The 144,179-nt window shown below is 37.4% G+C and overlaps 1 protein-coding gene across 1 annotated transcript; it reads right to left on the bottom strand.

The window, feature by feature from the left end:
- Window positions 1–78,271: 78,271 nt before the first annotated feature.
- Window positions 78,272–78,563, bottom strand: LOC125104502 (pancreatic progenitor cell differentiation and proliferation factor-like). The gene is given in 2 exon segments (XM_047737085.1): window positions 78,272–78,331; window positions 78,333–78,563. Coding segments are annotated over 2 exon segments (291 nt in total).
- Window positions 78,564–144,179: the final 65,616 nt, after the last annotated feature.

Genomic DNA, 144,179 nt, shown 5'->3' with positions numbered 1-144,179 from the left:
TGTGTGGGGCTTCATGTATCAGGCTCCATGCCCCTCATGAGGCTCCGTGCTCAGCTCAGAGTCTGCTTGTCCCTCTCCCTTCCCAGCTTGTGTGCTCTCTCTCTCAAATATAAATAAATAAATAAAATCTTTAAAAAAAAGGGTAGAGTGGCATTTGTGGTTGGTGCTCTTCATGGCCAGCAAAATAGATACTGTGGGGTGGTCTTGGGATATATTTTTGCAGCAACTGCTTTTTAAGAAATACACACCACCCCCTAATTCACCACCACTAAATATAAGCTCTGGTTTGGGCCAAGAATCCAAGGACTGAATAAAAGTTACAGAATAAGGAATATAGTCAATGGTGTTATAATAGTGTTGTATGGTGACAGATGATAGCTACACTGTGGTGAGCCCAGAATGACATATAAATTACTATTTTGTACACCTGAAACTAATGTAACTTTGTGTGTCAAATGAACTCCAATCAAAAAAAAAAAAAAAAAAAAAGAAAGAAAGAAAAGAAAAGAATCCAGGGCACCTGGTTGGCTCAGTTAAGCGGTCTATCTTTGGGTCAGATCATGATCCCAGGGATCCTGGGATTGAGCCCTAACTGGGCTCCATGCTCAGGGGGTATCTGCTTCTCCCTCTCCCTCTGCCACTCCCCTTGCTCATGAACTCTCTCTCTCATGCATGCATGTTTTCTCTTTCAAATTAAAAAAAAAAAAAAAGAATCCAATGACACTAAGAAAGAAAGTGGTGCCTTTTGTAGGAGGTGTGCAGATTAGAAATAGAAGTAGTCTGGGACTTGCTTGAGCCCACTTTGGATCTTTGCTTTTCCTTTTGCATCATCCCTTGCTCTTGGGCTTTTTCTGTTACATTGCTGGCATCTTTATTAGCTGCTTCTCCTCTCTACTGGTGCTCCCTTTTCCTCTCTAGCAGGATGCAGAGCAGGGCATGGCATGGGGCCAACTGCCTAAGGCTTCAGGTCCCAGTCCTTCAGGGGGCGAAGAATAGTGACTAAAGACACTGTGTGCAGATTGCCTGTTTTTTTAACTTCTAGAGCCTTGATTCCTTTCTCTTTAAAACAAGAATTAAAACTAGCAACTTCTGCATTGGGTCATAAGTAAATTATTGTGCCTAGAGCAATCAGAAGAGCGTCTAGGCAGAGTGAGCACTGTGTGTTTGCTGTTGCTCTGGAGCTGGTACGGAGCCATGCAGGTCCTGCGCTGTGGAGCCCAGTTGCCTGCACAGGGCATGCCGCGGGCGTTGAGACAACACAAGTTAGAAGACAGATGTCTTCTTTTGCGTGGAATCATTGGGGTCTCTAACAGGGATGGTACAGCTGATGGTATGCAGGAGTGATTCTTGCGTTAGCATTTTGTCAGCACCTTTGGATTAAAAACACAAATGAGGAACAAGTAGGAAACCCTTCTGTTCTTCCTTTAGTAGCACCATGCTCTAATACGGAATAAATCAGACAACAGTTTTCAGACCGTATAAATCAAAGTAAAATTTTCAGTTCTCCAAATCGGAATTTTAGCATTGAAACCCCAATATCCCAAAGACTTACTTATCTGTAGGTACAAAAGAAATTCACATTATAGAATGTATAAGTATATAAATCACAATAAAATTAATAACATATTTTCATATAACAAAATAATACAATAAAATAAAAATGATCTAATAATAAAAATTCACATCGATAACTTATGCACCGCTGGTGGTCTAGGCCCCTTTTGGCACAGGCTGTCGAGCTCCATGCAAAGTGTCTTTTCTTAAGTATTTTGCAGATTGTGCCCACAGAGCACCTCTCATGGATTTATGAACAAGTTTCCTCATGTTTTTCAACTCATTAATATTGGCTCTTCTGAAGGCATTTGAAGCAATATTTGATCCTTTTCCTTGCCCCACTGTCTTTCCTAAGAAAAATAACATCCATGCCAGGAGTGTAGATTTTTTTTGGCATTCTCCAACACTCAGTTCGCACTGTTGGAGAACAGCAGTAACGTCCCTTCTGTTGTCCCTGGGTGGAAGCCGTGAAGGGGTCACAGCAGAATAGGCGAGAAACATACCCACGCACAGGGGAAAGGTTGCTGTATGGGGCAGGAAGAAGTGAGACCATACACTGGAGGCTCACCTAAGTGCCTCTGGCTTTCGAATTGCATGCTGTCTTCTGCTGGCTCTATTCTTCTTTCCCCTTTTACATCTATACAACATGAATATTTAGCGTACTCAAACCAGGGGTAAAGAAAAAACTCTAAATTGACTCAAGAATGGTCACCTAGGCTGTTCCCGTCCTTCTGTCTAATTTAAAACTGTTACATATCTCTCCTGCTGGAGTCATTACTAGTTCTTGAGTAAGTCCATTTAATGTCCTAATTAGTCCCAGGGGGGAGATGTTCGCAATATGGAGACAGTTTTTCCTTTTCCTGATAACCAATTTGTGCTTAATTCTTCTTAATTTCTTCTCATTCTTTCTATTTAAAATCTTTTGTGGTGTTTACAGTTCACAGAAAGAGTACTTGTAAACTGTTCTTTCCTGAGGCAAGCCAAATGTGTTAAATGATGTTATTTTTCACACAAACATCAATTCTCTTTTCCAAATTACTTTTGATGTTCTCAGTGGAGCTTTAGGCAATGTGTATATTGAGGTATACCTCAATTTTACAAAGTAGATGTATTACTGAAGATTGTGTTCAAAATTTTCAAATTGAATCCTACTGTTTCATTGACTGAGTTGTAAAATTGGAATTGTGCTTCCCTGGGGGTGGAGGGAAATCCCATAATGGTCTTAATTAAAACTTTTGTTAGAGAAAAGGTGAACATCAAGGTTAGCTTCATGTTATTGTACTGCAATGTTTCCTGGGAGTATTAGTCTCAGTGGTGGTTTATTTTGAGGTTTCACAATAAAACTGGGGTATCTCTAAGCATTCCCCATGGCCCTTTGACATAACAGAAAGACTCTGGCTGCCTTGCTAAGCTCTTCTTAGTACAGGCGCTGAGCGAGGGGCTAGTTGCCGGAAACCTTTGGCCTCTGGCCCAGGGGAGATGATACCAAGGACTGTGGCCTTCTTTACTAATGCTAATCAGGGATGGTTACTACATTTTAGATTTTTGAGAACAACTGAATCTTTCTTTTTCTCTAAGATTTTATTTATTTATTTGAGAGAGAAAGTGCATATGCACGTGTGAGAGCATAAGGTTGCGGGCGGGGGCGGGGGCGGCTAGGGGGCAGGCAAAGGGAGAAGCATACTCCCAGCTGAGTAGGGAGCCTGACCTGGGGCTTGATCCCAGGATCCTGAGATCCTGACTGGAGCTGAAGGCAGATGCTTAACGGACGGAACCTCCCAGGCACCCCTGAGGACAGTTGAATCTTAAATATCCTGTTTCATTGCCTCCATGGGATTATTCAGGCTTTCTACTATTCTTCTACTACAGGGTTCTGAGAAGTGTAACAATGTAAGTGGAAGAAAATGACATCACTGAGAAGTGAAAATATTTATCGATCAGTCTAGAGAATATAGATATGATTTTTCTCTAATTTTATTAATGTAGTTTTAGTAAATTTTGTATCTAGCAGATTGATTTTTGTTACCAAGAGACTGTTTCTCTTGTGCATATATGAAAAGAGAGGAAGTAACTATATACTCAGGCACAGAGGAGAGGCAGACAGGAGCTAAACATAACAACAACTGATAGGAGTGAGAGGAAAAACTGAATTTAGGGAACATTCTTGCTGGAAGTGCTAGATGGAAATAAGAAAAAAAAGTGGCTGTTACTTCTTTATAAATAACTTTCTAGTCACATTTCTCCTCATCTAATTTTATTGTCTCATATACATATTATTTTCTTGTTATTCATCTTTTTTTCCCCCAGTTTTTCTGTTCTCTGCCACATATCTAACTTCCTCAACTAATAGCCTTGCTGAGGGGTTGTTTGGGTTAAGTTGGGGATATTGTGCCATTATGCAATTTATGTTTTAAATTTATGAGGGGTCTTAAGTACATATTCCTGAATATGGTTAGTGAAATTTCTTAGACCCCTGTTCTAGGGATTAAATAGTGATCACTGAAGGAAAATGAAAAAGAGGAGGTAAGAAGGTGAAGGAGGATTTGGTCTGGAAAGCAGAAGTCTGATGATAAATGAAAGGGAAATAAATAAGAAACTCTAGTATTTTGAGTTAGTCATTATGCCAGTGAGTCTGACACTGACTGGACATTGAGAAGGCTCAGAATAATTTCCCCCACTCAACTGCCATGGGACTTGACATTCCACCAAGACAGACTGGTCCTGTGGGTCCACTCCATGGGCAGGGTAATTTAAAAGGCAGAGTTCTTATATGGCTGGCCCTAACCAAGAAGACAGGCATCATAAAACACAATTTAGCATGAAGTAATATGCTAGGGTTTTTCCTCTTAGGTAAATAGTTAGCATCTGGGCACTGAAGGAAATGAAAGTTTGAATAAAGCAATGTCATCTAGCCCCATTGCTTTAAACACCGTGTGTGTGCTGATGGCTGCCATCTCATATCTCTACTCCCAGCTCTGGGCTCTAGACAGACTATAGGACATCTTCATTTGGGAGTTTGTTTGTTAGTATCTCAAACTCGGATGCCAAGATGGGATTAGAGGTGCGATCCCATTTCCTGGGGAAAATGCCTGTGAGAAAAAATGGGGAGGGAGCTGGAGAAGAGTGGGGGACCTGGAGGAGGCTGGAGATCTGTGAGACTGTGTTGCAGGGCTGCCCCCTGTGAGGACAGAGGGAAGGAAAGCAAGAGTGGTTGGGAAGTTGTAGACCTTGGTGCATCTAAGAAACTTTCTGCAAGATTGATGTGGAGTTCTTGAGCCAAAGTCAGCATCAGAGGAGTCCTGTATCTTTCATGAATGGGCATGACTTCGTATCCCTCGTAGTCATCAACTGGGAATAGTCCAGAAGACTTGGTGTGAACTTGCTCCAGCAGCTGGGCTATTGGTCAAAACGCCCTGCACTGGAGATCTGAGGGACATGTTTTAATGGCTGCCACATGTTCCTAGACAAACTTTTGATTCTTTCTCATATCTGGTACTCTAAAAGTTATCTAGTTTCCTCATTTTGGTCAGCCATTGTTGGCTCAGCTGTAGATCTACTCATCAACACCACCACCACCTACTCTATCATCTTGCTTTTTGCCACCCCAACAACTGTTCTTCACAAAAAAGCTACTGTCCCTTTAAGAATATAAATCAGCTCATGCCACCTATCCTTTCAAATGCTGCCATGGCTTCCTATCTCATTGAAAATTTAGTCTGAATTTTCTAGCATGACCTTCAAACCTCTACATGATCTAATTCTCTTGCTAGCTCTCTCATAGAATCCCTTACCATTCTTTTTCCTTCACTCTGCTCTTCTAAAAATATAAGCCCAATCTTGCCTCAGGGCCTTTGCACTCCCCCCCTCCCCACCTTGGAATGCTCTTATCAGAGATATTCCTGGGGTTTACTTCTTTAGGATCTCTGCTCAAATGTTACTAGATCAGAGCTTCCTTCTTTGGCTAACTTATATTCCTCTGTTTTCTCCAATACCGTGTGATATGTATTTATCATTTTTGATTATTGTGTATTTCTGGTAATTACAATGTAAGCCCTATGAGGGCAAAGACTTTATCTATTTTGTTTATAGCTGTTTCCTTAGGGTCTGTCATGTAAGAGGTTTTCAATAAATATATATTGAGGGGCGTCTGGGTGGCTCAGTGGGTTAAAGCCTCTGCCTTCGGCTCGGGTCATGATCCCCGGGTCCTAGGATGGAGCCCCGCATCAGGCTCTCTGCTCAGTGGGGAGCCTGCTTTCTCCTCTATCTCTGCCTGCCTCTCTGCCTACTTGTAATCTCTGTCTGTCAAATAAATAAATGAAATCTTAGAAAAATATATATATTGAGTGAATGAATAAATGCAGTTTTAAAATCTGCAAAATTTGGACCCTACTGAACATGTATTCTGTTTCATATTTTGTAATCTACTTTTGCATAACATCATGAACATTTTTGAATACCTTAAGCATTCTTCTAAGCATCATATTTTATTTTAAGGCTTCAATTTATTGCATTTTATGGATGTGCCATAGTTTATTTGACTCCTATTATTTCCAATTTTTTGGCTATTATGTGAGTAATATTATAATGAGCATCATTACCCTTAAACTGAATGGAGACATTGACCAAGTATATTTTGCTTACCACAGATGCCTGGCAAATACTTGTTAACTGAGTGAATGTATAAACAAATAGCAAATATTTGACTCATATTTATTATTTCCTAAAGTAAAAACTTAGAAATTGAATTGTTAGTTTTATATATTCATTTTGTCAAACCAATTAATATTGTAAAATTGTCCTCTCAAAAGGGGTCACTTTGTGTTTCTACTGGCAGATACGAGGGTCTACTACTTCGTCAAAAAATACTCAACAAGTAAAACTTCCCAATTTGACTGATAACAAATATATCATTTTTATTTTATTTTATTTTTTGGATTTTATTTATTTATTTATTTGTCAGAGAGAGAGAGAGAGGGAGCATGAGCACAAGCAGGGGAAGTGGCAGACAGAGGGAGAGGGAGAAGCAGATTCTCTGCTGAATAGGGAGCCCTATTAGGGCTTGCTCCCTGACAGAGCCACTCAGGTGTCTCCAAATATCTCATTTTAATTTATATTATTCCATACCAGAGAAGTTACATTTTTATCATGGATTTATTGGCCATTTGCACTGCTTTTTAAATGAATCTACTGTTCTTGTCCCTTGATGTTTCAGACATGGTAAAAGGTATAGTTATGAGGTGTTGATGAGCTGTTTTGTTTTTAGAAGTGACTTAGCCTCTCTGAACTTCTGTTTCCTAACTGTAATGTGGGAAGAGTGATGGTGCCTGCCTTCTTGGGGCTCCCCTATGCAAATTGGCAAGGAATCTGGGCTGGAGTCAACCTCATGTATATGGTACTCTCCTTATCTTTTGTATGGTCCTGGAGAGTTGAATTGTAAAGGAAAAAAAAAATTTCCTGGAGTTGTGGTAAGGAGTCAATGAGAAAAGTCATATAAAATGCATAGCAAGTGCCTGGTACAGAGTAAGGGCTAATAAATGAGAGCATCTCCTGCTGTTCTGGGCGAGGTAACCATATTTCATGTAGCTTTGGAATCTTGGAGCCTAACAGAGTGCCTGGGATACTAGTAAATATTAGTAGTGCCTTTGCTGCTCAATCAGTGTTATAAGATGAAAGATTGTATAAACCTTGGGTGACAATGGGACCCTTGTCTTAGCTAACGTTTCTGTCTCTGATTCAGCTCCCTGTTTATCTGGCCTTAGAGAACCTGCCTCAATCTTCAAGGCTTCTTGTTTTCCTACCAACCTTGACCTTGGGTCTGCCAGGTTATGGTGTAATAGATTCATACTGCCAAGCAGAGTTTCAGACCTGAGTTTTCCTAGAGAGTTATGAGCTGTTTCTGCCAATGAGCTGTCTAAATGGAGAGTCAATAGAGATGTCGTTTCATCTATTTTTTCTGTCTCAAAGGTATTTCATTACACATGGTTTCTCTAAAAATATCTTTACTATATTTTATTTAATCACTTGGGGGAACACCCAAGAGAAAACAATTGTATTTATCCATAAATAACCAGGAGAGGGGCTTCTTTAGAAGTAAAGTGCTCTAGGGGGGCTGATAACTGATGGCATTTTCTTTGCCTCTCCAGATATCCTTTAGAGAGATGCCCTAGAGAGATAATATGATAAAGTATGAATAAGATGGAAAAAAAAAAAAAAACCTTAAAGACCCCAAATGTACTTTGAAAAATAAGTCAGAGGGAGGACCTAAATTCATGAAATCGAATGTTCCATTAAAATATTTTCCTCTCCCTATTGCCATTACCCATTTAATTTCACCATGGGCTGGTCTTTTGGGGTTTCTTGAGGTCTCAGTTTAATTTGAGACTCTGCTCTGGAACCAACTAGCAAAAAAGAAAGCTCAGTACAATGAATGCTCTGACTGAACTAATTATATTTATTGAGGCTGTGTTGAAATGATGGTCAAGCTTCCTTTTGGGAAATACTTACTTGATGGGAGAGTTAACATTTATAGTTGACATTCCTGAATTAACATAACTATGGCTGAAATCATTTTTCTTTTTTATCATTCTTTGCCATGCCTTACTTAATCACTAAATGCTGTCTGCTCTGAGCAACCTTGATAGATGAGGGAACACGCTAGTAAATAACAGATATATTTGTAGTGCTTGCCAAATAAAAAAGAAATGCATCTTTGCCGTTGCAATGTAACTGGAACAGATGTGTGAATATTTTAAAACATGGTTGATGTTGTAAATTAAGATTTTGGTCATTAGAATAAATTAAAATTTTTCTACTTAATCATTTTATGATGTGGCAGAAAACAGTGTTGCTCACATGGTGACCCTCTTGACAAGTCACCAACCATCTGGAGAAAAAAAAAACAAACACCCCTCTCCAATTAATTATTCAGATGCTTTAAAAAATATGGAATATAGAAATATTTTGTCTTCATGAAGAATAATAAATAAATTCAGTAATCAAGTGATATTTACTCTAACATAGAAAATGTAAACTTATTGTACAATAGTACAGACAATAATAGCACAAAAATGAACCCAAGTTCTTTGTTTTATTAATTAGCTGATTTAAATGTAACATGCCTGGTTTCGAGAAAGTTTTAAGAGTATAAAATGGTACATTTAAACACCAAGATCAGATAGCTTTTTAAAAGTGAAGAAATAGGGATAAAAGGGGAAAGAGAATGTTTGGATGTAACATGAAACTCCTGGTAAGAGGCGCACATTAAAAACATGCCATGCAGGTTTTGGCCGGGGGTGGGTTGCAAATTGAGCACTAACTTCTCTAGTAGCCAAGCTGGAGGAAACATGATTCACAGGATTCACAGTGTTTACAGGATGAAAATTGAGTCCTGCATCTGGCTTGCTGCTCAGCGGGGAGTCTGCTTCTCCCTCGGCCCCTCACTGGTGCTCTCTCTCTCTCTCTCTCTCTCTCACTCTGTCTCTATTTCTCAATTAAATAAATAGATAAATAACAAATACAGAGAGTCATTTCATAGCACACTTTCTTGTTATCCCTGGTGTAGGCCAAAGGCATCATGCTCATGCATGGTTACCAGATAGCAATGTACGATGTGGTGAGAATGTAGCAGTGGAGCCCAGGGTCCTGAGGCCACCAGAGGCTGGGCTGTGTGTGTGGGGAAGAGATTCGGTTCTGCTCATGAGGTGGGATCTTGCAGTGCTTCCTAAAAGACACACTTAAAATGAGCTCTGAAAGCAGAGTAGGAGCACCCCATGGAGACAGCCTGGTATGCTATTTTGTAACACATCTACATGAAAAAAATATTCCTTTTGCTTCTGTTTTCTTTTATTATTTTAGGTAAATATTCCTTTCAAAATATTTATTCTTCTCTTTTTGAAATAAAAAAATACACAGCTGTCTAAAACACCTAAAAAGCTAGAAATATAAAGCAGAAAATAGAAATTACCCAGGAATAGAAATGGCTAGTATATTCATATATTTTCTTCCAGGTTTTTGTATGTTATGTATGTACATATGTGACTTTCAAAATTGAGATCATACTGTATGGATAATTTTGCATCCATTTAAACATAACATTGTATCTTTTCCCAAATAATTAACATTTTTGGGAAACTTTAAATAGCTGTGTCTTATATACATCTCAGTTCACTGTAATCATTTATGTAATCAATTATGTTTTTTCCTAATTGGAAGTGTGTGTTTCAGTTAACATTCTAATACATAATTGTTTGGAAAACTTCTGATGATTTACCTATAAGTTTTTCTAGATATGTAATTATTGAGTTAAAGAATATAAATATCTTCTAATCATTTGGTAACCAACTGAAGTTAAATTGAAGTGTTTCTACTTTAGTTAACATAAAACTTTGTGCTTACATATATATATGTATTGATTTATTTATATTTGTATATTTAGGAGTTTATTTTATTCTTTTTTTATTACATTCAGTTAGCCAACATATGGTACATCATTAGTTTTTGATGTAGTGTTCAATGATTCATTAGTAATCAAATGTATTTTTTAGTAAAGACAGATTTTTTTTTTTTTACAGAATAGAAAGCCTACACAGTATCCCCGTTGTCCATGGGGAATATGTTCCAAGACCTTCAGTAGATGCCTGAGATAATGGATAGTACCAAACCCTATAATATACTGTTTTTTCCTTATCCAGGCATAACTATGGTGGAATTTAATTTGTAAATTAGACAGTAATATATTAACAATAATAACTAATAATAAAATAGAACAATTTTTTAGAACAATTTTAACCATATACTAAAATAGAAGTTATGGTCTCCCTCTCTCAAAATTTTGTACTGTATTCACCCTTATTTTTGTGATGATGTAGGATAATCAAATGCTTACATGATGATATGAAGTGGGGTACATGCTGTAGGCAGTGTGACATAGGGTGAATGTACTCAAGATATATCAGAAGGAGGATCATGGGCATCAGGACAGTGGTTAACAGCAAGTAACCAGAAATGTGGAAAGCAACACAGCAGATAAGGGGAGGGACTGTACACAGAACAGATGATTTGCCCCAAATTATGCAGTGTGTTTATGTATTTTGCCTGGATTGAGTCATGCTTTGTTTTTCTCCTTCATTGTGCATGTGTAGACACTCCAATGTCATTTAAAAATTGCTTTCTTTTTGCATGAAAATCATCAGGTGGCTTGGTGATTTGTTCTGGTGACTTATTATTATTATTATCTTGTCTTCTAAATGGCAAAGCTATAGATGAATTATAAAGTCCGCCTTGGGGGAATGGAATTGCATAACAGAGATATGAATTTATCTGCATGATACATTTTCAAGGTGATCTAATGACAAAAGGACACCAATCTCTTCCAAAATTGTCCTGAGAGGATGCTAGCACATTTCAGGCACACTCATGGAGTGGCAATGATGCTGGAAGCTACACTTGGCAAGTCCAGGTGGTGATAATCTGTATAAAGAGTGATGGTGAAATAAGGCAGTTGAATGGTTCAGCTAAATACACATTTTCATTTCAAACATGGCATGATCACAGCAAATGCAACTGCACTAATGTGTCTTATAGAATTCCACAAATTTTATTTCAGTTTACACATGAAAGCACACCTTGAAGGAAACATTTTGGTCCTTGGACATAATCAAAACTTATGAACTAGCAATGCCCTAAAGTCTGCCTATAATGCTTTCCTTGGTTCTCCACAGGAGGTCCTCCTCCTAGTTCTCCAGGACCTGAATATGCTATACCCAATTCTGCTCAAGAGTCAAGAGAAGTAAATAGTACAGTTTACTTCTGTGCTGTTGATCATGAAAGGCTTTGAAAGTGGGAATATTAAGTGCTTTTTGGGGAAAGCAGGGCTGTGGATGAGGACTCAGATCTTATATGTAAAAATGTGAATCAGAAGAGTTTTGATCCATCAGAAATTTATCACCTTGAAATAAAAATGTTGCCATCCACAGAATTTGGAGTATAATCACTTTCAATTTGAGAAGTACAGTTTTTCTTTTAGTCTTCTGTGGAAATTTATTACAGTCAGACAAGGGGGAGTGGCTAATATCTGTGCAAATGTAATTGTAGCAATACATTTTCAGTAGTTTATTAACACTTACTAAGACTATCAGCCTATGAGGAAATAAAAACCCATCTGGAATATGTCTTTGATCATGTATAAATGATATTAAAATACAATATATTTCCAAATGCAAACTTATTGGACAGCTTCCCAAAGGGAATTCACAGCCCAGTGATTTCAGTGCGTGAACTCATTAGAGCATGGCTCATTACCTATTGCGCAGTGGAAAAGCCAGCTACAAACATCCTTGTCCTGCCTGAGTCCATTACGAGCAGAGTTTTGGTCTGAATTGTTTTTGCAGCAAAGGTTGTTAGTGAACATGGTGATCCCAACTCAATGAACTGCTAGTCTGTTCCTGTCATTTTATGAGCTGTGCATTAGAATTATGGGAAGCCCACCTGTTCATGCTCCAGGTCTGCTTGGCAATTAATGCCAATGCATGTGAATTGATGTTTTACTTAGTTCTTGAGAAGTATGATTTGTCCTCTCTCAGTGAGCTCCACTTTCTCCAGTAAAGCCTGGGATTTCATATCTAGGCAAATCCACACATGTATTTTAATTTTCTTTGGGATGTACATTGATCCTTTCTTGTGGGAGTCAAGCCACTGTTTTATTTGCAAGAAGAAGATTTTGTTTGAAAAAACAAATCCTCTGTTTTGAGGAGGCATACACAAAATCTTGTTTTTAAATAATTTAGAATCTTTTAATGCCATTTCCTACTTTTTGCTTTGGTGCATTCTTATGATTTTGCATTTACTGCTATTGTCAAAAGCCATAACAAATTAATATAAATTTAATAAATATATAATTTATATATTAATTAATTAAATATCTAAAATTAATATTAAATATTTATTTAATTATTTAATTATTCAATTATCATATAAATAATATAAAATTATTTAATATTAAATATTAATATCAATAGTAAATGATTAAATATTTATTTAAATAAATAAATATTTTAAAAATATAAATTTTCTAATTTTTCTAATTTCTAATGTAAAATTTCTAATTTCTAATTTATGTATAATATATTCAGAGTTTGCTGGGCATTGGGAAGCAGATTGTTTCATTTAGAGAGCTGGTGATTTAGTTAACGGGGGTAGAAAAGAATAACATATGTATATCCACAGTACTAACTAGAAACTCATCTATAATCAAATACGGCATTATGTATACACTTTAAATATTGCAAGAGTTTAGGCATTGTTAGTGGGTGGAGCAGAATGGAAAGAACACAGTGTGTGGGGTGAAGAGACCTGTTGATCAGATTGGGACAAGAAGTGGCAGGGGTACATATTGGGTGGGAAATACATTAGAGCTGGTAAGGCCTTCAGTGCCATGCCAGGGTCAAAGAGTTTGGTTTTGATTTGAAATAGCAGGAATATATTATAGTTTCTGAATTAGAGAGATGATTATTGTGGTTTTAGAAAGATTTATATGCCAGTGTTGCATAGACATAATTTATAGAGGGAAAATATAAATGCAGAGTGAAATTTAAAAAATCATTTTTCATCTATCTAATGGTCTTTCTAAGGTGTCCTAATTTGCCATGTGGTTTACTGTAGAATCAATTTTATTTAGGGTAGAGATGTTAATTAAACTTGGATGTTTCAGAGTCTGATGACTGGACTGACTGCTTCAATTATTGCTTGTGATTGTCTATAATCATTGCCAAAGTTGATTTAATAATAATCTACAGTTACCAGCTTCACATCATATTTATGATTTTATCATAATTATTATTTATTATATATTATAATAAATATTATATATTTATATTATATATTATTATATATAATATTATAATAAATATTATATATTTATTATTTTAAAGATGGCGTACACTTGCTTTATGAGTGAATTTCGAGAAATTTCTGGAATCCTTAAGAAACTGTGTAAGTCAGAATAGGCTAAGTTTGCTGAAATAACAACTGCCAAATCTCAGTATGGCTCAACACCATAAAAGTGTATTTCTGGTAAATGTTTGCTTATGCTAAATGTCTCTTGTGAGTCATTGCAGTAAATGCAGTCACTTGGAGCCCTTATCTCAATATGTTCTCCCATACTTGCCAAGGCAGGAAAAAAAAGGAAATTGGCTAATTATGTACTGTTTCTTAAGGCTAGAGGGACACATGTAATTTTGAGTCACATTTTGTTGGCCAAAGTAAATGACCTGGCTATGCCTAACTTCAGAGTAGTCGGTGAGTGCTCTGCTGTCATATGCTCAAAATAGGGGAAAACAGGGTGTGTGTGAACATCTCTAATGACTACCACAGGGATATAGCTCCTTTTCAAAGCACCCGTGAGCATAGGTCTAGAAAGAATAATATCTTTCAAATGAAATTATCCTACTGAGAATTATTTCATCCACTGCTTAGGTCTATAGGCTCATAGGCCCAGAGCAAATTAGAATTTTAATATAAATGGACAAGGTGACCCACAACATGACTGGAATATGATTCCCTATTATGAATTGGTAAGTGTGAGGAGAGACTGTGAAACCTTGTTATGTAAGTTCAGTAGTAGAGTCATACTTGTGTTCTGTACATTTTTAATGTGAATGGTGAAACAATTTATAATATATAAATAATCAAATATTTATAATATAAATACATGCATTTATGACTATATACATAGACTCCTATGTTACTTAGCTAATAGCTGCAGGATGAGTGATCAATGTTGGTGGCTCATGGTGACTATGGATTTATATATAGTTAGCATATACCCTGGATGACCTCTGAGAGCACAGCATGTGGATTTTTATAAAGTTTTAAGTGAGGGGGGTGCCTGGGTGGCTCAGTTGGTTAAGCGTCTTCAGCTTGGATCATGATTCCAGGGTCCTAGGATCAAGCCCCACGTTAGCAGCAAGAAGCCAGCTTCTCCCTCTCCTCCCTGCTCTTGTTCTTTTTTTTTTTTTTTTAAGATTTTATTTATTTGTCAGAGAGAGCGAGGGAGAGAGAGCGAGCACAGGCAGACAGAATGGCAGGCAGAGGCAGAGGGAGAAGCAGGTTCCCTGATGAGCAAGGAGCCCGATGCGGGACTCGATCCCAGGACGCTGGGATCATGACCTGAGCCGAAGGCAGCTGCTTAACCAACTGAGCCACCCAGGCGTCCCTCTTGTTCTCTGTCACTATCTCTGTTCCTCTGTCTCTCAAATAAATAAATAAAATATTTTTAAAAAGGTAAAGTTTTAAGTTAGAATACAAACTACATTTAAATTTATGTGCAACATACGATTTACCACTTATATAACATTTAAATTTATCCGCTGTATCTTGAAATTTCAAAATTCCATGAGTATAAAGTAAATCAGAATTTTATTTGAAGAAATAAAAAAGAATTTTATTTGATGAAATTAGTGTGGTCCATAAGGGCTGGCTCAGAAAACAATCCCAGTGGTAGACTATCGGCTCTACATAGTCAGCCACATCCCTCCCTGGTAATATCAGTCCTTAGATCTCCAACCAGTGTTGTGTGCTTCAGCTCTCTGTGTCCTTAGGAGTAGCTCCTTCCCCAGAAGCTCCTTGAAACCTTCTGGGAATACATGTAGTGCATGAGATCGAGCTTCTTCTAATGGGTATGAAGAAGTACAAACTTGAGATTTTAGCAATTGTTTGCATATGCCATGATATGATAAAACATGACTTATTTATTTGATATGTTTGGATAGCCTTAAGATGTATACTATACATTTTATACATTTATACTTACATTTTAGATTTTGGGAGTTGAGGTTAAAGTTGCTAAGAACTATTGCTGGGACTGGAAGGGATAGCCCTTTAAAATGGTGTATAGAAGTAGCAGTTGTGCTATTATTGTTCTAATGTCACAACATTGATATTAATAATACTGATCTCAGTGTGAGTCATTTATTTTTTAACAATAATTATGCAGGTGATGTTTATAATAGTTATGAGTTAATAGATGGCAATTGCATTGTCTATTGTATAATAATTATAAATATTAAAAGATAATTTTATGTCAAGTTTCAGAAGGAAACAAGCAAAAAATTGTGAGGTAATAGTTACTAGGGATATAAAATAAAGGGTATTTGAATGGGGTAATAGATCTGATTTCAGCTTCCCTATTTAACCTGACTAAAAATGATTTTTAGATACTGAGTAATCAGTGGGAATGAAAATATCCTAAAGCTCTTAAAAGTTGCAAAACAATAATGGCACCAGAAAGGTGTTATGTTATTGCTAACATCAGTCTAGTATTGAGCTGATGAACTCAGATGTCAGACATTGAAGTATGCCTCTGTTACCTAGACTTTTTAGATTCTTCATAAAGGACACAGGAAAATGTATTTTTCAGAATTGTTTAACCAACTTAAAGTCAGGTGCATTCTGTATACATTTACAATAACTATTAGGAATAACCACAAAATAATATATATTTCTGTATGTGTATGTGTTCATAAAGATGAAATGTTTTCAATTTATGTTAAGACCAAAATTGGTTTTCTCTTTGAGATTTTATATTGCAAAATATATCAGTTTGTTTTGTTATCTTTCAGGTAGCCTCACAGTATGTTTTTTTTTGTTGTTGTTGTTTTGTTTTTAACCACCCCAACCCCCCTTTCTTCTCTAGGTTACCATCAGGGGAACTCATCTCAAGGGGTCTCCTATTAGTGATTTCAGCTCTTGCCCTCCACTTATATCCCTTTCCAGATTTCTTTCATCCTCTTATGTTACAGGTTCTTCTGGTAAGTTGCTTTATTATCATTCTCTCTCTAGTCACTGATGTTACTTAGAAGAAGGCAATTCAGTGTGTGTCCATGAGGGAGTGGGTGGGGCACAGAAGACTACGCATGTCTTGGTGCTCGAAATAGGATGCAGTACTATCCCCTGTCATATAAATGGGATAGGTACATACAAAAATGGGATAGGTAAGGAAGAGAGGTGTTAAAGTACTAGATTAGACCCAAGACAAATTATTCATGTGAAACCCTATGTTGATAACCCAACATGTTTTGCTCAGGTCTTCCAGAAAAGGAAGGCCTAGGGCCACTGGTCAGCACTTGCCTATTCAACATGAGTTACCTGAACTGGCTCCAAAACTTTCCTTTGCTCTATATAAAGAAAGTCCCCCTGCTTTAACCAGTCAGCACATACCAAATATAACTGCTCACTTTGGTCTATAAAAACCTCTCACCCTGTACAGCTCTGAAGTGCTCCTTTCTATCTGCTAGATTGGATGCTGCCTGATTCATGAATTGTTGACTAAAAGCCTATAAAACCAGTAAATTGTGGAAAAACTTTCTTTTAATGGAAGCAAGGCCCTGGAAGTGCTGTAGATTGAGTGGGGGCAACTAAGTATATGGAACTGAAATCAGGAAGGTACAGAATGAGGGTAGACTAGGTCACAACTCTTCTATGTATATTGCCAGTTAAGGATATCTTACTCTTACTCTATCACATGTATTCAGGCTGAGTCTACTTGCATTCAAGCAAATATTGAGGCACTTATGTAGGTAATTTAAACCAAAAACAACCAAATTCTCCCCGTAGACATGAATTTTCTAGATAGTACAGGCAAACATGTATTTGAGGTAATGAATTATGCAGAAAATCTCTTCAATTCATCATTATATTTTTTTCCTTGAGCTTTTCACAAATACAACTTGTTAGTGAAATATAAAGGAATAGAAATGTGTCTCAGAGATTTAGATTTCTTTTAGATTTATGGCTTGTTATTTGAGTTCCTACCCGATTTCCTCTGAGATATCGTGGTTTTGTACATTCTCAGCATACATTGTCATTTGTTTGTTTTCTTTGGCATGGTGTCCGATATTTGTTGTACACTTTGGGAAACCGCCTTCATACTTAAGAAGATCACTGGTCAATCTCAAAAGAGATAGTATTTTTAATCTTTGACATTTTTTTGTCTAAACTTTAAGCTTTTTCTTTTACAGTGCTATCTCCTAGTGATTGAGATACAATGCTAGAAAGGCCTAGACTAGTCTCCATTAGCTATGGAAAGTAAGAGAAAGGATATTATGGCTAATATAAAGGAACCATGCCTCACTGAATCTGCATTTTGTGCATTGTGTTATTAACTATTTGGAGGTATATAATGTTCCTGATAATAAAATAAAGTCACATTATGGAAACTCAGAAGAACTTGGGAAGTTGCCACATTTCTTAATTCCTCCCTTTGACTTTGTAACTCCTCCTCTACCACGTGGAGAACATTGGATTTATTCTTCTTAAGCCAAGCTTTACCTTTGCCTTGAATTCATTGATTGTTTAGTATATTTGTAGTTTGGGAAGGGGGAGACGAGAGCTAACATTTTGATTTTTCATGGTTTTTCTTGGTGATTGGATCTGGATATGCAAAGAGAAGGCAGATTTCTCTGTTTGTTTACCCTCCCAGCTCCAAATAAGCTGTACACATTCAACACATTGAATGAAAAGCCAGGGAGTACTTCCCTGTAAGCTGCAGGCTCCTCTGGGAGAACATTGAGATTTAAGCCAGTAAAGATCAAATGAATCCCACTGAAGACTTTTAAAAAAGGAACTCAAGCAAGAGGTCTGGTGAACTCAGCACACTACTTTTTAATTTTTTTTTAAACTAACAGTTGTTTATTACGTGCTTTGTTAAAAATTCAGATGTCTCCCGATACTTCGTTCCACTTTTTCTGCTTCCCACTTGCTATGACAAATAAGCTGGGGAAGGAGGGCATGAGGGCAAGACCTCATCAGAAGTATTTACTCAGAAGTGAGTAGAGATAATATCACTGCAAATAACACCAGGTCCTCTGGAAGAAGTCAAGGTCACAGACAAGGACATGATTTAAATCGGAAGGGCAGAGTTAACACAAAGTAAAGTTTAGGCTGGGCCCCATCCACGGTCCCGATTTCCTATGGTTCCTGTAGATTAATAGCTCTTAAAAGGTCCTCCTTGATCTGGCTTGCTATATCTTCATCTTTTTTTTCTCTCTGGTTCCTAATTTCAACTCTCCCGCAAGCCAGTGAATTTTCTTCAATTTCCTCAGAGAGGCTTGCTCTCTCACTGCTAAGCCTTCATTCACATGTTCTGTCTGGCTAACTGCTCTAGTGCAGGGAAGAAGCACTTTGTTTACAGAGAGTCAAATGCCAAGGAGAAATGTGGAAGAGGCTTTAGCACCCAATTAAACTTTTCTAGTTGATCTCATTAGGAACACTTAAAGGACATAGCGAAAGAGAGAACATAAAGGAACAATGGGTAACTTCCTGCAGTGTTGTTAAATAGGAGTAAATGCTTATGATTTTTCCTACTCTTAATTGACCACATAGTCAGTCTGCATATAAGATTCCTGACAGAAATATTAACCTTGAATTCCCTACTACTTGGTGCTTTCTGAGAGCTCACTTAGAGGAATAATGTTCATGGTGGGACAGCAATCTATTTATTTTTCTAGATAAATACTACCCCTGGACCAAGTCATATTATCAGAAAGCAGTAAATGGTTTTAAGTGAGTTATACTTTGATGTCCTGCTCTTTATGTACTACGTGAAATTTTACCCTTTATGAAGCACTTGTATGTAAGTGGCCGTATTTATGAAGGAGATTTTGTTAAATATGACCCACACTTGATGACTCAGCAATTTCACTCTTAGATGAAAGTCCTGTAGATTTTCAACAGGAGATGTGAACACAATATTCATAGCACCACTCTTCACAATAGCAAAAACTACAAAATAAACACTCACCAATGAGAAAATAAATGAACAAATTGTGTTATAGTCCCCCACAATGGAGGCTATAAAAATAAATGGATTACAGCAATATACAATAATATAAATGGATTTTTTTTTTTGGTTTGCTTTAGAATTTTTAAAGACTTAATTTTTTAGAGCAGTTTGATCTACAACAGAATTGAGAGGAAGGTACTGAGCTTTCTCATATGCCCTCATACCTCCATAGCTTACCTCATTAGAGCTTCATTCACCAGAACGGTGCATTTGTTACCAAGGATGAACCTACATGACACATTATGATCACCCAAAAGTCCATAGTTTACCTTAGGGTTCACTTGAGGTTGTATACATATATTGGGTTTGGATAAATGTATAATGACATATCTATCATTACACTATCATATACAGTATTTTCATTGCCCTAAAAATTCTCTATGCTCTGCCTATTCATCCAGCCCCTCCACAGCTCCTGGTAAGCACTGATCTTAGTGATATATGTCTCTTTGTAGTTTTGCCTTAATATGGATGAATCTTAGGAACATAATATTAATTGAGAAAATAAGTCCTAAAAATTATATACAAAATGATATTCATTTAAATAAGGTTGGAAACAAAATAAGAAAAAAATAGAATTTTAGGACTACATATAAATAATTGTAATATCCTATATAAAAAGGAACCTAGGGAGTGAGGAATATGTGATTCAGGATGATTGTTACTTTTGGTGGGAATCTAGCGATTGGGCTATGTTGGGACCATAGAATTGGTGTGGGTTAATGTCAAGGTCCTAGCTTTGCTTGTGGGTGGTAGATTCATAGATACTTATTACATTATTAAAACTAATCATAGATACTTATTACATTATTAAGACTATTAAAACTAGAAGTGGGGAGAAAAGAACAGCCTCCAGCATAATTTACAGAATCTTCTTAATGAGGATCTCTGGGAAGATTTTTTTCCCCAGATTGTGAAATCTAAGTTTCTCCTAAAAAAGTTGCTGTTTTTAAAATCATAATTTTCTAACTGATTGCATTCTTTTCTTTGCTTTGGCTCCTAGAAAGTTCAGAGTTAAATCTACAGGATGTCTTTAGAAATTGTACAGGAACTTATGGTATACATTTTGGTATCTAACTTGAATCCTGGTTTAATCTTATTATTCTACCCAGTTTCTCTTAGTTTCGATTTTTTAAATTTAAAAATGCCATTTTTTGCTGTTTTTATATGAGCTGCCATAAATTAGGCAGAGGCTATAAATAAATGGAAGCAGATTTGCCCTGTTATTTTGGACAGTATCTAGCATCTCTTGCTTGAGAAGGAGGATGATACCTGGCAATGAGTTGGTACATCGTTACAAAGTATTGGTGTTTATTGTGTGTTATACTTTGTAGGAAAGGAATGGGCATATTTGTTAGGACCGGTCTGGGGAAAATCTATTTAAATATACATTCTATAATAATTTTGAGTAGTTCTCTGGAATATCTATCATTCTATGAAAGTCATCTCTTGGTTGTACCTATTTATATAGGTTTTAAGTTAAGTGGAGTAAATTAACTCTAACCTCAGAAAATGGTGTGAGATATTCAGGACTTGAGGATTGGAATTGTCTCTTTCCAGGGCAAGCATATGGTCATGGACAAAGCCAAGATCTAAGTTATGGAAATACTGTTCCCTTGAGTCTGGATTGCTAGTTCATTGAGAATAGACTTGATTATGTTTAAGAGAACATTTTCTACATTAAGGTCACAATCTCATCAGAAAACTGTGTTGTCCAGCGTTGCTATGTTTTCATGGTCCACCCCCCCCCCCCCCCCAAAATGTATTTAACTGTTTGGACTCAGAGCCATGTCGTACAAAATTAAGAAAACTAACACCTTCCATTATACTATATTTTTAAAAAAACTGCTTTGGATCAAAGATGCTAATAAGCAATATCGTATTCATATTCTTTGAGAAATTTATAAGTTTGGAAAAAAATATTTGTAAAAATTTGCTAATGATTAGTTACAGTCTGCCCCCTGAATGTGGCATCTCCAAAATCATTAGCAAATAAAATTTCTCTTTGATATATCCTTATAACCTTATTTTCATTTGGAATAAAAGAATTTAGGTATTTCTTGAGTTTCTCATTGTTTGGCATATAAACAACATTAGGTGGAACCGTAGTTCTCAAAACAAGTAGAAACCCAATTTTCTTTTAAATAAATCAGAGTTGCAGGAGATAATTTCCTCTAAGGTGTTTATATTAAGGAAAAATTAAAAGCTTATATGTCCATTTCTTCTTCATTAGCATTATATATCAGAAATTTAGTGCAGAAAGAAGAAAGCATTTGTCTAGATTCTAACATGTAAATTCCTGGCATTTCAAGACACAGTTGATAAAGATTTGTTGAGAACGTGTTGCTAATTAGACTAAAATCTACAAGTAGTATCATTTAAAGTATATTTAGTTTTGCTTCTTCACACTGACATAAATGGCACCACACTTAAACTGTTCTAGGTGAACATGCATTTTATTTTATTTTTAAATTTTATTTTTTTTGAAGTATTCTAAAACACTTTTTGTATGTGAAGCAGTATGGCAGGTGTAGTAAAGAATACAAAGATAAGGGGCACCTGGGTGGCTCAGTGGATTAAAGCCTCTGCCTTCAGCTCAGGTCGTGATCCTGGGGTCCTCGGGTCAAGCCCCACATTGGGCTCTCTGCTCAGCAGGGAGCCTACTTCCCCCTCTCTATCTGCCTGTCTCTCTACCTACTTGTGATCTCTGTCTGTCAAATAAATAAATAAATAAATAAATAAATAAATAAATAAATAAAATCTTAAAAAAAAATACAAAGATGAGTAAATATGATTCCTGTTCTTGAAGAGAGTACAATTTGGTAATAGGGATGAGACAAACATACATGAGTATATTGTAAGGATGCAGTGGCATAAGAGAAGAACAAGTAGAAGGGCTCATCTCAGTCTTGCTAATCATGAAGGCCTTTCCAGATAAGGTGAGCTTATATCCTGGTTTGCCTGAGATAGTCCTAGTTTCGGTTTATTGTCCTTGGATAACTATGTGTAAGACACTCCTCCATTCTCAAAGGCATTTCAGTTTGGAAGAAAAATCATATGGTTATTCTACTTATGTATAAAGCTGAGTTTAAGACTTACTTTGAAGATTAGATAGGATTTCAACAAGTGGAACTCCATACTATTGAGGAATTGATCAATTCATATCTGGAGATGTGTAGACATCAGGGAAAAATGGTAAAGAAAATTTTGCTTGGGCCGAGTGTTAAAGATGATTAGGTATGCATTTGTGGGTAATGGGAAGGAGACAACATCAGGAAAACATCAGGGATAGGAAATGCATGTCATAGCTGGAGAAGTATTAGTAATGGGTATTAATGGGTCATTAGTGGGAAATGTGCCTGAGGAAGTGGTCAGAGGCCAGGCCTTGAAGGGTTTGCATACATGCACTGGAACTAGGACTTCATCTTGGAAGCAATGAGGGTAGTGGTATTGGGGTGCCATCAAAAAACTTTAGTCCAGAGAGCATCATACTGAAGTTTGTATCTGAAAATGTGATGAAGGCATGGAAGAGAGCTTGGAAGGGTATGAGCTTGGAGACATTAAGGCCAATTAAAAGACCATCACAGTAGTCACAATAAGAAAAAATTAAGGTCTGAACCAAGATAATGACAACAGAAATAAAGCCATACATCAAAGGATAATACGGAAAATGTTTTTTCCAAACAAATTTCTCTTAGCTCTTGACCTGCATATAATTCTGCTTTTAATACTGATTAGATTCAAACTTCAAAACTTCAAGAATTGTATAAATTTAGTTTGATTTCATGAATTTAGAAAAATAAAATTTTCTATGTATTGACCAGAATGGCTTTCATCTTCCCATGTCAATGTCTTCAAGGAAATTTATCATTCAATGTCTTGTTCTTTATTACCAGCAAGAGGAAACAGAATAAAGTATGTTTCCAAATGAGTCCCTTAGTTAACAGACATCTGTCTATCTATACATGGAAAGTGAAGTGTGGTGTTTAGAATTGTGATATTATCAGAATAATTCAGAATGAAATGCATTTAGATATTTTGGATGAAAACAGGAGTTCTGGGTCTAAAGTGGCTGGATAGTAGCAACAGTTCTCTGGTTTATTTTGTATACAGCCACAGCCTTACAGTACAGCCTAATAAAATGGACCTTTAAATGAAACAGGCTTTGATGGGAAATGCCTTGGAATCTTGTCTATTTCTTCTGCCTCCACCTGATAAATAGCTCCAGATAGTGCACAGGTAGAAGAAGAGTAAGACTATGTTTCCTTAACTACTCAGAAGTCATAAAAGTTTTGATATGTTCCTTAGGCTGATCCTAAAGGTGTAATCCCTTCGAGCCCTGGATGACTCATAAAAGTTTACTATAACCTTGGATTTGTACTCTCTTGATCTGCGTTTAACCAAATGGCTTGATTGCTTTTCAAATTGCCTTTTCATACCTAGAGTACAACTAAGCAGCCATTTTGCTCTTTGTGGGATCTCAAAGAAATAGGCTCTATTGATATATGCAACACATGAACTGTGGAATCAAAGCAATTACTGAATAGTTGAAGATGATAAACACTCATTAAAATATGCAGATCTTGGAAGAAAGGGAAACCCTTTCCTGCTTCATTAGTTAACTAAATGATTCTTGTTAATCTTTCATTTTTCTTGGTGTACATAGACACAACCAAAGTGCTCACTCAGTCAGTGGTTTACCTTGGTCTTGTTTGCTGATCTCATTCATTGCTTTCTGACCATCTTTACTTCCTCATGGGACATAGGTTGTTGTAAGCCTAAGATGCTATGATTTTCCCACCAAGGTTTATTGAATTCTTCTTAACCTAAGCCTCACTTTAATCTTATTCAACTATCCCAGGGACCAACCTAATAATTCATGCAGTCACCTCATTTAAGCAATAAATAAATTTAATTGAAAAAAAATTCTCACTTATAGGGAATAAAAAGCACAGAAAGTATAATAATTTATACTCTTTACTGAGTATGTATTATGCACAGGGATTTTTACATGAGTTATCCAAAGTAATCTTTACAGAAAGATAGGTACCACTATCACCATTTTATGGTGAGAGAGCAGAGGCTCTCACAACAGTGACTAAACTGATGACCTAATTTGTTTTGATACCCTGCACGCCCAAACACTAGGCTATACCCCAAGTGGGCTTTTGAATCTATGAGAGGTGATGAAACTGGTTAAAAATGTGGCTTGTGGAGTTCATCTTATATAATCATTTCCTTGAGAGGCTTCTGTTCTGTTACTATTCACTTGTTCTGATGTGTCCTCGAAAAAGACATAATAAACCTTCAGTTCTACAGTGGCAAGTATGGAAGGGTTGTCATTCTGACCCTCTCATATACCACACATAGATTTTATTTGGTTTTGTGGGATGACACTTGAAGAGTTTTTCTGGCAGGTTGGCTTTGCAAAAGAACGCTGACTTTTGCTATTTCAAAGGATGGAAATAAATAGAAATAACCTCCAGTTTCTCCAACCATTTTTTTCTCTCTTCATAAAACAGGGTTTCTTAAGTGTTAGGTTCTTACTTAAGTCTGATATCTCACACCAAAAATTGCCCTGTCAGTAACCAACATGCTATGGTCATCTTTGAGACCATTAAAAAAAAATCAAAGCCAGTCAGAAGCCCACTATATAATAACTTCTTTCCTCTCTTGTGTCTTAGAGTAGATTAATTATCAATTCAGCACTGAAAAAGATATCAGAAACTTGCCTTAATAAATATTCTGGCCCTATTTACTTGACAGTAGACACATGAGCATTTTGGAAAAGGCTTAACTGATGCACAGGACCATGAAATATTAATTTTTAAATGGGAGGGTTAGCACCGATTCTGAAAAACATGACCAGAATCTTGGCTTTAAAAAATATTGATTTTGGTCAAATTGAAGAGAGTTGATTAGACCATGACTAGTTGTCAGTCTCATAAATCAGGTTTGCAATAACCCTTATTTTTTAACACTTGCTGAGTGGATTAACATTACAGAAGAGGAAAAAAAAACTGGGGTGTAAATAACACAGTGGAGTTTGAAGGTGTTTGTTTTGGTACATACAAATATGTGGACTTAATATTTATTTCTTTTTCCTGAGCCTACAGATACTTCCCATATCCATTTCCAATATGAGTTATTTTGGCCTGGGTGTCTGCTCTACAAAATGATGTCAGTCAAATTAGCTCATTCTTGCTTGTAGTCTCACCAGACAGAGCAGCTTTTGACTTTTTACAGTTTTGAAAGTTAAATATAGTTTTCATATCCCACAGCAAAACCTACTCATTTTTTAGCATGATCCTATGGGACAATTTTTATATAATTGAAATATTTTAGATTTGGAAGTCTTTGTAACTTATATAAACTTATTACCTGTGTAAATTAGAAGTCTTTATAACTTGTGTAAGAATAAGGGGGCAAAGAGCTGAAGACATCTGAAGGTGGTCATGGAAAGGGAAGAGATCAGAATTAGCATTATTGAAGAGGAGACTGTTGTTATCATGGCCAGGAGCACAGGCTGACCTATGGAGAGCCAAAAGAGTCACTTACAGTACCATGCCATCTTGGTGATCACAGCTTTGTGGTAAAGCCTGAAATCAGGCAAGGTGATGCCCCCAGTTCTATTTTCCTTTTTCAACACTTCCTTAGCAATTCGGAGTCTCTTTTGGTTCCATACAAATTTTAGGATTGTTTGCTCCAGCTCTTTGAAAAATGCTGGTGGAATTTTGATCAGGATGGCGTTGAAAGTATAGATTGCTCTAGGCAGTAGAGACGTTTTAACAATGTTTATTCTTCCGATCCATGAGCATGAAATGCTCTTCCATCTTTTTGTGTCTTCTTCAATTTCTTTCATGAGTGTTCTGTAGTTCCTCGAGTACAGATCCTTTACCTCTTTGGTTAGGTTTATTACCAGGTATCTTATGGTTCTTGGTGCTATAGTAAATGGAATTGATTCTCTAATTTCTCTTTTTTATATTTTCATTGTGGGTGTATAAGAAAGCAACTGATTTCTGTGCATTGATTTCATATCCTGCCACATTACTGAATTGCTGTATGAGTTCTAGCATTTTGGGGGTGGAGTCTTTTGGGTTTTCCATAGAAAGTATCATGTCATCTGTGAAGAGAGAGAATTTGACTTCTTCATTGCCAATTTGAATACCTTTTATTTCTCTTTGTTATCTGATTGCTGTTGCTAGGACTTCTAATACTATGTTGAACAAGAGAGGTGAGAGTGGGCATCCTTGTCATGTTCCTGATCTCAAAGGGAAAGCTGTCGGGAGGACACATACTGCATGGAGCACTGGGTGTGGTACATAAACAATGAATTCTGGAACACTGAAAAGAAATTAAAAAAATAAATAAAAATTAAAAAAAAATAACAGTCTCTATTCTGTATTTTTTTTAAGATTTTTAAATTTATTTGACAGACAGTGATCACAAGTAGGCAGAGACACAGGCAGAAATAGAGGGGGAAGCAGGCTCCCTGCTGAGTGGGGAGTCCGATGCAGGGATTGATCTCAGGACCCTGGGATCATGACCTGAGCGGAAGGCAGAGGATTTAACCCACTGAGCCACCCAGGCACCCTCTATCCTGTATGTTTTATGTTGAAATGCTCCTTAGTTTAAGAGGAGGCATCAAATAATAGTAATAATAGTAATAATAATATATTCACCATGTGCTCTGTGACAGACATCAAAGAGTGATGATGATGATGATAGTAATAAGTGCAATGTGTTCTTTGCCAGGCATATTTCTTTTTTTCCATTAAAAAATTTTAATTCCACTATACTTAACATGCAGTGTTATATTAGTTTCAGGTGTATAATACAGTGATTCAGCTGTTCCATATGTTACTCAACACTCATCATGGTAAGTGCACTCCTTAATCTCTTTCATCTATTCACCCACCCCCAAACCCACCTCCCTCCTGGTACCATCAGTTTGTTTTCTAGTTAAGAGTGTGTTTCTTGGTTTGCATCTCTCTCTCTCTCTTTCCCTTTGCTCATTTGTTTTGTTTCTTATTCCACATATGAGTGAAATCATATCGTATTTATCTTTCTCTGACTTATTTCACTTAGCATTATAGTTTCTAGATCCATCCATGTTGTTGCAAGTGGCAGGTTTTATTCTTTTTTAATGGCTGAATAATATTGTACATATGTACCACCTCTTCTTTATCCATTTATCTTTCCATGGATACTTGGAAAGTATTCATAGTTTGGCTTTTGTAAATTAATAATGGTTCAATAAACATAAGGGTGCATATATATCTTTTGAATTAGTGTTTTCGTGTTCTGTAGGTAAATACCCAGTAGTGTGATTACTGGATCATAGAGTAATACTATTTTTAATTTTTTGAGGAAACTCCATACTGTCTTCTGCAGTGGCTGTACCAGTTTGCATTCCTACAAAGAGTGTACAAGGGTTCTTTTTTCTCCACATTCTTGCCAACACTTGTTTCCTGAGTTTTTGATTTTAGCCATTCTGCAAGGTGTGAGGTGATACCTCATGTGGTTTTGATTTGCATTTCCCTGATGATGAGGGATGTTGAGAATCTTTTCCTGTGTTTGTTGGCCCTGTATGCTTCTTTGAAGAAATATCTGTTCGTGTCTTCTGCCCATATGAATCGGATTCTATGTGTATGTGTGTGTGTGTGTTGTGTGTGTTGAGTTGTGTAAGTTCCTTATATACTTTGGATGCTAACCCCTTATCAGATAGGTCATTTGCAAATTTTCCATTCAGCCTGTTGTCTTTTAGTTTTTTTTTTTTTTAATAAACATATAATGTCTTTTTATCCCCAGGGGTACAGGTCTGTGAATTGCCAGTGCTACCCATTTCACAGCACTCATCATAGCACATACCCTCCCCAATGTTCATATCCCCACCACCCTCTCCCATCCCCCCTCCCCCCCGCAACGCTTAGTCTGTTTTTTGAGAATGAGACTTTTATGGTTGTCTCCCTCCCAATCCCATCTTCTTTCATTTTATTCTTTTCCTGCCCCCTAACCCCCCCACATTGCATCTCCACTTCCTCATATCAGGGAGATCATATGATAGTTGTCTTTCTCCGACTGACTTATTTCGCTAAGCATAATACCCTCTAGTTCCATCCATGTCGTCGCAAATGGCAAGATTTCCTTTCTTTTGATGGCTGCATAGTATTCCATTGTATATATATACCACTTCTTCTTTATCCATTCATCTGTTGATGGACATCTAGGTTCTTTCCATAGTTTGGCTATTGTGGACATTGCTACTATAAACATTCGGGTGCACGTGTCCCTTCAGAGCACCACGTTTGTATCTTTAGGATATATACCCAGTAGTGCAATCAATGGGTCATAGGGTAGCTCTATTTTCAGTTTTTTGAGGAACCTCCACACTGTTTTCCAGAGTGGTTGCACCAGCTTGCATTCCCACCAACAGTGTAGGAGGGTTCCCCTCTCTCCGCATCCTCACCAGCATCTGTCATTTCCTGACTTGTTAATTTTAGCCATTCTGATTGGTGTGAGGTGATATCTCATTGTGGTTTTGATTTGTATTTCCCTGATGCCGAGTGATGTGGAGAATTTTTTCATGTGTCTGTTGGCCATCTGGATGTCTTCTTTGCAGAAATGTCTGTTCATGTCCTCTGCTCATTTCTTGATTGGATTATTTGTTCTTTGGGTGTTGAGTTTGCTAAGCTCTTTATAGATTTTAAATATTAGCCCTTTATCTGATATGTCATTTTCAAATATCATCTCCCATTCTGTCAGTTCTTTTTTGGTTTTGTTAACTGTATCCTTTGCTGTGCAAAAGCTTTTGATCTTGATGAAATCCCAATAGTTCATTTTTGCCCTTGCTTCTGTTGCCTTTGGCGGTGTTCCTAGGAAGAAGTTGCTGCAGTTGAGGTCAAAGAGGTTGCTGCTTGTGTTCTCCTCAAGGATTTTGATGGATTCCTTTCTCACATTGAGGTCCTTCATCCATTTTGAGTCTATTTTCGTGTGTGGTGTAAGGAAATAGTCCAATTTCATTTTTCTGCATGCAGCTCTCCAATTTTCCCAACACCATTTGTTGAAGAGGCTGTCTTTTTTCCATTGGACATTCCTTCCTGCTTTGTCGAAGATTAGTTGACCATAGAGTTGAGGGTCTATTTCTGGGCTCTCTTTTCTGTTCCATTGATCTATGTGTCTGTTTTTGTGCCAGTACCATACTGTCTTGATGATGACAGCTTTGAAATAGAGCTTGAAGTCTGGAATTGTGATGCCACCAACTTTGGCTTTCTTTTTCAATATTCCTTTGGCTATTTGAGGTCTTTTCTGGTTCCATATAAATTTTAGGATTATTTGTTCTATTTCTTTGAAAAAAATGGGTGGGATTTTGATAGGGATTGCATTAAATGTGTAGATTGCTTTAGGAAGAATAGACATTTTCACAATATTTGTTCTTCTAATCCATGAGCATGGAACACTTTTCCATTTCCTTGTGTCTTCCTCAATTTCTTTCATGAGTACTTTATAGTTTTCTGAGTACAGATTCTTTGCCTCTTTGGTTAGGTTTATTCCTAGGTATCTTATGGTTTTGGGTGCAATTGTAAATGGGATTGATTCCTTAATTTCTCTTTCTTCTGTCTTGTTGTTAGTGTAAAAAATGCAACTGATTTCTGTGTATTGACTTTATAGCCTGACACTTTTACTGAATTCCTGTACAAGTTCTAGCAGTTTTGGAGTGGAGCCTTTTGGGTTTTCCACATATAGTATCATATCATCTGCAAAGAGTGATAGTTTGACTTCTTCTTTGCTGATTTGGATGCCTTTAATTTCTTTTTGTTGTCTGATTGCTGAGGCTAGGACTTCTAGTACTATGTTGAATAGCAGTGGTGATAATGGACATCCCGGCCGTGTTCCTGACCTTAGCGGAAAAGCTTTCAGTTTTTCCTCCATTGAGAATGATATTTGCAGTGGGTTTTTCATAGATGGCTTTGATAATATTGAGGTATGTGCCCTACATCCCTACACTTTGAAGAGTTTTGATCAAGAAAGGATGCTGTACTTTGTCAAATGCTTTTTCAGCATCTATTGAGAGTATCATATGGTTCTTGTTCTTTCTTTTATTAATGTGTTGTATCACATTGATTGATTTGTGGATGTTGAACCAACCTTGCAGCCCTGGAATAAATCCCACTGGTCGTGGTGAATAATCCTTTTAATGTACTGTTGGATCCTACTGGCCAGTATTTTGGTGAGAATTTTCGCATCTGTGTTCATCAAGGATATTGGTCTGTAATTCTCTTTTTTGATGGGTTCCTTGTCTGGTTTTGGGATCGAGGTGATGCTGGCCTCATAAAATGAGTTTGAAAGTTTTCCTTCCATTTCTATTTTTTGGAACAGTTTCAGGAGAATAGGAATTAATTCTTCTTTAAATGTTTGGTAGAATTCCCCTGGGAAGCCGTCTGGCCCTGGACTTTTGTTTGTTTGGAGATTTTTGATGACTATTTCAATCTCCTTACTGGTTTTGGGTCTGTTTAGGTTTTCTATTTTTTCCTGGTTCAGTTGTGGTAGTTTATATGTCTCTAGGAATGCATCCATTTCTTCCAGATTGTCGAATTTGTTGGCGTAGAGTTGCTCATAGTATGTTCTTATAATTGTTTGTATTTCTTTGGTGTTGGTTGTGATCTCTCCTCTTTCATTCATGATTTTATTTATTTGGGTCCTTTCTCTTTTCGTTTTGATAAGTCTGGCCAGGGGTTTGTCAATCTTATTAATTCTTTCAAAGAACAAGCTCCTAGTTTCGTTGATTTGTTCTATTGTTTTTTTAGTTTCTATTTCATTGATTTCTGCTCTGATCTTTATGATTTCTCTTCTCCTGCTGGGTTTAGGTTTTCTTTGTTGTTCTTTCTCCAGCTCCTTTAGGTGTAGGGTTAGGTTGTGTATTTGAGACCTTTCCTGTTTCTTGAGAAAGGCTTGTACCGCTATATATTTTCCTCTCAGGACTACTTCACAAGTAGGCAGAGAAGCAGGCAGAGAGAGAGGGGAGGAAGCAGGATCCCGAGCAGAGAACCCGATGCGGGGCTTGATCCCAGGACTCTGGGATCATGACCTGAGCCGAAGGCAGAGGCTTTAACCTACTGAGTCATCCAGGCGCCCCTCCATTTAATATATTTTAAATTTCATTTATTGTGGTCTTCCTTCTGACTGGCTCTTTTTTAATGTTTTTTTTTTTTTCTCTTTGATAAGAGTTTTGTTGATGTCTTCCACTCTTTTCTGAAGTTCAGTGATTATCTTTATGATCATTCCTTTAAATTCATTATCAGGCATATATTTATCTTCATTTCGCTTAGTTTTCTTGCTGTGGTTTTATCCTGTTCTTTCATTTGGGATATATTCCTTTGTCTCTTCATTTTTTCCAACTCTCTGTGTCTTTTCTGTGTGTTAGGAAAGTTTGCCATGTGTCCTGTTCTTGAAAGCAATGGCCTTATGAAAGAGATGTCCTGTAGTGCCATACAGTGCAGTGTCAGCTGTTCACCAGAACTTGGCACTTCAGGAATGTCTTCTATATGTGTTGCAGGTACCCTGCTCTTATCTCTTAGCCATTTTTTCCTTTAGTCCAGTCATCTGCAGTGGATTTCTTTGCCTCTTGTAGGCAGTAGCAGTGTTTTGTCTGTGTGGTGCTAGTGGACCAGTTAGTGGATCTTGGTCTTGAGTGGGTCAGACTAAGTGTTTGTCAGAGGTACAGTACCACCAAGCTGTGAGGGAATTTTCCCTGTGTTTTCCACTGAGAAGTTTTCATTAGTGGGTGAAGTCTATTCAGACCAATATGTGCTTCCAGCTCACTGTTGGGCTGCCATTTGATTGGTGTGTATGCTTATCTTCTTCTCACCCCAGGGCAGGGGTCATTTGGAGTAGTGCTTTCCCCTTTTGGAACTGCTTGCATCTGCCAAGTATGTGGCACTGCTTTGGGTGGAGTCTAGCCAAAAGTTGTTACAGGGACATGGTGTTGCTGCTGGAACCAGCTGGCATGGGGCACATGGTTTTAGCACAGTGCATGCCATGGCACTGGGGTCAGCCTAGGTGGATCTGCAAGGTCTGCATGGGCGGGTGCACAATTTTAACAAGGTGTGTGTGGGTCTTCTGAGGGACAAAGTGCATGGATGGGTAACATGCTGTTGGCAAGGTTTATGCTGGTCCTCTGGTGGAGGGGACCCATGGTACCCCCAGTACTGAGGGAAGCATGACTGGGAAGGGCAGATCTGATGAAGCATGGTGGCTGGGGCTGTTAACAAGTTAGGTAGTGAATGCTGGCATTGAGCTTGTTCCCATAGATGAATGACTGTTTGAGCTAGAGGGCAGTGGAGGGAGATGGTATATGGCAACTCTTTTGTTCCTGGATGGGTCTTTCTGTGATCCTTGTCCCTCCAGAACACATTCTGAAGTGAGCAAACTACTCTCCCTCCCATGTTTTTTCTAAACTGCTCTTCTACACTGTATCACCATGGGCTGTTTCTTTGTGCTGTCTCTGTAGGTGTGGGGATTCAGCTTCCTCTTCCCCTCCAGTCTCTCCGAGAGCTGAACCCATTAATTTTTAAAATTCCAGGTTTTAAGTACTGCTGGTTGTAAGAATTCTTGAAATACAGCCCCTTTTGCCTTCAAAGCCAAATGTTATTGTTATTCATATTCCTTGTGTGGGATGCCCAGTGTGATTGCCTGTTTCTCCCCTTTCTCTGTGTCTGTGGCTTCTTCCCACCCGACCTAACACCCCCATGGCCTTGGTATGTTTGGCTTCCCCCCATGTATCAGTCCTTCTTACCCTCTTGAGTGTGGTCTCTTTTATTTATTTATTTATTTATTATGATTTAATTTATTTATAAGAGAGAGAAAGAGAGAGAGGCAGAGGGAGAGGGAGAAGCAGGCTCCCCGCTGAGTGGGAAGCCCCATGTGGGGCCTGTTACCAGGACCCAGGGATCATGACCTGAGCCAAAGGGAGATTTTTTACTGGCTGAGCCACCCAGGTACCCCTCTTCTGTACATTTAATTGTGGAGTTTGTTCTGCCAGTCTTCAGATCATTTTCTGGGTTATTTATGCTGTTGTGAGTGTTATCTAGTTGTATCAATGGGAATAGGGGAGCTAAGTATTCTCTTATTCCACCATATTCCCAGCCTCCTGCCAGGCATATTTCTAAGCCCATTACCAGTATTACCTTTTAGGTAGGAATCATTATTATCCCAACTTCACAGGTGAATATATAAAGCACAGAAAAGTTAAGTAAATTTTACCAAACATCAGAAAAAGTGGTGGAATCACCATTAAAATCCAAGGTTTTGAGCCTATAATTTGTATTTGTAACCTGTGAATGTTAACTGTGAAGAACCATTTTCATATTCGCATCTCAGCATCTCTTCTCAGTGCACCTTGTGTGGAGGTGACCCTGTTAACAGCTTCCTGTGGCTTCTGTTTCAAGTCTTGACTTTTATTTTTGCTTCCATGCCCTTTTCTGCTTATTTACCAGCTTACTTCCTTTTTCCTATTGGCCAAGCATCAGGGAGAATGTGTGGGTGTTTCTGGTCTCAGTTGGGAGTGTGATCTGACACTAGCAGACTTCATAGTACACTGCAGCATACTAGCATTGTTACTGGCAAGTTCACGGGCTTTTCTCCTTATGATGGTAATGTGACGTTCTCATCTGAATCAAGGATGTGCATATGATCCTAGATAATCCAGTTTTTAAATTTTTTTAATTGATGTATGATTGACACATAACATTATAATAGTTTCAGTGTGCAACATAATGATCTGATATTTGCATACATCATGAAGTGATCTGACCACAATAAGTTTAGTTGCTCTCTGTCACCATACAAAGTTATAATTTTTTCCCTTGTGATGAGAACTTTTAATAGTTACTCGCTTGGCAACTTTCAAGTATGCATTACAGTATTATTGACTATAGTCACTGTGCTGTATATTATATACCCATGGTTTATTAATTTTATAACTGGAAGTTTGTACCTCTTGACTTCTTTCACCTGTTTTGCTCACGTCCCCTAACCCTGCTCATATCCAGTAAGCACCATTCTGTTCTCTGTATCTATGAGTTGGGTTTGTTTATTCATTTTTTAAAAAAGCTTATTTATCTATTTGATAGAGAAAGAGAGAGAGAGAGAAAGAAAGAGAAAGCAAGCATGAGCATGGGGAGGAGCAGAGGGAGAAGCAGGCTCCCTGCTTGAGCCTGATGCAGGGTTTGATCCCAGGACCCTGGGATTGTGACCCAAGCCAAAGGCAGATGCTTTACTGACTGAGCCACCCGGTCACCCTACTTTTTAAAAAAAATTACACATGTAACTGAAATGATATGGAATTGTCTTTCTCTGACTTATTTCACTTAGGCCTCAAAGGTTCAAGATTCATCCATGTTGTAGCAAGTGGCAGTATTTCCTTCTTTTTTATGGGTTATTAACACTCCACTCTTTATATACAGCACATTTTCTTTATCCATTCATCCATTCATGGATACTTAATTTTCATATCTCAGCAATTATAAATTATGCTGCAATAAACATAGCAGTGTACATATCATTTTAAGTTAGTGTTTTCATTTTCTTTGAATAAATACCTAGTAGTGGAATGTAGTGGAATTGCTGTATCACATAGTAGTTCTGTTTTTTTTTAAAGTTTTGAGAAATCTCCATATGCTTTTCCATTGTGGCTTCACTCTTTTATACAACCACCAATAATGCACAAGGGTCTTCCTTCTCCACATCTTCGCCAACACTTGTTACTTTTTGTCTTTTTGGTAATGACCATTCTCATAGGTGTGAGGCAGTACCTCATTGTGGTTTTGATTTGCACATCTGTGGTGTTTGGTGATTTTGAGCATCTTTTCATGTCCTTGTTGGTCATCTTTATGTGTTCTTGGAAAAATGTCTCTTCAGATCCTTTGTCTAAGTTTTTTTTAAAGATTTTATTTATTTTTTTGACAGACAGAGATCCCAAGTAGGCAGAGAGGCAGGCAGAGAGGGAGTAGCAGGCTCCCTGCTGAGCAGAGAGCCTGATGCGGGGCTCGATCCCAGGACCCTGAGATCATGACCTGAGCCAAAGGCAGATGCTTTAACCCACTGAGCCACCCAGGCGCCCCCCTTTGTCTAATTTTTAATTGATTTTTTTTGTTATTGAGTAATGAGTTTTTTAAAATTTTATTTTATTTTTTTCAGTGTTCCAGAATTCATTGTTTATGTACCACACCCAGTGCTCCATGCAATAAGGACTCTATTGTAAGAGTTTTATATATATATATATATATCTATATATATATATATATAGAGAGAGAGAGAGAGAGAGAGAATATTAGCCCCTTATTGGCTATATGATTTATAAATATTTCTCCCATTCAGTAGGTTGTCATTTAATTTTGTTGATGGTTTCCTTTGCTGTGAAGAAACTTTTTAGTTTGATATAGTCCTATTTGTTTATTTTTGCATTTGCTGTCTTTGCTTATTAGAGTCAGATCCAAAAAATCATTGCCAAGATTGATGTCAGGGAGCTTATTGCCTCTTCTGCAAGGAGTTTTATGGTTTCACATCTTATGTTCTATTCTTTAATCCATTTTCAGTGAATTTTGTGCATGGTGTAAAATAGTCTAGTTTCTCTCTTTCTTTTTCTTTTCTTTTCTTTCTTTTTTTTTTTTTTTGCATGTGACTGTCCAGTTTTCCCAGCACCACTTATTGATGTCTCTTCTTTCCCCATTGTATATTCTTATCTACTTAACTGTAAATTAACTGCCTGTATATAAATGGGTTTATTTTTGGATGCTTTATTTTGTTTCATTGATCTATGTGTCTATATTAATGCCAGTACCAAACTATTTTGATTACTATAGATTTTTAGTATAGTTTGAAATCAGGAAGCATAATGTCTCCTTTGTTTTTCTTTTTCAAAATTGCTTTTGCTCTTTGCTGGTTCCATACAAATTTTAGGATTGTTTATTCCAGTTCTGTGAAAACTACCATTGGAATTTTGATGGAGATTGTATTGAATGTGTAGATTGCTTTGTGTAGTGTGAACATTTTAACAATATTAATAGTTCCAATCTATGAGTGTGGGATATGTTTTCACTTATTTTTGCCTTCAAATTCTTTCATCAATATCTTGTAGTTTTCAGTGGACAGGTTTTTCATCTCCTTGGTTAAATTTATTCCTAAGTGTTTTATTCTTTTTGATATACTTGTAATTAGGTCATTTTCTTAATTTTTCTTTCTGATAGTTTGCAGTTAGTATATAGAAACTCAACAGATTTTTGTATATCAATTTTATACCCTACAACTTTACTGAATTTGTTTATTAGTTATAAACAGCTTTTTGGTGGAGTCTGTATGCTTTTCTTTTTTTAATAAATCACATTAAATGCTTGAAACAAAAGTCATAACATCATTTTATACTCAAGACAATGATATATACATAACTTTTATTTTTTTTTATTTTATTTTTTTTTTAAAGATTTTATTTATTTATTTGACAGATCACAAGTAGGCAGAGAAGCAGTCAAAGAGAGAGAGAGGAGGAAGCAGGCTCCCTGCTGAGCAGAGAGCCCGATGTGGGGCTCGATCGCAGGACCCTGGGATCATGACCTGAGCTGAAGGCAGAGGCTTTAACCCACTGAGCCACCCAGGCGCCCCAATATACATAACTTTTAGTTTAAATTTTAGGTAGTTAAGATACAGTGCAATATTGGTTTCTGGACTAGAATTCAGTTATTCATTACTTATATACAACATCCAGGGCTCATCACAAGTGCCCTCCTCAATACCCACCTAGCCCATCCCCCATGCACCTTCCTCCATCAACTCCTCAGTTTGTTGTCTATTATTAAGAGTCTTTTATGGCTTATTTCCCTCTCCTTTTTTTCTTTTCCCCCTTCCCATATATTCATCTGTTTTGTTTCTAAATTCCACATATAGGTGAGAGAATATTGTATTTGTCTTTTTATGACTGAGTAATTTCACTTAGTGTAATACACTCTAGCTCCATCCATGTCATTGTAAATGGCAAGATTTCAGTCTTTTAATGGCTGAGTACTATTCCATTATATTTTAATGGCTGAGTACTATTCCATTATATACATACATACATACACATACATACATACATACATACATATACCACATCTGCTTGATCCATTCATCAGTCAATGCATATTTAGGCTCTCTCGATAGTTTGGCTGTTGTTGATAATGCTGCTATGCACATCGGGGGGCACGTTTCCCTTTTAATCTATGTATTTTTATCCTTTGGGTTCCTGCCTAGTAGTAGTTTACAAATAACAGTTTTTACTTCTTCCTGTCCAATTTGTATGCCTTTTATTTCTTTTTCTTTTTCTTGACTAATTTCTCTGGCTAGGACTTAACAATACTATGTTGAATTTCTCTGACTAGGATTTCTAATACTATATTGCTATATTGAATACTATGGGGAGAATGGGCATCCTTGTCTTGTTCCTGTTCTAAGAAAGCTTTCCTCTTTTCACTGTTGGGTATGATGGAAGCTGTAGGCTTGTCATATTTAGCCCTCATTACATTGAAGTACGTTTCCTCTATATTAACTTTGTTGAGAGTTGTTATTGTAAATGGATGTTGAATTTTGTCAGATGCTTTTTCTACATCTATTGGTGTAATTATATGATATTTATCTTTCATTTTGTTAATGTGGTGTATCATGGTGATCGATTTATAGGTATTGACCCATCCATGTATCTGTGGAATAAATCTCACTGGGTTGTAATGTATAATCCTTTTGAAGTAACATTGAATTCAGTTTGCAAAAATTTTATTGAAGATTCTTGCTTCTATGCTGATCAGAGTTATTGACCTATAATTTTCTTCCTCCCTCCTTCCCTCCCTCTCTCCCTTCCCCTTTCTTTTTTTCTTTCTCTTTCTTTTCTTTACCCACCCTCCCCTCCCTTCCCTTACCCCCTTCTTCCCCATCCCTTCCCCTCCCCTTCCCTTCCTTTTTCTTCTCTTCCCTGAAGTGTCCTTGTCTGGTTTCAGTATCAGGGTAATGCTGCACTTGTATTGACTTTAGAAGCACTCTGTTGTCTTCCATTTTTTGGAAGAGTTCGAGAAGGATAGGTATTAAATCTCTGAATGTTTGCTAGAATTTGCCAATGAAACCCTCTAGTCCTGAGCTTTTATTTGTTGAGAGATTTTTGATTATTGATCCCATCTACTTAGTAGTAATTCATCTATTCAGATTTTTTATTTTTTTCTGCATTCAGTCTTAAGAGCATATGTTTCTAGGAATTTATCTATGTCTTCTAGGTTATCCAATTTGTTGGTATATAATTGTCCATAGTAATCTCTTAATCCTTTGTATTTCTTTGGTATCAGTTGTAACTTCTCTTTCTTTTTAAAAAATTTTATTTATTTAATTTATTTATTTTAGAGAGAGAGCACAAGTGGGAGGGATAAAGGGAGAGGGAGAGAGAATCTCAAACAGATTCTGGGCTGAGCATAGAGCCCAACACGGGGCTTGATCTCACAATCCTGAGATCAAGACCTGAGCCAAAACTGAGTTGGACATCAACCAACTGCACCACTCAGGCGCTGCTGTTGTGATATCTCTTTTAATTCTGATCTTATTTATTGGAGCCTTCTCTTTTTTCTTGGTTGATTTTTAAAAAATCTTTTTAAAGAACCAGCTTTTAGTTTCATTGTTCTTTTCTATTGTCTCTTAGTCTCTATTTCATTTATTTCTACTCTGATCTTTTTATTTCCTTTTTTATTCAAACTTTGGGCTTTGTTCTTTTTCTGGTTTTTGTTTTTTGTTTTTTGGGGTATAAAGTTAGATTGTTTATTTGAAATTTTCCTTGTTTCTTGAGGTAGGCCTCTATTGCTTTGAATCTCTCTCTTAGAACTGCTTTTGCTATATCCCATAGATTTTGGTATGTTATATTCCCATTTTTATTTGTCTCCAGGTATTTTTTTAAGTTTGTTTGTTTGTTTATTTGAAAGAGAGTGAGGAAGAGAGAGAGCACATGAGGAGGGGCAGAGAGAAGGGGAAGGAGAAGCAGACTCCCCTGCTGAGCAGGAACCTGACATGGAGCTTGATTCCAGGATCCTAGGATCTTGAGCTGAGCTGAAGGCAGACACTTAACTGACTGAGCCACCCAGGTGCTTCTGTCTCCAGATATTTTTAAATTTTTCCTTTGATTTCTTTGATGAACCATTGGTTATTCAGTAGCATCTTGTTTAATCTACACAATTTTGTTTTTTCCCCAGTTTTCTTCTTATTATTGAGTTCTAGTCTACGTGCCTGCTGTAGGGCATGAAACCCTTGTTCCTCAGGGAGAAGCTCCTGTTTTCTGAGATCCCTCTTGATTGTGGGTTGCTACACTGAGGTGGCTGTGCCTCTCTTACCTGTCTTGATGTGGCCCCTTTATCCTTTGTTGTAGAAGAGCTATTCACCTAGATTATAGGTATTTTTCAGAGGGGATTTTTCCATATGCAACCATAGATTTGTTACATCTGGAGGGGGAAGTGAGTTCAGGATCTTCGTATGCTGTCATTTTGACCTCATCTTTCTTTATCCTTGTTCCCTACTGAGATTATTAAAGTTTAATTTTATTATGAGAGAGCAGTAAATAAAACTTGGAAAATCTTTGGGATTACATAGCAGAAAAAGTAAAATGCACCTTGAGAGTGACTTCCTTAGCATAACTGATAATCAAGACAGATGCTGATTCTTTCCAAGGGCAGAAGCTGAAGCCTGACTACAGCTATCATCAAAATGTAAAAGGTTTCCCTTAGCCCACCCATGCTTTGAAGAATGCAGGCCATCTATTCGACATTTATATGATAGGAAAAGAGAAACAACATTCAGAAGCCTCTAATGAGAGTGTGTATGATGATCCATCTGTAAACATGGCTTGTGTACAGAATAATCGCTTGGATTTGGAAAGAAAAGAAGGGTTATTTACAGGACTTTCTTTGCAGATGGTGCATGGCCTGCATACGGATGTATTTGCATGTTGTTCAGACTATGACTTCTTTGGGTCCATGTTTTCATGACAATAGGTTTTGAGCCATCTGAAGGCTATGATTAAAACAGTAGCAAATTCATTTAGAAAAAAATATGTATTGTCACATCCATGTGATGATTCCTTAATTTTGAGAATTATCACTGGTAAAATTCAATAACTTAAGAGACATGCTCACTTTATTGTTGACTTCTCCCCCTTTGCAGAACTTCTTTAGTGAAGATTATTTTCTGTAGCCCAACATTTTAGTAGCTTGAAATCAATAATGCCTCATGTCACTGCAGGGTGAACAGAGTTGTTACTCTTTGGAGGAGCGTAAGCTAATAAGTTCAGTAAGAACTCTGAAGCCAAAGGATGCCTTTTGAGAGATGTAAATTCTGGCATAGCAGTGTTGGTGGGGAGATCAGACAGAGGGGATCTTTTAAATAAAGTGGGAAGACTGTAGGAAAGCCTCATTCCAGATGAAAGTTGGAGGGAAGATGGAAAGATCCCTGGGTCTGTGGTTCTGGTTTTGCTGAAATTAGAGGTGAGAAAATAAGGCAGTTACCCTCTGCGAGCTCCATTTAAAAAAGTGATAATAATCTGCCTATTTCAGAGGATTGTTATGAGGACTACATGGGTTGGTACTTTATGAAGGGGGTACTGAAATATGTTCTCATTAAATTCAGTGTGCATGACATTGTGCTAAGCACTTCAGGGGATGAACTATGAATAATACTTGGACTCTCACTTCAAGATAATCAGGTAGGTAAAATAAATGCAACTAGTAGATTGCAAAACCAGTAAATTGTTTTATGTAAGTTAAAGAGTGATTTTCACCATTTAAGACAGGATGCCTCCAGAGCAGAGGCTCTTAAATCTGGTTGTGCTTTAGAATTACCTGGGAGCTTTTAAAACATATCAACACTCAGGTCCCAATCCCAGAGATTATGATTTAATTAGTTTGATATGCCCTGCCTCCCTCCCCTGCACATTCTCATTTTTTTTTAAAGTGCTCTAGGAGTTTTTAATATTCATTGCTTCTCAAACTTTAACTCCCTCAGAATCACCTGGAAGGCTTGTTTAATCTCAGCTAGCTGAGCCCCTCCCCCAGATATTCTGATTCAGTAGATCTGGGGGCACGGGTGAGAATGGGCATTTCTTCCAAGTTCTCAGGTGATACTGATTGAATATTGTATTTCAAAGCGAGAATATGCATTTGATTTTGCTATTAATTTTGTGAATGCAGTCCCTACATTTATTCCTTCAGGCTGAAGAAAGCATGTAAACACAAAAGTCCATCTTTTGGTCAAGCAGTAAGAACAGTTGCATGGTTGAGAAAATTAACCCTGTGTGGTCAAATGAATGCAATATCACTTGATCAGAAAGATAAACTCTCTGACAAAACGTGTCTTTCTGCAATGTCCTCTGTGAAGAGAAGGCATTGTTCAGCGGACACCTGGTAAGCAATGGCATGTTCAACAAAACAGATTTTGAAAGAAAGTAGACAAGGAAAGCAACTCAGATTTCTTTTCTCTGGAAATATCTTCCTAAGCAACAGAATGAATGATTCACCTTTCCAAATCTGTGGGTATCAGGATAGCTAAAGCAACATAGCATAATTTTCAGAAATAGAACCCTATTAAACTTTCACAGCCCATGTATGATGCCAGTGAGAAAATGTGCAAAATTGATCATCATGTCTTTATTACTTGAAGAAGGCTAGAAGGGCATTGAAGTTTGATGTAAGTGTTAAAATGTATGAATTGTCTATTTCCCAAGAGTGTAAATCCTAAATGCCCATGAACAGCAGTTATAGGAGACTCTGGGGCTTCAGTCACCTTGAAATTAGGAAAATGAGAAATTTGCCTTGCCAATTTCTTCCTGAGGGTGGATAGTCAAGAGCTGAGGTTTGTGGATGTGTGGATAGAATGACATCAGTGGGGGCGCCTGAGTGGCTCAGGGTTAAGCCTCTGCCTTTGGCTCAGGTCATGGTATCAGGGTCTTGGGATCGAGCCTCACATCGGACTCTCTGCTCAGCGGGGAGCCTGTTTTCCCCTCTCTCTCTGCCTGCCTCTCTGCCTTCTTGTGATCTCTCTGTCAAATAAATAAATACAAACTTAAAAAAAAAATGACATCAGTGACTGAGAAGAACTCATACTGTCCTATTTTATCACCTTTTTTTCATCATAAATATGTTTTATGAGTAAAAGACACGAATGAAGCTCTTTGCCAGGGTGTTCTTTTTTCTTGTCATGCTTTGCCAATCACAGATTGGGAAAAAAGGGGTTTTAAATACCTATTAAAGTAAAAGTAAAGGGAAAAATTATATCTGGTTAACTTAGTTTTATCATGAAAAAGAAAAGCAACTATGTATGAACTTGCCCTATGGAATAGATAAAGTCTAAGCAAGAGTTTATAGGCTCTTGTTTCTCCATTTAGAGCTGGACAGGTGGAACATCTGTAGTCTCTCCAAACCTGCATCATATTAATTCAAGATGACACTGTTTAAGATAAGAATATTATTAAGGAAGACTTGAGATAGCCTAATAGGGTATAAATGAAGATCATAGTATATTATAAAGCAGGCATGGTAATATAGGTTATATAGTCTATAATGTTCAAAAAGCCTTTAAAAATACACTTTAGACAAAAAGAAGACTATATCAATTATAAAACAAACACTAAAGTGGCATCACAGGAATAGTCATATTTTATCTCTTTAGCAGTTTACAGTGAAAAAGAACTTGCAGCAACAAAGTTCTATATTTAGATAGGGGCTTTAAAAATACTTGCAAGTCTCCTTTGGGTTGGATGGATACTGTATCAGACAAGGTGATGTGAAGGTTGTCAGTCCAGAGTACGTCTTTATTCTTCAGACTGGGATCACTTTCTTTCTTTCTTTCTTTTTTTTTTTTTTTTCTGGGATTACTTTCTTAAACTCATATGGATGACTGTTGATTAGTGTCTGGTTAAGTCTCTTTTGTGGGCAATTGAATAAAGTGCTCTAATACCCAAATATGATTAGATCTTTTGCATTCCCCATTTTGATTAATGATGGCATGATTCTTGCTGCTTAAGCCCAAAACTTGATCATCTTAAAGGACTGACCCTCTTTTACTTCCTTCAAATGGCCATTAGCTTATGTTAGATTCTACTCAAATGTCTCTTGAAGCTATTACCATTATTCTTTCCTTAAAAATCTTATTTTTGTTAAATTTAAAAATATAGGAAAGTAGAAGGAAGATGAAATAATAATCTTTCATCCTATCTTTTTTTTTTAAAAGATTTTATTTATTTATTTGAGAGAGAGAGAGAGTGAGGGAGTGCAAGCAGGGGAAGCAACAAAGGGAAGGGAGAGACTGACTTCCCACTGAGTAGGGAGCCTGATGTGGGGCTCAGTCCCAGGACCCTGGGGTCATGACCTGAGCTGAAGGCAGGTGCTTAACTGACAGAGCCACCCAGGGATCCCTCATTAGTTCTATCTTGTTCTCATTCACCTTTACCACTTCACTGTGGTCCCATCGTCCTTCACCTGGATAATTCCAATAGCCTCCCATTTTCCCATTTTTTACCCTTATTTCCTATAGTCTAGTTCTTATGCAACAGCCAGAGTATTTTTATTTATTTATTTATTTATTTATTTATTTATTTATTTATTTATTTTAATTACTTTTTTTAAATAAACATATAATGTATTTTTATCCCCGGGGTACAGGTCTGTGAATCACCAGGTTTTACACACTTCACAGCACTCACCATAGCACATACCCTCCCCAATGTCCATAATCCCACCCCGCTCTCCCAAACCCCCTCCCCCCAGCAACCCTCAGTTTGTTTTGTGAGATTAAGAGTCTCTTATGGTTTGTCTCCCTCCCAATCCCATCTTGTTTCATTTATTTTTCTCCTACCCCGTAACCTCCCCCATGCTGCATCTCCACTTCCTCATATCAGGGAGATCATATGATAGTTGTCTTTCTCCAACTGACTTATTTCGCTAAGCATGATAAAATCTAGTTCCATCCATGTTGTTGCAAATGGCAAGATTTCATTTCTTTTGATGGCTGCATAGAATTCCATTGTGTATATATACCACATCTTCTTTATCCACTCATCTGTTGATGGACATCTAGGTTCTTTCCATAGTTTGGCTATTGTAGACATTGCTGCTATAAACATTCGGGTGCACGTGCCCCTTCGGATCACCACGTTTGTATCTTTAGGGTAAATACCCAGCAGTGCAATTGCAGGGTCATAGGGTAGTTCTATTTTCAACATTTTGAGGAACCTCCATGCTGTTTTCCAGAATGGTTGCACCAGCTTGCATTCCCACCAACAGTGTAGGAGGGTTCCCCTTTCTCCGCATCCTCGCCAGCATCTGTCATTTCTTGACTTGTTAATTTTAGCCATTCTGACTGGTGTGAGGTGATAGCTCATTGTGGTTTTGATTTGTATTTCCCTGATGCCGAGTGATGTGGAGCACTTTTCATGTGTCTGTTGGCCATCTGGATGTCTTCTTTGCAGAAATGTCTGTTCATGTCTTCTGCCCATTTCTTGATTGGATTATTTGTTCTTTGGGTGTTGAGTTTGCTAAGTTCTTTATAGATTATGGACACTAGCCCTTTATCTGATATGTCGTTTGCAAATATCTTCTCCCATTCTGTCAGTTGTCTTTTGGTTTTGTTAACTGTTTCCTTTGCTGTGCAAAAGCTTTTGATCTTGATGAAATCCCAATAGTTCATTTTTGCCCTTGTTTCCCTTGCCTTTGGTGATGTTCCTAGGAAGACGTTGCTGTGGCTGAGGTCGAAGAGGTTGTTGCCTGTGTTCTCCTCAAGGATTTTGATGGATTCCTTTCTCACATTGAGGTCCTTCATCCATTTTGAGTCTATTTTCATGTGTGGTATAAGGAAATGGTCCAATTTCATTTTTCTGTATGTGGCTGTCCAATTTTCCCAACACCATTTATTGAAGAGGCTGTCTTTTTTCCATTGGACATTCTTTCCTGCTTTGTTGAAGATTAGTTGACCATAGAGTTGAGGGTCCATTTCTGGGCTCTCTTTTCTGTTCCATTGATCTATGTGTCTGTTTTTGTGCCAGTACCATGCTGTCTTGATGATGACAGCTTTGTAATAGAGCTTGAAGTCTGGAATTGTGATGCCACCAACTTTGGCTTTCTTTTTCAATATTCCTTTGGCTATTTGAGGTCTTTTCTGGTTCCATATAAATTTTAGGATTATTTGCTCTATTTCTTTGAAAAAAGTGGATCGTATTTTGATAAGAATTGCATTAAATGTGTAGATTGCTTTAGGTAGTATAGACATTTTCACAATATTTGTTCTTCCAATCCAGGATCGTGAAATATTTTTCCATTTCCTTGTGTCTTCCTCAATTTCTTTCATGAGTACTTTATAGTTTTCTGAGTACAGATTCTTTACCTCTTTGGTTAGGTTTATTCCTAGGTATCTTATAGTTTTGGGTTCAGTTGTAAATGGGATTGACTCCTTAATTTCTCTTTCTTCTGTCTTGCTGTTGGTGTAGAGAAATACAACTGATTTCTGTGCATTGATTTTATATCCTGACACTTTACTGAATTCCTGTATGAGTTCTAGCAGTTTTGAAGTGGAGACTTTTGGGTTTTCCACATATAGTATCATATCATCTGCAAAAAGTGATAGTTTGACTTCTTCTTTGCCGATTTGGATGCCTTTAATTTCCTTTTGTTGTCTGATCGCTGCGGCTAGAACTCCTAGTACTATGTTGAATAGCAGTGGTGATAATGGACATCCCTGCCATGTTCCTGACCTTAGCGGAAAAGCTTTCAGTTTTTCTCCATTGAGAATGATATTTGCAGTGGGTTTTTCATAGGTGGCTTTGATAATATTGAGGTATGTGCCCTCTATCCCTACACTTTGAAGAGTTGAAGAGTTTTGATCAAGAAAGGATGCTGTACTTTGTCAAATGCTTTTTCAGCATCTATTGAGAGTATCATATGGTTCTTGTTCTTTCTTTTATTAATGTGTTGTATCACATTGATTGATTTGTGGATGTTGAACCAACCTTGCAGCCCTGAAATAAATCCCACTTGGTCGTGGTGAATAATCCTTTTAATGTACTGTTGAATACTATTGGCTAGTATTTTAGTGAGAATTTTCGCATCTGTGTTCATCAAGGATATTGGTCTGTAGTTCTCTTTTTTGATGAGATCCTTGTCTGGTTTTGGATCAAGGTGATGCTGGCCTCATAAAATGAATTTGGAAGTTTTCCTTCCATTTCTGTTTTTTGGAACAGTTTCAGGAGAATAGGAATTCGTTCTTCTTTAAATGTTTGGTAGAATTCCCCCCGGGAAGCCATCTGGCCCTGGGCTTTTGTTTGTTTGGAGATTTTTGGTGACTGTTTCAATCTCCTTACTGGTTATGGGTCTGTTCAGCTTTTCTATTTCTTCCTGGTTCAGTTGTGGTAGTTTATATGTCTCTAGGAATGCATCGATTTCTTCCAGATTGTCAAATTTGTTGGCGTAGATTTGCTCATAGTATGTTCTTATAATTGTCTGTATTTCTTTGGTGTTCGTTGTGATCTCTCCTCTTTCATTTATGATTTTACTTATTTGGGTCCTTTCTCTTTTCTTTTTATAAGTCTGGCCAGGGGTTTATCAATCTTATTAATTCTTTCAAAGAACCAGTTCCTAGTTTCATTGATTTGTTCTATTATTATTATTATTATTATTATTTTTGGTTTCTATTTCATTGATTTCTGCTCTGATCTTTATGATTTCTCTTCTCCTGCTGGGTTTGGGTTTTCTTTCTTGTTCTTTCTCCAGCTCCTTTAGGTGTAGGGTTAGGTTTTGTACCTGAGACCTTTCTTGTTTCTTGAGAAAGGCTTGTACCACTATATATTTTCCTCTCAGGACTGCCTTTGCTGTGTCCCACAGATTTGGGCCATTGTTTTTCATTATCATTTGTTTCCATAAATTTTTTCAATTCTTCTTTAATTTCCTGGTTGACCCATTCATTCTTTAGTAGGATGCTCTTTAGTCTCCATGTATTTGGGTTCTTTCCAAATTTCCTCTTGTAATTGAGTTCAGCTTCAGAGCATTGTTGTCTGAAAATATGCAGGGAATGATCCCAATCTTTTGATACCGGTTGAGACCTGATTTGTGACCCAGGATGTGATCTATTCTGGAGAATGTTCCATGTGCACTAGATAGGAATGTGTATTCTGTTGCTTTGGGATGGTATGTTCTGAATATATCTGTGATATACATCTGGTCCAGTGTGTCATTTAAGTACTTTATTTCCTTGTTGATCTTTTGCTTGGATGATCTGTCCATTTCAGTGAGGGGAGTGTTAAAGTCCCCTCCTATAATTGTATTATTGTCGATGTGTTTCTTTTCTTTTTGTTATTAATTGGTTTATATAGTTGGCTGCTCCCATGTTAGGGGCATAGATATTTAAAATTCTTAGATCTTCTTGTTGGACAGATCCTTTGAGTTGATATAGTGTCCTTCCTCATCTCTTATTATAGTCTTTGGCTTAAAATCTATTTAATCTGATATAGGGATTGCCACCCCAGCTTTCTTGATGTCCATTAGCATGGTAAATTGTTTTCCACCCCCTCACTTTAAACCTGGGGGTGTCTTCGGGTCTAAAATGAGTTTCTTGTAAGCAACATATAGATGGGTTTTGTTTTTTTACCCATTCTGATACTCTGTGTCTTTTCATTGGGGCATTTAGCCCATTAACATTCAGGGTAACTATTGAGAGATATGAATTTAGTGCCATTGTATTGCCTGTAAGGTGACTGTTACTGTATATTGTCTCTGTTCCTTTCTGATCTCCTACTTTTAGGGTCTCTCTTTGCTTAGAGGACCCCTTTCCATATTTCCTGTAGAGCTGGTTTGGTGTTTGCAAATTCTTTCAGTTTTTGTTTGTCCTGGAAGCTTTTAATCTCTCCTTCTATTTTCAATGATAGCCTCACTGGATATAGTATTCTTGGCTGCATGTTTTCCTAAGTTAGTGCTCTGAATATATATGCCAGCTCTTTCTGGCCTGCCAGGTCTCTGTGGATAAGTCTGCTGCCAATCTAATATTTTTACCATTGTACGTTACAGACTTCTTTTCCCGGGCTGCTTTCAGGATTTTCTCTTTGTCACTAAGACTTCTAAATTTTATTATTAGGTGATGGTGTGTGGACCTGTTCTTGTTGATTTTGAGGGGGGTTCTCTGCACCTCCTGAATTTTGATGCTTGTTCCCTTTGTCATATTGGGGAAATTCTCTCCAATAATTCTCTCCAATATACCTTCTGTTCCCCTCTCTCTTTCTTCTTCTTCTGGAATCCCAATTATTCTAATGTTTCGTCTTATGGTGTCACTTATCTCTCGAATTCTCCCCTTGTGGTCCAGTAGTTGTTTGTCCCTCTTTTGCTTAGCTTCTTTATTCGCTGTCATTTGGTCTTCTATATCACCAATTCTTTCTTCTGCCTCATTTATCCTAGCAGTGAGAGCCTCCATTTTTGATTGCACCTCATTAATAGCTTTTTTGATTTCAACTTGGTTAGATATTAGTTCTTTTATTTCTCTAGAAAGGGCTTTTATATCTCCTGAGGGGGTTCTCTAATATCTTCCGTGCCTTTTTTAAGCCTGGCTAGAACCTTGAGAATCATCATTCTGAACTCTAGATCTGACATATTACCGATGTCTGTATTGATTAGGTCCCTAGCCTTTGGTACTGCCTCTTGTTCTTTTTTTTGTGGTGAATTTTCCCGCCTTGTCATTTTGTCCAGATAAGGGTATATGAAGGAGCAAGTAAAATACTAAAACGGTGGCAAAGACACCAGGAAAATATACTTTAACCAAATAAGAAGAGACCCCACATCGTGGGGGGGAAAAGGGGATAAAAAGAGGTTCAGAAAAAAAAAAGAAACAATTTAAAAAAGAAAATAAATGAAGAAAAAATATATATATATTAGATAAACTAGTTAAAAACGTTAAAAAAGAAAAGGTAAAAGTTAAAAAAAATTTAGCAGCAGAAGAAAAAAAATTAGAAAAAATTAAATTAACTGCAAGACTAATGAATCATGGGGAGAAAGCCATGAGTTCCGTGCTTTGGTTTCTCCACTCTGGAATTCAACTGCTCTCCTTGGTATTGAACCTGCACTCCCTGGTAGGTGAACTTGGTCCTGGCTGGATTTCTTGTTGATCTTCTGGGGGACGGGCCTGTTGTAGTGATTCTCAAGTGTCTTTGCCCCAAGAGGAGTTGCACCGCCCTTACCAGGGGCTGGACTGAATAATCCGCTCGGGTTTGCTTTCGGGAGCTTTTGTTCCCTGAGCGCTTTCCGTAGAGTTCTGGAGGACGGGAATGAAAATGGCAGCTTCCCAGTCTCCAGCCTGGAGGAGCCAAGGGCTCGGGGCCCCTCTCCTCAGTGCGCCCTCAGAGAATAGCAACCAATCACTCCCATCTTCCTGGCCTCCTGCCACGCTCTGAGATCACCGAGCCTGGGACCGGTTCAAGGTAACCCCGAGCTTAGAGCTCACTCCTCGGCTCTGTCTCTGTAGCCTGCTTCCCCGTTCTAATACCTGTAAGCTCTGCGACACTCAGACATCCCTGATCTTTCTGTGACCCTGCGGGACCTGGGGCCACGCTGATCCCATGTGGGCTCCACCCCGGTTTAGCCTCTCGAGCGATGTCCCTCAGCGGAACAGACTTTTAAAAGTCTTGATTTAGTGCTCTGTTGCTCCGCTGCTTGCTGGGAGCCGGCCCCTACCCCCGTGGTCTATCTTCCTGTCACTTTGGATTCACTTCTCTGCCAGTCCTACCTTTCAGAAAGTGGTTGATTTTCTGTTTCTAAATTGCTGTTCTTCTTCTCTTTGATCTCCCGTTGGATTTGTAGGTGTTTGCAATGTTTAGATAAGCTATCTAGCTGATCTCCTGCTACCTGATATAGTCTCAGCCTGCTACTTCTCCGCCATCTTGACTCCTCCCTTCCAGCCAGAGTATTTTAAAATATGTCACTTCAAATAATTTTTTGCTTGAAATCCCCTCTTAACTTCTTATCTCACTCAGAATAAAAGCCAAATCACTTGTAAGAGTTTATAGTTTATTTATGACCGTCCCACTCTCCCTTCCTTTCTCAACCCCTCTCACCTCCTACCTCATCACCCTGGGCCTTCTTTGTGGTGTTGGAAAATGCCCGTCATGCCTTACCTAACTGTCTTTGTTTCTGTTGCTCCTTTGTTACCATGAGGACTTCTCTGGCCATCCTCTCTGACCCCCACACTAGAACATTTCTTATCACCCTTACCTGGGGTGGGCATACAAGATGTCATTCAAAATTGGATGCTTTTGAGAGTGAAAAGGAGCCCCAGTTAGGTAGGAAGTTGAAACAAGAGTCATAAATGGGGACTGACCCTGGCAAATTGGGACATACGGTTGGTCATTGTGTTCTTATACAGATTTTTTCCAAGCTTATCTTATAACTCTCTGATATAGTATATGCTCACTTTCTATGTGTTTTTGTTGTTGTTTTGTTTCATTTTTGCATGTTCTCTTCTTACAACTCCTTGAAGAAGGGGATTTTGTTTTCTTTGCTGTTGCATATTCAGCACCTTGGATAGTCTCACTACATATGGAGTATCCAAAAAATTTTTTATTTTATTGTCATTTTTTAAACTTAAATTCCAGTTAGTTAACATACAGTGTATTACTAGTTTCAGGTATATAGTATAGTGATTCGAGATTTCCATACAACATCCAGTGCTCATCAAAAGTGCTCACCTTAACCCCTATCATCTCTTTAATCCATTGCTCCCACATACCTCCCTTCTGGTAACCATCAGTTTGTTCTCTATAGTTAAGAGTCTGTTCCTTAATTTGCCTCTCTCTTTCTTTTTTTCCATTTGCTCATTTGTTTTGTTTCTTAAATTCTACATATGAGTGAAGTCATATGGTGTTTGTCTTACTCTGACTGACTTATTTTGCTTAGCATAATACTCTCTAGCTCCATCCATATCATGCAAATGGAAAGAGTTCATTTTTTTATGGCTGAGTAATATTCCACATCATCTTTCTCCATCAATCAGTTGATGGACGCTTAGGCTATTTCCATAATTTGACTGCTATATGGATAATGCTGCTATAAACATAGGAGTATATATATATCCCTTTGAAGTAATAGTTTTGTATTCTTTGGGTAGGGACCCAGTAGTGCAATTGTTGGATCATGGGGTACTTCTATTTTTAACTTGCTGGGGAACCTTCGTACTCTTTTCCAGTGTGGCCTCACCAGTTTGCATTCCTGCCACCAATACGAGGGTTCCCCTTTTTCCATATCCTCATCAACATCTATTGTTTCTTGTTTTGATTTTAGCCATTCTGACATGTGTGAAGTGATATCTCATTATGGTTTTGATTTGCATTTTCCTGATGATCAATGATCTTGAGCATCTTTTCATGTGTCTCTTGGCCATCTGTATATCTTTGGGAAAATATCTATTTACATCCTCTGCCCATTTTTTTAAAGGTTTTTAAAAAATTATTTGTTTATTTTAAAAGATTTTATTGTTTATTTCACAGAGAGATTTTATTTGTTTATTTGACAGAGACAGAGAGAGAAAGCACAAAAAGGCAGAGCAGCAGGCAGAGGGAGAGGAAGAAGCGGACTCTCCACTGATCGCAGGGCTCAATCCCGGACCCTGGGATCATGACCTGAGCTGAAGGCAGTCGCTTAACAACTGAGCCACACAGGCACCCCACTCTGCCCATTTTTAATTGGATTATTGTTTTTTACTTATTGAACTGTACAAGTTCTTTATATATTTTGGATACTAACCCTTTATCAGATATGTCATTTACAAATATCTTCTTTCATTCTATAGGTTGCCTTTTGGTTTTGTTGATAGTTTCTTTGCTGTGCAGAGGATTTTGTTTTGATGGAGTTGCAATAGCTTATTTTTACTTTTATTTCCCTTGCCTCAGGTGACATATTTAGAAAAATGTTGCTATGACTGATGTCAGAGACACTTCTGCCTATGTTCTCCTTTAGGGTTTTGATGGTTTCCTGTCTCCCATTTAGGTCTTTAATCCATTTTGAATTTATTTTTGTGTATGGTGTGAGAAAATGATCCAGTTTTATTCTTTTGCATATCACTGTACAGTTTTCCCAACACCATTTTTTGAAGAGAGTGTCTTTCCCAGTGGATATTCTTTTCTGCTTTGTTGAAGAATAATTGACCATATAGCTGTGGGTTCATTTCTGGGTTTTCTATTCTGTTCCATTGATCTATGTGTCTGTTTTTGTGCCAGTACCAAATTGCCTTGATCACCACAGCTTTGTAATATAATTTGAAGTCTGGAATTGTGATACCTCCAGCTTTGCTTTTCTTTATCAAGATTGCTTTGGCTATTCAGGGTATTTTGTGGTTCCATATAAATTTTAGGATGGTTTGTTTTAGCTCTGTGAAAAACACTGTTGGTATTTGATAGGGATTGCATTAAATATGTAGATTGAATTGTGTAGTATAAATATTTTAATAATATTTGTTCTTATCCGTGAGTATGAAATATCTTTCCACTTGTTTGTATCTTCTTCAGTATCTTTCACAGTGCTTTATACTTTTCAGAGTACAGGTCTTTCACCTGTTTGGTTAGGTTTATTCCCATGTATCTTATTGTTTTTGGTGCAGATGCAAATGGGATTGATTCTTTGATGTTTCTTCTGCTGCTTCATTATTGGTGTATAGAAATGCAACAGATTTCTGTATGTTGATTTGTGTCCTGCAACTTTACTGAATTTGTGTGTCAGTTCTAGCAGTTTTTTGGGTGAGTCTTTTGGGTTTTCTATATTTAGTATCACGTGATCTGCTAATCATGAAATTTTATTTCTTACTTGCTGATTGGAATGCCTTTTATTTCTTTTTGTTATCTGATTGCTGTGGCTAGGACTTCCAGTACTATGCTAAATAGTAATGTTAAGAGTGGATATCCCTGTCTTATTCCTGACCATACAGGAAAAGCTCTCAGTTTTTTCCCATTTAGGATGATATTAGCTGTGGGTTTTTCATATATGGCTTTTATTATGTTGAGGTACATTCCCTCTGATCCTACTTTTTTGAGGGTTTTTATCATGTAATTTTTTACATGCTTTTTTGGCATCTATTGAAATTATCATATGGTTCTTATCCTTTCTTTTACTGATGTAGTGTATCACTTTGATTGATTTGTAAATATTTGAACCACCCTTGCAACCAAGCAATATATCCCACTTGATCATGATGGATGATTTTTTTAAATATATTGTTGGGTTCAGTTTACTAGCTTTTCTTTTAATTTAAAATCAATTAATTAACACATGGTATATTATTCATTTCTGAGGTAGAGTTTAGTGAATCACAGGTTACAATTAACACCTAGTACTCATTACATCAAACGCCCTCCTTAATGCTCATCACTCAGTTAACCCCCCACCCCCACCTCTTCCCCTTAGTTTGTTTCCTATAGTTAAGAGTTTCTTATGGTTTGTCTCCCTCTCTGATTTTACCTTATTTTATTTTTCTTCCCTTCCACATGTTTATCTGTTTTATTTCTTAAATACTACATATGGATGAAACCATATGACAATTGTCTTTCTCTGATTGACTTATTTCGCTTAGCATAATACCTTCTAGTTCCATCCATGTCATTGCAAATGGTAAGATTTCATTTTTAAAAATTTTTATTTATTTTTTAAATTTCTTTTCAGTGTTCCAGAATTCATTGTTTATGCACCACACCCAGTGCTCCATGCAATACATGCCCTCCGTAACACCCATCACCAGGCTCACCCAATCCCCCCCCACCCCCAAATCCTCAGCTTGTTTCTCAGAGTCCATGGTCTCTCATGGTTCATCTCCCCCTCCAATTTCTCCCAACTCACTTCTCTCCATCTTCCCATGTCCTCCGTTTTATTCCATATGCTCCACAAATAAGTGAAACCATATGATAATTGACTCTCTCTGCTTGACTTATTTCACTCAGCATAACTGATGGCTGAGTAACATTCCATTATATATATAAATAAATATATATATATATATATATATATATATATATATATATATATATATATAAATTATGTAATGCACACACACACACCCACACCACACCACATCTTCTTTATCCATTCATTTCTTGATGAACATCTGGGCTCTTACCATATTTTGGCTATTATGGACAGTGCTACTATAACACTGGGGTGCATGTTTGCATCTTTTGGATAAATACCTAGTCATTCAATTGCTGGGCTGCAGGGTAGTTCTATTTTTAACTTTTTGAGGAACCTCCATACTGTTTTCCCAAATGGCTGTACCAGTTTGCCTTCCTACCAACAGTGTAAGAGGGTTCCCCTTTCTCTGCATCCTCACCAACATCTATTATTTCCCAACATGTTAATTTTAGCCCTTTTGGTTTTGATTTGTATTTCCCTGATGCCAAGTGATGTTGAGCATTTTTTCATGTGTCTGTTGGCCATTTCTATGCATTCTTTGGAGAAATGTCCATGTCTTCTGATGATTTCTTGATTGGATTATTAGTTTTTTGGGTGTTAAGTTTGATAAGTTTTATATGAGTTTTGGATACTAGTCCTTTATTTGATAAGACATTTGCAAATATCTTCTCCCATTCTGTAGGTTTTTTTTTTTTAAAGTTTTGTCAACAGTTTCCTTTGCTGTGCAAAAGCTTTTTATCTTGAAGTCCCTATAGTTCATTTTGCTTTTGTTTCCCTTGCCTTTGAAGATGTGCCTAGAAAGAAGTTGCTGTGGCCAAAGTTAAAGAGGTTGTACCTGTGTTCTCCTCTAGGATTTGGATGACTTCTTATCTTGCATTTAGGTCTTTTATCCATTTTGAGTTTTTGTTTGTTTGTTTGTTTGCTTATGGTGTTAGAAAATGGTCTAGTTCATTCTTCTGCATGTGGCTGTCCAATTTTCCCAAGACCATTTGTTGAAGAGACTGTCTTTTTTCCATTGGATATTCTTTCCTGCTTTGCCAAAGATTAGTTGACCATAGAACTGAGGGTCCATTTCTGGATTCCCTATTTTGTTCTATTGATCTGTATATCTGTTTTTGTGCCAGTACCCTACTGGCTTGATGATTACAGATTTGTAAGACAGTGTGAAATCTGGCATTGTGATGCCTCAAGCTTTGGTTTTGTTTTTCAACATTCCTTTGGCTATTCAGGGTCTTTTCTTGTTCCATACACATTTTAGGATTATTTGTTTCAGCTCTGTGAAAAATGGAAATTTGATAAAAATTGCATCAAATGTGTAGATTCCTCTGGGCAGCATAGACATCTTAATATTTGTTCTTCCAATCCATGAATACAATATGTTTTTCCATTTCTTTTTAAATTTCTTTCACAAGTGTTCTATAGTTTTCAGAGTACAGAAAACTATACCTTGGTTAGGTTTATTTCTAAGTATCTTGTGTTTTTTGTTGCAATTGTAAATTGGACTGATTCCTTGATTTCTGGTTTTTCTCTCTCATTGTTAGTGTATAGAAATGCAACTGATTACTGTGCATAGATTTTATATCCTGCCACTTTGCTGAATTCCTGTATAAGTTCTAAAAATTTTTGGAGTCTCTTGGGTTTTCCACATAGAGTATCGTACTCTGTGAAAAGTGAAGCTTTGACTTCTTCTTTGCTGATTTGGATGCATTTTATTTCTTGTCTGATTGCTGAGGCTAGGAATAGTGTTGAGGGTGGACATCCCTGTTGTGTTTCTGACCTTAGGGGATAAGCTCTCAGGTTTTTCCTGTTGAGGATGATATTCACTCTGGGTTTTTTTATATATGGTTTTATGATATTAAGATATGTTTCCTCTATCCATACACTGCAGAGAGTTTTAATCAAGAAAGGATGCTGTATTTTGTCATATGCTTTTTCCTGCATCTATTGAGAGGATCATATGATTCTTTTCCTTTCTTTTATTAATGTGATGTATCACATTGATTAATTTGCAGATGTTGAACTATCCCTGCAGCCTAGGAATAAATCCTGCTTGGTCATGGTGAATAATCCTTTTGATGGACTTTGGATCCTATTGGCTAGTATTTTGGTGAGAATTTTTCATCCATGTTCATCAGGGATATTGGTCTGTAATTCTCCTTTTTGATGGAGTCTTTGTCTGGTTTTGGCAACAAGGTAATGCTGGCCTCATAAAATGGGTTTGGAAGTTTTCCTTTCATTTCTGTTTTTTTTGAAACAGCTTCAGAAGAATAGGTATTAATTCTTTAAATGTTTGGTAAAATTCCCCTGGGAAGACATATGGCCCTGGACTTTTACTTGTTGGGAGATTTTGATTACTGTTTCAGTTTCCTTCCTGGTGATGAGTCTGTTTAGGTTTTCTATTTCTTCCTGTTTTAGTTTTGGTAGTTTAATACATCTCTAGGAATGCATCTGTTTCTTCCAGCTTGTCTAATTTGTTGGCATATAGTTGCTCATAATATGCTCTTATCATTGTTTTTATTTCTTTGGTGTTGGTTGTGATCTCTCCTCTTTCATTCATGGTTTTATTTATTTGGGTCCTTTCTCTACTTGATAGGTCTGGCCAGGGGTTTATCGATCTCATTAATTCTTTCAAAGAGCCAGCTCCTCGATTCATTGATCTGTTCTACTGTTCCTTTAATTTCTATTTTACTGATCTGCTCTAATCTTTACTATTTCTCTTTCCCTACTAGATTTAGTCTTTATTTGCTGTTCTTTTTCCAATTCCTTTAGATGTAAGGTTAGGTTGTATATTTGAGACTATCCCTGTTTCTTGAGGAAGGCTTATATTGCTCTATACTTCTCTCTTAGGACTGCTTTTGCTGCATCTCAAAGTTTCTGAACTGTTGTGTTTTCATTTTCATTTATTTCCTTGAATTTTTAAAATTCTTTTCTAGTTTCCTACTTGAGTCATTCTTTCTTTTGTAGGATGCTCTTTAACCTCCTTCTATTTGTGTTCCTTCCAAAATTTCTCTTGTCATTGAGTTGATAAGTCTGGCTAGAGATTTGTCAGTTTTTAAAAAGATTTAATGAATGAATGAATGAATTTTTTAGCATGAGCCGGGGGAGGGGTAGAAGGTGAAGGAGGAGAAACCCAAGCAGACTCTGCTCTGAGCACAGAGTCTCTAGTGGGGCTGTAACTCATATTCCTGAGATCATGGCCTGAGCCAAAATCAAGATTCAGATGCTTCACCAACTGAGCCACCCAGGCACCCTGAGGTTTGTCAATTTTTAAAAATGTTTTCAAAGAACCACCTTCTGGTTTCAGTAATCTGTTCTACTGTTTTTAAAGTTCTCTATCATTTATTTCTGCTATAATCTTTGCTATAATCTTTATTATTTCCTTCTTTCTCCTGACTTTATGCTTTGTTCATTGTTCTTTTTTAGCTACTTTAAGTATTAGGTTAGGTTGTTTATTCGAGATTTTATTTGCTTCTTGACTTAGGCCTGTATTTCTATATGCTTCCCTCTTAGGATCACTTTTGCAGCATCCCAAAGGTTTTAGACCATTGTGATTTCATTTTTATTTGTTTCTATGCATCTTTTTTTTCTTGTTTGACATCCTGGTTGACCAATTCATTGTTTAATAGCATTCAGTAGCATTGTTTAGTTGTTTAACCTCCATGTATTTTTGGTCTTCCCAAATTTTTCTTGTGGTTGACTTCTAGCTTCATAGCATTGTGGTCAGAAAAGGTGTATGATATGATCTTAGTCTTTTTGTATTTGTTGAGGCCTGTTTTCTGAGTTATATGTGGTCTACTCTGGAGAACATTCCATGTGCACTTAAAAAGAATGTGTACTCTGCTTACTGTTTTAGGTTGGAATGTTCTGAACATATCTGTTAAGTCTATCTATTCCAGTGTGTCATTCAAAGCCATTGATTCCTTATTGATTTTCTGTTTTGATGATCTATCCATTGATTTAAATGTGGTGTTAATGTCCCCGACTATTGTGTTATTATCGATTACTTCCTTTATGTTTTTTATTAAGTTCTTTATGTATTTGGGTACTCCCATGTTGGGTCCATAAATATTTGCAATTGTTATATCATCTTTTTGGATTGTCCCTCTTATGATTATATAATGCCCTTTGTCTCCTTTTACAGATTTTGTTTTAAAGTCTTATTGTATGATATGAGTATTGCTATCCCAGGTTTCTTTTGATATCTGTTTACATGATAAATGTTTCTCCACCCTGTCACTTTCAATCTTCAGATGTCTTTAAGTCTAAAATAAGGGGCGCCTGGGTGGCTCAGTTGTTAATCAACTGCCTCCTGCTCAGGTCATTATCCCAGGGTCCTGGGATCTAGCCTGCATTGGACTTCCTGCTCAGGGGGAAGTCTGCTTCTCCCTCTCCCACTCCCCCTGCTTGTGTTCCCCTCTTGCTATCTCTTTCTCTGACAGATAAATAAAATCTTAAAATAAAAACAACTTTAAGTTTAAAATGAGTCTCTTGTAGGCAACATATAGATAGGTCTCATTTTTTGATCCACTTTGCCACCCTTTTTCTTTTGATTGAGCATTTTGTCCATTCACAGTCAAACTAATTATTGATAGATATGTATATATGGCCATTTTATTACTTGTTCTTTTTTTTTTTTTTTCTAGTTTTCTGGTTTCTGGTTTTCTCTGATCCTTTATTGTGGTTGTCACTTTTGGTCTGTCCTTTGTACTCAGTTCTCTTTAATATTCAGTTGACTTAGTAGTAACAAACCACTTTAGCTTTTGTTAGTCTGTGAAACTCTTTCTCTCTCCTATTCTGAATGATAGCCTTCCTGGATTGTTTATTCTTGGATGCAGTTTTCTTATTCAGCACTGAATATATCATGCCACTCCCTTGTGGCTTTCCAGGTTTCTATTGAGAAATCTCCAGCCAGCATTATGGGTTTTCCCTTATAAGTTAAGGCTTCTTTTGTCTTGCTCATTTTAAGATTTTTTTTTTTAATCACTATATTTTGCAAGTTTCATTACAATATGTCTTGGTGTTGGCCTACTTTTATTGATTCTGACAGAAGTTCTCTGTGTCTCCTGGATCTGGATGTCTGTTTCCTTCCTTAGGGAAGTTTTCCACTATTATTTCTTGAAATAAATTTTCTATTCTCTTTTCTCTCTCTTTTCTTTCTGGAACTCCTATAATACAAATGTTATTACATTTGATGGAGTTACTGAGTTCCCTAAGTCTATTCTCGTGCTGCAGAATTCTTTCTCTCTTTTGTTCAGCTTTATTAATCTCCACTATTTTATCTTCTAGGTCTATTTCTTTGCTTCTTCCAGCCTGCAGTTCCATTGCATCAAGTCTGTTTCCAATGTTGTTTATTGCATTCTTCATCTCTGATTGATTCTTTTTTAACTTAAAAAAAAAGATTTTATTTATTTGAGAGAGAGGGAGAGAGAGAGAGTGAGCAAGCTACAAGCTGGGGGTGGGACAAAAGGAGAGGGGAAGCATACTTGCTGCTGAGTGCAGAGCCCAATGCAGAGCTTGATCCTAGGACTTTGAGTTCATGACCTAAGCCTAAGTCAGATGCTTAACTGACTGAGCCATCCAGGTGCCCTTTAACTCTTTTGTTTCTGTGGTAATGGTCTCACTGATGTTTTCTTCTTTCTCAAGCCCAGTGCATATCCTTATGATCATTGCTTTAAATTCCCCATCAGGCATGTGACTTACACCTATTTTGATTGGATCTCTGACCATGGCCTTATCTTGTTATTTCATGTGGTGTAATTTCCTCTATCTTGGTATTTTGTCTAAGTCTCTGCCTTCTTCTTTGTGCTGGAGAAACTAGTTATGTCTCCTGCTCCTCAATGTACTGGCCTTATAAAAAACGAGGTCAACTAGTGCCCAGGCCTTGCACTTCAGGGAGTGTCTCTAGTATGTCCTGCATGTGCACTGTTGTTGTGTTCTGGCCTCTCTATCCTAAGGCCAGTCCTCTGCAGTAGCTTTCCTTCCCTGCTATAAGCTGTGTTTGGCCTCTGGCCTAAATATGGTGAGTTTTAACTAGGTGTGCTCTGGTCTGCTTATGAAATGAGACCTGACACCAACTCTACCAGAACTGGGGCCCTGCAGAACTTTCTGACTGGGAGACATGGTGTAGGCAGGGGTTTGTGATGGTCTTCTGGGGATGGGCCTGACATACTGGGAGTGAGGCAAGCTTTATTGAGAAGGATAGTACTGCAGAACACTAATAAGTAAGTTAGGCTGCCAAGTGTCTATTCTGTGCTGTTTCCTGCAGATGTCTCTGTGTTTATGCTGATGGGTCGGGGAGGGAAATGGTGCCAGCCAGTTCCTTTGTTCCTGGAGAGGAATCTCTGTAAACACTGCCTGTTAGGGATACCCTTTGAGAAGAGTGAATAATCTGCATTTTGTGTGCCCCAGGCATTCTTCAAATTGCTGTTTCCATGCTATCTGCCCCATGGGTTGTTTGCCTACCTTCTCTCCAGCAATGGCATAGTGTCCTTTGGGCTCTATCCCAGAAAGCTGGCTGACCTATAAAACTCCAGCCTTTAATCTTCACTGATTGCAAGAACTCACAAAATTCAGCCCCTCTCAAGTTCCAAGCCAATAACTTTGGGAAAATAGTCTCTTTGTGTGTTTTTGTGTGTTCCCCTGTGTGCTCCTCTCACCCTTCTCTGTGACCACAGCTCTCTCTCCTCTGCAGCACTCATGATCTGTTTCTCCCCTCAACCACATCTCCACACCTCCTACCTTCTTTGATGTGGCCTCTTCTCTCCCTTTAGTTGTGGCATTTGTTGTGTCAGTCTTCAGGTCTGTTTCTGGTGTATTCAGGATGACTTGATAGTTATCTAGTTGGGTTCATGGAACAAGACAATTCTAGGGTGCTCCTGCTCTTGGCTATCTTCCAAATGCTCCCCCCAAAAATATTAAAATAAATGATTGAATAAATCTATATTCTCAATTTCCAGAATTAGTCATTACTAACATCTTGGTGTATTAGTTTTAATTTTTGTAAAAATGATAAATCACATCTCCTAGGAATTCCCATATAGTAAACATCACTCTTGATACCTTCCATGCAGATAAATAGAAAGAAGAAAGAAAAATAGAACTTTAATAAAAATGAAGTCATTATTGATATTTTTCAAATAATGATATTTAGTTAATTTTGTTTGAATTTAAAGGTAGAAAAATGAGTAAAATTCTTAACAGTCAAATAAGTATTTCTTTAGCATAGGTATTTTATTTCTTTTTATTTTAAAGATTTTATTTATTTATTTGACACAGAGAGAGTGAGTGAGAGAGACAAAGAGCGAGCAAAAGCAGGGGGAACAGCAGGCAGAGGAGAAGCAGGCTCCCAAATGAGCAAGGAGCCCAATGCAAGGCTCAATCCCAGGACCCTGGGATCATGACCTGAGCTGAAGGCAGCTGCTTAACTTACTGGGCCACCCAGTGCTATGGTATTTTATTTCTTAAATTTTCTCTTTCTTAAGACTGGATAAAAAGAATTTCAAAACATTAGGAAGTTGGAGTCATTTAAAAAAAAACTTTATGCTTTAATTTCCTGCTTTGAAAGATGAAGCAATTAATACTCTAATAGTTTTTACTACTCCTTCCCCTCCCTTCTGAGTTTTGTAATTTATATTGCTGTTTTTGAATTGAACAGATGTAATGATTACAATTCCCACAGTTGTCTAGTATTTGTTTTATATTTAAGTTGATTTAGTCTCAATAGCTGTCTCTCTGTTACAGCTTCCTTTTTCTGAAGGTCTTTATATCTATTCATTTCCTAACTGGCTAGATTTAACTGGCAAACTTTTAAATACATGGTCCTGGCTACTGCATTATTTGTGTTATATTTTTATATTTACTTATAAAATTTTATTTTATAATACATATTTTTGTGTTACACTTTCTTACTGAACTTGTACACACTGTTTCCTTAAATTCTGGCATTTAATGTTCCAGCAGCAACCTGACATCTTATCCCTGTGAAGATAATCCAATCCTCCCTTCCTTTTGTTTGCCTGATGGAGAACAGATTTTTCTGCTAAAGTTCAAAAATTTCATTAAATTTGTTTTAGAGTTGAATGTTTTGTTTTAAAGTTTCCTGGAGCACAGTGTGCTCTTTTTGATTGCATACTCAATTGTTTCTCCTTTTCTAGGAAATTTTCTTATATTATACCTTTGGATGCATCTTCTGCTTCCTTTGCTAAGTTCAATTCCAACACACTATCCTTATATTGTATCATTTTTCTATTCCATTTCTATTAGTTTTTGCCCAATAACCTTATCCTTTTTTTTTTTTTTTTCTCTTGGAAGTCACTGTGATTGGGGTGCCTGAGTGGCTTGGTTGGGTAAACATCTGACTCTTGATTTTGGCTCAGGTCATGATCTCAGTGTTGTAAGTAAGATTGAGCCCTGTATCAACCTATGCATTGGGCCTGGAGCCTACTTAAGATTTTCTCTCTTTCTCTCTGTCTCTCTCTCCCTCTGTCCCTTCCCCACCCCTCTCTCTCTCCAAAAAACAAAAAGTCACTGTGATTATCTTATGCCTTTTTCTATGTTAACTAATAAGATTTTCAGCATTGTTTATCCTGTTCCTTTTTTCAAATTTATTTCTTTTCATTCTGTTTTATCAACTAGTCTTTGGGTTCTTTTCTTTTTCATTGATATTTTTGCTTGCTGTAATAATTTTGCATAGTACCCGTGCCTTTTTTTTTTTTTAATCTTTCTCAAGCTTAGTGCTCTGCCTAGATAGTCTATTTACTCTGATAAGGTACAAGTGATTTGATCCTCTTCCCAGAATATCTTGAAAGCAATGATTTCTTTTTTCCCCTCCAAGTATAGTGAAAGGGATGAAATTTCATCATACCCACCTTTCTGTCATCTGAGGGAATGACAAGGAAGCAAGAGAACTCAGCAATCTTAGAATACTCAGGCTCTGCTCTTTCTCCTAAAGGAGTGTTAATTCCATGTAACAGAGTTCATCTCTTTTTCTGGCAGGAGGTATCTCATACTAGAGGTTTTGGGCCACTTTTACACTTAGAGAATTGCTCTGGAGCCTTTACTTCCAAAAGAACATTAACACCATTTCTAACTTTCCTAGTTTCACTTGTTTCTTCTCAGAAGTGGTTTCCATAATATCTCAGAAAAAGAAACTAGGTAAGTATATCCATTCTGCTCTCTTCTTTCTAAATTTGTGGGTACAGCAAAGACATGCTCCAGTCAACAACAAACTGCTTACAGGAAGCTGCTATTGTATTTTCTTTTATCTGTGCTTCCACAGATTTTTTCTGTCTTCCTCTGTCCCCTCCTTTGCCATTCCCTTTTTGTACAGGGACTTTTATGTAGTTTTAAAAACAGAGCTCAAATGCAATAATTTCTTTGAAATTTAAATGCTTCTTTTTTTACATTCCCATAGAATTAATATATAGATTTTATCACATTGTGGTGGTAATTTGTTTGGATAGTCTTTTCCATACTAAATTCTGATCTTTCCCTCCCTACCAAAAATGTACTTAATAATTGCTTGTGAAGTAGGTGAACACATATCTAGCAGAATAAAATATTTTCTAAAGTCTTAAGTGTTGAAATATGTATTTTAAAAATCAACTGCAATAGCAATACCTTAGTTCATTGGACATGATTCCCAGCCTCCACCTTCATGTCACAACCATGTTGAATAAGAATTGTATACATCTGGGTGTGGTAGATCAGAATCTCTAAGAATAAACAAGTGCATAGATAGATAACATATTTTCCATTATCCTTGCCTTATCTTTAGGATGATTATCACTTTCTCAGGAGGCATTCACAGGGCATCTGAAATAATACCACCTTGCATCAGGAACTTCCTGGAAAATATCTGTGATTCATTGGTTTGGCTAGAGTGCTTGCTCACTAATGACTGTGGGAAAACAATTCTAGGGAATGGAAGAGCTCTGTGTCTCCTTTATACTACCAACCATATAATGTGTGAAAATTTATACTTCCATCTCTTCTCCTGTGAATAACATAATTAAGTATTTGTTTCCATTTATAGAATTCTAGTATAATTAACACACAGTGTTGTATTAGTTTCAGGAGTACACTGTATTAATTCAACAGTTCCATACATTATTCAGTGATCATGATAATAAGTGAACTCTTAATCTCCTTCACCTATTTCACCCATCCCCCTAACCTCCCCTCTGGTAACCATCACTTTGTTTTCTATAGTTAAGAGACTGTTTTTCTGTTTGTCTCTCTTTTTCTTTGTTCATTTGGTTTGTTTCTAAAATTCACAAATAAGTGAAATCATACGGTATTTGTCTTTCTCTGACTGACTTATTTCACTTAGTGTAATATCCTCTAGCTCAATCCATGTTGTTGCAAATGGCATGATTTCAGTCTTTATGGCTGACTAGTATTCTATTATATGTATATCACATCTTATTTATCCATTCATCTATTGATGGACACTTGTACTGGTTCCACAATTAGACTGTGGTAAATAGGGGTGCATAACTTTTTCAATTAATGTTGTCATATTCTTTATTTACACTACTGGGTAAATACCCAGTAGTGGGATTACTGGATCATATGGTAACTCTCTTTTTAGTTTTTTGAGGATCTTCCACAGTATTTCCACAAACTGGCTGCACCAGTTTGCCTTCCTAGCTGTAGTGCATGAGGGTTCCTTTTCCTCACATCCTCACCAACTCTTGTTGTTTCTTGAGTTTTCTGTTTTAGGAATTCTGACAGGTATGAGATATCTCATTGTGGTTTTGATTTGCATTTCCCTGATGATGATTAATGTTGAGCATCTTTTCATGTGTCTGTTGACTACCTGCATGTTTTCTTTGAAGAAGTATCTGTTCGTGTCTTCTGCTTATGTTTTAATTGGATTATTTGTGTTGAGTTATATAAATTATTTATGTATTGTGGATATTAACTCTTTATCAGATATATCATTGGCATATATCCTCTCTCATTCAGTAGGTTGTCTTTTAGTGTGCTAAAAGCTCTGCAGAATCTTTTTATTTTGATGAGGTCCTAATAGTTTATTTTTGCTTTCATCCCTCTTGCCTCAGGAGACATATCTAGAAAAATGTTGCTATGGCTGATGTCAGAGACATTTCTGCCTGTGTTCTTCTCTAGGATTTTGATAGTTTCAAGTCTTTTTTTGGTCTTTCATCCATTTTGAGTTTTGTTTTTGTATATGTTGTAAGAAAGGGGTTCAGGTTTATTGTTTTGCATGTGGTTGTCTAGTTTTTCCAACACCATTTGTTGAAGAGACTATCTTTCTCATACCATATTCTTACCAACTTTGTCATAGATTAACTGCTCATATCATTGTGGGTTTATTTCTGGGTTTTCTGTTCTGTTCTATTGTTCTATGTATCTCTTTTTGTGCCAGTATCATGCTATTTTGATTACTACAGCTTTGTAGTATATCTTGAGGTCTGGGATTATGATAAATCCAGTTTTATTCTTTTTTTTTTTTTTTTTGAGATTGCTTTGGCTGTTTGGTAGTTCCATATAAATTTTAGGATTATTTGTTTTATTTCTATGAAAAATACTTTTGGTATCTTGAAAGGGATTGTATTCAATCTGAAGATTGCTTGGGGTGTTTGGATATCTTAATATTTCTTCTTCTAGTACATGTACATGGACTATCTTTGCATTTGTGTTTTGTCAAAATTTGTTTCAATATTTTATAGCTTGCAGAGTACAGGTATCACACCTCCTTGATGTTCTTTCCATTTTTTTTTTAAATGAAATTACTCATTGGGTTCTTTCTGAAATAACTACAACCAAAAAAGAAGATAGATGAAATAATTACTGAATTTATTTCCTATAATTATTCCTATAGTGCCTTTTGGCTATCAGAGAAGGATGTAAATTAAAAATATATGATTAAGTAGAGATCCTCCATATATGGAAGGAAGTGATGGTTAACTTACAATAAAAGGTATTTTTTAAAAAAGATATTATTTATTTACTTGAGAGAGAGACAGTGAGAGAGAGCATGAGAGGGGAGAAGGTCAGAGGGAGAAGCAGACTCCCCATGGAGCAGGGAGCCTGATGTGGGACTCGATCCCAGGACTTTGGGATCATGACTTAAGCCAAAGGCTGTTGCTCAACCAACCAAGCCACCTAGGCACCCTAGGATAAAGGGCATTTTTAAAATAAAACAGAGATTTCCATTATCCTGCAGTGTGCAAGACCACAATGTTAGACCATAAAATACACTGACCATTTAAATTTGATCATAAATGGGAAATCAACATTAAGTTTCTTTCTTTCATTTGGAAAGTTCTTGTACTCCAATGGCTCATTTAATGATTGTCTATAAAGTGGTAAAAGTGAATTTCACTTAAAATATCTGACCTAAAAAGAACAAAGCAAAACAACAACAACAAAAATCTGACTTAGATCAACCAGTAGGTACTGCTGTGATATGCAATTAGTTATAAACTAAACTTTTTCTAGAAGGTATGCAGAGTACAACAATAGAAATCTGATTTATTTAAACTACTTACATAAGAAGTCTAGATCAAGAACAGACAGAATAAAATTGTGTTTTCCAAGTAAAATAGAACTGTATTTGTTATCTTTATATGATTAATGTAGTAAAAATTAGTTTAAGGGTTTGAATTATAAATTTTGATTGCTGTGTAGATTAGACTCATAATTACCAAACTTGATTCAAAACCTCATCTCTTTTGGGCTCTGGAGATAGACTAAGATCAAAGTACATAAAAATTTTGATTAACCCAGTTTCCCTAATGATATCTGGAGCATTTTTTCCCCCATTAGTAAATAAACTGTTAAAACTCATCTTTTCTAATATTGTAATATATCTTTTTAAAAAAAATATTTATTTATTTATTTGACAGAGAGAGAGAGAGAGATCACAGGTAAGCAGAGAGGCAGGCAGAGAGAGAGCGGGAGGGGGGCGCTAAGCAAGCTCCCTGCAGAGCAGAGAACCTGTGGGGTTTGATCCCAGGACCCTGAGATCATGACCTGAGCCAAAAGCAGAGGCTTAACCCACTGAGCCACCCAGGTGCCCCTAATATTGTAATATATCTTAAGTGATCCAACATTATAACTCAGGAACACTTGTTTTTAGGCATCATTTTGGGCTGTCTTTAGGATAAAACAAAGTAAGACTGATGTATAAGTTTACTTCTTTGTTGTAATTTACTTCTTTGTCATAAATGTGCTGCTTGATATTCAACCCACTGTTTACATTTCAATCTTGAGGAGCCAATAAGATTCATCAATACCTCTCATTTCTTTAGAACGTCCTCACACTAATGCTAGAATGCTATTTATAGCAGCAGTTTCTGCTGACTAATAACTTTGCTGTCAGTAGATGTCATGAAGATAAACTTACAAGTCTTTAAGTAGGCTACGTTGGTTGTGTAGTAAAATGCCATTTGGTGTCGTGCAAGTGAATTTCCATTTGAGGAATTGATTTCTAAACTTTTTTATTAATTCACCTTACTCGTTTAAGACTTTCTGTCTTTTATTAGAAGACTGCCATGCTTTTTTATGTTGTATTTAATGTACTAAATAGTTTTTGGCTTGTAGTTTAACCATTTTTGAAATAAAAAAAAGAAAAATACCTTACCGTAGAAACAATATGGAACTAAAAAAACCTGTTAGGCCTCAAAAACACATAGTTTCTTCAGTCTCTGACACTGTGCTTCCATATGGACATCATATTACTCACCCTGAATGTGTTATTTGCTGCTCAAATCTGATTTATATATCCATGGAAGTTCCCACTGCAGCCATGAATAATGAAAGTTGTGAAAATTTAGCCAATAGCATCAAGCTGTTTGGTTATACAAGCAAGGGTAAAAGAGACTTTGAAACAAATAAACTTTTTTATTATCACATTAAATATGTATGTTGTAACATAAAATATCTCAGGGTTTTACAATGTACATACACAAGGCCCTGAAGATGTCTCTTTATATAGTACAAAACCTCATAAACTGTTAATCTGACCAAAGAATATCCATCTTCCCTTTGTGGTCTAGGGAAAGAGCCGACTGTAAGGTCGTGTATAATGCAAATGGTTCTTTCCTCAAGGTATTGTTCTCTGAAATAGTTCACCTTAATGGGTGCCTTCATTTATGTAGTCACTGTATTTTCTTTGATGGATCACGATGACACTGAGCTGCTCTGGGAAGGATGAGGACGTTGTGGCAGAGCAGTGTAACAAATGTAGAAACTTCTCCATCACAGAATTGATGCTGGATTCTGACTGTGTCTACATGCTCAGACCAATCTGTATATTTTGACTGACTTGCTCAGTGAAATTGGAAATTCACTCTCATCCCAATACATGAAGACAAAAAAGGCCTCTTTTGAGGAAGTCCAGAAACAGTACTTTCTTTGTGTGTTTAGACAGAGCCATAGGCTACCAAGCATATCAAACACTTTTCTTACTTCTTTATAGCAATCTATGAAAGAATGTTTTGTAGGCATCTTATTTTAAAGATCAGGTGAAATTCCATTTAACAACTTTCCAATACTACTTTAATTAGGTTTAAATTAGAATTTAATTATAGATAATAGGGAAAAAGAGTCAAAATTAATTTACATCACAATGTTAGCTGCCACTACTCACAGCAAAATTAAAATAACCTTAAACAGGACAATGTCTATTTGTCTGATTTAGCTAAATTGTAAGAAGAGGGTTAAAAAAATAAAGGCCACCATTTTTTTCCTGAAAGCTGGGCTGATATTTTTCCCTAATCTTGTGATAAGTGTAATTCTCTGATTATTCATAGATGGGGATAAGCCAAGATGATAAAGCTTGAAAAGGAATAAGATAATAATGGATTATATCTATAAGAACACATACAAAAGTGCTTATTGTTTCTTTTTCTAAGTAATGTCTGATGACCAACTTGACTGAGTAATTACCCCTTTCCCTGGCCCCAGTCCCAGCAACTTAGTTGGCTAGATTTGTATAATTGTTTTGTTACACAAACATTACCTATAAGAAAGTTAATGTTGGAGGAAAAAAAGATGTAACTCCAGTGTATTTTAACATTTTTACAGATACATATATGCCTTTATAAACAGCATATAGAATTGTTTTGCCTGTGTTTTGGATGTTCAAAAAGGGCCTACATACTTACTGTTTTCATCAATATTATATATATTTAAAAAAAATATTTACTTATTTATAGTTAGATAGAGAGTGCATGCATGAGTTGGGGGGAAGGGGCAGAGGGAGAGAATTTTAAGCAGACTCCCTGCAGAGCATGGAGCCTGACACATGGGCTCTCTCTCATGACCCTGAGATTGTGACCTGAGTCAAAATCAGAGGCTGGTTGCTTGATGGACTGAACCACTCAGGTACCCCTCAATATTATGTATTTAAGATTTATCCTTGTTGATATATGTTACTTTTACTCTTTCCTAAAGAAAAGATTAAAAAAAAAGAAGAATCAGTGCTTCTTTTCTAGAAACTGATGTCCCAAAATCCCTATCTCATTTCTAATAGTTACTTTTTTATCGCCAATGTAATCAGGTAGCAAGGTCAGTTAATTCATTAGGGTAAATAGTCAAATTGTTTGGAAGAGCCAGATAAAAAGCTGCAGCAGGCCTTGACATTCTGTACTCAGGGCAAGTGAGCCCTCTTACCTGTTCCCACTTCTCCACATCTTGAGTTTGCTTGCTCTAACCTCCTGTTTGGGCTCCCTAATTCACTTCCTGTTACTGATGGGTAGTTGGTTTTAGACTAGCTTTAGCTTTATTAGCCTGGCAAGAGCTGTCTCCTTATTCTGTGCCCTAATTTGGGAATCAGCAGGCTCAGGGTCTCCTGGGCATCCTCTGACCTTCTGATTCCCACCCTTTTCTGCTTAAGAATTTTTATCCCGACATATAAGTACCAGTCACTTAGAGTCATATAATAATTGTTGGCAAGGTAGTTTGGATATGGGTAGCCTAAAGTTTCTGTCTTTCTCATCAATTCCTCAACATAAGCCAACTTTCAGTGAAGTTTTTTGCATGTGAAAATCAAATCAAGAGAAGGAAAGAAGCAGATGACCTAAATGAGATGTGTGTAAAGCCCTTAACACAGTGTATAGCACATAGAAAACTTAAGAAATGACAGTTATTATGAAGACCTAAGTCAAGCTGAATGGTAGAGTTTATTTTCAAATTTTGTTTCTTTCTTTCTTTCTTTCTTTTTTTTTTTTTTAATATTCCCAGGTTGGATTTAGGCTAATAAAGAAAGACCAGGAATTTATTTATTTATTTATTTTGTTTAAGCTAATAAAGAGCAGGGCACTGCTTTCTGACTCACTACTCTCTCTCACCCTTTCATTGGAGGCAAACAGGAGAGAGCATAGCACTACTAAGTCCAAGAGGACAGAGTGGGCAAGAGGCAGAAGCAGAAGAGGGGAAGGAAATGGACTTCCTGGGTCCCATGATAAGAAGAGTCACTGATAGTCACTGCTGTTTTGAGAAGAAAAAAGGTTCCTGGGGAAAAACTATGTAAGGAAAATTTGTTCTTGATTTTCTTTTCAGAAATGTGTGAAAAATAGAAACACACAGTAAATACAATAAGTTTAACTCATATTCTATGATTTATTCTTTAAAGAACAAATATCATCTGGGCCAAGGTATTAAAAAAATGAATTCACTTTCATAACTATCACAAAATTTTGTTATAATTGCATACTTTCCAAGTGACCTTTAAGTTATGATAATGTTTGAAGTTGGCTTTCCCAATGGATGAGTTGCAATTATAAGGCGATAGTTATAATAGCTCAGGTCACAGATGGAATAATTGAATATCATTAACAATGACATTTGATTATGTTTCTTCATTTTTTCCAATGATATGTCAGGTTCCTCATGAAGTCAGAGACCATGCAGATTCATTATTGCTGGGTTGATGGTGTTGCAATTTTATAACCATCTAATAAATTAGCATTTAATACTGAGAGATTTCACCATGAACTCAGAAGGTTACTTTTGTTTTAAAGACTTTTGCGGGGCACCTGGTGGCTCAGTGGGTTAAAGCCTCTGCCTTCAGCTCAGGTCATGATCCCAGGGTCCTGGGATCAAGCCCCACATCGGGCTCTCTGCTCGTCAGGGAGCCTGCTTCCTCCTCTCTCTCTCTCTCTCTGTCTGCCTCTCTGCCTACTTGTGATCTGTCAAATAAATAAATTAAAAAAAAATCTTAAAAAAAAAAAAGAAGACTTTTGCAAGGAGAGGCAAACAAAACAAAACAAAAAGGAAACATTTAGAAAATCCAGGAGATAAATACTCTATCCAAGCAAATGGATCTTGGATCTTTGCAGTCATTTGGTTTGTCAGAATATCGTTCTGTGGCAAAAGAAGGGGTGGAGAAGGGAGAGATTACATGTCAAAAATTACTGAGTCAAAATTCTTATGACTTCATCAATTTTGTAATTCTCTGTTTTGATTTTTTTTTTTTTACATATTTCTCTCTCCACTGTGGTTATCCTTGTTCTTTTCTAGTTCATTTCCTACACAAAAAGAAGTCACAAATATAAAGTTCTATGTAGAGTCAGAATTCTCTCAGAAATGCAGATTTGCATGAGGGTCAAAGCAAAAACACTTTTATCACATCTTTCTTATTTTATTCAGTGATTATTTTCTTAGGTCAGGCATGGTTTAGGTTAGGACCTTCATAGCCTGGTGTATTTTTTTTTTCTTTTCTGAAAGAATATTTACTAAGTTAACAAGTTGACATAATATTGTTGGAATTCCAGATTTTGGCTTGCCTATCAACCAGTCTATTTTGGTAGGGAGGGGATTTGAGGGTATCATTTCTATTTAAAATGAAAGGAGCACATGAATCAGGTTCAAATAGCAAGAGTTTGTATGTATGTGTGTGAGTACGGGCCTACCTCAAGATATCGTGGGTTCACTTTCAGACGACTGCAATAAAGCGAATATTGCAATAGAGTGAGTCAAGTGAATTTTTTAATTTCCTAGTGCATATAAAGTTACTGTACTGTAATCTGTAGTGTATCATAGCATTATGTAAAAAACAATGCACATACCTTAATTAACAGATATTTTATTGATAAAAAAGGCTAAATGTCATCTGAGCTTTCAGTTAGTGGTAAGCGTTTTGCTGGTGGGGGATGTTGCTTCAATGATAATGGTTGTGACTGATCAGGGTGGTTGTTGCTGAAGTTTGGGTGGCTGTGGCAATTTCTTAAAATAAGGTAACAATGAAGTTTGCTGCATTGCTTTATTCTTCCTTTCATAAATGATTTCTTCGTAGCTGTGATGCTGTTGGATAGCATTATACCCAGTTTACTTTAGTAAAGAAGTAAAGTAAAGTAAGAAGTAAAACTTCTTTCAAAGGTGGAGTTGGGGCACCTGAGTGTCACAGTTGATTAGGCAGCCAACTTTTGATTTTGGCTCAGGTCAAAGTCTGAGGGTGGTGAGATGGAGCCCCATATCAGGTTCCATGTTCATCGGGGAGTCGGAGCCTGTCTGAGGTTCTCCTCTCCTTCTGCCTCTCCCCTTGCTTGTGTGCATGCATACTCTCTCTAAAATAAACAAGTAAACCTTTAAAAAAGAAAAAAAACTGGGGCTCATCCTCTCCAACCCTGCCACTGCTTTATCAGCTATGTTTATGTATGTATTCTAAATCCTTTCTTGTCATTTCCACAATATTCACAGCACCTTCACCAGGAGTAGACTCTATCACAAGACATTTAGTGGCCATTGTAGGATTATTAATTGGCCTAATTTCAATATTGTTGCCTTTTCAAGGGATACAGAGGCCTGAGGAGAGGGAGAGAGATGGGAAAATGGTAGGTTGGTGAAGCAGTTAAAACACACACAACATTTATTGATTCAAGTTTGCCATCTTATATGGGCGAGATTCATGGTGCCCCCAAACAATTATGATAGTGATATTGAAGGTCACTGATCACAAATCACCATAACAAACATAATAATGCAAAAATTTGAAATATTATGAGACTTAACAATTGTTACACAGAGACATGAAGTGGGCAAATGCTGTTGGAAAAATAGCACCGATAGACTTGCTCCATACATGGTTACATACCAATTTGTAAAACACTTCACAATAAAGAAAAGTACAATAAAACAAGGGTAGGCCTGTATTACCGTTTTCAGCATTGCACACACCAACATCTCGCTGTCCTGAAGACTCTGGAATTTCTCTTTGATGAACCGTGAAATTTCTGACTTTATGGAGGCAATTACAGAATGCTTTGCATTATTGTTAAATGTAATTCTTTAATATAGAGCAATGTATTTCTCAGTCTTTTACTACATACTTGTAATTCATTTTCCTTCTCCCAAAAAGGAAAGAAATCAGTGTCATCGAATACGTGAATGAATATATAATGTGATTTTACATTTTATTTATTGGCATTTAGTCCTCTGAAAAGCCTGCTTAATTTGCTATTAAATGAAAATGGGCTGTTTCCAGAACAGCTACAACATTGTATTGCACTGATATGGCTTCATACTTGTCTTATCAACAGCAAGTTATTAGGGGTATTTATTCACATATGGAAATGTCAGCTATGGTGATCTGATGTTTTAATGAATGTTTACTACTCTAATCATTATTCAATGGTTGCTTCTGGTTTAGGATTACATCTTTAATAGCACCAAAAAAATGTAGACAATCTCTTAACAAATTTGATAGTAATTCCTTATGGCTCTTTTGGAATTGTGGACTCTGATTTATTTACACGCTTGTCTAATGGTCCACATTTTTAATTTTTTTAAAAGATTTTATTTATTTATTTGCTAGAGAGAGAGCATGCACACATGTGGAGAGGGGAGGAGCAGAGGGAGAGGGAGAAGCAGACTCCCTGCTGAGTGGGGAGCCCATATAGAGCTCCATCCCAGGACCTCAGGATCATGACCTGAGCTAAAGGCAGATGACTCTTAACCCACTAAACCACCCAGGTGCCCCTCACATTTTATTTATTTATGGCATTTAGATTCCTGCTACTATTAGTTTGACCACCATATTCAAACCAGTTAGTTATATTGATTTTAAAATGAATTTTAAAAGAGAGTTTAAAGTTAGCTACATATATGAAGCCACATTTTAAAGCACGTTGTTGTCTGACCTTGAGTGACTGACACCATATAAAGGTGACTCTGAAGTAAAATCATGAGGTAATATAAGTGGCAAAGTTGGCTACATGTAAATGGCTCAAAAGCATTCTTATTTATACCAGTGGGCGTTTTTAAGGCAGCTGAAGACTGGAACTGCATTTCCAGAATGTGTGCATGTTCATTGTGGGAATACTGCTCGCATAGTAATTTTAAATATCTCTATTGTCCAACAGATGGTTGTACCAAGATAGAGAAAGCATTAAAATATTTTCACAATGTTTGTTATCTTATTCACTTTAAACTGCCATTCTTAATAATTTAGGGAGAGAGAGAAAAAGGTAGACAAGTAGGAGTGACAGAATTCAAATGCTAGTTATTAATATGGTGTTACAAGCATATAGTTTTCTGGAAATACACATTTGTAGTACAAATTTCCCTCATAGATCTATTTGAAACAATTTTTTAAAAGCATTTTGTCAAAATTGCTGTTATCTCCCTATCATCTATCTATCACTTATCTACTTATCTATCTGTTGCTGAACTGTTCAGATACAAGTTGCAGACATCATGACACTTCACCCCTAAATACTTCAGCATCTTCTTAGATTCCATAATGCCATTGTCACACCTAGGAGGACCAACAGTAATTTGATAACATCATTTAATATACATTTTTTTCAAATTTCTGCAGTTGTTTCCATAATGTCTTTTAGAACTGAAATGAATATTTTGATATAACATTTTGTCAAGTGAATCAATTTCTCATATCCATATGTCATAATTATATTTTTTCCAAAGTAGTCATTGGCCATTGAATAGGCTTGGGTTTTCATGGCCCCAAGCCACCAACTGAACCCACTAGAGTAATTTGCTGAAATGAGAAATGCTAACTGCCAAAACGAAGAATGTTAATCAGCAACCAGCCTGACTATGATTTCCAAGGTGCTAATCACTTGGAAAAGTTGCCTTTCATTGGCTCACTCTATAGATAATTACTAATTGAAAAACAGCTAGAATAGTAAGAAGGTATATTAGCATGTTAATAGGTCTTTGTACCCAAAGGCTTTGGATTATAAATTATAAAGACTACATTAGCCAGATGGACAGGATTAATTAGCATGCTGGTATTACCTGGCATCCTATGGTGGTTGAGGGTAAACAAAATGACCATAACCATTTTGGCATAGTTTATTTGTTATTAAATCGCTTGCTCTTGGTAGTTAGGAAGAGAGTTTTATTCTGTAGTTAGAATAATAAATGAATCAGTAATTCTGCATATTAATAACTAGCAAAGCATTTTGTCCTTTTGTACCTCAGCTAAAATCAATATTCTTGTGCTTCTGTTTCCTCCATTTCTAATAAATGTAATGGGCAACCATTAATTTAATTTAACTATTTAATCTCTTCATGCATCAGTTTCATCATCTGTAATATGAACAGGCCAAACTAGACGTTCTCTGAGATTCTTTCCAGATTTGAGTTTTAAGGGACTATGTAGAGTCATGACCAGTAACAGATCTGGAATGGAGGAAAATTATGCTAAAAAGAAATGCGTTTCACTAGGGCAACTGAAACCAATATTGCCAAATGAAAACGGCCTAAAACAAAAATACTAGGGATGATTTTATATGTCCCTAGTTGTGCATCTGCCCTGTTGGTTGGCCTCCTATGTGGATATTCTTCCCAGGTAAATAGATGGTTATTTTGTTTTTTCTTCCCTATGACTGTCATATTTATACAGATCCTGTGGGAAACCTGGGAAGGAGAAAGGGAGAGATTCTCATCTCACCACATCTGGGAGCCGGAATATTCATGAGCTCAATAGGAGGAAATGATTATTTTCAGACTTCTTTATCTCAGTGGTTTCAGTTGTATTCAAGTAAAACTATTTGACAGAGTAAAATTTTTCTTCAATTGTGTAATGAAGAACCTACTTTGTGTTACAAACATCCTTTCCTCAACGTGTATGTGGCTTTGATCAGAGTTACTTCAACCTACTAAACGTAATGACAGTAACATTTAATGCACACTTTTGATGGGCATAGGGCTAAGTGCTTTACAAGGAGTATTAGTATATTTTAATTAATCCTCACAAAAACATCACGATGTCACACTCTTACTAGCCTCATAGGGGAAGAAACTGGAGTGTAGAGAGTTTAGGCCACCCAACCAAGGGGCAGAGCTGGAATTTAAACCTGGGACGTGTTCTCAGAAGTGCTCACCACTGGGCACCTGGGTGGCTCAGTGGGTTAAGCCGCTGCCTTCGGCTCAGGTCATGATCTCAGGGTCCTGGGATCGAGTCCCACGTCGGGCTCTCTGCTCAGCAGGGAGCCTGCTTCCCTTCCTCTCTCTCTGCCTGCCTCTCTGCCTTCTTGTGATCTCTCTCTGTCAAATAAATAAATAAAATCTTTAAAAAAAAAAAAAAAAAGAAGTGCTCACCACTGTTTCTGATTCTGTGTCTCACGTCACAGAAAGCTTGGAGTCTTTGTTCAGGAGTATCTAAAGCTCCATGTCTCCTAGAAGAGACATTAGAAGTATCAGAAAATCCTGACAGTTTTCCTTTGTCTTCTTTGCATTTTATTACCCCTGTTGCTCGCAACATATGCTTTAGCAGCTTCTTTAACTTCCCGGGCAGGATACTTGGCAGTTTAGCTCTAGAAGGGACTTAAGAGTTGGGGGGTTGGCTGCCTAGGTCCATTTTATTTTTATTTTATTTATTTGAGAGAGAGAGAGAAAGAGAAAGTGTGTGAGCAGGGTGGGGAGGGGCCGAGAGAGAGAGAGAATTTTAAGCAGGCTCCACACTCAGCATGGAGCTTGACTCAGGGCTTGATCTTGTCTCGTGAGCCTGAGATCATGACCTGAGCCAAAATTAAGATCAGATGCTCGACTCACTGAGCCACCCAGGTGCTCCGTCAAGGTCCATTTTAGTTCTGAAAGTCTTTAACTCACCTGCGCGCCACCCCCCTGCTCCCTGCCGCTGTAGCATTCGTTTGGGTTGTGATTAGTACTTTAGGGCTAGCATTTAGCCTTATCTCAGTGTGAAGCCCCTCACCTGTCACTTTGATATTTGACAATTAATAGGTGGCATTGATAAAACATGTTTAAAAATCAAGTGTGTTGGGGCGCCTGGGTGGCTCAGTGGGTTAAAGCCACTGCCTTCGGCTCAGGTCATGATCCCGGGGTCCTGGGATCGAGCCCCGCATCGGGCTCTCTGCTCATCAGGGAGCCTGCTTCCCTTCCTCTCTCTCTCTCTGCCTGCCTCTCTGCCTACTTGTGATCTCTGTCTGTCAAATAAATAAATAAAATCTTAAAAAAAAAATCAAGTGTGTTGATGTGTTGACTTCTGCAAAAGGTCCAAGTTTCTCTTTTACAGTGAGATAAGAGACGCCACTGCTTATGATCTTGGTTTGGTCGGTAGCTCAAAATTATACTCCTTCCACGTTTTGTTGGTTCTCCAAAGTACTTTTTTCTCCACTTTGTCTGACAATGACTCAATAGATAGCATAACACTTAAAATGCAGAATTCCGTTTATTTTCCACTTGGTGCAAAGCACACGGTTTCAGGGTGTGAAGAAGGCTTGGGTGCGGCTTGGATAGTAAAGACTGGGATTCTCTCAACTTCCTTTTTTCTGTTTTGCTACTTTGGTTTAAAAGAACCCAATTGCTTCTGCTTGCTGCAACCTGCCTAGTTGATGGGGAGAGGAAGGGAAGAGAGGGGAGGGGAGGGACTCTGATGAGTCTAGCGTCTCCTGAAGCCTGGTGGTGGCCACTCAGGATGTTGGCATGGCTTTGGCAGACAGGCCACCAGGAAGCCTCCTCATGGCTTCCAGAGCCAAGTTGCAGGTGATTGTGCTGCTGGAGGCCTGGCAAGATTCTGAAGCATTCTGGGGACTCCAACACTGTAGCCATGAGTGGGAGAGTGGACTTCCAGAAGCAGCAGCATGCATACCAGTGACCCAGGTTGGCCTTGGGGAGACCCGGGTGGTGAGGAGTGACTTCCCCACCATACTCTGCACTTCGAAGGAGCTGTTACTGGAAGTGGAGCCCAGGCGGTGCCAGTAATAGTCCTGGGTGGCCACGAGTAAGCTGCTGGAGGGGATGGTTGCCATGCTGTTGCATATGGGCTGGTGGAACTTCAGTGACAGCTTTTGTTTTGTCTTATTTAAAAGGCTTTTTTTCTTCTCAATCAAAATTTATCCAATCATATAAGAAATGGAGGGAGTTTAAGAGTTATATTTAATTAACTATTTTGATATTATATTAGTGGTATATATCCATAAAATACATGGGATTTCACTGTTCATCTCCATCAAAGTACTCTAGGCTCTGCCCCAACATGGCTCTGATTCCATTGTTGTATAACACTGATAACCTGATGTGTTAGTTGGTTCTGGCTACTGTGACAGAAGACTGGATGGCTAAAGGAGCAGAAATTTATTTCTCACAGTTCCAGAGGCTGGGAAGTCCCAGATCAAAGTGGTGGCAGGTCCCATGTCAGGGGAGGTTCCGCTTTGTGGTTTGCAGTCGGCCATCATCTTCTCATACTTTTCATGTGATGGAGAATATAGAGGAAGCAAGCTCTGTCCTGTTTCTTCTTCTTAGGACCCTAATCCCATCATGAAGATTCTGTCCTCATGAATTAATTACCTCTTAAGGGCCCTACCTCCTGATACCTTCCTGTTGGGGGTTAGGATTTAAATATAGGAATTTGGAGGGGACACAAACATACAATCCTGGTTAATACATCTGGTTAATAATGATTAGTCATAATTATGGTAGCTTACATGTGTCAAGTACCTCTGCATCCCAGACCATGGGCCACATATTTCACAAGTGTTATCTCACTTATTCTTCAAATAACTTGATGAGATAAACGCTAAGTTTTAAAAATCCCTCGTTATAAGGAAAATGATCAACTATCAAGTAATGAATTAAATTCAGTTTAAATGATCAATTAATACATATGTTGAATAGTAAAGAACTTAACGTGAAAAGCAGCTTTGCGTGCTTTTTTTCTCCACATTCCACTCTCTCTCCCCAGGGGCAATCTCTTTTAATTGTTTCTAATTCTTTGGTTATTTATCTTCAAAACTTTAGATATGTGCTAACTAGTCTGTTTAGCAAATTTCATGGACTCTTTATTGTACTGTCCCATTTATATGAAATGTGCAGAATAGGCAAATCCGTAGGAACAGAAAGCAGATCTGTGGTTGCCAGGGTCTGCGGTGGGGAATATTACAGAGTGACTGCCTGACCTCTGAATGAATATGGGTTTTTTTTTTTGGGGGGGGGGGGCGATGGCTGTATAACATCATGAATATAATAAAAGCTGTGAATTGTACAACTAAAATGGCTAAAATAGTGAATTTTGCCTCAAAATACTAAATGGCTCTCTGGTTAGAAAGTTACCTACCTTTGCATTTTTAATGTTTCATATTTGTTATTATTTTTAATTTTTTATCATCTTATTTTTAGAGTTGAAAAATTGAGGCCAAAGAGGTTATATGTCCCAACATTATACAAATAGTAAACCTGGGGTTTGACCCCCAAGTGGTATAACTGCAACAGACTGTCCATGTAACCACCCCTCAAGACTTCCTTCCAAATCGGTGGCTGAAACCCTGTGAGTGGACAGGAAATCAGATTGAGATTAACTGTTGATTAATCCTGCAGTTGTCTAGAGATAGAAAATTTTTCTCATCCATGATAACTTTTACTTGAAAAAATGCTTTTATATCATACCAGTATGATCACGTAAATTATCATTAGACTGAGAAGCCTTACTGCACAAGAAAACAGGAGCCACCAGTCGATTGAAGAAATGCTGTTAAATTGAGTTAGGGATTTATTATAGAACCAATCTAGTTTGGTGCATGAAGGGTTACAGTAGCTTCCTTCTAGTGTCTATTTAAAGAAGTGATTTGGGAATTAAGCAGTTACAGGTTACTGTTAGATTCATACATGATCCTTGACTGCTATTAGTATGGGTTTATTGCATCTCATTAGTGTTCTTAGCAACAAAACAAAGATGTACAATTGATTGTTGGTGTTCATTAAATATGTCTAATAAGCAGCTGAAAGTAAAGTCTCTCTGTTCTGTTTTCAAATGTGATAGAAATAGCATCTTTTTTATCATTGCCAAGGAAGGGTGTGGGAGAGGAGAACCACCCTTTCCTTCCAAAGCCAGAGAAACAGTACTAGGGAATGGTATGCAATATCACTAAAGTCCCAGAGTACTTAAGGAAGGAGTGGAAACAGTGTCTCAGAAAGGGAGTATGTTTTTCAAAAATGTCCCTGTACCTTAGCCCTGGCTTGTTCTCTCTTTCAATATTTTGTTTAACATTCAGTAATTCAACAAGCAAATATTTATTAAGCATTAGTTAGACTCCTACAGTGAAACACTGAGCTGACTTTTGTGGGGACAACAGAGGTGTAGAATACATATCTATCCTTGAGAAGTTGATAGTCAATCAGATTGGCAGGCAAGATATACATACAAGATGAAACTCTTAGGATCTTTGATCCAATGTTTTTCTTTTGCTATTAGGAGGGAAGATATTTTTTTTCTTGTTTTTCCCCCCCAAGTTAAATAAAATATCTCCCCTTACTACATTCCTTCTTGTAGATTAATACACTGTTTGAGAAGAGATTGTGGCAAACACCAAAAAAAACCAAATGATCCAGTTAAGAAATGGGAAGAAGATATGAACAGACATTTTTCCAGAGAAGACATCCAGATGAATAATAGACTCATGAAGGAGGCTCAATATCACTCATTGTCAGGGAAATACAAATCAAAACCATGGTGAGATACCACCTCACAACTTTCAGAATGCTAAAATTAAAAACACATGAAACAACAGATTTTGGCAAGGATGTGGAAACGGGACAACCCATTTATACTGTTGGTGGGAATGCAAGCTGGTGCAGCCATTCTGGAAAACAGTATGGAGATTCCACAAAAAGTCAAAAATATAACTGTCCTAAGATACAGCAATTGTTTTACTAGGTATTTATTCAAAGGATACGAAAGTACAGATTTGAAAGGGTACATGTACCCCAAAGTTTACAGCAGCATTATCAACAATAGCCAAATTATGGAAAGAGCCCCAATGTCCATCAACTGGTGAATGCATAAAGAAAAGGTGGTATCTATATGAGTGGAATATTATGCAGCCATCAAAAATTGGACCCTTGCCATTTGTAACAATGTGGATGGAACTCGAGTATATTATGCTGAGTGAAATAAGTCAGAGAAAGACAGATACCATATGATTTCAATCATATGTGGAATTTAAGAAAACATTAATATGTGGGAAGGGAAAAAAAAGAGGAAAGCAAACCATAGGGACTCTTAATAATAGAGAAGAAACACAGTTGAAGGATTATTTTTTTTTTAAAGATTTTATTTATTTGACAGAGAGAAATCACAAGCAGGCAGAGAGGCAGGCAGAGAGAGAGGAGGAAGCAGGCTCCCTGCCAAGCAGAGAGCCCAATGCGGGACTCGATTCCAGGACCCTGAGATCATGACCTGAGCCGAAGGCAGAGGTTTAACCCATTGAGCCACCCAGGCGTCCTGAAGGATTATTCTTTTTTTTTTTTTTTTTTTTTAAAGATTTTTATTTATTTATTTGACAGAGAGAGATCACAAGTAGACGGAGAGGCAGGCAGAGAGAGAGAGAGAGGGAAGCAGGCTCCCTGCTGAGCAGAGAGCCCGATGCGGAACTGGATCCCAGGACCCTGAGATCATGACCTGAGCCGAAGGCAGCGGCTTAACCCACTGAGCCACCCAGGCGCCCCTGAAGGATTATTCTTAAATCTAATTCCCAAACTCAGCAATTGATATCACTCTTGGTGTATTCTGGTCTCTGACTATATACACAGAAACTATTTCTAAAAAAACACAATTGTAATTTCTCTATTAGCTCAAAATGTTGGTCTTGCCAATGACAATGTTTCATCTAATGTACTTTGTCAGTCCTTTGTGCACATTGGGAACTGAATAATTATTTGTGAATAAAATGAGTCCTCTCTTGACTCTGTTATCCTTAATCTCTCTCCTGCCTTCACAGGTAAACTTCCTGAGGGGTTACCTGCACCTGTGACTGATCCTTGGTCTTACCAAGATCATCTATGACTTCTTTGCCCCTAATTCTTTCAAGTAAGCAGTTTTCAGTCCTTACTTTCTTTTTGCCTTGGAGGAGGAAACTTGGGTGCTGCTAACTCCTCTCTCCTTCTGGAAATACACACTCTGGGTTCTTCTGTCACCTGTCCTTCCTCCAGTCTTATCATCTCAAGGTCTTCTCTACTTTTACAGTCAAGTGACAGTTATGTGGATAAATTATGTGCCCCTCCAAATTCTTGTGTTGATATCCTAACCTATAGTACCTCAGAATGTGACTATATTTGGAGACAGTCTTTAAAAAGGAAAGTAAGTTAAAATGAGGTCATTAGGGTGGGCCCTAATCCAACATGACTGGCATCCTTATAAGAAGAATAGATTAGGACACAGACAAGCACAGAGGGATGTCCACAGGAAGACATAGGGAGAAGGCAGCCATCTGTAAGTCAAACAGAGAGGCCTCAGAAGAAGTCAATCCTGCTGCCACCTTGTTCTTGGACTTCTAACTTTTAGAACTGAAAGAAAATACATTTCTGTTATGTAAGTCACTAGTCTGTTGTACTCTGTTAGCTTTAGCAGACTTTAGCAGACTGCAGACTTTAGCAAACTACAGCAGTGACCTTCCAGACAGTGAATTTGGTGTCACTCCCCAGCTTCAAACTCTAACCACTCTCTATTAACTACAGATCAATACCAGTGTTCTTTCAATAACTCACTTGGCATTGCTGACCTGGGCCCTGGTTTCCCAGTCTCACCACACACATACATCTTAGTGCTCCAACCATTGTGTAGTGTTCTCCTAGCCACTCAAAGATCCTTCTGTCTGACACACTCCTGTTCTCCTTCCTCCTCCTCTTCCCCACAACTTCTCATGGCTAGCTTTGTGGATCCTTCAGGTCTTAGCTTGGAGAAGGCTTCCTCCTGAGCCCTGCTGTGTTCTCCCAGCCTCTGAGTTTATTTCTATCCAACACTTATCATATCGCTATCGTTGCCTGGCTACTTGTCTGTATCACCTCCAGGTTGGAAGCTTCTTGGAGGCAGGGAAAACATGCCTTTCACTTGTATCTCCAGAGACTGTCCGAGTACCTGGCATATAGTGGGGTCTCAGGATTTGTTGAATGAATGGAGGAGAGCTTACTGCTTAATAACTCAATAACATTGAGTTAACTCAATAACTCAATAACTTACTGCTCAATAACTCAATAACTCAATAGCTCAATAATATTGGGAGTGAGTACAAATATTAAAGTTACCTTAATTCCATAGATCTGTCTGGTTTTGAAAATTGTCTATTACAGAAGATACTTATTTTTGGAGTATGAATTTGCCACTTTGCCTACTTCTGTTGGTAAATTTCTCAGCCTCAGGCCTCTTTGTTCTGTCAGGTATCTGTAGCTGCAAGAAAAATAAAAAAAATAGATACCAGATCAATGTAAAATATTGTTTTATTGAGTTTCCTCCCTCCCCTCCCATCCCTCCATCCTTCTTTCTCTCTACCCCTCCCTCCCCCTCTTCCTTCCTTCCTTCCTTCCCTCTCCCTCTCTCTCTTGTTTTATGTGGAATCCATTAAAAAAAAGAATCTGATATAAATGTGTTATTTTGGAAGTGACCAACTCATTTTCTGAGACTACATAAATGGGGACACATTAGGGAAATGAGTCCAAAAAGTGTTGGTTTTCATATGGTAAATTTAACTGGTATTTTGAGCACTTGAGGAATCAACAAGCGGTATTTTTACTTGTGAAAGAGAGTGGGTTAATTTGTGCCTAAGAAAACCCTGGAAGAGTGCTTGTGTGAATGCCAGTTCTGCAAAGGTCCTTGGAGCCCAGGAAATGTGACTCTGTCAGTTCCTTGGCGTTAGAAGTTTGGCATCCTTTGCCCTTCAGAGGGGAAGAGGGCTCTGCATTAGGAATAGCTGCCTGTCTTTAAAGAAATAGTTTTGGTTCTGGCAGTGGGCCAGAATGAGAAATAATGTTATCCACTATTGATTAGCACGTTTATAGTTAAAGCTGATTTTCTATAACAAATAGCAGCATTGTAGCTCAGGGTTTATGAAATATGTGTGTGTGTGTATTTAAACCTCTAGACACAGTGAACATTTGAATTTGTTTTAAGCATCCCACACATTGAGGATATTCAGAAGCATCTAATTAAAGAGAATCAAAATAGAATTTAGCAAAAATATATAGATTACTGGCATATTTTATATTTTAAATGAAATAAAAGGAGACCCCAGGTAAACTTCATAATATGATGGGTTACTTTACATTTTTTTGAAATAATAACAATAAAAAAGTGAAAGAAAATAAAGAACATCAGGGAAAATCAAACTGTGCTATTCAGTTTGAAATTAAAGGCAGAAGCCAAAACACCAGCCTCTAAAAGCTCTTTAAAAATACACTTCTATTTATTAAAAAAAATCTGCCTGGCTGAATTTTCTTTGATTTATTTTGTTGACCATGCTTGACTTATGATACCTATAAAACCTGACACGTGCTTTGGTGTTGGTGTGTTCCCAGAGCAGAATTATATCAGGGCCTGATGCTAAAGCACTCGGTAGTTACTATTATCAAAACGCTGAATCTCATTTTAGCTATGATAAAAGGCCCCTAGTATTAAAACACTGGGTTTATAGATGATAGATGAAAAATGTATTTTTCAAACCATGGCCTTTGTGGTAGAACATGACTTGCTTACTATGGAAATATCTCCAGCTGCCTAGAAACGTTGCCTAGCAACCCCTGGAAACACAGAAAATCTAATATCATCCCTGAGTTGCTTGTGGGGAAAGGGATTATTAAAAATATCAGTTAGAAAAAAAGGACTACCAAGTTTGTTCTTGGGCACCACCACAACAAATACTTTCTAGCTTCATAGTGCCTCTGTGCCCCTCTCCCACAGGATTTCAAGCACGCGTTGTATGTGTTCCCCCATGAATGCTCTAGTTTCTAAGGCTCCCTCCGAGGTGCAGAGTGCAGGGTCCTTTGAAAAGGTCATGCCCTTGCCATCAGAGGATTCGGCTCCACTTCCCCTGGTCCTCTGAGTGCTTACCACTTCCTGCTTTGGTGAGCAGCAGTGAGCGGGCATGGTGGCCAGCTTGCGTCATTGCCACAGCTGCCAGCTTCCTTCAGACCCAGCACTTTCTGGGATGACTGCAAGTGATTTGTAGTTGGCTGCTGCCTTGTCTCTGTTCCGCTGGTCAGCCAAGGCTGTGGGCAGCTCGCTCCTGGAAGAGCACCGGACACTCCTGCCCTCTGGTCCAACGCCCATGCTTCTGCCCACATGTTCCACTCAAGTGACAGCACAGCCGTTGGGAAGCCTCTTGTCTTTACAGCAGGAAGATATGTCTTCTGCGTTGTAAGCAGAGCAAAATAACTGATTGGGCTCTGACTTTATTCAAAATCCCTATTTTGTTCATTGGATTAGAAAATTGTATAGTTGGATAAATGTGTTGATGGATTGTGTGTGTGTGTGTGTGTGTGTGTGTGTGTGTGTGTGTGTGTGAGATGGTGAACGAATTTTCCAAAATTCATCTGAATAAATGAGTTTATGACAAACCACAACTGCGTATGGCTTGGGATGTGAATATTTTCTCCTGGTCAACTTTTAAAAGCCTGTCTCTATGAGAATTTGAACTACTTCTAAGAATTGTGATAGCAATAGCAATGATAAAGACACTACGTTGAACTTCGATAGAGTCCAAGTCTATAGACGACTCAGACATCTGTACTGTCATTTGATTTTTGTTAAGTGTCTCTGAGAGGGTTAGTGCTGTCTCCATTCTATATCCATAGAAACTGATGTGTGGGAGGTAAAATGGCTTGTTCAAGGCAGTAAGGGGAAGGAGCGTTCTGGTTTCCAGTTCTGTGTGCTTGTTAATAGGCATGTAGGTTGAGGCCCGTCTATAGGAGAAAGTGCATAAGTCAACAGTGGGGGATCCCTGCATTGAGAGGGCTGTACTGAAATTAGCTCTATGATTTTGGGGGGAATCATAGGCTCTGTGGACATTAATTTCTTCATTTATTGTGTTAGGAATTAAGCCAAATCAGGTCTTTTTAAAAATTTTAAAAATTCTTTTAAAAAAATTTTATTTAATTTTTTTAAAAGATTTTTATTTGTTTACTTGACAGACAGAGATCACAAGTAGGCAGAGAGGCAGGCGGTGGGGGTGTGGGGTGGGAAGCAGGCCCCCCACTGAGCAGAGAGCCCTGATGCGGGGCTCGATCCCAGAACTGTGGGATCATGACCTGAGCCGAAGGCAGTGGCTTTAACCCACTGAGCCACCTAGGTGCCCCTAAAATTCTATTTTAAAGAAAGATATTACCTATTTATTTTTTTTGAAAGAGGGGATGTGGGAGGAGCAGAGGGGGAGGGAGAGGGAGTAGGAAAGACTCTCAAGCAGACTCAATGCTGAACAGGGATCCTGAGGTGGGGCTCTGTCTTATGACCCTGAGACCATGACCTGAGGTGAAATCAAGAGTCAGATGCTTAACCAACTGAGTCACCTTGGCACCCCTACATTTAAAAATTCTTAATAAAGAATGAAAATGGAATGCATAAAGCCACCAACTAGTCTCCATTGCTGTGAAAAACTTCAAAAGAAGCAGTGTGACGGCACATTGATGGTTCATTAAGGAGGCAATTCTCGGTTTCAGGATCAGTCTTCATTTAATTTCTTTTGCCTGGAGAACTAATTTTACTTTTTCAGCAAAAGCCTGAAAGAGTGAGAATATCAGTCTCAATTTTCTGTTGCTTTCAGGTTAATTGAGTGTTTATTATTGTCCTACTCTGTGCTAAGTATCTCACAGGTGTTCTGGAGTTAATAATTTCAGCCACCCTGAGAGGGGGCTGGCATTCCTTCCACAGAAGTCAGGGTTTTTTGGATTTGTCCAGAGTTTCACAGAGGAAATCTTCAGAACTGAGTTGAAACCAGGCTGACCTACTGCCATGTAGGGTTTTCAGTCACAGTACGTCACTGTCTCCAGCACAGGGCTGTGAGAGGGACAGTGTAACTGACCATTAAGAAAGAGGCCTTCATTTTAAGAGTTCATTTGGGTTCCGTTTCTTTACAGTTAGGGTGGATTTTGCATGAATTTACGTGGATTTGACTGTACATCATCAAGACCTGAACCATAATATGTTCCTTCCTTTTTCTTCCCTAACTTCCCCTAACTGAAGCAGGCCTTCTCCCTTTTACAAACACACCCTTACCTTTATGCCACTGATAAGCAAGACCTTGACATGGACCCATACGTAGCTGACGAGATTATATTTTATTCCTCAACTGGTCCCCTGAACTAGCAGTCTGCTCATCAGTTTTGGCTCACTCAAAGATGACTCATTTTACTTTCAGGAAATCCTCAAGCCAAGTGACTTTTACTAGATCGCCAGAGTGTCTAACAATGTGGTTAATGGACATCTGCCTCATAGTCACTTGAAGACCTTTTAATCAGTTAGATTTCTGAGTACTACACCTAAATCTAAGGAGCTATAGCCTTTGGGAAGGTAGAACACTGGAAAATGCATTCTTTTGTTAACATTTTTTATTGATTTGATTATTTATTTATTAAAAGTTTTTCTTTAATTCTAGTTAGTTAACATAGTGTTGTATTAGTTTCAGGCATACAATATAGTCATTCAACACTTCCATACAACACCTGGTGCTCATCACAAGTGCACTCCTTAATCCCCATCCCTGTTTAACCCACCCCCCACCCACCTCCCCCGTGTAACCGTAAGTTCTCTATAGTTAAGAATTTGTTTCTTGGTTTGTTTCTTTCTTTTTTCCCCTTTGCTTATTCATTTCTTAAAGTCTGCATATGAATGGAATCATATTTGTCTTTCTCTGACTGACTTATTTCACTTAGCATTATACTCTCTGGCTCCATCCACATCATTGCAAATGGCAAGATTTTATTCTTTTTATGGCTGAATAATATTCCATTGTGTGTGTGTGCGTGTGTACACTAGCTCTTCTTTATCCATTCATCAGCCAGTGGCCACTTAAGCTGCTTCCATAATTTGGCTATCGTAAATAATGCTGCAACAAACATAGGAGTTTATGTATCGCATTAAATTAGTGTTTTTGTATTCTTTGGGTAAATAATCAAAATGCAATTTTTAGATCATAGGGTAGTTCTATTTTTGACTTATGAGGAACCTCCATACTGTTTTCCAGAACGGCTGCACCAGTTTGCATTCCTACCAACAGTGCTAGAAAGTTCTTCTTTCTCCACATCCTCAGCAACATCTGTTGTTTCTTGTGTTGTTGATTTTAGCCATTCTGATAGGTGATATCTCATTTTAGTTTTGATTTGAATGGAAAATGTGTTCTTAACAAATGGCTGCCCAGGGGATTCCCGAGCCCACTGAAGCTTAAGAATCCCTGAGGGGCATCTGAGGCCTTTTCAAAAAATGTATTGCGTGCTCCTTCCTTTCCTCCTTCTCCATTTCACATCTTCCCTCTTTTCTGTCTGGATGGGAAATCTCAAGGGCCCCCCAGCTCTTTTCTTCATTTCTTCTTGCTTTCTGCTGCTACCACTTCTTGCAGCTTCCTTTCTTCTGCTTATATGAGGAAGAACCACAGTTACACAGGAAAGAGCTATTTGTTCCTTGAATATTTGCAGTTTACACAGTACTTATGTATCTTTCAACTTGGTAATTGTCCAATACAGTCATTGAAGAGGTGCTGTGCATACTTCACACGCCACTGAATTTCAATTTCACAGAAATCATCAGTCATTCTCCCTTCTGGGCTGGGTGTTTGCATCTCTGTCAGCGAGAGTCACCAGACCTTGAATGTGAACACTCAAGGAAGAAGGTGTTCCCATCAGTGTTGCTGGATGGAGTACCGGTCGGCAGAACTCAGAGCCTCTGTCAAATTGACCTCAATCTTTCTCTACTCATTTTGTTTTTTCCCTTTTACTCCTCAACTCCCGTAGGCACTACCCTTACTCATCCATGAATAACTCCTTTCTCCCATTCTTTCTTTAACTCTTCTGATATCCATGGTAACCAGGCCAGAGCTAGAGCAAGCACCACAAAGAGGTCTACTTACAAGAGCTTGACTTTTCTATATTCTTACAATCTGTGTGTGGCTGTTTACTTAGAAGGAGAGAAGTAGGCAATTGATGATGGACAGGCCCTGTTCCTCTGCCATCATTTTGTTTCGATCACTTCATATCTGGTTTCACTCGAATCCACATGCCTTGTAGGGTTGAGCTGGCTGTTCAGAACCACTGGGGCATTAACCTCTTTCTATCTGCTCAACAACGTAAACAGCACGTCTTCACGTGTGTTCTTACATTCCTTTAGACTATTCTGGTAGACGGGGGTGGTATAGGGAAGGGTACTGAAGCCAACTTGGACACTGCATATTCTCTTCCTTTGGAGCATCCCAGTGAGGAAATATTTTGGACAGAAACTTGATTATTTTAGCTTAATCTTATCATCATTCCATCATGAAACACTTATTAACTTGGGGTTCTGTGGAATATAATCCTGTAGAATTCTGAAATATAGCTGAAAAACCAAGGGATTTTGTTATTTAACCGGTAGATTAACCATACTTGTTTCTTTTGATCTACTACTGGGCATTTGCATGTCTGTTAGAGGAAGGATAGAGGAAGAAAGGTTAAATTACCTTTGCTTGGAAAGGGCTAACTAGCTGTTCTGCTTCCTTCTGAAATCCAGGATTCATTTTTTACCTCACTCTGACATTATAGGTCATCTATCAAGTTCTGCTGCCTTTCCAACATCGCTCCTCCTGTGATGCTGAACATTGTTTCTGCTCCAGCCGCCTTGCCTCATACTTTCTCATCTTTACCACCTTCTTCATGCTGTTCCCATGCTTAGAATGGCACCTGTTTTCACTGGTCTCTTTTATAAAGCTTTTCCTGACTGATACCTCCCTTTTTGCTGTTTGATTAACCAATGAATTCATTGAATGCATGCTGATTGAATGCATATTGTGTGAAAGACTAGGTTGGGCCTTCATGATACAGTAATAATGAAGACAGACCTGGTCTCTGTTACCACAGGGATATGATTCTCTATTTTCTTAATCCCACCTCACTTTGTTTATACTGCCATTACAGCAAGTGCTTTTACTCATTGCCTCTTTTCATAATTTTTATTTTGAAACAATTGCAAGTTTACAGAAAAATTACCTAGTATAAATGGCTCATGTACATCCTTTATCCAGAGATTCCATTTTAATTTCCCTTAGAGCAATGGGATACAATTGAAACTATACTCTACACCTACTTCTCATGTTGCTCAAATCTTCAACCTAGAACAGTTCTTCAGTCTTTCTTTGACTTCCCATGACTTTGAACACTTGAGAAGTTTATAAGCCAGTTTGGGTTTATTTGATGTTTCCTTATGATAATACCCAGAATTTTAGGCCAGAATTTTACAGAAGTGATACTTTGTTCTCATTTTATCCTATGGGGTGGCAGTTGCTTTACTACTTGTCTTATTGCTGGTGGTGTTAATTTTTGATCCCTTAAGGTGCCTGGGTGGCTCAGTTGGTTAAGCATCTGCCTTTGGTTCAGGTCCTGATCAAGTCCCACATTGGGCTCCCTGCTCAGCAGGGAATCTGCTTCTCCCTCTACTCCTTCCCCCTGCTTCTGATCTCTCTCGTGCTGCCTCTCAGATAAATAAATTTTAAAAAAACCCCAAATTTTGATCACTTAGTAAAGATGATGCATTCCAGGTTTCTCCACTGTAAAGTTATCTTTCTTTCCTTTTGTAGTAATAGATATTTTGTGGAGACACACTCATCCCACATTTAAATATCTGCCAGTTTTAGCATCCATTGATATTTCTTGCTGGAAATAATTATTACTCTAATGGTGGCCAAATGGCAATTTTCTAATTCCACTATTTACTAGTTGGGATTCTGTAGTATTTAAGTATGTGTGTCTGTGTATATGTATGTACTTATATCAGTATGTACTCAGAAACTTACATCTTATTCAGTGAGTTATAATTCATTACAATCATTATTTTAGATATCAAATTGTTCCAGATTTAGCCATCAGCAGCTTCCCACTGCTGGTGCACGAAAAGACTACAGGAGCATCTTCTTTCCTTACCCCAGCCTGGGATTAGTCATTTGTCCAAGTTCTGTTTGTTTTAATGGAGGAGTAGCATTTAAAAGTCAAACTTATGCTTGGTGCACTTTATCGCAGCTCAGATGTTGTTGATCCTAGACCCTCTTTGTGGACAGAGCAAGGAAATCTATACAAGAATAAATATACACACCCATTTGCACACACATAACACATACATGCCTTATACATATGTATATATACATATTTACATCTCTGTATATTTCTCTACCTTTCTAGATAAACATTAAAAACTGTGAGTACCCTGATACCTTCAATTCCAATCTAATACTGTAGAGTTCATTCCTGCTTCCCCCTTTTCATATTTGTAACTTCCTCCTCTGACAGTGAAAAGCCAGGCTCCCATTATCCTCCATATACATACTTATTTACTAAATTTTGCAATCTCTTGAACTTAGTGGGCTGCCACTCTGCTCTCTTTTTCCCTGTGTGGACCTTGCCTGGCAATGGACTGCCTCCCAGCTTTCCTGCCAGGCTCATTGCCTCGGGGTGTGGGGCAGGGAGAGAGGGTAAAAAAAAAAAAAGAAGTGCTTTTTTTGGGGCGCCTGGGTGGCTCAGTGGGTTAAGCCACTGCCTTCGGCTCAGGTCATGATCCCAGGTCCTGGGTTCGAGCCCCAAGTCGGGCTTTCTGCTCAGCGGGGAGCCTGCTTCCTCCTCTCTCTCTGCCTGCCTCTCTGCCTACTTGTGATTTCTCTCTGTCAAATAAATAAATAAAATCTTTAAAAAAAAAAAAAAGAAGTGCTTTTTAAAAGAATGACATCTTGACAAACTGTAAAATGAATCTCTCACCTGTCTCATTTGCATAGATAGATATAGGTATATGTAAACTTGTTGCTTTCCTTTAAAATCAATCAGTAAAAATGACTTTATTTGAGCAAACATGTTTTATAGACTTTTTGACAAAAAAGGGTTAGTTTGCCTTCTTGGCTGAACACCAAAGAGCACCACTCAGAGTCATTTGCACACGTTTTGTTCCTAACCCAGGACTCTTAAGTTCCTTGACATCAAAGGCTGGCTTCTGTCTATTCTTGAGTCACTGGAACACCTTCCATCGTGTCTGCAGTGGAATATATGTTCGATTTGTTAAATTAATTATTTTCCTTCTCTTAGAACTGACCAGCTATTTTGCAGAATTGATTGAACTAATCACTGCAACATTGTATACAGGTAGTTTCTGTGTACACAAATATCTCAGCTGCAATATCTTAGGAAGCTTGTGGGAAATGCAGAGGTCAGAAGTTTATGCACTAGAAAAACTTTTATAAGCTGAATAATGCATGTAATTAGGAAAACAAGAAAAATGGTGTGGATGAAACAAAGGGGGCATAATAGAGATGCTCAGTTACATAAAATTGTTAGGGATATTTTTTCTAGCACATGAAATTCTATGCAGTGAATAGATTCTTTTTTTTTTTTAAAGATTTTATTTATTTGACAGAGACCATAAGTAGGCAGAGAGGCAGGCAGAGAGAGAGAGGAGGAGGCAGGTTCCCTGCTGAGCAGAGAGCCTGATGTGGGGCTCGATCCCAGGACACTGGGACCATGACCTGAGCCGAAGGCAGAGGCTTTAACCCACTGAGCCACCCAGGCGCCCCAAGTGAATAGATTCTGTTTAAAATAGAAATAATCAATGAAGGAAGATATGTGCAAAGTTTTTATGTTGGAAATTGTAAAATGGCATAATAGTACATCATAAAAAGTAAGTTTTAAGCTTAATAGTGGACTTGTTTTAGGTGCCATTTCATACTGTTGGCTCATGCCTGGTGTGGTAGTCTTTACCCGACTTTGAGTGCCTGGTTACACTATGTTCAAATTACAACTTTTAGCTCTCACTTGATTGTGGGACTATGTCTGCAAATCAGGTGTCAATCTTATTGCCACTGCCACCTTAAGATGACTTCAGGAAGGGCCTATTTTCATCCTTCTGCTGACCTAATTAATTAGATTTTGGGTCCACTTAATTTATAGTCTAGTTGGGTTAGATTGAAGAAATGATGACTGACATCTGATAGCACATCAGCCAAGGTTAAAAATGTAATTTTCAGTTCATTAAACTCCAAAGAAAGGTCAACCTTTAATAATTGTGTAATCTACTAGGCTAGATTCTCAAGAGGCTTATGGTAGACTAGCTTGTGACAGAGATGTACACATTTGAGAAGAGATGACCTCATTATGCATAAAAATACAGTTTTATATATGTACAGATAGCTAGATAGATAGTCAACCTGAGATTTACTTGAAGAGACTCACTTAGAAACAAGGTTAGCCTAAACAAAGTATGAATTAATTTTCTTCTTTTTACTGGCATTAGTGGGACTCTCTGGAATTGAAGATGGAGGCTGGTCTGGTCTGTAGGATTATAAAAGATGTATTTATCTTATGGCATTCACGGCATTATGGGAGTAGGCAACACATTTCAAGTCCTGCTTACAGGAATAGGCTTTCTTGGAAAGTTATATAGATGAGAGGTCTTTCTGCAGTGTAACAAATAGCACTTGCCGTTCTCTCCCAATTCAGCTTTTTCCAATTACCATAGCAACTCACATCTTATAATAAGCAATGTGGTCGCTATCCACTAAAAGTGAAAAGTAAACTGTAGGTCTCTCCTCAGTTGTCTTTTTAGTGGTCCTAACTTCTCTTAGGTTCTTAACATGCTGGGATACATGTCTGGATACAGCCTGGACTGTTGAGCATTTAAAATTCCCTACCTAGATTAGTGTCCAAGAATAAATATTCACCTCAAAGTCTAGCATTCATACACTAAAGATATGATTGAAAATAGATTAATTTCATTGTGAAAAGAATGTTCTTTTAGTGGGAAAAAGATGTAGATTAGAGTCTTGGCTCTGTTACTTTCTTGGCAAGTTTCTTCACCTGTCCTTTTCTAAGTTTTCTTGTCAATCAATTGAGGATAATAATGCAACAGAGAGTGGAGGAAAGATAACAGGAGATAATGTCTACAAAATGCTTCACATAGTGCCTGATACAGAGTAATAATTTAGAAGTGATAGCATTATTATTTTTTAATATTTTATTATTATTTTCAATTAGCCAACATATAGTACATCATTAATTTTTGATGTAGTGTTCAGCGATTCATTAGTTGCATAACACCCAGTGCTCATCACAACACATGCCCTCCTTAATACCCATCACTCGGTTACCCATCCCTCCACTCCTCTCCCTTCTGTAACCCTCAGTTTATTTCCCAGAGTCCAGAGTCTCTCATGGTTTGTCTCCCTCTCTGATTTCTTCCCATTCAGTTTTCCCTCCCTTCCCCTGTGGTCCCCCATGCTATTCCTTATGTTCCACAGATGAGTGAAACCATATTATAATTTCTTTCTTGGCTTGACTTATTTCACTAAGCATAATCCCCTCCAGTTCCATTCATGTTGATGCAAATGGTAGGTATTCATCCTTTCTGATGGTGGTGTAATATGCCATTGTATATATGAACCATATAGAAGTGATAGCAATTACTATAATTATTAACATGTTTATGGAGGAGGAAGAATTCCAATTTTTATTTTCTGCTTATACCCCATTCTCCAGATGACACTGTGAAAGTTTAACTTAAAGGATAATACCAGTTATTACTGGGCAAAAAACAAAATGATAAGCAAAAATACAGGAAGTTAGTGGTATCAATAAATCATCTTAAAAGGGGCCAGGTTGAGGAAACAGATGCTGGGAAACAGTGAAATGGGTTTAGAATATGAACTGCTTTCCTTTTTCCTTTATTTTAGATAGCCAGTAGAGCTCTCCCCTTTTAATTGAAATGTGACCTCTTCTGGGCCTCCTCTGAATCTTTCATGGGGGATTCTTTAGGATTACCATTTTAAGGCTTCATCAACCCTCATTACTAAAAAATAAAATACAACCAAACAACCCTGAACAGAAGTCTTCAGTGTACTGTGCAGAATGTCATATTTTCATAATCAGATCACTCATTTAAAGTTCCCCTGAGTTTGACTTCTGGGATATTTGGCTAATAGGATCAAGCAAAATCAAACTGATGCTTTCAACACGCTTCCTCTTATTGCTTTTTAAAAAGCAGCTTCCTCTGGTTACTTGAGTATCTAAATAAAAGACAGATCATTTATAATTGTAATAATATTAAGAACACACTTGGCTAGAGTATGCAATTTTGGTCAAACTGATGCTTGATAATTTTAAAAACTGTCAGAGCATTTCCTTATGGTGTCACAGCTTAAAATTTAAACACTAAAAGCTTATTGAGTAGAAATCTTACACACAGCAGATGGTAAAGTTAAAAACAAATAATTTAAGCTATTGAAAGAGGTTATGAATCAGCGTACTCTAACCAAGGCCATACTTGTTAGTAGTTCTGCTGGGAGCTCAGAAAGGATTTAGAATATGGCCGTATATTCTCAGAAGGCCAGACACTTCCCATATCCTCCACATCTCCATGTTTCCATTTAAACCACATATCCGGCTCCTCAGAGTGGGGTGTGTCTTAAAGAGATCACACAAAGAAAGGTGTAATTGGCCAAAAAGTGCGTGGTTGTCTCTCTCCCTGGGCATCCCATAGCTCTTATAACATCTCATTTCCTTTTCCTAAAGAAAGAAATATTTCACCATGGTCAGTACTAGTGTACTCATTCACAAAATAGATGTAGATAGTATCCAGATATAAAATGCATATCTCTGGAATTATAAAGGGAGAAGGAAAGTCAGACAGATGCAGTGTTCTGGAATCCAAGAGGAGAAAGTATTTTGAGAAGGAGATGGCAGTCACCGATGCTAAACAGACCAGACAGGCCTCGGAAAGTAAGGATTAAGTAAAAGCTACTGGATTTGGTGAGGTCATTGGTGACCCTGAGGGATTTCAGAAGAAAAGTGGTTTGGAATGTTTGATTTTTAAAAAAATGAATGTGGGGTGTTGATGGCTATTTATGATGGGAATTTTAAGGTGTGTGAGTCAGAACAGAAGCACTATAAGTAGACTATCCTTCAAAAAACTTTGTGAAAGGGAAGCTACATTGGGGATATTGCTGGAAAGATCAGTGGTAGCATCAAGGAAATAGCCTTTAAGTCAGTTATATCCATGTATCTTTGAAGACGTGAAGGCTTAAACCTGTGGAAGAGGACTTGCAGATTTTGAGAAGGGAATGGATAGATAGAAGAATCAGATCCTCTTAAGAGTAAGGAATGAATATTATTTTATATTTTTATTTCCTAAACATATTAGCATTTATTGTAATGGTGATATAGGCTTTGTAAAGTGATATCATGTATGCAGAGGACTTTTCCCCCCAATTTATGATTAGAAATTAATACTGACAGTCATGAGTGTGACCTGTTCTACAAAGCTTTCTGGCCAGAAACACTTTTTAAGCAGACTGTAGTCCAGTAGAAAGAACTTCTCAGAGTTTTCGATGATGTTATTTCACTGAGATTGGGAGTGGGTATGGATAGTTTACATCAACTTGTCACACTCTGCTGCCCACATAGAGTAAACACTCCCATCAGAATGCAGTACTTAAAGATGGTGCCATAAATGACAATTCTGGGCTGTCAATGAGGAGTGATTGCTGCTCCCAGAATCCTGGTTCTACTCTTTCATTCTAAGGGGCAAATGAGTTCTGAGAGTATTTATGTTCTATTCAGATTAACTAATTGAGATTTTGGCCTTTTTCTCTGGTTGCCTATTCCTTTACTTAAAATTAATTTGTTACAAGGCACAGCCAGTTAATTAGTATGATTAGCTCCCTCATCTCTATGCTTGCATTTTTAAGAACCTTAAAGTCAAGGTACTGCTTACACAGATCATTATTTGCAGACAGTTAATTCTTGAGTTATTGTCTTGGGATGGGCATTATCATATTATTAGCATGTCTTTTATATTTCCTGATTCTTTAGGAGGAAGCATCTCACTTCTACATCTCACTTTAGAACTCTTATTTTCAGTAAATATTAACGATAAGCTTCTGTTCTGTCACCATTTTTGTGAAACCCTGCAGAGAAGATGGTGGCATAGGAAGATCCTGAAGTCACCTCTTCCCATGCCCACAACAGATTTATAGCTACATAGGGAGTAGTTTCCTCTGAAAAATCTTTAAAAATAGATGAAAAACATTTCCACAACAAAGGATAAAAGGGCTGTGTTAAGACGGGTAGGAGAGGCGTACTCTCACATGCAGAAAACTCCATGCCCTGCATGGCGACCATAATTAGGAGGGATCTTAAAAATATGGAACTCTTCCCTGTGGAGCAAGGGGTTTCTGCAACACATCAGGCACCCCAGCCTTGGGTCCTGCACTGAAAGGTGGGCCACCAACATGTAAAACCAATGGAGGTTTTGTCCAGGAGACCATAGCACTGCAGGGAATAGAGAACCTGTTCTTAAAGTGCTCACATGTAGACTCAGTCACCATGGACCCAGTACGAAAGCAGCAGTTTAAAAATGCTAGACTGGGTGTGAGGGGGAGCCAGTTTTTACTCTTAAAATGAGTGTTAAAGAGAGAAAGAAGGAATCTGTTGGGACTCTCTCCAGGGATGGAAGCGCTGGCAGGTGGCATTTTTGCCATCGCATGGAACCTTGCTAATGCCAATGCTGGCAGGTGCCATTTGGCAATCTCCCTTTAACCTGCTAGAGCAGATGGGTGCTCTCTGCCCCCTGTGCTGCAGCCGTATCACAGCTGGTAGAGCACCCTGCCCCTGCCAAGCTGCAAGTGTGGCACCTGCAACGGCTGGTGGGCACAAGCAGCCCACACAGGGGATGCCCCTGGAGCAATTGGCTCCAGTGGGCAGGGAAGATGGCACTTCTCAGCCCCAAGGGTCATCTACTAGATAAGGATCCTTTTTCAAGACCAAGATGCTTTGCCTAATAGAAGCAAATACAGAGAATCAGGCAAAATGCAGAGAGGAATATGTTCCACATGAAGAACAAGATAAAACCTCAGAGAAAGACCTTAGGGAACAAGACATAAGTAGTCTACATGATAAAGAGTCCAAAGTAAGGGTCATAAAGAGGTTTTCCAAACTAGGGTGAAGAATGGATGTATATAGTGAGAACTTCAACATAGAATATGGGAAATGTAAGAAAGTACCAAATAGAAGTCAGAGAGCTGAAGAATATAATAGCTAAACTGTAAAACATGGTAGAGGAATTCAATAGAAGACTAGATGTAGATGAAGTGGAAGAATGAATCATCAAGCTGGAAAACAAAGCAATAGAACTTATCCAGACAGAGCAGCAAAAATAAAAAAGAAATTTTTTTTTAAATAACAAAAATTTTAAAAATGGAGTACCTTAAGGACATGGAACAAACAACATTCAAGCAGAATAATATCTGCATTATAGGGGTCCCAGAAGGAAAAGAGAAAAACAAGGGCAGAAAATTATTTGAGGAAATAATGAATGAAAAAGTCCTTAATCTTGGAAAGAAAACAGATATCCAGGTGCAGAAAACCCAGAGAGTTCCAAATAACATGAACTCAAAGAGATCCAAACAAAGATACATTATAATTAAGATGTTAAAAGTTAAAGATAGAAAATCTTAAAAACTACAAGGGAAAAAAAACCCCACACAACTTGTTATATGCAAGGGAAGCCCCAGAAGGCTATATGCAGATTTTTAGCAGAAACTTTGAAGGCTAGAAAGTAGTGGCATGACATATTCAAAGTACTGAAAGGAAAAAGCTTGCAGCCAAGAGTACTTACCCCAGCAAGTTTATCACTGAGAATAGAAGGAAGAGATACAGTTTTGCAGATAAGCAAAAGCTAAAGAAGTTCATCCCCACCAAACCAAATTTATAAGAAATGTCAAAGGGGCCTCTTTAAGCTAAAAAGAAATGATACTAATTAATGACAAGAAAGCATACCAAAGCAAAAATATCATTGGAAAAGGTAAATATACAACAAAGGTAGTAGGGTAATCACTTATAAGGCTACTATGAAGGTTAAAAGAAGTATTAAAATTAAAACTACAGTAATTAATTGAAACTACATAAAATAAAAAGAGGTAAAATATGACATCAAATATATAAAACATGGGGAGAGTAAAAATTTGTTTTGGAATGTGTTCAAATTTAAATTGCAATCAAGTTAAAATATATATAAATGTACATCCAGTAACCACAGCAAAATTTTACTCCAAATATATATACAATAATCACAGCAAAATTTTACAGTAAATGCACAAAAAAAATGAGAAAGGAATCTACATATAGCACTAAAGAAAGTTATCAAACCACAAAGGAAGACAATAAGAGAAGAAGAAAGGAACAGAGAGGAACTAGATAAACAGCCAGAAAAGATTAATAAAATGGCAATAAGCACATATCAATAATTACTTTAAATGTAAATAGACTAAAATCTCCAATCAAAGGACATAGAATGGCTAAATGGTTAAAAACAAAAAACAAAAAACAAAAACAAGACTCATTTATGTGTTGGCTACAAAAGACTCACTTCCCAAGTAAGGACACAGGGAGATAGAAATGGAATGAATGGGAAAAGATATTCCATACAAATGGAAACAAAAAGAAAGCTAGTGTAACAAATGGAAACAGAAAAGAAAGCTGGTGTAGCTATACTCATGTCAAACAAAATAGACTTTAAAAACAAAGACTGTAATAAAAGACAAAGGACAGTCTCTTCAATAAACAGTGTTGGGAAAACTGGACAGCTACATACAAAAGAATGGAGTTGGGCTACTATCTTATACCATATAAAAAATTAACTCAAAATGGATTAAAGTCTTGAATGTAAGATCTGGAACAATAAACCTCCTAAAAGAAAACATAGGTAGTAAGCTCCTTGATATACCTTTTAGTCATGTTTTTGGATCTGATTCCAAAGGCAAGAGCAACAAAAGCAAAAATAAGCAAATAAGACTAAATCGAATTTAAAAACTTCTGCACAGTGAAGGAAACGAGCAGTAAAACAAAAAGGAAACCCATTGAATGGAAGATGTTATTTGCAAATGATATATCTGATAAGGAGTTAATATATAGCATATCTAAAGAGTTAATATAACACAATAACAAAAAACCCCCCAAAAAACAGTGATTAAAAAATAAGAAGATGCTCTGAATAGACATTTTCCCAAAGAAGACATACAGATGACCGATAAGCACATGAAGAGATGTTTAACATCACACTAATCATCAGGCAAATGGAAATCAGAGCCATAATGAGTTACCACCTCACAGCTGTTTGAATGGCTATTATCAGAAAGACAAGTATTGGAGAGGATGTGAAGAAAAGGGAACCCGTGTGCATTGTTAAATGAATGTAAATTGGCGCAACCGCAATGAAAATAGTACAGAACTTCCTCAAAAATTAAAAAATGGAGCTACCATATGATTCAGCAATTCCATTTTTGGGAATACATTAATTCAAAAAGGTATGCATGTTTATGTATGCATTCATGTTTATTGCAGCAGTATTTATAATAGCCGAAATATAAAAACAACACAAGTGCCCATCAACAGGTGAATGGATAAAGATGTTATACACACACACACACACACACACACACACACACACACACACACAATGGGATAACACTCAGCCATAAAAAAAGAATGAAATTTTGCCATTTGCAACAACGTGGATAGGCCTTGAGGGTATTATGCTAAGTGAAGTAAGTCAGACAGAGAAAGACAAACACTTCATGATTTCTCTTACAAGTGGGATACAGAAAACTAAGGAAGTGAACAGACTTACAGATACAGAAAACGGAGTGATGGTTGCCAGAAGGGAGGAGGCTGGGAGCAAAATTGGTGAAGGGGATCAAGAGGTACAAACTTCCAGTTATAAACAAGTCATAAAAATGTAATTTATACCATAGAGAATACTGTCAGTAATATTGTGTTAACTTGTATGGTGACAAGTGGTGATTAGACTTATTTGGTGATCATTTCACAATGCATACAAATGTGGAATCATTATGTTGTACACATGTAACCAATATATTATTATATGTTAATTACACTTTGATAAAAATACAAGGAAAGCAAAAAGCTCCCAACATTTTGTTATACACTTTGAAAATATGAGATTTGAAATTCCAAAAGAATTGATTCCTATACAAATAGGTTTAGGAAGGTGGTAGTAGTCAGTTTTTCATTCATTGTCATTGTAATAAATAATCAGCAAGTTTTCAACTTGTGCCTGTTGAAAATTTGAAGCCAAGCAAAAATGTGTACCACTAGGTGACACTCTGATCTTAAAGCATAAACCAACTAATGACAATTAGAAAAATGACAATGAAAGTGACATCAGTAGATTATGGTACAATGGGGATAGTGTGAAATTAATATTATAAATTTGGGACATCCATTTTTAGGATCAATGAGGATTTTTTGTTACAAATAATTTTTTTCCCAAGTGCTATACAAATGCTTTGTGTTAGTTGACGGACTAAATCATTCTCCATATCAGAAATTTGGAAATACTGCTAACTTTCATGAAGGAGAAGGGTATAGTTTGATGATTCTAGGATAGGGAGTCATCAGTTTAGCATTTATATCAACTTTCACTACCACAGTGGGGAAGGTGTCTGGCTTGCTTACCCATAAAGAGGTAATAAGCTTCTCTGCCTCTCAGGAATGTTATAAGGGAGAGGTGGTTAAAATGAGCCGTGTCCTAATGACTGTAACTATTAAATATTAGGTAAAGCAATGCAATGATAGTAAAATCAATAAAATGCTTGAATGGACTTGTTTGGTGACCAAACCTACAAATGAAAACATCAGTAATGTGTAGTAGATAAAATTAGTCTCTGTATAGTGTTTCCATACAAAGAATGTGAAGAAAATTCCCTTGAATTATTGATATTTGGCTTTAAATATAGTCACTATTTCGCAAAAATCCATCTGATGATTAGACTAATCTAATGGATTTGTAATGCGAGAGCTGTGAGGGATTCTTCTCACCTCGAAAATTTTGCTGGGGGAAGTCCTTGATATTAATCATCAACAAAGTCTAAGGATCTATACATATGTGCAGGTTAAGCTAATATATGTGCTTGGAAGTCCATAGCTTTCATAAGCATCTCAGAGAAACTCCTGACCCAAAGAAAGGTTAGATCTACTGTTTGTAGTTGATAGTGGCAATAGCTAGCATCTTATCAAAGGGTCTAGTTTTAGGCAAAATGCAGTGAAAATGAACAACAAAAGCACTATTAAGTGTGGAAATGTGACAAAAGTTCCACCTGAGGTCTGAATAGAAATTCTGGTCATCATATGAATTATATATGTGGTCTTATATATATATGAAGGGGCCAAGGATTCTTACTTCTTTTTTAAAAATATTTTTAGAATTATCTATTTATCCAAGGGCTGCTTTTTTTCCTCCCCCTGCTGTCCATTTACTCTCAGACTTGTGGTCCATTTTCCTTTGGCTTTTCAAGAGGCTGTGTATGATCTTTGACCCAAGTCACCCTGCCTGTCATAGTCCTAATGTATTGTTCTATGATGTATGGGCCAGCGGAAGGACTGTAGTTTTAGAATAATTCTTCTTGGCCTAGAAACGTTTCCAGGGAGGTTGAATGAAGAGACGAGATAATGAATATTGAGAAATAGGCAGAACTCGTAAACTCAGTTAAAATGAAGAGACATTGTCTCCTAGAGGCCCATGTTGGAATGGGTAAATGAATTGGCGGTGTGCACAAACGAATTGGCCACATTCCCAGCCTAAAGAGAATCAGAGCTTTGTCCAGTTATGGCTGGATTATGTATTGAGACACGTCTAAGAAAAAAATACATACTTTTTGATTGACTGACATTGAAAAACTGAATGCTTTCATTCTATGGTAACTAAGAAATTCTGGGTAGTCATCTCTATTCACATTTGAGTAAGATTCAGTTCTATAACTGGCATGAGGTTGTTCAGCCCACCAGTTTTGGGCCCAAAACTGCTACTTCTGACTCTCTCCCACTCAGGTGGGGCCACTTTCTCATACTTTTTCTTAGTAGATGACTCAGCTTTAACTCTCCTGGGCTTTTCTTCTGTTATGAGCTCCAACACAGAAGAGAATTACTGGATCTGTGTGGTCCTTGGCACCTAATTATTTTCCTCTCTCATACTGCATTGATATATCCAGGTTTCCTAACATGTTTAACCATAGTTTCATTGTGAATTTAATTTACTTTAGTTTTACTGCTTTTTAATCAACTAAAGATTTAAAATGTAGATAACAGCATGTGAGTACTATACTTAAGATTATATTTTAAGAGAGTATATCCACTTAGATGACTGAATTATCATTAATCCTAAAGAAAATTACAGTAGCAGGAATACATACTTAATTTGACTACACGCTATGTACTATTCTAAGCACACTGCATATATTTACTGATGTGATCACCGCAACAAATGTATGAAGAAGATATTTCTTCTAAGCGATAGAATTTAGATATAATCCAGTCTTATTTAAAAAAAGAGAAGCAAATGCCTATATATAAATTTTGGAATAACACCTTTACTTTGAGCTGTTGAATTTCCTTATTTAGAGTCTCAAGGTCCTCTTGGGTGTGCAACTGTCAGTTTATAGCTGAAAATTGTCTCACCTGGTATGTCAGTCAGATCCAGAACGTAACATAAATTGCAAACAGCTTATTAAAAAATCAGGCTTTAGGAAGTGAACTTCCACACCTGGAATGGCATTTGTCGAATAAGTAAAGAAGAGAGGACTTGAGAGTCTTGATGAGGAAAAAAAAATTTGTTAAGTGCAGAAGTAAATACAATTAGCTCTCAATAGGAAGAATCTACCTTGTAGTAAGTAGCCTTGGACATGCCTAATAAGGATCAAAGAATAACCTGTGAAAGAAGTGTGGCACAATCTATGACTCCCTAAAAGGTCTCTCTACGTATAGAAGGAGAATGGTACATAGAACGAAGAGGGAGGAGATACAGGTAGTGAAGGCTTAAGCTGAGTTATGAGGATACCAGGATGCCAGAGAACTTCCGGTGTAGCATTTGTCACTCATGTAGACAAATTGTAGGGAAAGGGGAGGGAACACAGCACTGTATTTGAATATAGTTATAAGACCTGGGTATTCAAGAGCTATAGTAGTGTTTGAGAGCCACAGCCTTCACTTAGAATCTTTTTTGAGTGAGATTTTCACTTTATTTCACCACTTTTAAAAGAGTGTTAAGAAAGTGAAGTGAGCTGAGACAAAACCCACAAGATTTTTTTCATTAATTCATTTGTTCAACCTACTTTTTGGCATATGTGGTGTTTGGTATTGGCGATATAGCAACAAACTCCTAAGGAACTTATGTAGTATGTGGAGTTCATAGAGTTGCCATGAACTGAAATGGAAAATCTGTGAGAGGAGAACGCTTGATCTGGAGTGGGGAGGAGATTAGGAGCTCAGTTTTGAGGATGCTTAGTTTGAGGTTTCAGTTAGGTGTCCAAGTAGAGATGGTGAGCAGAACGTTGGATATGTGAGTCTAGACTTTAGGGAAAAGCCTAGTCAGGAAATATAAACTTGGGAGTTTTGGTAATCAGCAGTGCTGTGTACTGAATATTTCCATTTCCCCTTCTTATATGGTTTCATGTTAGATTAGCACTTTTTGGCTCTTGGTGATCATATGACTTGATCTGTCCAATTGAAATAGAGTGGAAATGATATGTGTTACTTCTGGATGGAAGCTCTAGCAATTGATGCACAATTTGTCACAGCAAGTGGCAATGCGCCAGTGGTAACTGCTTTATCACCTAGTGTCCTAGAGAGAGGACAATGGGGAGCAGACTCCCAGGCAACCCACCATCAATGGGTACTATGAAGAAATTTTTATTAAGCTACTGACATTTGGGGGAAAGATCATTGGAGAGCTTGTCAAGAGAAGTTTTGATGGAGCAATCTGACAAAAACATAATCTGGGTTTAAGTGAAAACAGGAAGAGAGAAATTGGATAGAGTAGGTTCCTCTGTTTCAAGGTGTTGAGTGGGGCTACCTTTGGAGAGGGAAAGTGGGATCGTGAATTCTTTTTAAAAAAGCTGATAGAAATATTGCATGACAAGTACATATGGGAAAATTAATGATGTAGGAGGGAGGAAAGATTGTGGGAGTGCTGTACTTGAACGGGAGAGATGACATTAGATCTAGCACTCAAATGGAAGGGTCAGCTTTGTTAGGAAATTGGCGGTCATGAATTTAAAGTAGGATCAATCAGCACAATTATGTGTTTTTCTCCAGACACATTCAGTTGTGTGGGTAATGGTATAGAATAGAACTGAATTCAACCAGGCTTGGAAATGATTTACTTAATTAGCATTTTAAAGTATGTTAGTTCTCAATGTTTTGGAGAAATCAAGTAAGAGGAGTGGGTTTTAATAAAAGCAAACCAGCCAACTAACCAACTATTATTCCCTCCACCCCCATTCTGAGATATTTGAGAGAAGTTATTCATGACCATTTAGAACCAAAGAAACAACAATAGCAGCCAGGAGAATTTATTCCTGGGGGTTGAGTTCTCTTTCTGCTGATCTTCAGTAAGAGCAAATATTCTCCACTCAGAAAAGGTTATAGATTCTTAAGAATAGTATGAAATTAGATTTGATGATCCAAATACTAGTGGATGCCAGTTGTTTTACAAGTAACTAATAGGTCTTTGTACCTTAGTAGCTTTTATTTCTATAGCTCCCAGAATATTTAACCACTTTTTGTCAGTAGCCTTCTAGAAGGACAGTAAGTAATGAGATAGCAATACAAGCAAGGGGTTTTTGAGCCCAACTCCAGCTAGTCATTGGCGTGTCTTATATGGAGTCTGTATGGGAAATCCATCATGAGTGAGATTAAGGCAATGAAGTGAAAAAATGAAAAATCCATCCAGGAAGTAAATGTCCGTGGCCAAATTACCAGTATTTATATATATATATACAACAACTGAGCATCAATGAGTTGGTTACAGTAGCTATAACAGGCCTTTGCAAGGAGTTTTAGGTTAAAAGAAGATTTGAGTTTATTAGAAAGTGGAGTGTTGTGATGTTTTCTTCAACTTGTTGGGGAACAACTGAGAACAACTGGAACACTGAGCCAGTCCCTCTGATGAGGGGAAGAGACATGACTGAAATGAGGAAATCTGGGTCTGGTTGGCTGCACCAGTGCAGAAGGCAGCGTACCACACCTGTTCAGAGTGATGGGCTGTTGATACGAGATGTTATCAGGCAGAAAATGCTGGGAGAACATTTTTGAGACCATGTAAAGGTAAGTGTTTCAAATGTGTCTTTGAAAATGGCTCATTTGACAATGATGATAAAATATGCTTGTGATAGGATGTTAAGTGAAATAATCTGGGTAGCTATTTTATGTATAATATACTCTAAACTGTTTTTTAAAAGGCATGTAAAAACAAAGGCAAGAAGGAGAGGTGTGTTAACAGTGTTTGTGTGATTGGAGCCTGCAGCATTAAAAATATTGGGGCAAATCTTGGTCAGACATTTAGGGGTATTGAAAGTAAAAACCATTTCTGCGTTTATTTCCTTTTTGAGTGCATGTTTTTTTTTTTTGGTATTATAATCTGTACATAGACAGTCTGCTAATAAGGACTTAATATATGGTTGTTGACTCTAGTATGGTATTAATGATGGTATGCTATACCTTTAGATATAAATATTATGAATTCTGTTCAGAAACCCAAAGATAGGAGTTTGTATAACATGTAACCTATTTATTGAACAATGTTATGTGTCACATACTCAACTAGGCATTGCATATATCAGATATAGACCCTGACCTCGTGAAGCTTGCCGGGTAATGGAGGGCGTATTAGTTTTCTATGGCTGCATGAGAAATTACAATACACTTAGAGTCTCAAAACAGATAACACTTTTATTATCTAACAGTTTCTGCGGTGAGGATAGAGGCACAGATTAGCTGGGCCCTCTGATCAGCATCTCATGTGACTGAAGTAAATCTATTGGCCAGCCTGTGTTCCCATCTAGAGGCTCAGCTGGGAAAGAATTTTCTTTCAAGCTCGCTTGATGTGTTGATAGAATGCATTTCCTTGCTGCTGCATGATTGAGGACACTGGCATCTAGCTGGCTGTTGACTGAAGGCTGTCTCAATTCTCAGAGGCTGCCCTCAACTCTTTGCCATGTGGGGCTCCCAACATGACCACTTACTTCTTCAGAGCCACCGAAGGAGACTCCCTAGAGTGAGTCGGCTAGCAAATTTGAGTTGTATAAATGTAACGTCATCACAGGAGTGCCATCATATTGTCTTTGATATTCTCTTGGTTAGAAGAAAGCCACAGTTTCTATAAACAGCTAGCCAATGCTGTTGGCTATTGGCTATTCTGCAGGGAGCACTCTGTAGGCTCCACCTCAGAGCTGACTGGAGCTGCTGTTCTGGGTCAGTCAAGGTTTGCCCTGTGCGGACGAGGGAGAATTCTCACTTCACAGGGGGAGATATTTCAGAATGCCCACGTGGTTTCCCAAAGATATGTCTCCTGGGGGCCATAGAGAAGCCCAGGGTGGAAAGACACAGCTACCTGGAAGAGCTGATGTCAGCTGAAGTCAGGTTTGGTCAGATTACAGATGTGCAATGCTGGTTACCACAGTGATGGCTAGAGTTAACAAGGTGGGTCCAGAGGGTACGAGTTGGGGAGAAGCACTAGAGGCGCACAGCCAGGGAGAGGCAGAACTGGTAGTTGTCTTTCGGATTCCGCTGTCCCCAGCTGCATATCACCATCTCCTACACTTTGGTTAGCAAATACACCTTTTCCAGGACACCTGGGTGGCTCAGTCAGTTACACGTCTGCCTTAGGCTCAGGTTGTGATCCTGGGATCTTGGAATCGAATCCTGCCTCAGGATCTCTGCTCAATGGGGAGCCTGCTTTTCCCTCTGCCCAGTCTGCTTCTGCCCCTCCACCCTGCTTGTGCGTGTGCTCTGTCTCTCAAATAAATAAAAACCTTAAAAACAGCTGCAAATCTACCTTTTTCCAAAGCACTATTCTTCTTTTTGGTGCTGAAATTCTCCATTTAATTTTCATAGCTTTTAGTAAAACTATTTACAGCAGTGTTTCTCAGAATTTAATGTGCATACAAATCACCTGGGGAATCTTGCTAAATGCAGATTTTGATTCAGAACATTGAGATGTGGACTTGCAGTCTGCATTTCTGACAAGCTCCCAGGTGATGCCAAAATTGCTGGTCTGCACGCCACACTGTGACAAGCAAGGTCATAAGGTAAGACTCTAACTGAAAAGGCATAACTGGGTTGTATATTTGAATGAATTGAAGGCAGGCATTGACATGCACCTTGAAGTTGCAAACTCGACTTCAAACAGAGCCTTTGTCAAACTTACTGTGTTTGTGGGCCACAGTTTTCTAAGACCCTCTAAAGTATTCATTTTGGATGATGGTTTGAATAATATTGTTATATAAAAACCTTCTCCCAGAGCAGTTCAAAGTTCTTTTTATAATGTTAGCCATCTGGTCATTGCTATCTGAGTGTTCTAATTTCCTTATAGGAAAATACTAATAACACACTAGTATTGGGAAAAGTTAGCTACATACTCCCCATGAAACATCATTTCCTTGCACTGCAAGTACACCCTCATTACCAACTGCATACCCTAAACCAAAATAACACTAGCTTTAGGGTGCACCAGGCCCGTTGTGGTTTTGTTTCTACTTCGTAAAGGGACAAATATGGAATTTCAAACTCCTGCATCATCTGGTAACAAGTTTTGTTCTGGGAACACTCTATTTACTACTGACTGATTCCATTTGATTACATTTCCATTCACAGTATCCACAATTTCAAAGAAAAAAACAAATGAAGTAATCTCCGAGATCCTAACTGACATTTATGTAGGCTCTGAAACATATGATTAACTTCTGCAATATGGTTTCTGAAGAAGCACTTTGAAAGGAAATATGTAAAAGAATACCTCTAAGGTTTTTTTTCTTTTTCTTTCTATTTATTTATTTATTTAAAATTATTTTTATTACCATATAATGTATTATTTTCCCCAGGGGTACAGGTCTGTAAATCATCAGGCTTACACATTTCACAGCACTCACCATAGCACATACCCTTCCTAATGTCCATAACCCAGCCACCCTATACCTACCCCTTTACCTCCCCAGCAATCCTCAGTTTGTTTGTGAGATTAAGAGTCTCTTATGGTTTGTCTCCCTGGCAATCCTATCTTGTTTTATTTTTTCCTTCACTACTGCTCAACCCCCTCAACCTGCCTCTCAAATTCCTCATATCAGGGAAATAATATGATACTTGTCTTTCTCTGATTGACTGTTTTGCTCAGCATAAAACCCTCTAGTTCTGTCCACATCATTGCAAATGGCAAGATTTCATTTCTTTTGATGGCTGCATAGTATTTCATTGTATATATTATGTACACCACATCTTCTTTATTCTTTCATTTGTTGATGGACATCTAGGTTCTTTCCATTTTGGCTATTGTGGACATTGCTGCTATAAACATTCGGGTACACATGCCCCTTTGGATCACTACATTTGAATCTTTAGGGTAAATACCCAGTAGTGTGATTGCTGGGTTTTAGGGTAGCTCTGTTGTCAACTTTTTGATGAACCTCCATGCTGTTTACCACCAGGGTGGCTGCACCAGCTTGCATTCCCACCAACAGTTTAGGAGGGTTCCTATTTTTCTGCATCCTTGCTAACATAGTTTGTTTCCTGATTTGTTAATTTTAGCCATTCTGACAGGTGTGAGGTGGTATCTCATTGTGGTTTTGATTTTTATTTCCCTGATGCTGAGTGATGTGGAGCACTTTTTCATGTGTCTGTTGGCCATCTGGATGTCTCCTTTGCAGAAATGTCTGTTCATGTCCTCTGCCCATTTCTTGATTGGATTCTTTGTTCTTTGGGTATTGAGTTTGATAAGTTCTTTATAGATTTTGGATACTAGCCCTTTATCTGATATGTCATTTGCAAACATCTTCTCCCATGCTGTCAGTTGTATTTTGGTTTTGTTGACTGTTTCCTTTGCTGTGCAAAAGCTTTTGATCTTGATGAAGTCTCAATAGTTCATTTTTGTCCTTACTTTCCTTACCTTTGGTGATGTTTCTAGGAAGATGTTGCTGCAGCTGGGGTCAAAGAGTTTGCTGCTTGTGTTCTCCTCAAGGATTTTGATGGATTCTTGTCTCATATTGAAGTAGGTCTTTCATCCATTTTGAGTCTATTTTTGTGTGTGGCGTAAGGAAATGGTTCAGTTTCATTCTTCTGCATGTGGCTGTCCAATTTTCCCAACACCGTTTGTTGAAGAGACTGTCTATTTTCCATTGGATGCTCTTTCCTGTATTGTCAAAGATTAGTTGAACATAGAGTTGAGGTTCTATTCTGGGCTCTCTGTTCTGTCCATTGATCTATGTGTCTGTTTTTGTGCCAGTACTATACTGTCTTGATGATGACAGTTTTGTAATAGAGCTTGCAGTCTGGAATTGTGATGCTACCAACTTTGGCTTTCCTTTTCAACATTCCTCTGGTATTTGGAGTCTTTTCTGTTTCCATATAAATTTTAGGATTATTTGTTCCATTTCTTTGAAAAAAAATTGATGGGATTGCACTAAATGTGTAGATTGCTATAGGTAGCATAGACATTTTCACAATATTTGTTCTTCCGATCCATGAGCATGGAATGTTTTTCCATTTCTTTGTGTCTTCCTCAATTTCTTTCATGAGTACTTTATAGTTTTATGAGTACAGATTCTTTGCCTCTTTGGTTAGGTTTATTCCTACATATCTTATGCTTTTGGGTGCAATTGTAAATGGGATTGACTCCTTAATTTCTCTTTCTTCTGTCTTGCTGTTGGTGTAGAAAAATGCAACTGATTTCTGTGCATTGCTTTTATATCCTGATACTTTACTGAATTCCTGTATGAGTTCCAGCAGTTTTGGAGTGGAGCCTTTTGGGTTTTCCACATAAAGTATCATATCATCTGCAAAGAGTGATACTTTGACTTCTTCTTTGCTGATTCTGATACCTTTAATTTCCTTTTGTTGTCTGATTGCTGAGGCTAGGACTTCTAATACTGTGTTGAATAGCAGTGGTGATAGTAGACATCCTTGCCATGTTCCTGACCTTAGAGGAAAAGCTCTCAGTTTTTCCCCATTGAGAATGATATTTGCGGTGGGTTTTTCATAGATGGCTTTGATGATATTGAGGAATGTACCCTCTATCCCTACATTGTGAAGAGTTTTGATCAAGAAAGGATGCTGTACTTTGTCAAATGCTTTTCAGCATCTATTGAGAGTACCATATGGTTCTTGTTCTTTCTTTTATTAATGTATTGTATCATATTGATTGATTTGTGGGTGTTGAACCAACCTTGCAGCCCAGGAATGAATCCCACTTGGTCGTGGTGAATAATTCTTTTAATGTACTGTTGGATCCTACTGGCTAGTATTTTGGTGAGAATTTTCGCATCTGTGTTCATCAAGGATGTTGGTCTGTAACTCTCTTTTTTGATGAGGTCTTTTCTGGTTTTGGGATCAGGGTAATGCTGGCCTCATAAAATGAGTTTGGAAGTTTTCCTTCCATTTCTATTTTTTGGAACAATTTCAGGAGAATAGGTATTAATTCTTCTTCAAATGTTTGGTAGAATTCCCCTGGGAAGCCATCTGGCTCTGGGCTCTTGTTTTTTGGGAGATTTTTGATGACTGCTTCAATCTCCTTACTGGTTATGGGTCTGTTCAGGTTTTCCATTTCTTCCTGGTTAAGTTGTGGTAGTTTATATGTCTCTAGAAATGTATCCATTTCTTCCAGATTGTCGAATTTGTTGGCATAGAGTTGCTCATAGTATGTTCTTATAATTGTTTGTATTTCTTTGGTGTTGGTTGTGATCTCTCCTCTTTCATTCGTGATTTCATTTATTTGGGTCCTTTCTCTTTCCTTTTTGATAAGACTGGCCAGGAGTTTATCAATCTTATTAATTCTTTCAAGGAACCAGCTCCTAGTTTTGTTGATCTGTTCTACTGTTCTTTTGGTTTCTATTTTATTGATTTCTGCTCTAATCTTTATTATTTCTCTTCTGCTGGGTTTAGCTTTCTTTGCTGTTCTTTCTCCAGCTCCTTTAGGTGTTGGGTTAAGTTGTGTACTTGAGAACTTTCTTGTTTCTTGAGAAAGGCTTGTATCACTGTATACTTTCCTCTCAGGACCACCTTTGTTGTGTCCCATAGATTTTGAAGAGTTGTGTTTTCATTTTCATTTGTTTCCATGAATTTTTTCAATTCTTCTTTAATTTCCTTGTCGACCCATGCATTCTTTAGTAGGATGTTCTTTAGCCTCCATGTATTTGAGTTCTTTCCATCTTTCCTCTTGTGATTGAGTTCTAGCTTCAGAGCATAGTGGTCTGAAAATATGCAGGGAATGATCCCAGTATTTTGCTACCAGTTGAGACTAGATTTGTAACCCAGAATGTGATCTATTCTGGAGAATGTTCCATGTGCACCAGAGAAGAATGTGTATTCTGTTGCTTAGGGATGGAATGTTCTGAATATGGGATGGCCATCTGGTCCAATGTGTCATTTAAAGCCTTTATTTCCTTGTTTATCTTTTGCTTGGATGTGTCTGTCCATTTCAGTAAGGGGGCTGTTTAAGCTCCCTAATATTGTATTATTGCAATGTGTTTCTTTGATTTTGTCATTAATTGGTGTATATAATTGGCTGCTCCCATGTTAGGGGTATAGATTTTTAAAATTATTAGCTCTTCTTGTTGGACAGACCCTTTAAGTATGATATAGTGTCCTTCCTCATCTCTTATTATAGTTAGGCTTAAAATCTAATTTATCTGATAGAAGGATGGCCACCCCAGCTTTCTTTTGATGTCCATTAGCATGGTAAATAGTTTTCCACCCCCTCACCTTAAATCTGAAAGTGTCTTGGGGCTGAAATGAGTTTCTTGTAGACAGCATATCTATGGGTCTTATTTTTTTTTTTTTTATACATTCTGATACCCTTTGACTTTTGATTGGGGCATTTATCCCATTTACATTCAGGGTAACTATTGAAAGATATGAATTTAGTGCCATTGTATTGCCTGTAAGATGACTGTTATTGTACATTGTCTCTGTTCCTTTCTGGTCTACTATTTTTAGGCTCTCTCTTTGCTTAGAGCACTCCTTTTAATATTTCATGTAGGGCTGGTTTGGTGTTTGCAAATTCTTTTAATTTTTGTTTGTCCTGGAAGCTTTTTATCTCCTTCTATTTTCAGTGATAGCCTAGCTGGATATAGTATTCTTGGCTGCATATTTTTCTCATTTAGTGCTCTGAATATATCATGCCAGTTCTTTCTGGCCTGCCAGGTCTCTGTGGATAAGTCTGTTGCCAGTCTTAATATTTCTGCCATTGAATGTTATAGACTTCTTGTTCTGAGTTGCTTTCAGGATTTTCTCTTTGTCACTAAGACTTTTAAGTTTTACTTTAGATGATGGGGTGTGGGCCCATTTTTATTGATTTTGAGGGGGTTTCTCTGTGCTTCCTGGATTTAAATGCTTGTTCCCTTTGCCATATTAGGGAAATTCTCTATTATAATTTGTTCCAGTATTCCTTCTGCCTCACTTTCTTTTTCTTCTTCTTCTGGGATCCCAATTATTCTAATATTGTTTCATCTTATCATATCACTTATATCTCAAACTCTCCCCTTGTGGTACAATTGTTGCTTGTGTCTCTTTTGCTCAGCTTCTTATTTCTCCATCTTTTGGTCTTCTATGTCACTAATTCTCTCTTGTGCCTCATTTATCCTAGCAGTAAGAGCCTCCATTTTTGATTGCACCTCATTTGTAGCTTTTTTGATTTCAACTTAGTTAGATTTTAGTTCTTTTATTTCTCCAGAGAGGGATTTTATTTCTCTGGACAGGGTTTCTCTAATATCTTCCATGCCTTTTTTGACCCCAGCTAGCACCTCAATAATCTTCATTCTGAACTCTAGTTCTGACATATTACCAATGTCTGTATTGATTATGTCCCTAGCCTTTGGCTCTGCCTCTTGTTCTTGTTTTTGTGGTGAGTTTTTCTGCCTTGTCATTTTATCCAGATGAGAATATATGAATGAGAAAATAAAATACTGAAAGGGTTGAAAAGACCCCAGAAAAATATATGCTAACCAAATCAGAAGAGACCTGAAACCGGGGGGGATGAGATAGGGGGAGATAATTAAAATAAAAAAAAAATAAAAAGTTAAAAAAAATATATATGTATATATATATATATATATATATATATATATATATATATATATATATGACTGGTCAACAGAGCCACCCACTCGATTTTGGGTGTATTCTGGTCTCTTAGAAGAAACTACCTCCCAAAATTTTAAAGAAAGAAAAACTTATATATATATATATATATATATATATATATATATATATACACATACACATACATACACAAAAATAAGGGTAGATAGGATGAAGGATAGAATATGGCTGTAAAAATGAAAATTGAAAAAAGATTCTAAAAAAGGAATGATAAGTTGGTTGGAAAAAGAAAAAAAAATAGGAGAGAATGTGATCAGGATAGAGTCTAGAACAAAGTCATATGCTAGATTTAGGGTATATTTTGATCTATTAGAAGAAAATGTATCCCAAACTTTTAGAGGAAAAAAACCTATACATATATAAGAAATAAGGTTAGATACAATGAAGGGATAAAATATGATGATAAGAATGAAAATTTAAAAGGATTTTTTAGAAGAAGTTATTTTTGAAATAAAATATTTAAAAGACATTAAAGAGGAAAGAGGAAAAGTTAAAAAAAATAGAATAAGAAAAAAATTAAAAAAACTTAACTTTGCAAGACTAAAGGATCATGGGGAAAAAGCCATGAATTTTGGGCATTGCTTTCCCCTAGCTGTGGAGTTCCTCTGTTCTCCTTGATCAGTGAGCTTTGTCTTGGCTAGATATTCTTGCTGATCTTCTGGGGGAGGGACCTGTTGCAGTGATTCTGAAATGTCTTTGCCTGAGGCAGAATTGCACCACCCTTGCCAGGGTCCAGGCTAAATAATCTGTTCGGTTTTGCTCTCGGGAGCTTTTGTTCCCTGAATGCTTTCTGTAGAGCTTTGGAGGACAGGAATGAAAATGGCAGCCTCCAAACTCCAGCCGGGAGGAGCCATGAGCTTGGGGCCCCACTTCTCAGTGCACCCTCAGAGAAAAGCAGTGAATCCCTCCCATCTTCCTGGTCTCTGGCCACACTCCATGTTCACCCAGCCTGTGAACAAGCATTTCTATCTCTGGTACACAGTCCCATTTGGAGTCTCCAAACCCAGCAGAATCCTGCCGCATGCTTCTGTGCTGCTCCTCCCAGAGGAGGAAGGAGGGGGTCTCTCCAGATCTGCCTCTTGTGGGGTTCCTGGTCAAAAAGCAGTGGTCTGACTGTGCCTTAGATCATGGTTTAAGGTAACCCTGAGCTGAGATCTCACTCCTTGGCTCTGTCTCTGTAGCTTGGGAGCTGATACCTGGGGGCTCTCCCACACTCGGATACCCACAGTCTTTCTGTGACCCTGCGGGTCCTGAGACCACACTGTCCCTGTGAGTGCTCCATCCCTGCTTAGCCTCTGGAGCAATGTTCCTCAGTGGATCAGACTTCTAAATGTTCCAATTTTGTGCTCCACTGCTCTACTACTTGCCAGGAGCCAGCCCCTGCCCCCGTGGTCTATCATCCTGTTGCTTCTGATTCAATTCTCCACATGTCCTACCTTTTAGAAAGTGGTTGATTTTTTGTTTCTAGAATTACTGGTCTTCTCTTCTATCTCCTGTTGGGTGCCTAGGTGTTCAGAATGGTCTGATAGCTAACCAGCTGAACTCCTGGAACCTAATGATATTTCAGTCTGCCACTCCTCTGCCATCTTGCTTCCTCCCATACCTCTAAGGTTTTAAGCTAAACTGAGATTTGATGTTGTCAGAGAATAGAGCATATAAGGGATGGACTTGAGACATAGAGTCTTAGCAAACCCAAGTCCCTATGATGTTTTTTTAAAAAAATGACTTAGATATGTTTTCTTATCTGGGGTTTAGTATTTATTCACTTAGTGCTTAAGACACATCTATTGAGTATCACTGGTGAGCAAGGATCTATCTCTACGTATGCAGTGGAAGACAAAACAGTTCCTGATCTCATGGAAGTTACACCTGAGGATAAGACACACATAAAACAAGTCACCACACAAATGCATATATGATGATTGCTTACGGGGGTCAGAGCTATGAAGGAGAATCCCTGTGCAGTGTCCTAAGGGCAAGAGAGGGTTCATCTCATTGGAGGAATTAAAAAAGAGCCAAGTGCTGCATGGTATGGATGAAAATATCAGTAAATGCTTACAAAATGCGTGCAGGATACCAGGTGTGGTGCTGAGAGCCTTCCAGGCCTTATTGTGTTAAGTCCTTACTACTGCCTTGGGAATTCAATACTGCCAATCTCATGTCATAGGTCAGAGGCACAAAGAGGGTTAGCAAGTTGCCCAGTGTTTCATGGGTAGAAACTTTGAACCCAGAAAATCTCCATCACTGCCCAGTATTACCTCCATGCAGAGGAATGGGGCCAGGAATCACCCAGCTCGGCAGCTCGATGTTCCCCTCTCATGTGGCTTCAAAGTTTGAATCACCCTGAAAGAATAGGAGGTTAATTGACTTAATCAGATAAATATAATAGGTGGTTATAAAATATATAACAGGTGGTTATAAAATAATAATGGTTTACTATATCACAAGACAACTTATAGGCCTGGTAAGTAAACTCTCAAAATGTGTAGCCTGTTGTCATTTCTGAAAATTTCTCCATGAGGGGTTACATGTAGAAGAAAATAGCTGTAAACTATATTTACATCTCAGTGTGGATGATTTGGGTCTTCATTTATGCCCTTTGTATAAGATATTAATATAGATTTTCTGTAATTCATGGAGCATGTGTAACTAACTAATAACCCAATGAGGAGGCCTGTCTCTCCTTTGTATTTTCTATGGCAGGACAACTGAGCTGCAAGTATATGGATGTCATGGCATGGTGTGAAAAAATGGAAGTTTGTATGATTTTTTTTGTCATTCAGAGCAGATTATTTTGCTGTGGATTTAAGCTTTAAATAATGAATGATTATAAACTTAAAATATTTTTTAGAATTTTTGTTAATTTTCTGTTTATTTTATACACATTTCCCAGTGTAGAAACGAAGCCCTGGGATGTGTTATTACTGTCATAGTTCTGTAACTAATAATGGGAGTGGAAGAGAACACAGCAGGTGCAAGGCCACATCTTATCATATGAAGTAATCCAGAAGCTTCCAAGCAGTTAGAGTGTCTGATGAGAAACTCAGAAAAGAATAGATAACATGTTCTTAAGTTTCATAGTCTACGCTTTTCAGGGCTTTACTTTTTGTGGCTGGGTTTTAATGATGTCATGGTTCATAGTGACAGAAAGAGAAGAAAAAACATTAGTAAACCACAAGCTGGGGGATACATCTTTGAGAAGCTCATGGTGGCTCATTTGGAGTTTTGATTATCATAAAGTGTTGGGAGTCTTAGAAGAATGTCACTTGAATTTTCCCTTTAAGAATGGAAAAACAAGACTTGAGACATCAAGTGACTTTTCTGGGGCCATTTATTAAGCTGGCAGTAGCAGAGAGAGAGCTAGAACCCAGCATTTCTGACTCAGGCGGTGCACTGGGGTGAGGCCTGTGTGTGGGATGTGGCGCTTTAGGGTTTCCCCAGACAAGGTCATGGAATTGGAAATACAGTATGAAATTTTAAGGACTGTGCACACCCAGAGAACACAGAAAATCCAAAACTTATGTTGTTTATGAAGCAAAGATAAGTCAGTACAGATAAGCTATCGGGATAACATGAATATTTTCATAATATTGGTCTTAAAGCAAAACCTTGAGGATACTCATGGTGCTTCTTTTTGACTTAAACAGTGTTTTTAAAGACTAAAACACCTTATAAATAGATTATATATTTGAAATGTATTAGGGTCATGTCGTGGATTCATTATGCCCTTATCTACTCTTAGCCATGTAGATCTCTCCTCTTCACTGTGAGAGAACAGAATGATCTCCTACCAGTGTACTCCTGTGTGAAGCCCACTTAGGGCCCCACCAGAGCTATGACAACCAAGGGGCTGAGGTAGCAGAGCTTCATGTAGGATTCAGGGAAAAAGTGTATCTGTTTTTTTTATTATTGCTTTGAGTCTGAGATTATAAACAGTGTCAGTGATTTGTCCCTGCTGAGGCTGACTGCACTGCCCCCTCCATCTTGGTGTATCACAGCTTCAGGACACTGGGAACAAATCCAATGGCATGCAAGAGGAGAAGGGGTGGGAATTTTCACCTGGATAATTACATTTGCTTCTCTGTTAATCTTCAGACTAGCATGTAGAATATCCATGAAAATCAACTAAACAGTGAATAGTACTAATATGAGAAATAATTAAGATTTTCTGCTATAGGTTAAATGTTAATGAAAAGAGTAAATTGTAACTAAAAACCTTTCCTGTATATAATAGAAAATTAGATTTAAAACAGTGGAGGGGAACCTGGTGGCTATAGACCTTTAGCTCCCCATTAAAATAAGGAAAACAGGGCACCTGGGTGGCTCAGTCAGTTGAGTGTCTGACTTTGGCTCAGGTCATGATCTCAGGGTCCTGGGATTGAGACCTGCATCAGGCTCCATGCTCAGTGGGAAATTTGCTTGTCCCTCTTCCTCTCTCTTTCTACCCCTCCCCCTGCTCTTGCTCTCTCTCTCTCTCTCAAATAAGTAAATAAGGTATTTAAAAAGACATATGGAAAACAATCAGTTGAATAGTATTAACAAAATATATCTAGAAATAAATTTTATTCCATATGCCTGGGATCTATATGAAGAAAAACTATAAAAATACTGAATTACAAAAAAAGACTTGAATAAATGATGGGGCATACCATGTACCTTTTTGGGGGGGCATACCATATTCTTTGTTGAAAAGATATTTCTTTTCTTTGAGTCTATTAGTATAATACAATTTCAGTGAGAGTCCAATAGAATTTAAAATAGTTCTTTTTAGTTTGATCTTGGATATGATAGCAACCTCTTTGGACCTTAGTACAAGATAAAAGTGATCAATGTTTCTTGAAGACATTTTGGAGATATGAATAATGGCCTTAAAATGCTCATGTATCTTAACCCAGTAATTTCACTTGTAAGATTTTGTACTAGATAAGTAATTGGGAGAGGACTATAAATCTCCATTAAAGAATGTTTGTTAAAGTTTTACTAAAAGAATGAAATTGGCAAAAAACAAATGCTTAAGTACGTTTTGGCATAAACACAAAGTGAAGTATTATGTAGTAGTATTTCAAATGCTAATTAATGAAATTAATGGAAAACAAGTGTAAGTTACATAAATCATTTCCATTAAAATGCACACACACATATACAAAGAACATCTGTAAGTGAAGAAATTATATGGAAATGTTTCTAGTAGCTATCTCAGAATGGTGATATTATAAAAGTGTGGGTTTGAATTCCACTTTGCCAGCTGTGAGGTCCTGGCTTAAGTGGTGCTATTATGTTGGTCTTCATTTCCTCCTATGTTAAGTGAAGAAAATAGCAATAACATCTCTGTGAAGGTTAAAGTAGTTAATATATGCAAAACATTTAGCTTAGCATTTACCAAGTGTTGAATAAATTGTGTTTATTATCAATAATATTATAGGTTTCTCTATATATTTTTTAAAGATTTTATCATTTATTTATTTTAGAGATAGAAAAAGAGAGTGTGTGTGTGTGTGCATGCACAAGTCATGGGAGGGGCAGAGGGAGAAGGACAAGCAGTCTCTATGTTGAGCAGGGAGCCCCACGTGGGGCTCAATCCCAGGACCCTGCAATCACAGCCTGAGCTGAAACCAAGAGTCAGTGCTTAACTAACTGAGCCACCCAAGTGCCCTACAGATTTCTATATTTTAAAAATCTATTTTTATTGTTTAAAAAATTGAGATATATTTGACAGACAGCATTGTGTAAGTTTAAGGTGTGCAATGTATTCATTTGATGCATTTATATATACAATATGATTAACACTGTAGTGTCAGTTAACACCTCTATCATATGACTCAATTATTTCATTCTGTGGCAAGAACATTTAAGATCTAGTCTCTTAGCAACTTTGGAGTATTATGATACAGTATTATTGACTATAATCATGATGCTGTGCATTAAATCCCCAGAACTTACTAATTTTCTTTTTTTGTAGATTTATTTATTTTAGAGAGAGAGATGGGGGGCAGAGAGTGAGAGAGAGGGAGAGAGTCCTAAGCAGATTCCATTGTGAACACAGAGCCCAACATGGGGCTCAATCACATGACCCTGAGATCACAACCTGAGCTGAAACCAAGAGTTGGTCACTTAACTGACTGTGCCAGTCAGATGCACCAAGAACTTCCTCATTTTCTAGCTGCAAGTCTGTACCCTTTGACCAACATCTCCCCATTACTCCCCACTCCCTAGTTCTTGGTAACCACCATTCTATTCTCTGTTTCTAGGAGTTTGGCTTTTTTAGATTCCACAAATACATGAGATCATAGAATATTACCTTTTTCTGTCTGAATTATTTCATTTAGCATACTGCCTTCAAGGCCTGTCCATGTTGTCACATTTCAACATTGCAGATATATTAATTTCATGGTCAGAAACAGATGATGAATATTTGATATTTAAAAAGAGAACATCAGAAAGTTGAGGTAAAATGAAAACCAATTGCAAGAAGCACTGGGAAATGAGCAGAGAACACAAAATATACCCAATGAAGTACTAGCTTTAAGTAGACCAGTTTCACAAGGAAATAATATTTATTGAGTTACTTTTCTGTGCTGTGGGTATTGTGTATGTATAATTCATTTAGTTCTTGATATCAACCTGTGTGAAATGTTCTATTCTTTTTTTTTTTTTTAAAGATTTTATTTATTTATTTGTCAGAGAGAGAGAGATCACAAGTAGGCAGAGAGGCAGAGGGAGAAGCAGGCTCCCTGCTGAGCAAGGAACCCGATACGGGACTCGATCCCAGGATGCCGGGACCATGACCTGAGCCGAAGGCAGCCGCTCAACCAACTGAGCCACCCAGGCGTCCCGAAATGTTCTATTCTTAACTTCATTTTACGGACAAGGAAACTGAGGTACAGAAATTTAGTGCGTCCAAGGATGTAGAGCTAGTCAGCAGCAGAACTGGGCTATGAAGCAGTCTATGTATCAGTCTTACCACTATATCAGTCTAACCACTATACAGACTACTTTCTCAAGGATGAACTGCATGAGTCATGTGAGAAAAAAGCAAATGAATTGCTTAGGTTAAGCAGAATTCTTGATGTTGAGAGAAGAAATACATTTCCCCTGAATGGCCTCATGAAGATGACACTGCTCCATTTCATGATGAACATCCTCAAAACGATGCTTACAGCACATATACTGACAAATTTCAAAGGACTGTTCATTATAGCATCCCTTAATGTGAACCTGACCTCGCATAATTCACTAAAACCCTTTTTGTCTTAGAAGAGCCCATACATGGAGAGTGGACTAGACTGGTTGATGAAGGGACACTGGAACACTGAAAAAATAATTGAAATCATTCTATTTTCTACTGAAAAATCTTCAAAATAACTTACAGTAATCAAAGATTGGAGGCTTTGCCATAAACTTGACTTTAAAGGGGTAAGATATTTCATAAGACACAGGAATAAGACCACAATTAGTTTCTACTATTCTTCAACAGTTTTGTTCTGAAAAAGATTCAAAATGTAAGATGTTGACTGAAAAAACTTACAAAAAATTGCATGTGTTTGTGAAATTAGAAATGACCTTGTTGGTTTGCAATTCAAAAAATGGTATTCATTAATTTGGCATAGCATACTGAATAATTCAAGTCATATATAGAGTTTCGGTCTCTGTCTTAAGTTGTCACTTTCCAGAAGCAGACCTTGAGAGGGAGTTTGGATGCAAGATGTGAAAAGAATGGGGGTGTAGTCAGATTCCCCATATTGGCACAACATAGCCTGACATTTACACACATGCCTTGTTCAGTTTCTGGGTGTGAGTGCCCTGGGAAGGGGGTGATCTGGGAAGAAGCTGGTCTCCCCAGCTGGGGCTGATCCTGAGGGACCTGGCACTTGGGGCTGTCTGCTGACTGCATTTCCCACAGCTGGGCATCAAGTCTTCCTTTAAAGAGGATCTGAGCAATGCATTTCCATCTACGTACACATATGATAAATAGGTCTCTAGAATATTTAAAGAGAAAATGTAGCATTAGATTTTTGTGTAAGTTTTGAATCTGAGGTAGGAAGTAACCTTGGACATTTGGGCCTTGTTATTCCTGCTTTATAACTATAGCCAATGATCTCTTTCTTTGATCTCTTGAAATGTATTCAAACTGAATGAAGAATTTTCCTTGTTGTAGCTACCTAGAACTAAGTGGTTGATTTCCAATGTGATTAGCAGGTGTCTTACTCTTCTTGGGCTGCCATAACAAAATGCTGTGGATTGAGTGGTTTACCATAAATGTATGTCTTACATTTCTGAAGGCTAGGAAGTCCAAGGTCAAGTTTTGGTGAGGTAGTCTCCATTCTGAGAGTTCTTCTTTTGTTTAGTATGTAGCCACCTTATCTTGCTGTGTGCTTACATTGCCTTTTCTCAAAGTGTATGCATGAGAGTGAGAGGGAGAAAGTGAGAGAGAGAAAGATAGCTCCCTTCCTCTTTTTATAAGGCTACCAGTCATTTGAATTAGGACCCCACCTTTATGAACTCATTTAAGCTTAATCACCTCCTAACGACTTTATCTCCAAATACAGTCACAGTGGAGGTTAGGGCTTCAACATATGAATGTAGAAGAGACACAATTCAGTCCATAATGGTTGGTGAGCATTAGAAGAACAATGCTTAGAATAGACATAAGCAAACTATAGTCCATGGACCAAGGTCAGCTGATAGCCCATTTTGTATGGCCCATGACTTAGAATGATTTTTATATTTCTAAAGGATTATAAACAAAGCCCCAAAGAATAGTGTGTGACAGGCACTGTATATGGCTCACAAAGCCTAAAATATTTGCTGTCTGGTTCTTTACAGAAAGTTTGCCAATCCCTGGTCTAGAATCATGACCAGACTTACTTTCAGTTAAATATTCTGAACCCAGTTTCTGCAGCTTAAAAAACAAGAACTAGAAACTATTTTTATTGTATTCCTTAGAAGAAAGGGATTAGTCTATACATCAGTTGAACAGGAAATATTTCCTAAGGACAATCAGAGTGAGAGTCAGCCCAGATGAAGCCTTTTGAATTGATTTTCTAGTCACTTAGGGCTTTTTGTTCTCTCTGCCCTGGAAAATGATGCCACATACATTCAATTAACAATGTGATAGAGACAACGTGGAAAGGCTGGTTAGGGCAAGTGCCCAAACCAAGTTAGGTTCCTAGGAGATTGGTAATAATGAGTGACAGGAATGCCAACGAATGATGGAAGTTTAGATACTAGTGGTGGAGAGAGTAGGTGGTAGTCTAGTTAGGTGACCACAAGAAAAGAAGGAGGCCCTGTGATGGGATTTGATTGTGCTGCAGCTGATAACTTTAGAAACCCAGATATTTCTTAGTGCTTTGGGATGGACTGTTTTGGTGAAATTTTACTTTGTTCCTTTGAGTCAGTCAGAGGTTACTGGAAATTTATAGGCCATTCACATTCAAAAGGCTTTACTTTATTGGCCCCAAATGGCAGTGCTAAACCAGTCTTCAGGATGTGCAGTCTCTAACATCTTGCTATCCTAGAAGCAATGAATAAATATTTAAGCGATAATTGGGATTCTCTAATAAAGAAAAACAATAACAGTCCAAATGATGGGATACGATAATGTAAGACTGCTGGTATAATTGTAGACTGGGCCATGAAATCAAGGGTGAGTTCACCTACAAATTTAAGGCATACTCAACAAAGGCATAACTTCAGATCTTGTGTTTCAAATACATGTCTTTAAAAATTTTCAATTATAATTCCTATTTCTCTTTAGGCCATTAAAACAACCAGGAACTTAAGACCATGACTACAACTTAGCTAAACAAGAACCTCAGTCCTGTAAAAACGTTTTTCTTCATGGTAGAATGACACGGTTACAGCTTTGAGTTTCATACCAGTTTCACAGAACTTCAATTTATTTAAGCAGAAAGGATCCTGCTGAAATCCCCGTTTCCTGACAACTCCCTAAGTACATGCTGAGTGTTGACTGTTACTTTAGAGAGAACTCCTTACTTGATCATTTGGTTCAGTGACCTGTGTTATAATTTTTTTCTCTTCTCATGCCTTATTACCTATTTAAAATCCTTTCATTAGAATAGAGAATTGTATACATTTTGATCGTGGGTTTTTTCTCAGCAAGACTCACTGTTTTCTCCTAGAGAAAATTTCATATAAAGGAAAATGAAAATGAGCATGGTAAGATTTATTTATAAACTGATTTTTTTAAAACCAGTTGGATTGTAAGGGCATTCACACAAAACTTACACATTTATACATTAGCTATGTGAAAGTGAAGGTACCAGGAAAGAAGCTAGCATAAGCTATCCACATAGAAGAAAATGTACTGAATATTAAAGGTCACCTGGCTGCCTGAGGAGTTGTATAGAAAAGGTCAGCTCCTCAAGAAGCAGAATGTAGAAGGTACTTCTGGTTGTCTAGGTGTTCCACCTTTATATCCTCTACAAGGATGGCAGAGAGTAGACAAGTTTAAAGTTAAGGACAAAATATATATTGAATGTTTTGCAAGAAGAACAAACTTATCCCTAGCTTGTTGAACAAAATAGGACTGGAAAGAGCTTTTATAACTGGGTATGGTCCGCCAGGGCGAGAAAGGAAGATTTGGTGCTCACAGTCGATGCTGTCATGCATCATCAGTTGTTTTCTTACAACAAAAGGAAATGACAGGTGATGAGTTCGAAATTCATGGGAGATTAAGGGTTTATCATTAGCAGAAATGTCTGGCCAGGAGTTTTGGTTTATAAAATTAGACTATAATTTTAAAATACTGTATCTTGTGTTGGCTCAGATAAATTTTTCATTGGGTTTTTCCTTTTCTTGTGTAGGCACTTCTCAATTGTTCATGATACTGGGGTCAAAGAAAACATGGGAAACAAATCTGAAGATGGGAATGTTTTAGTCCTTAATAGACCCCATTAATCCTGTACCATCCAGCATTAACCTGTGACCCTCACCCGATGACACCTGGTGTTTCATTTCAGCATTAACCTGTGACCCTCACCTGGTGAAACACCTGGTGTTTCATTTCTTTTTGACTTCTTTGTTCATTCCTTGTTAAAGATTCTGGTGGATAACAAAATAGCCAGAAGAGTAGGGACAGACGGCCTGGATGATTATCAACTAACTGGGTAAAGAGCCCTTGCAATTAAGAATTTACTGTGCAGTGTAATACTGAATTTTAAATACTGACTATCCATTTTTAAGTTACAATGTAGTTCTAGAGCCTAACTCAGTCTCAGTTTTATCTAACAGGTTTGTACTTGGACAATATAAACTCTTAGTTCTATCCAAGGAGAGGCTATCATTTCAAACCATACAGTACATTTCATGAAAGTACAGATTAATTTTAGAAAAGGGAAATAACTAGTGCCATTTTCCTCCTCTTTCAGTGGGGAATATTTATTGAGGTATCTTCTATTTATAATGCACTGTCTACAAAAGAGTAAACGATGTTTTAATGTCTACCAATATGCAGAAGAGTATTTGCCAGACCCTGCGTAGGTTTTGTATGTTTTCATTCATTTAACAAGAAAGGAAGGACTCCTCCCCCCAGATTGCTAGAACTGACACACAAATTCAGTAAAGTCACAGGATAAAAAATCAATGTACAGAAATCTGTTGCATATATTAACATTGGGGGTATGTGCCCATTAAAACCAGCATGTTTGTATCCTTTGGATATATACCTAGTGGTGCAATTGCTAGATCTTAGGGTAGTACTATTTTTACCCTTTTGAGGAACCTCCATACTATTTTCCAGAGTGGTTGCACCACTGTGCATTCCCACCAACAGTCTAAAAGGGGTCCCCTTTCTCTGCATCCTCATCAACACGTGTTGTTTTCTGACATGTTAATTTTAGCCATTCTGACAGGTGAGAGGTAGTATCTCATTGTGGTTTTGATTTGCATTTCCCTGATGATGAGTGATACTGAGCATCTTTTCATGTATCTCTTGGACATCTGTATGTCTTCTTTGGAAAAGTATCTATTCATGGGAAGAACAAATATTGTTAAAATGTCTATTCTACCCAAAGCAATCTATACATTTAACTCAATCCCTATCAAAATACCGATAGCATTTTTCACAGAGCAAGAACAAACAATCCTAAAATTTGTATAGAACTGTAGAAGACTCTGAATAGACAAAGCAATCTTTTTAAAGAAGGATTTTATTTATTTATTTGAGAGAAAGAGAGATTGAGAGAACAAGCAGGGGGAGGAGCAGAAAGAGAGGGAAAAGCAGATTACCTGCTGAGCAGGGAGCCTGACTCAGGGCTGAATCCCAGGACCCAGTGATCACGATGTAAGCCAAAGATAGATGATTAACTGACTGAGCCACCCGGATGCCCCTAGCTAAAGCAATCTTGAAAAAGAAAAGCAAAGCTGGAAGCATCACAGTTCCAGACTCTAGTTATATTACAAATCTGTAGTGATAAAAACAGTATGTACTGGCACAGAAACAGACACACAGATCAGTGGAACAGAATAGAAAGCCCAGAAGTAGATGCACATGTGTATGGTAAACTAATCTTCAACAAAGCAGGAAAGAATATCTAATGGAGAAAAGACAGTCTCTTCAACAAATGGTGTTGGGAAAACTGGATAGCAACATGCAGAAGAACGAAACTGGCCCACTCTCTCACACCATACACAAAAATAAATTCAAAATGGGTGAAAGGCCAAACTGTGAGATAGGAAATAACAAAATCCTAGAGGAGAACACAGGCAGTAACCTCTTTGACATCAGCTATAACAACTTCTCACTAGATATGCCATCTGAGGCAAGGGAAACAAAAGCAAAAAGAAAATATTAGGACTTTGTCAAGATAAAAGCTCCTGCACAGCGAAAGAAAGAATCAACAAAACTGAAAGATGACCTTTAAAAATGGGAAAAGATATTTGCAAGTGACATATCTGATAAAGGGTTAGTATCCAAAATATATAAAGAACTTAACAAACTCACCCAAAAAGCAACCCAGTTAAAAACTGGGCAGGATACCTGAATAGATATTTTTCCAAAGAAGACATACAGATGGCTAAGAGACACATGAAAAGATGCTCAACATCACTCATCATCAGGGAAATGCAAATCAAAACCACAATGAGATATCACCTCATACCTGTCAGAATGACTAAAACTAACAACTCAGGAAACAACACTTGTCCATGAGGATGCAGAGAGAGGGGAACCCTCTTACACTGTTGGTGGGAATGCAAACTGGTGCAGCCACTCTGGAAAACAGTATGGAGGTTCCTCAAAAAGTTAAAAATAGAAGATCTAGCAATTGCACTACTAGGTCATCACCCAAAGAATGCAAAAATACTAATTCAAAGGAATATATGCACCATTACTCAGACATCAAAAAGAATGAAATCCCGCTATTTGCAATAATGTGGTTGGAGCTCGGATGTATTATGCTAAGTGAAATAAGTTGGTTAGAGAAAAACAAATACCATGTGATTTCACTCATGTGTGGAATTTAAGAAACAAAAGAAATGAGTAAAGGGGGAAAAAAGAGAGAGGCAAACCAAAAGATAGTTTCTTAACTATAGAGAACAAACTGATTACCAGAGAGCAGGGGTTAGGAGGGATGGGTTAAATAAGGACAGGGATTAAAGAGTGCACTTTTTGTGATGAGCACTGAGTATTGTATAGAAGTGTTGAATCACTAAATGGTACACCTAAAACTAATATTGTACTGCATGTTAACTAACTGGAATTTAGGTAAAAACCTAAAAAAAATAAAGGTAAATAAGCACAGTAAAAGAAAAAAAAAGTTACTGCTATGGCCAAAGGAAATACTAAAAAAGGAAACTGATTATTCTATCTGAATCTTTGTGGAATTTAAACATATAGCTTAATTATAAAATGATTAAAATGAAGTATCCTGAGAGCACTAATTAAGAAATATTACTTGGTAGTAAGGTTTACTATTAGTAGTATTACCTTTTAGAGTAGTTAGTTCTAGACTCTTCAGCATGACATTTAAGGTCCAAAGATCTATCAGTCCTTATCTTTCCAAGACCATGAGCAAATGCCTGCTGCTGTCTCCATATGAGTTTTATCAACTTCAGTTGATATTCTGCTGGAAGTGACTTCTAAGATTCTTGGTCCTTAGCGTACAGAGCAGTGCACCAGCTGAGTGATTGTTGTGTTCTTGATCTAGCTACTTTAAAACTTATTGTTGGATGAAAAGCTGCACAGGATGAACTCCTATGTTTGTAGCTGCTCCCACCTATTTTGGTATAGTTGTAATAATGAATTCTGGGTCCTTTTGAGCTGATATCTCTAAGATTTGACTGTGGTAAACCAGGTGTAAGTGTACTAAACTTGACTTCTACTTTCTGATGATATAGTTAAACTGCCCATTAGATTGTCCATTTGTTGTTACCCTGCAAAATAATTATACTTGCCCTAACACCAGAAGTATTTTCTGCATTGACTGCGGCTGTCAAAACTTTATAATAAAGATGAGAGGGAGAGAAGAATAAATATAACTTCTCACATCTTTAAGCCTGAGTGACATCTACTGAGCCTACTCCTCCATTTCAAGAATTGAGAAGGGGGGATTCAACTGCTACAAGCTGATAGTAATGCTCCCTCAACATTTGTAATCCTTGGCACTTGCTACTCAAGGGTCAAGGACATTTCAATTGGTATTATTTTAGTTTGTAAATTAAAGAGGAAGTAATAGAGGACTTTTGCCCCTGGGCTTTTAATGTTTCTTTAAAAAACAATATGCAAAATAGAAAAGATAGTATAATGCACACCCCCATGCACACCTCATCCAATTAAAATAATATTAAGCCCACAGCTGAGTTTGTTTCTCCCATTCTGGGTTATTTTAAAGCAAATTCCAGATATACATTAATTTCATTTTTTAAATATTATGATATGTATACCTAAAAACCCCTTCCTATTTTATATTGAAAGGGAGTGACAGGTTATTAGTTGTTAAAAATACCCAAGAGAGTGTTTAACATTAACATATTTTTATTTCTTTTGGGTAAATATACATTAGTGGGATTCCTGAGTTTTATGGTTAGTATATGTGTAACTGTATAAGAACCTGCAAAAGCTTTTCCAAGTGGAAGTACCATTTTATATCTTTTCCAGCAATGTTTAAGAGTTCCATTTTCTTCATGTCTAGGTCAATTTGTTATTAGTGTACAGAAATGCAACAGACATTTGTAAACTGATATTGTACCCTAAAACTTTGCTAAATTTATTAGTTCTAACAGTTTTTTGGCTCTCTTTAAGGTTTTCTGTATAAAATCTTGTGACATCTTCAAATAGTGACAGTTTTACTTCTTCCTCTTCAATTTGGATGCTTTTTATTTCTTTTTCTTGCTTAATTGCTCTGGCTAGGACTTCCAATACTATGTTGAATAAAAGTGGTGGAGAGTGGGCATTTCTGTCTTGTTCCTGATCTTGAAGGAAAAGTTTTTTCCCATTTTTAAAAAATTTAACAACTGATAACTTATTAAAAAGGTTGATTTAAGCATCTGCAGTGGTGACTTCATTTCTTTTTTTTTTTTAAAGACTTTATTTATTTATTTGACAGAGAGAGATCACAAGCAGGCAGAGAGGCAGACAGAGAGAGAGAGGAAGGGAAGCAGGCCCCTTGCTGAGCAGAGAGCCTGATGCGGGACTTGATCCCAGGACCCTGAGATCAGGGCCTGAGCTGAAGGTAATGGCTTAACCCACTGAGCCACCCAGGCACCCTGCAGTGGTGACTTCAACCTCGACTCTTGGCTCAGCACCGATGGAAATAATCTGCTTAACAATCTTAGAAGGACTGTACAAATCAGTGAGCTTGTAGATCCCCATCTGAAAATGATCCCAAGTCTCAGAACCTTCACAAGGAGGTTTTCTGATAGTGATTCTCAGAGTCTTGGTAGGCATCTGAACTGTTTCTTTCACTTTGAGATTTTTTTCCTTTGCACCTCTGATAAGGTCAGTCCATACATTTCCCAAAGATTTTACATCATGGCTGGTAAGAGTAATTCTAATTTAGTGAATTGCCACTTCTGGTTCCATGGCTGTCTTCCTGGGGTCTTTAAAAACCATGGCTATGGCACAGCTTCCTGACTGACTTCTTTCTCAGTGAGAGTGAAGGGAAGTGAGTCAGGAACAGGAGGAGGGCATCCAAGGCTCTGCTCTAGCAACAACCACATCTTCCTCAAAGAGCAGCATTTTACCATTGAGTGTGTTAGCTTACGCTTGTCATATATAGCCTTTGTTATGTTGAGGTATATTCCCTTTCTACCCACTTTACTGAGAATTTTTCTTACAAATGGATGTTGAATTTTGTCACGTATTCGCCACATCTTTGAGATACCCATATGTTTTTTTATCCTTCATTTTGTTAATGTAGTGTATCACATTGATTGATTTTTCAGATGTTGAGCCATCCTTGCACCTCTGGAACAAATTCCTCTTGATCATGGTATCTGATCCTTTTAATGTGTTGTTGAATTCAGTTTGCTATTATTTTGTTGAGGATTTTTGTATTATGTTTATTAGGAATATTGACCAGAAATTTTCTTTTCTTGTCTGGTCTTGGTATCAGGGTAATGCTGACCTCATAAAATAAGTTTGGAAGTATTTCCTCTGCTTCTATTTTTTTTTGTTTTTGTTTTTGTTTGTTTTGGGGGAAGAGTTTGAGGACTGTTGTTATTTTTTCTTTAAATCCTTGATAGAACTCACCAGTAAATCCATCTTGTCTTGGATTTTTGTTTGTTGGGAGGTTTTTGATTACTGATTTTATCTCCTTACTAGTAATCAGTCTGTTCAAATTTTCTATTTCTTCAAGTTATAGTCTTGGTAGGTTATGTGTTTCTAGGGATTTATTCACTTCTTCTAGGCTGTTGATTTTGTTGGCATGTAATGGTTTATGGGAATATTTTGGGCTGAAATGTACTTTTTCTGGTATTGATGCCAATATTTTCTGTGATACATCTTTTTCCATACTTTTGCCTTAAATTTTCTATATTTAACCTTTATATATTTAAAGTATATTTCTTATAACCAATATATAGTTGGCTTCTTTTATTTTAATCCAATCCAGCAATCTTTCCATTTTGATTAGTGTTTAGACCACTTAAAATTAATATAATGGGTGTATATCTACCAATTTGTGGTTTTTTTATTTGTCCCATCTAGTTTTTGTTAACTTCTCCCCTTTTATACCCTAATTTTTTTTTAAAGATTTTATTTATTTATTTGTCAGAAAGAGAGAGAGAGAAAGCACACAAGCAGGCAGAGAGGCAGGCAGAGGCGGATAGAGAGGCAGGCTCCCCGCTGAGCAAGGAGCCCGATACGGGACTCGATCCCAGGACCCTAGGATCATGACCTGAGCCGAAGGCAGCCGCTTAACCCACTGAGCCACCCAGGCATCCCTTATACCCTAATTTGTCCTGAATGTTTTAAATGATTCTGTTTTTCTTTACCATTGTCTTATAGTTATGACTCTCTTTATTTTTCTCGTGGGGTTGATGCAGGGCATACAAAGTATATCTTTATCTCAGCACAGTCAACTTTCAAATGTTGTTATGCCCCTCAATATAAGGAGCCTCACAGCTGTGTATTTTCATTTATTCCCTCCTCTCTTTTATGCTATTATTATCGTACACTTAACTTGTAAATATGCTATAAACTCCACAGTACATTTTTATTATTTTTACTTTGTTATTATTTTTTTAATAACTTTTAAGAGTCAATTATCTTTTAAGGGGACTAAAAATGAGAAATATATTTTGAAAATATTTGCCCATATACTTACCATTTCAAATTTTCTTTATTTCCTCTTATAGGCTTAAATTTCTAAATAGCATTCTTCTCCTTTAGCCTCAAGAATTTTGTTGACATTACTGGTAGTGCATATCTGCTGGCAATGAAGCCCATCAACTTTTGTTTGTCGGAAGTGTTTATTTTGCCTTTGTTTTTAAAGGATATTTTCCCTGTTTTTTTCTTTTTTGCTTTCAACACTTTATATTGTTTATTGTTTTCTAGCTTGTAGAGTTTCTCTTTTTTAAAAGATTTGTTTATTTGAGAGAGAGAGAGAGAGAGTGAGGGGAGGGACAGAGAGATTTAATTGGGGTTATTTTAGAGAGAGAGAGAGAGAATCTCAGGCAGACTCCACACTAAGTTTAGAGCTGATATGGGGCCTGAATCAACATCCCTGGGATCATGACCCAGCTGAAATCAAGAGTTGGTATTCAACTGACTGAGCCACCCAGGTACCCCTGGCTTGTAGAGTTTCTTATGGGACATCTTTAGTCAATTTTAACTGTATTCTGCTGGATATAATGTACATTTTTATATGATGCATTTAATATTTTCTCCTCATTACTAATTTTCAGCAATTTGAATGTGATCTCCCTTGCTGTGATTTTATTTACAATTCTTTTCCCTAGGATATGTTGAACTGCTTGCATCTATGTATATACGTCAAAACCCGTGAATGGACAGAGACTTTATTCAACTTGCAAACTACGAAGTTGCAAGGAGTACTTTATTATTCACAGTACAAGTAGCTAGAGTGTGGGCATTTTCCTCAGTTCAGTTCTCAAAAAGTGATGTGAAGAAGTCTAGATGACAACTGAATATTCAAGTGAGCAGCGTTATAGACAAAAAACCCAAGCTTAGGGAATCTGAATCTTTTATAATGTTCCGTAAGCTTACTCTTCCTTTGTTCTAGAGAGTGATACTATCTCTATCTTCCAAGACAGTAAACAGAGCTACCTTTTTTCTGGAGGGATACACTGCACCTTCTAAAGCTTTTTGTTATACAGACATCTACCAAAATATAGTTCAGAACAAAGACAGTGCCTCTGGGTGTACAATGTGTAGGACTGTGAGAAACCCATAGTTAACTACTTCCGTATGATATATAGTTTTAATTAATTTTGGAAATTTTCCACTCATTGTTTTTTGAATACATATTTTTTCTGACTCCCTATTCCTTGTAGAACTCCAATTAAACATATTTTAGAATGCCTGATATTTTCCTGCAGGTCATTTTGGTTGTGTTATTTTATTTTCAGTCTGTTTTTAATCTCTGATTTATTTTGGGTAATTCCTATTTCTATCTTTTCAAGTTTATTAGTCTTTTCTTTGGCAATATCTAATACATTATTAGTCTCTTCTAGTTTAGTTTTTATTATGGAGATTTTTTTAATCTCTAAAAGTTCCATTTGGCTGTATTTTATATTTTACATTTATGTCCTCATAATATGTATATTTCCCTCTACCTTCTTGAACATTTAGAGTACATTTATAGTGTTTAAGACCTTTACCAGTTAATTCCATCATTTCTGTCATTTATGACTATTTTAATTTGTTGATTTTTTCTGTTATTGCTCGTATTTCTCTGCTTCTTTGCTTGCCTCGTAATTTTTGACTGAATGCTAAACATTGTGAATTTTACATTCTGGAGTGCCAGATATTATTTTATTCTTTTAGTTGGACTTTTTTTCCCCCTAATATGCAGTTAAGTTATCTGGTATCAGTCTGTCCCTTTTGTGGCTAAGTTGGTTAGAATGTATCCACAGCAAACTTTAGTCTAAGGTTTTTTAGTCTCAGTGCTAATATGATACCCTCCAGAGAATCTTATCTGATGCTAATATCTTATGAGGTGTTTCCACATAAACAGTTCCTAGCCCTAGTGAATTTTGGCTTATTACTTCCATTAGTTCTTCTACCACCCTCATCTTCTCTTATTCATATATATATTTATACCAGAACTTGTCTAAAGATTCAAGGGGATGGGATCACTTGGCAGATTTCAAAGCTTCTCTCTGGGGGCGCCTGGGTGGCTCAGTGGGTTAAGCCGCTGCCTTCGGCTCAGGTCATGATCTCAAGGTCCTGGGATCGAGCCCCGCATCGGGCTCTCTGCTCAGCAGGGAGCCTGCTTCCTTCTCTCTATCTGCCTGCCTCTCTGCCTGCTTGTGATCTCTCTCTGTCAAATAAATAAATAAAATCTTTAAGAAAAAAAAAAAAAGCTTCTCTCTGTATGCAGCTTCTGCCTCCATGATTATACCTCACAATCTCTGACTGCCTTGACCTCCCTGGACTCTCCTATCTCTTCAGGTCATCAGCCTGCAAGGCTTTAGCTGGGTTCTCCCTCCCTGCAAGACATGGACAATCAGGCAGTTAAACTAGGGGCAATGGTAGGGCTAAACTCATTTGCTTCTTTAACTTTTTTTTTTTAAGATTTTATTTATTTATTTGACAGAGAGAGAGAGAGAGAGAGAGAGATCACAAGCAGGCAGAGAGGCAGGCAGAGAGAGAGGGGGAAGCAGGCTCCCCGCTGAGCAGAGAGCCCGACGCGGGACTTGATCCCAGGACCCCAAGATCATGACCTGAGCCAAAGGCAGAGGCTTAACCCACTGAGCCACCCAGCTGTCCCTGCTTCTTTATTTCTAAAGATAATGTCTCTTTACTATCTATTGTCTAATATCTGAAAAGTGCTGTTTTAGTCAGGTTCTTTATGATGGAAGGGAAAATCAAATCCTTTTTAGTTTATCATGTTTGGAAACAGAAGTTTGCGATTTCTTCTTAATTTATTAGCTGGAATAATTCTAAGAGTAACTTCCTTTCATCAACTTGGTTATTCTGAGTACAGTTTATACAGAAAAGGTTAGATTCTTTACTAGCTTACAAAATGACAGGTTTCTTAGCATATTCTGAAGGACAGCAATGGGTTTTTAATGTATTATGTATTCATAATAATAGTTCTGGTATGTTTTATTTTATTATTTTTTAAGGATTTTATTTATTTATTTGACACAAAGAGAGAAGTCACAAGTAGGCAGAGCAGCAGGCAGAGATAGAGGAGGAAGCAGGCTCCCTGCTGAGCAGAGAGCCTGATGCGGGGCTCCATCCCAGGACCCTGAGATCATGACCTGAGCTGAAGGCAGAGGCATAACCCACTGAGCCACCCTGGCACCCCTGGTGTGTTTTAATATTGCAGTTATTATTATCATGGATGCTCAAATGACCTCCTCTTTCACTAGTTCTAGGCTCTTCAATTTGGCTCTTCTATCCTTTTGACACAACTTTTTTTTTTTTAAGATTTTATTTATTTATTTGACAGACAGAGATCACAAGTAGGCAGAGAGGCAGGCAGAGAGAGAGAGAGAGGAGGAAGCAGGCTCCCCGCAGAGCAGAGAGCCCCATGTGGGGCTCGATCCCAGGACCCTGTGATCATGACCTGAGCCGAAGGCAGAGGCTTTAACCCACTGAGCCACCCAGGTGCCCCCTTTTGACACAACTTTAACAGTCTTTGAATACTACCCGCTTTTCTGTTATGACAAGACCCTATATAGATGCTAAGAGACTCCTGGATTCCTGAAATAATACTTGCATGAATTTTATCCAGTCTAGAACTGCTCATGTAAGAACAATTTGGAGATAGACAAAACTTTCATCATTGTAGATAATTATTCCACATCTTCAGAAAATAGCAGTGTATTACTATCAAGTTCTGAAAAATGGCTGGGATATTACACAAATCTAATTTCATTAGATGAAATTATACAAGTTTGATTGGATAATTCAGATATGGATTATTTTTTAGACAAAAGAAATCAGAAAGATGGCATTCAGGATACAATTGAAATGCAGTGATAATTAGAGTAAAGATATGGAGTGTCTGAGAAGAGTGGCAGAAGCCTAGTTGGAAGAAAGGAAATTAAAAGCAGAGACATCCGATGTGAAGAGTATGTTTAAAATGGTGGGTAGAAGGCAGAGCCTGAGGGTTCCCTAGGCACTGGAGTTCTTAGCAGGAAGGAGCCATAACTGTACTTGGGAAACCTCATTATATTCATTATGGCACCATCATAAATGGATTTGGGTAAATGAGGCTGAGGTTGAGTGACATGAAGCTACATTAATCTGACCCATGTTTCTTTATTATAGATCTACAGCTACCAGAGACAGAACATTCTTCTTTGGTAATCAGGATGTTCTCTGAATGGTGCTGAAATTTTGTTATTCTAATTTCTCCTTCTATACTATGCAATTCAGTGTTTTTATGATAGTACACTCTTTCTTCACACAGGTGCCACAAAATTATTAAGGCTAAATGGCTAGAATCATAATTTGGTTACATTTCCCTGAATTTACACCTACTTAATTACACTTTTGTATATACTTGAAAGTCCTAATCTGAGATTGAGAGTCTCTTGGATGGTGTCATTAGTATAGATGGCATTTTATCTTTCCAGTTTGATTTAAAACAAAAATCAAAATCAAAATTAAAAAAAAAATGATGTGTAATTGACATCACATGATTTCAGTTTTAGGTGTACAACATAATGACTCAATATTTGTATGTATTGTGAAATGATCAGCACAATAAGTCCAGTTAACATCCATCATCATATATAATTTTAATTTTTTTTCTTGTGATGTGAACCTTCAAGATCTAGTCTCCTAGCTACTTTCAAATATGCAATACAGTATTATTAACTATAGTCACCATGCTTTACATTACATCTCCATGATTTATTCATTTTATTGGCTGAAAATGTGTAACTTTTGACCCCTTTCACCTATTTTTCTCACCACTGATCTGTGTTCTATATTCGTGAGCTCATTTTTTGTTTTGCTTTGTTTTGTTTCTTTAGATTCCACATAGAGCAAGATCACATGGTATTTATCTTTTCCTTTCTGACTTAGTTCACTTAGCGTAAGGTCCTTCCAAGTTGTCACAAGTGGCAGGATTTCTTCTTTTTTTAAATGGCTGACTGGTATTCCTCTGTGTGTGTGTGTGTGTGTGTGTGTGTGTGTGTATGCATGTACACCACCATTTCTTTACTCATTAATCAGGGGATACCTAGTTTGCTTCCATATCTTGGCTATTTTAAATAATGCTACGATGAATGGGGGGAGTGGTACATGTATCTTTTCAAATTAGTGTTTTTACTCTTTTCAAATAATATCCAGATGTGGAATTGCTGGATCATATGATAGTTCTATTTTTAATTTTTTGAGGAACTTCCATAATGTTTCAATTAGATTCTTTCTAGTTGCAGTCCCTGATGGTAACTTATACTATAGTTGGGGGATTAACATTTTCTGTTCTATGTACTTCCCTTATAGATATTTTAGAGTCAAATAAATAAATACTTATAGGGTGTATATTGCTTTCAAGACATGTAATTCTGATATAAGCCTAAATGGGGTCCATGTTGTAAACATCAAGTAAGTTCTATTGGTTTTATTTGATTATAGCACTTAGCTTTATCCATAATTTCTTGATTGTGTTTTGATATTTATGTATTACCTTTGTCACATAGGTATACTATATGGTATAATTTTATTCTCTGTATTTTATTTTTCCTCGGTATTAGAAAATCAGTTAAAAAAAGAAAGCTAAAATAGATAAGACATAAAAAAGCTAAGTCATTTGTATTAATTTTCTTTTTGGCTAATATATTGCTTAATACTTGAAGGGTTCTTCATAAACAGAGAATGATTATAAATAAATCCATTTAATAAAATGAATTTCAGGAGCACCTGGGTGGCTCAGTGGGTTAAAGCCTCTGCCTTTGGCTCAGGTCATGATCCCAGGGTCCTGGGATCGAGCCCCACATCGGGCTCTTTGCTCCACAGGGAGCCTGCTTTCTCCTCTCTCTCCGCCTGCCTCTCTGCCTACTTGTGATTTCTGTCAAATAAATAAAATATTTTAAATTAAAAAACATTCAAAATCTGAGCCCAAATTTTGACTACCCTCATTTTTAGCAACATTTAAAAAAACCATTTTACATTGCTACATTTGCATTATTTGAATATATGGCTTTTCCTCCCATTTATACTTTCCTTTGAGGATATGGGCCTTATTTTAATTGTAACATTTAGGTACACTGAATACTTACTCCTACCACACATTACAGTAAGCATTTAAGAGATTATTTAGTTCTTATAGCAACCTCATAAGTATTTTTATGACACTTGCTTAACAGATGTGAACACTTAGGATTAAAGCAATAATGTAACTTTCCCCAAAACAAACATTTGGTGTCCAAACCTGGCCTTTCTGATACCAAGTTCCATAATGTTCTTCACTGTACTGAAGTGATAGGAATATTAGTAGGAGTGATAACCCTTGTATTTAATGACTTATGGGTTAAGTGTATTGATAGATAAATGAATAGATAGAGAAGTAGATAGTTGTAGACAGTGAGAACAAGAGTGTGAGAGAGATTATCATTATGCTTTTAAATGAATCTTAGAAATTTTTGCATTTGTAACATTTATTTGGAGAACTACATCAATCTCTGATTTATGAATTTGGATACCTTGACCTTATTCGCGTTTGATTATATTTTCCTTTGAGGATAGTGGTCTTATTTTAATTATAACAATTTAGGTGCATACTCCTTCTTACTTTTAAAAGGTTCATTGAAACCTGCTTTAATGCTTAGGAAAGCCTGATGTACATCAATGCTGAAATCCTCCACATTTACAGAGAGACTGCATTTAAAAAAATAAATATACCAGTTAATTTGAATAAATATACCAGTGAATGAAATGATGTAATTTCTTTTAAGTCATGGCTAACCTGGAAAATTATCATATAACCATACCTTTTAAATATTCAATTTTTATACATCATCTATCATTTAACCATAGAAAACAGTCTAGAAACATACAGCAAGTCATTAACAGTGGTTATTACTAAGTCGTGGGATAAAGATGTCTCAATTTTTTTCTTTTTTTTTCCTAAGTAAATATGATGGATATGTATTGGGTATGGCTGTAGGAAGAAAAAATAAGACAAGTTCTTTTTTTTTATTTTAAAGAGCCATCAACATTAAACATGATCCTTCCCTCTGGCAGAGATATTTAGGATTAGCTCTATAGAGATCATGGTTGGGGCTGGGACCATTTGGTGAGTGTTGTACTTGCTCAGGTGCAAGACTTAAGGGCAAGCCAAATACCAGTAATGAATATAATAAAAGTAATTAAATATATGTATTATTGAAGTATAGTTGATACACAATGTTACATTTATTTTAGGTGTACAACATGGTGCTTTGACAAGTCTATGCTATGCTCACCACAAGTGTAGCTACCAATATGATAATATTTAAAAAAAATCATAATTAATACTGAAGACTACAATGAACAAAATATCAACATTTTAAATAAAGACAAGCTCAGACAGAGTTGGCATTAGGGTGAGGTGAGCGAGTTGAATTGTGCAACTGTGCTCTTGGACCCCATGTTTATGACACATGTTGATTGCAGAGCTTTCTGTAAATTCTGTTTCTGTAGGGTGAGAAAATTATACATTTAACTCTCCAAGAATGATTCTTTGGGCTGGACATGGCTCTATAATGTTTACTAATGTACCAAAAATAATGTTCACTGAGTTTCCGGTAGTTCTGCCCTTGGATGACTGGAGATGTTGCAGAAACTAAACGTGGAGTAACAGACTTGGCTGGTTATTTCATAGCATATATAAAATTCTATTCCTCAGGCATTTTTTTTCAGTGAACAACTCACTTTATAATAGCTTTGTACAAACTAATTTCTTGTGAAAGGAAAGAATAGGCTTTAAAAATTTTTTAAAAAAGCATTTTGAAAGATACACATGACTGAGCAGTACATGTTTGAAGTGGTCTTCAGAGAGATTCTGTTTTGTTTGTCTCTGTAGTGCTTTTAAATGGCGACAAAATAGATCACGTTCCCCATGTTTCTGAGGTAAACATATTTAGTAGCTTTTGAGTAGCAGAAGATTCTAATCTTTAAGGAGAAATCAATATAGTGCTCCTGTAGACGTTTCTTTATGATGCAAAGAAAAGAACCTTGAATGGCCACTGTTTTCATTTGGAAGGAAGACAGGTGGAGGGGAAAAAGGCATAACAGAAGGTGAGAATTCATGTTTCAAGGATAGTCTTTAGATTCATTTTTATTTTTAGAAATCAGAACTGTATGAAAATTCCTGTAGTCTCCTATCAGCTTGGATGTGAACTGCATATTCTTAACAGGCATAGGTTATTTAGAGGTAGTCATTTTCTCTCTCTTTCTATTTGGAGTTTTTTTCTTGGCAGAACTCCAAAAATGACATATTTTCTCAGCCACACTTACATGACATGAGAATAACTAAAAAGTGAAAAATATTGCAGCTGCCCCCATGCCAAATAAAAACAAAGAATTCATGGTTAAGATATGTAAATAACCGAAGTGTCCATCAGTGGATGAATGGATAAGGAAGATGTGGTGGATACACATACAATGGGATACTACTCAGCCCCAAAAAAGAAAAAAGAAATTTTGCGATTTGTGACAACATAGAATGACCCTGGGGGGTTATAGTAGGTGAAAAAGTCAGGCAAAGACAAATATGGTATGATTTCACTTGTATGTGAAATCTAAAAAATAAAACAAAATAAAACTCATAGATGCAGAAAACAGATTGGTGTTCTGAGGGGAAGGAGGTTGAGGAGTGGGTGAAAAGGAGGAAGGGGGTCAATGGTGTGGTGATGGGTGGTAACTAGACTTATTTTGGTGATCACTTTGTAGTGTGTGTCAATATCAAATTATTATGTCGAACACCTGAAACTAATAAAACGTTATATACCAGTTTTACCTGAATTAAAAAAAGAATTTTTGGTTAGAGATCCCTTTCCTGGAATAAAATGAAAATCTGGATTTATTTTAATAATAATTTTACAACTCACTATTCCCGTGATGATCTAATCAGCAATGCCAGACTGCCAGTCTAGTAATTCAAAGGTTGTTTCTATTAATTAGTTTTACAACTGGATGGCTTGACTCTCTTGCTGCCGTATGAAAACTAGCAGAGATGAATATGTTGTGCTTAACAAAATAAATAACTCTGCTGAATTTGAAAAATGGGCTCAATTTGTCTTCTCTGTTTTCAGTGGCAGATGCAAGATGACAGCTAAATGAGTGATCAGTCCATTTAAGAGGAAAATGTATATCAATATTGCCAACGACTGCCATCGAACACACATATATAATTTGATAGGCTGGCATACTTCTGTAGGCAAGCTATTTAAATGCCACTAAAATTATGGCAATCTTGATCTATGGTGAGGAACTCTGAGCCCTTGATCATTCATTTATCTAAGTCCTGGAGAGATTTACACATAACTTCTGGGGAGAGTTTGGGCCTTGCCTTTGGGCACTTTCTCACCCACCTTCTTTTCGGGATCTCCTTGGCCAGGGGACTGTTAAAGCCACAAAGAAGGCATCACTTCTAGGTCCTTTCAGCCATCATGGACACGCTCTCCTGGTCAACTTTTATTTACCTCAAAGAGATTTATTGAAAGCCTGTATCACACCAGGATCCATGCTGGGGACGAGTGCCTTGCAAATGAACAAAAGACTATCAAATCTCATTTAAGAGAAAATAAATTTATAGGGAAACACACAGACTGTGTATTCTTTGATAACAGTGATTCCAAGCCTTTTTTCAAGTGACAAACCCCTCTGAGAATATGATAAATCTACATAGGCATTGTTCTCTGAAAAATACAGATAGGCACAGAGTTAACTGAATTTTGCATTCACTTTTTTGTGCATAAGTTTTCTGTGTGGGTGGGGTGGGACGGTATGAACTCCAGGTCAAGAAACTCTGCTCCAGCTGATCTCCTATCCATTCATTCAGGAGCAGACAACTTGGCCCTCAGGCCACATTTTTTTTTTTTTTTTTTTGGTCTTCTAATGGAATTCTTTTTTTTTTTTCTTAGATGTTATTTAAAAAATTAAATTTTATTCAAGTTTTATTGAGATATAACTGGCATACATCGCTGTATGAGTTTAAGTTGTACAGCATAATGGTTTGACCTACATATATTGTGAAATGATTGCCACAAGTGGTTTAATTAGCACCTGTCATTTCAAATAGAATAAAGAGAGAAAGTGAATAAAGGAAAAGTTTATTCCTTGTGATGAGAACTCTTAGGATGTACTCTCTTAACAACGTTTAACAACGTTCCTGTATATCCTACAGCAGTGTTAGCTATAGCCATCATGCTGTCCATTACATGCCTTGTACTTACTTACCTTATAACTGGAAGTTTGTAGCTTTTCAACACCTTCCTCTTATTCCCCACCTCTGGTAACCACAAGCCTATTCTCTTTTTTTTGTGAGTTTTGTCTTTTTTAGATTTACATATAAGTGAGAGTTATGTGGTATTTGTTTCTCTCTGAGTTATTTCACTTAGCATAATGCCCTCAAGTTCTATCCATACTGTTGCAAATGGCAGGATTTTCTCTTCTTTTTAATAATTGAATAATATGTGGACTTCTTTGTAGCTGAGCTGCTCTATACTGTTTTGCTACGTATGGGATATTATAACTTTGATGGCCACGGACAACCCACCCTGTGAAATTGGTACTCTGTCTACTGTACTCTGCCTTTGTTTTGCTCACTGGAGTTAAACTGCTGTTTTATTAGGAGCACAGGATAAATGTGTCTTCAGAACTAGTACTACAAAAATTTGATTGTTTGGGCAACTGGCTTGATTTTATTTGTAATTACAGACATGGAGAATAAAAGCCCTTAGGCTTACCGAAATGACTTAAATAACCTACTCACAGAAGTGATTAAATAGCTAGGATCAGGGATGAAACGTCTGTCTATCCTTTCCCCACCAGAGCCCTGAACATTTCCATCGCAGAACTGGACCCTGAAGCCTAGACACTGAATAGAAGAGAGAATGTCCCATCCTGAGGGGTATTCAGGGCTCCAGCTGACCAGCACTAGAGCCAATGATCAGCATTGTATTAGTATCCCTATTGTCACAACAGTTTGGTTAAGAATATTATTATCTTCTTATATAAAAGATGTGGTTGGGACTCTTGCTTTTGCTTTTAGAAAACCATTAACAATGAAAAGTCATCGTTGTGTGTGTGTGTGTGTGTGTGTGTGTGTGTGTGTGTGTGTGTGTTTAATATATTAAAGAGGAAACTAAGGTCTAAAATCCCACAGTCAAAGATTCTCAATTCTGGGTGCCTCAATTCTGGGTAAGCCTGGGTGGAATTACTGGATAGTTTGTTGAATATACATAGGCCTCAGCCCCACACCAAATAGATTCTGTAGATGGGTTGTGCAGCTAGGGTTGAGAACCACTGTCTGGGTTAGGTGAGAACTTGTCCGAAAGCCACTTCAGGAATATATTGATTTTTTTATATGAAAGAAGATCCTTGATACTCCATACACCTGTAATTAGTGGTAATTCACTTACAATGGAAAAAT

This window comes from Lutra lutra, chromosome 7 (genome assembly GCF_902655055.1).
Source record: "Lutra lutra chromosome 7, mLutLut1.2, whole genome shotgun sequence".
NCBI lineage: Eukaryota > Metazoa > Chordata > Mammalia > Carnivora > Mustelidae > Lutra > Lutra lutra.
This window is presented reverse-complemented; position numbering and strand designations above follow the sequence as displayed.